Raw genomic sequence first — 133,067 nt, 5'->3', positions numbered from 1 at the left:
AATTGCCAAGATTTCATAGCAGAGAAACTTCCAAGGACTATTCTAATTAACTAATGACCTAGAGTAGGCATTAGCTGGCAATTACTGTTTGCCAGTGAATTAGAAGAACTGAAAAGATGTGGAGACCATAAAATAGATGGCTTTCAAGATAGATTTTTTCCAACCCTATGTAATTTTTCTTAGAGAAACGTTGAGAGGAATACATAAAACATCATGTAATCTTTTATTTCTCAGGCAGCATATAATGATATTTGTCCTTTTCAACACCCAAATTGTATTTCATTTTTTGGGGTCATTTTGAAGGAAATCTTCTTGAAAGGTATGATTGTCTAAGCTTTATTGGATAGCATATTCTGAACAGAAATTGACCTTTTGTTAGAGAAATATGTCATCACAATTGACCTATATGATTGTTTTGTGCTTTTAATATAATGATGTATTTAGAGGCTCTTAAGAAGTACAAGGGTATTTGACCTACACTTACAGGTCCCAGACAACTATGTTTTGAGCTTTCATTTCACTTTGAGTAGTTTTTCTATGCTCTTTCTTGGCTCTTGGTTTTTGCTGCTGACAATATCTGCATTGGTAGTCTCCATTCTAATTTAATTTAATTTACTGTATACAGGAAATTCACAGATTTTTAAAACAATATGAAAAAATTAACAATTTTTGAGTGAGGACCTTATGAGCTAAAATCCACGACTAAAGTCTGTGAATTGGTGATAGGCTTAAAAGTATCTCTCTATGTAATGTTTTTCTTACTTTCAGATTCTTGGTCTTACTCAGGAAAGGTTGGTGCCATCTATTTCTTTAACTAATTTGTGTGGTGTGACATGAAATAATCTTGTAAATTAATGGTCACTTACCAGGTATTTCCAGGGTATGACTATCCCATCTTGTAATCAGTTCCTTGTGTTTGCAAGGCTCCTCTTTTAACTCCTTAAATCTATGCAATAGGTAGTAATTCATTCCTTTTTACAATGCTGCTGACAGAAAGACATTAAGCAAATGGAAACCTGATAGACAGAGAAGAAAATAAAAACATGTACAGAAAAAGACAAATGTTATTAAATGGCTTTTTAGATGGTGAAAAACATCTCACTCCTATTCTGACTGTAAGCCTATTCCCAGCCTCTACTATACATGTATTCCCATTTCCATCCTGGAGACAGACATTAGGAATACCTAGTTAAAACAAAACCTAGTCAGCACAAATGATGGATCATTATAAAATAGACAAAAATTTCATGTGACAGGCACTATTCTCACAGTAGAGACCACAGAAATATAATTGATAAATGATATACCATGACACAAAAGCTTAAGACCTTTCAATAAAAGAAACACAAACTGGCTATTCTTGGGTATACTGATACCATTTTTAAGTAATCACTTGAATTTGCCACACAGCATTCCTTTTAAAAATATATCAGCAAGTAGATTTCCACATGAAGCACCACTGGTGCTTTTAGGCTACTGAAAATAAATGTGGGCTAAAATAATTAAATACTTCTAATCAAAGAAAAAAATGTAGATTGGCTTCTATATAAAAAATTACAAAATACAAATAATAACAAAAATTACAGGTGAGGAAATGTGAAGACATTTTAATTCCCTCACTTGAACAGAAGCAGGAAGATAAGTAAAAATTGCATATACTGGTATAAGAGACTATGTGTTTGATGTTCTGCTGTTGAACGTTATAATTTACATGAAACTTTAAAACAATATAAATGTAAATGTTTTTATTTCCTAATCTTTGATCAATGTGCCAGTTGAATCTTTTCTTAATATATTAGCTTGAGAAGAGTTCTCAGACTCAATTTATTACATGAATTTTTGTAAACTAAAGATCTGTTTTTAGTTTCTTAAACTGAAATTGCAACATAAAATATTCAGTACATGGAGCTAAACATGTTTTATATTTAAAAAAATTATTTTATTTTTTCATTGTAAAAATAATACATTTTATTGTCATATTTGGAAAAATCAACAACACATAAAGAAGAAACAAAAAAATCAAACCTATAATTCTACCACTCAGAGGTTAATATATTGCTCAATTTATTGTATTTTTTTAAACTATACTCTGTCATAACACCATTAGAAAATATAACATGCCTGTCAGTTTAAATTAATCAATAAATGGAATTTAATGAAGGGATGACTTAGAGAGGTGTGGGGAGCTAATGAACCAACAGCAGGTGGTAAATTATCCAGGGAGTAGCAAAAACAGGGAGTGCTTTCACCCCTAAGCATGAAGGGCAAATGGTGGAAATTGTGTTACCAGAACCCTGAAAGACAGTAGTCTTGGAAGAAGAGCCACTGGATTAAAACCTGTGTCCATAGAGAACGGGGCCACTGCTGCCATCATGATGCAGAAGAAAAATTGGAACAGAATACTCAATTTCTCTGTCCTTCCCACTTATGTTGCTGCCCAGTACTCCCCATTGCTGCACCCCATGAGAAGCAGAGAGCCAGAGAACCCAGATGATGCAGCCATAAAGGTCAGACCCAAGCACAGAGAAAGGGAGACAGATCGGAACTAAGCTCCCCAAAAGAAGACTATCTAGCAGGGAGCTGCATGTGAAAACTGGATAATACCTACAACCATTTCTGTAGATTCTTTGATAGCCATGCTAGATGGCAATTCTTTCCAAATTAACAGAAGCTTAAATTGTTGGTGGAATACCATGACGAAACAGAGGGAACTGATATATGTTAATAATAAAATTCCATAAAATTTGTGACATATAGTTTGACATATATGATCTGTTAATGCAAGGTATAAACCAAATATTTTTTTGACTGACAATTATAAAATATCAGTGCCCTGAAGTGTCTTGTACATAGTATGTGCTCTATGTTAGTTGAAAGAATACAGTTGTTAAAAAATAATACTTTTTTATAATTTTAATGTAAAGAACTTGATTTTTAAGTTGCAGAAAATGTAATTCATTAAAAGATATTTTAAAAAAAAACAAAATTATGTTAACGTGACTTTGGGGTACTTGTGATTCTCTTAACTGTGTCCTGCCATCACAGCAAACCTGGAAGCTGTACACCCAAACCAACTTTCATTAAAACCCATTCATTCAACATTTATTTGGAATGTCTCTGAATTTGAAACACTTAGTCATCATTTTGTTTAATAAGAGCAAAATGGATAACAAATCAGATTTGTGCCCATTATTTATATTTGGAAAAGTTTAGCCTCTTCCAAAATCATTGTGAAATCAAAGTAATAGACAGCCATAGCAGTGAAGTGACAGCCATAGTGAATGAAATAAGGTTAGTGGGTAATACCAACTAGATCTCCTCTATTTCACAATACATTCATCATGAGAAGACTTCGATTCTAAACTAGGAAGAAATCCTTTATGTGTAAATGTTTCCTTTCACAAACTCATCACACTCTCTGTGGAAATTTACTAGCATAAATTTAGAAAGACAGGTTTCCAAGTTCTGGATTGGGCATATTTTTATCCCAGAAGGCTTTAGATCTCATTCCCCTTCTTTTTAGTTTAAGATGTGGCAATAGCATTATCAATTATATTGCGGCTACCATTTTCAACTTTTGGAAATTCCAAATTAGTTACCCAGCTGTCTTCGTCTCCTTTATTTTCTCTTTTATTTATTATGGCCCTATCTAACTCAGACTTGAATTTTATTTTTAACAAGGGTCATAAGAACAATGGCCATATTTTTCCTGTAGCTCAATGTGAAAGCACTTTTCTCTTATTCGTTTTGCAGTGGCATATCAAATTACATGGAATTGGCAAAAATCAACATGATTTTGTGAAGAGCAAATCCTGCCAAACTAATTTCTTTCTTTTCTTTTTTTTTTCTCCGACTACAGACCCTGGCAGATGGTATAGCAATGATCACCTCTACAAAACATCATCTGTGTCTACTTACTGGTATATATATCATGTGTTTTTAAACAAACTATGGTGCTCAAGTCTGAGGTGGAATCATGAAAGGAATGCTTCCTCTCCCCTCGTTGCACTCCTGAATGCTGATCTCAGCATAAAAGTGTAAATGAGACTGGAACTGGTTATTGAATGTACTGAGTACACACAGATTGTACATCAGACCTGTCTCCAGAGAAACAGGAAAATGGAATTCCACCTGGTCTAGAAATCAAGTGACCTGGTGCTACCAGGATTGCTCCAAATTGTAAAAAATGATACCGCTGTACTTCTATATTAAAGGACCCCCCCCATCATTTAAAAAAAATTTTTTTTTTTAAATTTTTCCAAGACCCATCAGCTCCAAGTCAAGTAGTTGTTTCAATCTAGTTGTGGAGGGCGCAGCTCACACTGGCCCATGCGGAGATCGAACTGGCAGCCCTGGTGTTATGAGCATTGCACTCTAACCAACTGAGCTAACTAGCCACCCCCATAGGCCCTCCATCTTGACAAATACTACAAAAAAACTGGCTGCTAAGAAGTGATGAAGACATTGAAATTCACCAAAGAATTCCTGTATATTTTGAAGACAATCTTTTAGTAACATCTGATGTTTCCCGAACTTGTGAGAAGCACTAACCACATGCCTGAGCTGCAAATGTCAGTCCAAAATTTTATCTAAGGTGTTTTGTCCAATATGAGAACTTCCTGTTTAGTTCCTTTTCTTTTTGTCCATTCAGTGAATAAACATTTTGAGTATTCTGGGGGTACAAAGATAAATGTTTCCTTTTGACCTATGAACCCTCAGGGAATTTATGGTCAGGTAGGAAATACAGATCCACTGATTATTCTAAAACAGTGCAATGAATGATATGTGATATTTGCGGGAGAAACAAAGTTCAGTTTTAATGGAACTTCAAGAAAGTCTTGACAGAAAGTTACTTTTGACCCAGACCTTGAACGAAAAGTAGATGTTCAATGGGGAGACGTACAGGGAATTTCAGGTGGAAGGACAACAGAAACAACACATCAAAGTATAGAAGAGTATGATGTCTTTGGGGAGTAACGAATAGCTTTGTGTGGCTAAAGAACAGTTTCTGCCTGGTGGACAATGTTGAGAAATGAATGTTAAAGTCATGTTGGGAAGAAACTCAAATATCGTAATAAAGAACTAGCCTTTATCCTGTAAGCAATAGAATTCAATTGAACCTAAAAAAAAAAAAAAAAAAACACCCAAAAAACAGAAAATCAAGGGAATGAAATCATATTTCTCTTTAAAAAGAAAATTCAGTGGCACTGTAGTAAGGGGAATGGAAAGAGATGAGACTGCAGACAGAGAAACCACATAGGAGGTCCTCCACTGAAGTTTTATAACTTCAACTTGTGCTGCTCTTCTTTGTTGCAAGTTTACCACTGACTTTCTTGAATTTTGTTGACAGATAGGTTATAAACACTACCACCAATCCAGTATCTTGTTCATGTTGCCCTCTGTTGGCAGAAAGGAAGAGAAATGACTGTTTAGGGCACTATTTCATATTTCATTTGCAGACCATATTTCAGTTTCCCTGAAATAATGTTTGTTATGTTTGGTGATGTAAAAAGACATGCCAGCATCGTATTACAAATATATATGTATGCCACCAGTGAGGTTTTCAATCATTCTGTCCACATTATTAAACACAACTACATACAAAGTTTTCTCCTTACTTGAATTCAAGTCAGTCATCAATTCTACTGCAACCGTATGCCAATAACTGTGCAAGATCAGACGATACAGAAAAGAATTTTTAAAAGTTCATAATATAAGAATAAAAATAAAATAAAAATAGCATTAGTGTGGCAATGCATAAATAATATTAACATGTGTTACACAAAATACTCTGATAAATACAGCTAATTTACATTTGTGTCTTGAATACTTGTTACACATCTTAATATATCCAGTAATAATTACATCAACAAAACTATAGCATATTTATATAAGTTGACTTGTAAGAATATTTGTCACTGCCAGAAAATCAGATACTACAGATAAACACAAAAGAGATAAAAGAGAGAAAGGAAAAATAAACATAAAAAATTAATTTCACCCACAATCTCATCTACCTAGTTGGTTCCAAATTATCACACACACAAATCTCGTATGGGATCATATCATAGACAATGTATATTACTCTTTATTCCCACTTAACAATATATCAGGACCATATTTGCAAGTCAAAAAAAGTTTTTAGAATGTAATTAGAATTAGAGGGAAACCAATTCAAAAGGTTTTTTTTTCCCAGGTTTATTCAGATATTATTGACTTGTAACATACAAGTAAGTTTAAGGTATACTATTTGATGATATGATATATATATATATATATATATATATATATATATATATATATATATATTGCAAAATGATTACAACAACATGGTTAGGTAGCATCTCTATCCCTTCATCTAATTATCATTTCAGGGATAGTTATAACATTTAAGATTTACTCTGTTAACAATTTTACAGTTTCGTTGATTACAGTCACCATGCTGTACATTAGATCCCCAGAACTTACCATCTTATATTATAGCTGGAACTTTGTACCCTTTGACCAATACCTCTCCATTTCCCCTACCCCTCAGCTTCTAGCAACCACCATTCTACTATCTATTTCTAAGAGATTTTTAGATTCTACGTATAAGTGAGAACATATGGTATTTGTCTTCCTCCGTCTGACTTATTTTACTTAGCATAGTGCCCCCAAGGTTCATTCATGTTTCACAAAATGCAAGATTTTTGTCTTTTTAAATGGCTTAATAATATACATATACATATACAAATACATGCACAAATACAAGAAAACATTATTCATATATATATTATATATACATATATAATATATACGTGTTTCCCCGAAAATAAGACCTAATCGGACCATCAGCTCTAATCTGTCTTTTGGAGCAAAAATTAATATAAGACCTGGTCTTATTTTAATATAAGACCGGGTATATAATGTAATATAATATAATATAAATATAATACCGGGTCTTATATTAATTTTTGTTCCAAAAGATGCATTAGAGCTGATGATCCGGCTAGGTCTTATTTTTGGGGAAACAAGGTGTATATATAAACAGAGGGTGCCAAAAAAATGTATACACATTTTAGAAAAGGAAAAAACTATTAAAATTGTAATACTAAATATATAATGATAACAAAAGATGAATACAAGTCACGTTTGACTTCTGCAATTACAAGAGGTGCTCAAAGTGGTTACCATCAGCATCCAGACATTTCTGACTACAGCAAACTACTGCTTCAGCAATATTGACCAAAGGTCCACATTTTTTTGGCACTGCTGGTGTATATCTATATCTATATCATCTATATCTATATCTATATCTATATCTATATCTATATCTATATCTATCTATCTTTCTATCTGATCTGTTGTCAATGAATACTTAGGTGGTTTCCATGTCTTGGTTATTGTGAATAATGCTGCAATGAACATGGGAGTATAAATAGCTCGTTAAGACACTGATTAAATTTCTTTCAAATATATACCCAGAGGTGGGATTGATTGCTAGATCATACTGCAGTTTTGTTTTTAATTTTTTGAGGAAACTTCATAAGGTTTTCCATAGTGGCTGTACAATTTACAGTTCCATTAACAGTTAACAAGGATTCTCTTTTCTCCACAGGCCCACCAACACTTATCTTTTGTCTTTTTTTTTATTTATTGTTAAATTAAATTTATTTGGGTGACATTTATTAATAAAATTATATAGGTTTCAAGTGTACGATTTTATAATATCTTATCTATATATTGCATTGTGTGTTCAGCACCCAAAGTCAAATCTTCCATAACCATGTATTTGACCCCTTTCACCCTCTTCTACCACCCTCTCCCCCCTTATCTTCTGCTAACCACTAAATTGTCATCTGTGTCTATAACTTTTTAGTTGGTTGTCTTGCTCATTTGTCCAAGTCTTTTGTCTTTTTAACAATAGCCATCCCAACAGGTGTGAAGTGATGTTTCATTGTGATTTCTATTTGTATTCCCTGATGATTAGTGATGTTGAGCACCTTTCCAGGTACCTGTTGTCCATTTGTATGTCTTCTTTGGGAAAATATCTATTCAGATACTCTGCCAATATTTTAATCAGATTTTTTGGCTCTTTCTTTTTTTCTTCTGGTTATTGAGTTGTATGAGTTACTTATATTTTTTTAGATATTAACCCCTTATCATATACATGGTTTGCAAATATATTTTCCCATTCTGTAGGTTGCCTTTTCATTTTGCTGAGTTTCTTTTTGCTGTGATATAGTCCCAATTGTTTATTTTTGCTTTTGTTGATTATGCTTTTAGTGTCATATCCAAAAAATAATTGCCAAGACCAATGTCAAGGAGCTTTTCCCCTATGTTTTCTACTTGTAGTTTTCACACTTCCAGGTCTTACATTTAGGTCTTTAATTCACTTCAAGTTATTTTTTTTGTGAGTGGTATAAGATAGGGATTCAAGAGCATTTTTTTTTTTCATGTGAATATCCAGCTTTCTCAACACCATTTATTGAAGAGACTATCCTTTCCCCATGAGTATTCTTGGTTCATTTAGCAAATATTAGTTGACTGTGTATATTTGTGGGTTTATTTCTGGGCTCTTCATTCCGTTCCATTGGTCTATATATCTATTTTTATGCCAGAACCACACTATTTTGATCTATAGCTTTGTAAAAACGTTTGAAATTAGGTATTGTGATGCCTCTAGCTTTGTTCTTTTTTCTTAGGATTGCTCTGGCGATTAGGATCTTTGGTGGTACCATATGAATTTTAGGATTATTTTGTTCTATTTCTGTGAAAAATACCATGGAATTTTTATAAAGATTGAATCTGTAGATCACTTTGGGTAGTATGGACATTTTAACAGTACTAATTTTTTAAATCTATGAACACAGAATATCTTCCTATTTATTTGTGTTTTGTTCAATTTCTTTCATCAGTGTCTTACAATTTTCAGTGTACAGGGCTTTCATCTTCTTGGTTAAATTTATTTCTAAATATTTTATTTTTTTCATGCTATTGTAAACGGGATTGTTTTCTTAATTTCTGTTTCAGATTTTTGTTGTTAGTGTATAAAAAAGTAACTGTTTTTTGTATGTTTTGTTACCTACAACTTACTGCATTTATTTATTAATTCTAAGAGGCTTTTGGTTGAGTCTGGAGAGTTTTCTACGTATAAGATCATGTCATCTGCAAACAGAAAGTTTTGCTTCTTCATTTCTGATTTGGTTAGGACTTCCAGTACTATGTTGAATAAGAGTGATGAGAGAAGGCACCCTTGTCTTCTCTCTGATCTTAGAGGAAAAGTTTTCAACCTCTCACCACTGACTAATGTGTTAGCAGTGGACTTGTAATATATGGCCTTTATTATATTGAGGTACGTTTCTTCTATACCCAATTTATGGAGAGATTTTATCATGACAAGATACTGAGTTGTGTGAAATGCCTTTTCTGCATCTATCAAGATGGTCGTCTGATTTTTTATCTTTCATTCTATTAATGTGGTAAATCATATTTATTGATTTGCGTATGTTAAACCATCCTTGCATCTCAGGGGTAAATCCCACTTGATGATGGTCTATGATTCTTTTAATGTTGTTTTTTTTATTGTGGGAAAATATAAATAACATAAAAATTACCATTTTTAACTATTTTTAAGTATCAGTGGCATTAAGTACATTCACATTGTTATATCATCATTACTATCATCTCTAGAACTTTTTCATCACCCCAAACTGAAACTCTGTATCCATTGCACAATAATCTCTCTTCCTTCCTTCCCCTAGCCATGGGTAACCACTATTCTACTTTCTGCCTCTATGAAGTTAACTATTCTAGGTACCTCATATAAATGGAATCATACAATATTTGTCCTTTTGTGTCTGGTTTATTTCATTTTGCATAATGTCTCAATGTTCATCCATGTTGTAGCATATATCAGAATTCTGTATTAGGAGTATGAAAGCCCAGTTCCCTTGTCTCAACCTAGAACAAACTCTGACGTATAACTAACATCTCAGAGTTCCCTTGTAGGATCAGGCTGAAGCTACCCTCAGAACTACTTTGCCTGAAGTCACACCTTTGCTTGGCTTCTCCCCCTTCCTTATCCTGTTTCTCACACTCCACATTATTTTCTCCAGGGAGCACTTGCTTAATATCACTTACACTAAAATCCTCATCTCAAAATCTGTTTCCAGGGAATTCAAGCTAAGTCATCCTAAGACATCAACTTGTATCCAGAAAATTTATTTTTTTAAAAATCCTTCAAAAAATAGGAAAATGCAAACTATCTAATAGAAAGAAGGGCTAAAAACTTCAACAGATACTTTATAAAAGAGCATATCCAAGTGATCAATAAACATGTGAAAAGATACTATATACTTCATTAATCATCAGGGAAATGCAAATTGAAATCACAGTGATATACCACTACACACCCACCTGAAAGACGAAAATGAAATTACCAAGTGTTGGTGAGGATGTGGAGCAAACAGAGTTCTCATATTACTGGTGGGAGTATAAATTGATACTTTGGAAAACTGTTTGGCAGCATGTATTAAAACCAAATGTGCGTATCCCAAAATATAGTAATTCCACTTCTAAGCAAATATGCAACAGAATTGTATAGCTGTGTGTATCAAAGATATGTGCTGGAATGTTTATGGTGGCTCTATTTGTAATAGCCCCAAAATGAACTACCGAAAAAGCCCATCAACAGTATCATAGATACATAAATAGGAAGCTACACAGCATGAAGAACAATCTACACAGAGCAATATAGTTTTCTTGCAATATAATGTTCAGTGAAAGAAGCCAGATACAAATGAGTGCATATTGTATAATTCCATTGGTATTAGGAACTAAAATAGGTGAAAATATCTTTATTGTTAGAAGTCGGATAGTGGTTAGTTACCACTGTGCTAAGTGCTTTACACATGCACATACATCTCATTTAATCTTCATGAAAACCCAGTAGTAGGTAATATTTTTACCTGCATTTAATTGCAGAGTGAGCTACAAAAAGGTTGAGTAATGTTAATTATTTATTAAGTATTAGAGCCAAGATTTGGATCCAAGGAGTCTGACTCCAGAATTCAGTTTCTTGACCATTATGCACATCCTATTAATAAAACTTGAGGAAGCTAGCACAATACAAATCAATCTCATCCAGTATAGATAGAAGTAATAGTCTAACCAAAGAGATTTAAAGTACATGTAAAATCTCCAAAAATAAAACTAGAAGGAAATATAAATGACTTTTTATTCTGTCTCAGAATGAGAGAGAATGAGAACTCTGTGACAGTACAAGTGTCCAATCCCCAGCTGCATCAGTCACATCTATTCCCTCTCTCAGTATGGCAGGAACCAGGTTCAAAAGGAAATTGTAGCTGTATATATTTTTTTCTCAGGGGTCATTCTTGACTTGTCTGCCTTCCTCCCTGTTTGAACTCTCTTTGCATTGCCTGCTCTATCAGACAGATCAGCTTTATGTTACAGCTTCCTCTTCTCATTGTCTTGTCTGAATTTGGCATCCTGACCCTAGATTATTGGTCTTGGCACCACTGACTCAGGAACTCCATAGGAAACTGCCCTGGTAATTATCCTCTTGGCTTCATTTACCACAGCCTCATGCCCACTTCCAGCCCAGGAACTCGGGTCTCTACCTTGCCTCTTAGGCCTCCATATGTCCAAGGTAGGAGCTTGTGGTCAAAGAGTAATGAAAAACACACATGCAAACAAAGAAAAGATGGATATATATGACTAAACAGGTAAAACTTGTATTCTTCAAGACAACATAGAATTCTATGATTCTATATACACATATGTCCATGCAAATATACAATGATTGATTTTTAAGTTGCTAACATTCCTTAGCTCTTAATTTTTGCCCCACATTATTCGTTTTACTACAAATTTATATTTTGAAAAAAATTCAAACCTACGGGAAACTTTCAAGAACAGTACAATGAACACCCACATACCCTTTACCTATATTCAGCAATCAAGAATTGAATTTTCCTACCAGATCTAAATATTTATTGTCTCTACCCAAAAAAACTCATGTACATTTTGAATCTTGCTGTATGCGATATATTTCAGGGGTCCCATGACCACCCACCTTTGGTGATTCGCTAGAAGGATTTATGACTCAACATCAGGTTATACTCATGGCTAAGGTGGGTTATACTCACAGCAAAGGGTACAGAGCAAAAACAGCAGGAAAATGATATTTATTGGGCAGAATCCAAAGAGATCAGACACAGGCTTCAAGTCCTTCCCCATTAAGTGCCGCAGAGGATGTGCTTTCTCTCGTGCAGAGGACATGTACAGAATGTCTCTACTCAAGGGAATCAGTTCAAGTGTCAGGGTCCAAGGCTTTTATGGAGGTCTAGTCACACGGGCACATTCTGGTACATGACCATTCATGGCAACTGAAACTCAGGTCCCTAACAATGAAACCAGTGCACTCCAGCAATCCTGATGCTTGTGCAAAGCAATTCTGACAATCTGGTGAAGCATGGCCCATTGCTCCCGGTGTTTACAACAAAATCATCTAAATTAACATAAAGACCCCCGAAGGACCACATACTCAGGGGTTTCAGACTTCCTTAGAGATATGCAAGAAGAGGGCTACCGGAATTACTGTATTAACTCCTCACACCATTCCTTTCCTCGTGCTGTTCCTGCCATTTGAATTGCCTTTCCCAGAAGCCTAGCTCAAGTTGCATGTTCTCTCCAGCACCTGCACAAGGCCCTCCCTGGAGCAGTTACTTCCTAAACATGTGCTCAGTGGATCTGCAGCGAAACCTCCCTACATCTACTCAATCCAGTGGTCTCTTCCTTATCACTGAATTTTCCGTTTATTTTACAATTAATCACATAATGTCTAGGGATATCTTTTATTATCTGATATTGTCATTAAAATTTTCAAATTTATATTTTCTCCTTAACCAGATGTTAAATGATGATTGTGTCTTAGGCCACTTTATATTCTGCTGCTTCTAGAACAGAGTATTGGTTGTAACATACAATTAATATTTGTTGATGCTGATAAATCACTTGTTCAAAAAGTATTTTCCAACCATTTCATTTTTCATTAATATATGAATACTAGGGAGTAAATTATGCAGCTTTGGCTAGCCCATATACCGAAAGGAGTTTGCCCTAGAACTAAGTGACGTAAGAAAATTTAAACCTTCCAGAGTTATTAAAAAAAATAGTTAACAAGAAAAATGAACTTTTACAGAATCTATGTTACACAGAAGAAAAGCCTTAGTTGCATTAGTTATTAGAGAGAGCGCATATTATACGGCATTGCATAACAATAACAGAGTATAGAATTCTAGAAGTGAAAGTAACCGGAGAAGTTCCTGTTGATGACTTAAAAAAAAATTGATGAAGACAATGAGATGATTTCAACCACCTAATGTGTGGGTTTGAGGTTTAGGTGAATGAATACATTACAATACTGGAGGTCTATGAAATTGGCTTATTGCTGCAGATAATGACCCAGACAAGAGAGGCCTGTGTATCACATACGTCCCCATCATTAATACAAGTCCTGTTGCTTGGGCAGTTGCACAAGCCACCAGGAGAATGCTCATAACTATTAGGATGGTGCTTCTTATACTTTCGGGTGCACCAGAAGCATGTGGAGGTCTTGTAAAACACAGATTGCTGGCCCAGCTCCCAGAATTTCTGATTCAGTAGGTCTAGGGTAGGGCCAAATAATTTACATTTTAAACAAGTTCCCAGGTGATGCTAATGCTCCAGGTCCAGGTACCACACGTTGAGTATCAAGGTACTATATCATTCATGTACACACAACAGTCTATATTTTTCAGTGTACTAACTGCAATTCTCAGCAGCCAGCTGGATCACCATTAAATAGCACTCACCCTTCCACCTTTATTTTGTCTTACTCACTTACCTGACACCACTATCTTTCAAATATGAATAGTAACAGATATTTTTTGCTGCAATAGCACTCCTATCCAGAAAATATCCAGAAAATAATAGACTTTCATGCCAGAAAGTTGCTAATAATTACATCAAAGTGTTTTCTGTTAACACTTAAAATTACAACTGATACCATTTGTCCATGTTTAATTGACACGGCTATAAATTAGTCATCATAATATAATAGTCACATATCATACCACAATTTATTATTGTCTAAATACCGTTCTTGCCATTTGTTCTCTTTGTTTCTCTTTGAAGCTTCTTAGTAACTGAGAGAAGTGGAAAAATAATGGTGTCCACATTGCGAGTGGTCACTTTTTGGCCTGGTATGTTATGCCTGACAGACACTATGTGGAGTGAGCTATTACCAGCAATCTGTTCATTCTACCCTCCAGTCAGGCCAGCAAATAGGACATGTTCCAACTAGGCTGTAGGTCTCCTTGAGAGCTAAGTACTACATATGGCATTTGTTGAATCATTTTATTGTCCACAAGACAGAGAGATATTTATTAGGAGCATCATTCACCTGGAAAATCCAGGAGCTCCTTGCCTATAGATAGTATTAAATGTGCAACAGACCGTTTTTCCAAATTCAATTAATTTCAGTAAAAGGAGATTTATTTTGGTTACGGTATTCACTGTGGTAGTCTATTGCTTTCAGATTAATGAATATTGATCCATACCTGCTTATAAAAATCTTCAGACTTCCATTTTAATGGTATCACTTTGGGGGGAAAAAATCCCAGAAAGTTCTTATGCCAGCTGTTCTACATGGTCTCTTGTACTGAAAAACAGAAGGTGGGTCAAAGTTTATGTGCTACAAAATCTTAAGCCATAGAAAGCTTTAATTTTTTTTTTCCGTAACATCCAAATTAACACATACCAGCCAAAGAAAAGCAGGGGAAGGAGAACAGGAAGGGTGGGGGAGGCTGTGGCAGCTCTAGTTTTGGGTCAGTAGTTTGGCTCCACCCTTTTTTTTTGATAAGAGTCCTCTCCTCTCAATACAAAGAACAGAGAAAGTAACCCAGAGTTAGACAGGGTACTTCAACTTCCCACCAGAGGGGTTATCCAGGGATTATTATTCATAGCAGGTGACACAAATTGAGGTAATCAAGTCTTTTTCCATCAGGCTCTGGCATCATAGAGCTAGATGGAAGTAAAGCTAGAGGGACTTGCATGCTTGTGGAAAGTCTTATCAGAAATAGAAGAAAAATGAGGCTAAACACAGAGAAACAGACCTGTGAGGAGAAACACAAAGCAGAGGGAGAGAGAGAAAGAGAAAGTGAGATGAGAAGAGCTTTCAATATCCTTCTGAGTCCCTGGGTCCAGAGTGCCCAGCGTCAGACCGTTCCCTATTCTCACTAGCACCACGATCCACTAAATTCTGCTCTTTGCCTAAATTGATTTGAGCAGGATTTCTGCCCCTTGACTAATAGTAAGGCATATTCTATTTTATCAATTTCTGAGTCACGGCAACTGTTTTTAAAATTAATCTCACTTTCACCCCTATGAGGAAAAACAATACTGTGGGAAATAAAATTGGATTTAAACATTATTAGTTAAAGGTGTCTGATATTTTGTCTGGAGTTTGCTTGAAATAGTTTGACATATATATATGTGTTTGTAAATTAATGTACATCCCAGGGACAAAGATTTAATACTTTTAACAGCTTGACCAGGTGTCCACACCCCAGGCAGAGATGACTAGTTAGCAATCCAAGGATCCTAATCTGTAGTCTATCCCTCAAAAGAGGCTAGTGCAGCACTTTACACATCACTTTACACCTGAACCTGCACCAGAAGAGATTTTTTAATAGTGAAATGAGCATTATTCAAAATAGACTGTACATATTGCACAGGTACTTCCACTTTGCACAAATTGAATATAAGAATCTGGAAGCCCAGAAACTTAATAGCCTTGAAGGGAGCACCCAAAGTCTAGTTTTAACTTGCTTACTTGCATGTTACCTTTCTTAATACAGAATTCTTTTACTTGAGCTGATTGGAAGGTTAGCTCATCCTCCATCAGAATACAGTTACGTTGGCATCCAAATGAATCTTCCATGCAGGGTACCAAGAACAGAAAGTGTGCAGTTCATGGAGGTTATAGGAACCGTCTGCATGACTACTCTATTTGGCCTAGTGGCTAATATATGTTTGTATCTGTGGAAAGAGTATCAAAATTTCACACAAACATTCAGAAAGTATTCATCCTGGTTTAGTAATTTTAAAATCTAAATTAAAACCAGGTCAATGTAACTGTTAAATGAGCAAAACATTAAGATAGTTTCATAGATTAGAGAGGGTGCGGTGGAAAGCATACTCTTATTTATTGCTGTTGGCAAGCTACATTGATACATTTTCTTTGAAAAGTAATTTGGCAAGTTCCATCAAGAACCAGAAAATTGTTTGATTTTGTAATTTTGATTTAGTGACCTTTAATTCAGTAATATCGTTTCTGGGAATCAATCCAAAGAAAATAAACCATAATATATTAAAACTCATATAAATGTATATATACTCATATATATACACACATATATATGTGTATATATATATATATATATATATATATATATATATATATATATATATAATATTAAAGCACTGGAAACAATCTAAATGTCTAAAAATAGAGTATTGGTTAAGTAAATACATGCACTCAATGGAATATAATAAAGCAATTTAAATGATTGATTATTCATTCATACAAAATAGTTGCCAAGTTGTCCCCAAAGGATTACATTAAGTTGCACTCTTCCCAGCATTGTACCTGTACCTTCAATGACAATGAACATTATCATTAAAAAAAACCCAAACTGGTATCTATGTTGTTTTATATATTATTTTAATAGTGGAAAAATGCTAAAATTATGTTTTTTAAAAGGTTATGTCGATTAGGGAGGGATGTATACAAGGTGCAATGGTTGCATATCAGTGCTTTTATTTCTTTTAGTTCCTATAATTGTATGTGGCTTAAATTTTGAATTGGGTTAATTCAAGGTAGCTTTTGCCCCTAAAAAGAACTATTCATTGAAGGCCTGATGGTATCTTACTTAAGTGTTTTCCTCTTAACTCCATATATTTGATTCACTTAATCCTAATTGCCCACCAAGGACAAATTTCTCATATGTGAATATTTGTATTCATCTAACTAAGGAATCATTACCCAAAATATATCTTGAGACTTTAAAATGTTTCAATATTTAGGCCCAGTAATTATATTATTTCTGAAAATAAATGCTAGGGCTAAAATCTAAAATGGTTACAGTATTTCTAAATTATCTAATAATAGAGGAAATTTAGGAAAATTATATTTATAACATGGTTTAAGAACATGGGAAATGTTATAATGTTAAATAGAAAGTATATTATGCTTGAATACTTACTAGGATCATAACTGTGTCAAACAAGCATTTAAAATACCGCAAAAATGCTAAAATGCTAACCTATTTATATTTGAAGCATAACAAAATATTTTTCTTTTTTCTTTCTACTTATCTGTATTTCCAAATTTAATTTACAGTATGTATTACTTTTATATTTAGAAAAATAAAAATATATAAAACCTATTTCAGTTGAAATGAACAGAAACACAAGTCAAATTAATTTAAACCGAAAAGGCAGAGTAGTGGAAGGGAGGAGAAAGAGGGAGAGAGAAGTTCATGGAAGGGGTTTGGCTTTAGGCCCAGGTAGAAATTATATCATCAGGTCTCTCCCTTTCACCCTCCCCTAATATCTCAGCTCAGCGTCCTCTGTGTACTGACCTCATTTTCTTCCATCTTTCAGGCTGCCAGAGAAGTAGGTTGCCCACAGCTCTAGGCTTACATCGTCAGCTTTAGGAATCCCAGTGGAAAGAGACCTCTCTCCCTCACTGTCTACATGTCACTTGCAGAGAAGGGCTCCTTGCTTGGGCCACATGCCCACTCCTATACCAATCATGTTGTCTGAGGAATAGAGTATTAAGATTGGGTGGGCTTGTGACATATGCCCATAACTGTTCCAGGAGAGAGGATCTGGTGCTGTAAGAGAGAAAGCATGATGATCAGCCACATTAAGAAAGATAATGGGCAGTGCAGTATGCACACATACTTCACTGTTATCCATGGTTTGGCTTTTTTGAATGTGCAATTCCAAAAATGTCCCATACTGAATTTAATACCACACCTCCATGTACAGTTCGTCTCCCAGAAAGACAACCTAAAGTCTTGTCCGGTGACCACATGGTCTTAACGTCTGTGAACTCTGGGCCATACGCTTTCCTCGTAATCAGATGAAAATGGAGCTCCTCCTAGTCCTAAAGTGCCAATATCATCTAAATTGCAGTGAAGTAAATGCTTTAGTGATTCAATCTTGCTGCCCCTAGGTCTACACATGTGAGAAGCGAGTCTCCCTCACCCATCATATTTCAGGGTGGCACTTCATTAGCCACCAACTTCTTGTGGGCCAGATTGTGGAGCCTGGGTATTGCCTTAGGCTTTGAACATTTACAGGCTAGTTTTCAAGTTGGGTTTTTCCCGCAATATGACTTCAGCTGGCTTTTTATCAAATTTATACCTGGGGATTCCATAAACTAGGTACCAATACCAGAAAATCTTACCCACCTCACAGTTTCTGTTTCTTAGCAACAGATCTCAGCTTTGCTCCTTCTATAGGCTCTCAATTTACAGTCTTCCATAATGGTTAACTGTCCCTAGGCCGTCCTCCACTGGGCAGTGTTTTGCCACAGGCGTGATTTCTAATTATATTTGGCAAGGAATAGCACAGCTGTTTAAGAGAAAGGGGTAAGGGACCTAATTTTTTATCAAGTCTCCGGTGTGTTTCCTGCCTCCCTCCTTTGTATTAGTTTTACATTGGAAGATAGAGTTCAGCTTTTTCAAATCAGCAATAATTATTATTTAACCCTCAGTGCTCCTGGATTGCTAGCTAGAGGCAGAAAGGGCCTTCCAGTAAGCTGCTGCCTTTCTGATTTCTGACAGGTGAGACTGGATTCAAGCTTGTCCTTTCCTCTTAGCTCAGCAGGGTTTCTTTCTAGCATCTCCATGTTTGCGTCATCCCTCTTTGTCAGTATGTCCAGAAAAATGGGGTACCACGTTCAAATGGCCTGGGTCATGTTTCCACCTCTGAGGGGGTGAGGTTTACTGGAGAAAAGGGTGAGGGGTGGGAATCCATGCCAACGTAGACTACAAGTGACTATTTAATGTTTATTTTTGAAAGAATTTATAGTACTTCATATTAAAATCATTGAATCTAAAATTGAAAATGTGTGAGTAAAAAGATTCTTAGGATCACACCCTTATGTTTAAAAATTGCAAGGTGATCTCAAATAGAATGAGAAAGAATCAGAATCAGAAAACAAGGAAAACAGAAGACTTTGGCACTCAGCCTTCAACATCATCCTAAATGCAAGAGTCTGTCCTGTGAATATTCGGTGGCTGCCTTAGCTTTCGTCAACCTACAGCTTCCTAACACTTGACAGGCAGAGTCCAAATTTCAAAAGCACTTTTAGAAGGTGCATCAATCAGTGCTCTATGCATCATTCTCATCTACATACATGTTTTTATAACATAATCTATTTCTAAAATCTCATTTCTAGGTTTATATTAGCACTTAGTGAATCCAAATATTCACAACCTAAAGGGTTTTCCCTCCAGCCAAGATCTTTCTGCCAGTTTTGAACCTCCTCACCCAGAAACTCTCTAGGTTCCCAGCCTGTTCAATTTTGAGTCTTGGTTCTGTTGTGTTTTTTCCCCATAGTCTCAAATCCAATCCAGATCCCTGGAATTGTCGGCCTGGCCCCCTTATTCATGGAGCTAGATTGGAACATACAACTTTTACATTCGACTAAATTGTTTTAAGTTTAAAAAAATAAAATTTTTATTTTAGAGTAATTTTAAGTTTACAGAAAAACTGCGAAGACAGTAGAGAGTCCCTGCATATCCTTCATCCAGTGTCTCCAAATGTTAACATCTTACCTAGCTAGAATGCATTTGTCAAGATTAGAAAGTCAACTTTGGCACTGTTAACTAAACTCCAGGCTTTATACGAATTTCACCGTTTTTTCACTAATGTTCTTTTTCTATTCCAGGATTGAATCCAGGATAGCACATTGTATTTAATCTGCTAAAGTTTAAAACAAATCATTTTGAAGTCATTTCCAGTTAAACTATGATAATTGTTACGAATGTGGCATTTTAATATTTAAGATAAACTATTCATTAGCAAAAACAACACAAGTTGTCAAAAGATGTCACATTCTGTGATTGATTATAAGCTTCTCTGAGGAAGAGTCTCTATTATTTGTTTGCACATTTTAACTATATATACCGTGTTTCCCCGAAAACAAGACCTAGCCGGGCAATCAGTACTAATGCGTCTTTTGGAGCAAAAATTAATATAAGACCTGGTCAAAAAAAATGTTATTCAAAATTGAAAAGGCTGGGAACCTAGAGAGTTTCTGGGTGAGGAGGTTCAAAATTGGCAGAAAGATCTTGACTTATAGTAAAATAAGACCGGGTCTAATATAATATAATACAATGCAATACAATGCAATACAATGTAATATAATTTAATATAATATAATACCAGGTCTTATTTTATTATAAGAGTGGGTCTCATATAATATAAGACCGGGTCTTACATTAATTTTTGCTCTGAAAGACGCACCAGAGCTGACTGTCCGGCTAGGTCTTATTTTTTGGGAAACACGGTAGTTTCATACATTCTCTACAGGATGTAGTTTTCACAGCAATAAGAGTTGAGAGAACAAGAAAATTCAAAGCATTCGAACTTTTAGTGAAAAACAATTTCATTTGTCCTAAGGTAATTAGTAGAGTTAGGATTTTAATCCAGTGACATGCTATAGAGGCAGTGGGAATACAATTAATGAATACATTACAGGTCTAATCTAATCATCACAGTTTAAGCCACAGAAACCACAAAAGACCACAGAAACAGATTCTTATCCAACCAGCTTCACTGGGGAAAAGGACACTTGCCACCAAAGCCTCTAGCCTTTCTTTTCTCTCTAGGAAAAGAAAGCTCTCTCTAGGCGTAACATCCGGAGTCCCGTAGAGGAAAACGAAAGTTCCTTTGCAATTTTAAAGAGAAATTAATAGAGACTATCTTGATCCCATTTTTAAAAATTTACATTTGTCTTTCATTTTAAGAGAACAACATTATAACAAAAGAGTGCTAAAGAATTCTACTTGAAATCAATTCAAGAATTTAACCAATCCAAGAAAAATACAGAACTTTGTTAAGTATATATTCCATTTAGCTCCTGACACAATAGTTATCTTCAGGTGCTGTCATCAATCATAGCAGGACATGTAAATTTCCTGTAGTTGTCTCTTTCTCTATCCCAGAAAAAAATTTCAAAACTGATCTTAATTAGTTTGTAAAACCCAAAGAAAGCGAAGGCAGATGAGAAAAGCAACAAGAAACAACAAAGTATTTTGCCAAGCATTAGTCTATATATAAAGAAGGCAGATGAAGATGTTATGTATTTAGGTTTTCATTTAACAATTTGTTTTCTGGAGGGATAAGAAATATGGTAATTTAGCTAATTATTTTTAGAAAGAAATAAAAACTGAATATTTACATAGTACCTACTGCTTCCCAATCACTTGCTCATATATAATATGTTGATTGAATAGTTAATGGGGGACATACTTCAGGCATATCTGCTATGGATCCTGGCACAAAGTAGACAATGTCTAATCGTCCTCTGAAGCCACTTCAAATGTAACCTCTTATGTGAAGTTTTCTGATTGCCTCCAGCACCTCCGTGAAGGAAGAATCTGTACTCTTTTCCTCTGTGCTCTCAAGATACATAACCAATTTTACTTCCATGACAGCACGTATCACATTGTCACTTCTTTTAGCATCTTATTCAACTTTTTATCTTCATAGGTAAGTGGAAGTGTCATGAATTTTATTGTGTCCCCTCCCCAAATTCATATGTACCTCAAATTCAGTACCTGAAAATGTGAAAGTATTTGGAGATGGGGTCTTTAAAGAGGTGACTGAGTTAAAATGAGGCTGTTGGGGTGTGCCACAATCCAATCTGACTGGTGTAAGATTAGTCAGGAGAGATCACCTGAGGAGACAGCAAGAAGGCTGCCATCTGCAAGCAAGGAGACAGGCCTCAGAAGAAACCAAACCTTCTGATACCTTGATCTTGGACTTCCAGCCTCCAGAACTATGAGAAAATTAATTTCTGTTTAAGTCATCCCGTCTGTGGTATTTTGTTATGGCAGCCCTAGCAAACTAATACAGATGATCACAGGTAAATGACATACAGTCTAAGTGCTTAAAAAATGGTAGTTATTATGTAGAATCTAAGGTTATCACGTATACACTATGGTATCTAGATTATTTATGCATATGCTTAGCAAGTTTTAGGAATTTATGTGTCTCTGCGTTCATGTCTCCTTATGGTTGTTTCTAGGTTCTATGGGTGCCTGTTTCTTTGTGTGTTAGACAGTTAAGTGAATTATTTTTTTACAGTTTTGCATTTGAAAAATTTTGAAAGGATTCTTACCCATTACAAAGACTTCTGTCATGAATAAAATTGACTCCCTGAGGTAAATACTTTTGTTCTACAAATCAGGTCTACAAACATTTTATTCAGGAAATGGGAATAGAAAATTTTCAGGATTCAAATGAATTCCAGAGATAAGAATTCCAGAGATAAGAAGCTAATTTAATTTTTCAATTAATTTTTAAATAAATTTATTATTTGTTATAATTCGTTTACTTTTTTATAATAGAGTGAGGAAATAAATACATTTTGATAAAACAAGGATAAAAATCCACAGAAAAAATTGGGTTATAAAATTTCCGGTCTTACTGTATGATTTATGAACCTAATGTAAAGTGTAAATGTGATCCTATCATTCTCTGTTCACAACACCACAAGGGCTTCCACACACATTTAACTTGTCCTGAGGGCCCTGAATGATCTGGCTCCAGACTATCTGTTTGGATTCACTTCCTACTTGTTTCCCTTTCTTTTGCCTCAGAAGCTTTTCTGTGGAGCCTGCAACATGCTGGAATAATTCCATTTGCCAAGAAGACTGATTTTCCTAACAGTCGCATGACTCACCCTTTCTCCTTCATTCCAATCTCTACTTCAATGTCATCGGATCAGGGAGCCTGTCATTCAGCTAAAGAGCATCCCATCATTCTCTATCTCCTTTCTTTTTTCTTTCCCAAGGCATCTATTAATATCTGAGCATTGTCTTTATTTAGCTGCTTATTCTCTCTCTCCCCTTTCTACCAGATTTTCAGCTGCATGAGGACAGGAGCTCTGTCAATAAATGTTGGTTGGATGGAAATTTGTAGCATTAAAAATTAAAGTCTGAGATAATAGCTTTCAATATTCCTTAATGATATAATGAATAGTGGAATGAAGAAGTCAAATAATGCTGAAGAGATGTATTCCACCAGTGACCGAGTACATTAGGTTGCCACAGAAATCTCTGTATGTATTTTGTACTGTGTAAGTGACCCCTTCAAGGGTGAATGTTCTGCTCAGACCTTTTATCCAGTATCTTGGAACTGCCCCTTGTCCTCAAAAATGGATCCTTGGTAGCTATATACAGGAATGCGGTCCAGTAGAAATAAAATGTGCACCACATATGTACTTCAAAATCTTGTAGTTGCTCTATTTTTTAAAAGTAAAAAGAATAGTAAAACTAATGTTAATGTTTTATTTATCCCAAGATATCCAAAATACTATCATTTCAACACGTCATCAATATAATGTTGTCGTGCAGGGGACCCTGCTCGCTGCGCCATTTGTCATGCAGGGTCTCAGCTCCCACTCCCCACCCAAGAACGCAGGACACGGTAAGGCCAAAAAGGAACACCCATGGAGCCATAAGTAGGGGAGTCAAACCAATATATTCTCGCTGGCGGCTGGGCTGGAGACACAGGAAGCAGGATCTACATAATCTGCCTAACAGCAGTCCACGCTTGCCAGCCACCATCTTCTTGCTAGCCCCCATTCCTTTCTGCTAGCGTAGCCACAACCGTTATATTAGTGGCCAGTGGCTTACGGGTTACAGCTGATGGCCAACTAGCCACAGCTGCTGGCCATCTGATCACAGTTGATGGATATTTACTACCCGAGCCAGCACCTTTCTATGTGAGGCCGAGAGCCTGGAAACTGTTTTTTGGGGGCTTTGTCCCCACAAATGTAAATACAATTATTAATGAGATATTTTACATTCTTTTTTTGTATTATCTTTAAAATCTGATTTTTATACTTAGCAGCACATCTCAATTCAGATGATAAATTATAACAAAGTAAAATGTACTTCTACCACAATAATACAGTTATATGTAATGGAAAAATACTTCACATTGCTTTAGTTTTAAATTTTTAATTACTAACAATTAAATGAAATGGAAAAATTTAGGTCCTCAAACGTACTAACCACATTTCAAGTGCTCCATAGCCACAGTTGGCCCGTGGCTTCTGTGTGGGACAATACGGATACAAAGCATGCTGCTCTGCCTCCTGGCCATAATTGATTGGAGCAGTAGCAGGCTTCTGACCCCAGCACAGCCAATCAGATTTTCCCTCTCAGGAATTTGAATTTTGAACAGAGACACACACTGTTGGGAGTTTGGCTCTGAGTCATAGTAGTGGCCGAGTTCCAAAGCGAAGGTTGTGAGCAGCTGTTCTCAGTGTTCCCAGAGCTTTTTGGTCTTCTGTCCTTCCAGAGGCCGGTTGGTGATTCAGTTCTTTGGGTTCCATGTGAGAGCCTGATATATTTCCAGTAAGTTTTTATTTTCCCTTGGGCCAGCTCAAACTGCTTTCTGTTACTTGTAATGACATTAATAAAAAGTAAAATGAACAAAAAAATCTTAAATTTCTTTCAAAGGAAATACATAGAACATAATTATGCAAGAGGGTATACACTTATGCAAAATTGCTTTGACTACTTTAAAAAATCGTAATTGTCCAGGGTGTTATCAACTCTCAACAACATGGAGCAGGGTGCAGATAATTCAAAACAGTAACTCGATACAACAGAGCATCTATTTGGTTTGGGAATGCATTTATGTGAATTGGGGGTGGGAATGGGAGCAGAGCAGAAACAAGATACAGCTTCCTAATTGTTTTACAGAGGATTTAATCAGCATGAATTCTCCAAGAATGACGTTGATCACACAGCAGGTGCTTGATAAATGCATGTTGATTAATTGACTTAGAATACAGCAGCTGTTGGTGAAAAAATGTGATCCACAATCAAACCATTTGACAGAAGAAAGCCAGGATGGCTTTTAAAATTAGTAACAACGTGGAATTCTATATGCAAATAATCCAGAGACGGTATTGCTCTCCTTTGTTTCCTTCCTACATAAGAACGAGATAATCACACTCTGCTTTGAGAAGAAGGTATTTAGTGTTTAAGGCTGTAAACCTAGGTAAATACATTCTCCAGTCATTTGTTCCTCTCAAATGGGTATATGGAAGGACTTTTGGTTATATATATCAAGAATGTGTGTAGGTGTGTGTGTGTGTATGTGTATGTGGCGGCGGGGGAGAAGGGGACAGGCGATGGAGGGCGTGTAGTGGCGAGGTGCAATCATAAATGATCTCTCCTGTCCTGGGAAGCTTTGGTTTTTTCCTCTTCTTGGCATCAGATATCAATATCGTAAGTTTACAGGGTAGAAAAACAGAAATAAAAAAATTGGGATTTTAGAATATCATGTTTAAATGGTTGGAAGTGAATCTAATTAAGCCTCTAGTATTACTGTCAGTTTACAGAAAGTATCAGATAAAAAATGCACACAGGGATACAATCGGCCAACTCCAGTATATGGAAAATTGTACAGAACCAATGACATGGGTTTTTCAACAAATTATAAATTGTATAATTATACTGTAAATGACACAGTTACATTTGAAGGAGAGTGCCACCTGGTAGAACACTATTTTAGGCTGGGTTTCCCACATACACATCCAAGGTGGAGAGTTGCATGCAGAAGATTATTGGAGAGATACCTCTGAGGAAGTGAGGAAGGTAGGATTGGACAGTGGATAAGCTGATCCCAGTGAGGTTTCAGCTGAGGCTTCAGTAATCCAATGGGGAGTTCTGGAGTAGGGGTAACCTTTCAGAGTTGTACCAAATTGAGGCAAGAAAGCCAGGCTTTGTATTCCTGCCTCAGCCAGGCATTTGATATGGGCTGCCTCCTAGCAGGGGGTATAACTTTAGGAGAAGCAGTTCCTTGCACCAAGGGGTGTTCCCAGCACAGGACGCACCTGTGAGCCAACAGCAATTAATACTTCCGGCAGTAAGAGGATGAGAATGGTCACCTTGATGGAACATAACAGTATCCACTACAATGACGTAAAACAGAAGTAAATCCTGAGATCACAGTGACACTTATCTATTATTCAACCTATAATCTGCAAAACAGTGGCTATTATATTTAAAAATTCAAAAATAAGACTTTACTTTTAAAAGTTCTGGCATTTTATATCAATTGATTACCTTCAATTGTATATTTTGATGCAAGGAAAAAAATCATTGTGTTGTATTTACTTGGTAAACATTTTCATTATACCAGCTTTTCTGGAACCCTCAGTAAGGGGCACTTTCTTCATTTGGCTCTCAGGCTGCCATACTTGTTCGCACACCCCACTGGCCACTCACTTCTTCCTAGTCTCCTCTAATGATTTCTTCTCATCTAGAGCCTTTGAATTTTGGAGTGCTTAGGGCTTAGTCCTCAGATCTCTTTTTTTTCTCTTTTTAAAAATCTTACTTTTATTTCCTAAATGTCTCCATCTGGACTCATGGCTTTAAATATCATGTATACCTTGATGACTCACAGATGTTTATCTCTAGCCAGGTCCTCTTCCCTGAACTCCAGACTGGTACATTGAGATGCTTACTCAACATGTCTACTCGGGTATCTACACACATCTCAAACTTAACATGTCTATATTATAACATGTCTAAAAACCAAGCCTATAATTTTTTCCCACTCCATGCCCCGCAAAAGTGCCTCCTCCTATGATCTTCAAAAATCTCAGCAAATAACAGCCTCACTCTCCCCATTATTCAAGCCAAAAATCTTGGGACTCGTTCTTGAGCATCTTAAACAAAATTTTGGACATTATGTCAATATACTCATATACAATTCCTTGTGCATCTCTAATAAGGACTTTTTTTTTCACATAAGCACCATGCCTAACAAAATTAACATAATTGTTTAATATCTTTTAATAACCAGTCTATATTCAAATGTCCCTAAAGGTGTCATTTTATAGTTGCCTTCTTCAAATCAGGATTGAAATAAGGGAGAAAGTCAATTAACAAATAAATATAAAATATGTCATGTGGTCATCAATACTGTAGAGCAGAGGGGTAGATAGTACAAAGTAGAAGGGAATAGTTGCTTGGCTATTTAACCCAGAGTGCTCAGAAAAGACCTCTTTGATAAAGTGACATTTGAGCAGAGATTAGAATAATGTGTTTTAAGGAGGGCATGACCAAATGTGTCATATGTTACAAATGGGTCATGAAAGGTGAGGACTGAAAATTGATATTTGGCGATGGTAACATGAGGATCACTGGGGACCTTGACTAACGCTGCTTTTGTGTGTGGGGGTGAAAGCCTGATTGGAATGGGTTCAGGAGAGAACAGGAGAGGAAGTGGGATCGGGAAGTATAGACAACTCTGTAGAGAAGTTTTGCGTATAAGGAAGCTGACAATTGGAGCATCGGCTGGAAGAGACAGAGTCAATGGATGATTTTTCCCCCCAAGTGGGAGCTATTACAGTACATTTGATACTAATGGGGATGATTCGGGGGGAGAAAACATTGATGATGCAGGAGAGAGCGAGAACAATTACTAGAGAGAGGGACTTGAGTATGGGGACAGGGATGGAATCCAGTGCACAAGTGCAGGGGTGGTGTTAGGCAGGAGGCCCGACCGTACGTCTACAGTTATAGGACAGAAGGCAGAATATGTGAGCACTAATGCTGGTTGGCCAGGAGATGTGGCCGTAGCTGTGGAAGTTCTCTTCTCAATGAAGTAGAAAGCAACGTCATGCACAGAGGGAATCAGGAGATGTTGGAGAGCTGAAGAGGGAGGAAGAGGAATTAAACAGCGCTCTAGGAAAGTCAGAGAGTAAATGGCCTCGGGAATGTACTGGGACTGTACTAGAGGCCCATCTGAGGTTTGGGACAAGGATTTGCAGTGTCTTCTGTGTGGTTGTTTGTTTTTCTCCAGTCACATTTAGTTGCTGGGTGTAACACAGGAAGAGGGTTGGATTTAACTGGGGCTGGAGTTTCCCCATAGTGTACGGTGGAGGGAGAGAGAGAGAGGGGTAAAGGTTTTGAAAGTGTATGCAAAAGAGTAATTAGAATGATGGACCATGGAATAAAAACTGGGGAAGTAGAAAAGAGAGAACATGAGGGGGAGTAATGAGCAGTGAAAAGGTGATGAAGCAGGGCCGGCCGGGACCCCCATATCACAGGCCTCGCAACATCCTCGCCTCACCTTTCCTTGACCTACCTATAGCTTAACAATAGATCATCCCCCTGCAGCTTGAGCTCGGAATGTCCCGTCCCAGTTCCCTGTTTTAGAAAGTCACCCTGAAACTTATGATTACTACCCTTAGGCTTATTGATCACAATCTCTATGGTCTAGCATTCTTTCCAGGCGACTCCCATCATTGTTCCTGGGTTGCTGACGCCACCAGAGAACCATGTTGCCAAAGGGAAGGCTGCACCACAGACCCAGATCCCAGAACCTTCACATAGCCTCTGGAGGAATGCCCAGATGTTCCCTTACATACTCTAAGCCAGTCTGAGAATATAAAAGCAGTTTTTGAAGGTGTTAACCTGCTGCCTTCTTAGACCACTGGTGCTCTGACAATAAACACTTATCCTATAGCCCAACTCCTGTGTCGGTTCATTGGCTGAGCGAAGCAAGTAGCATGAGTCCTGGACTGGGTTGCCCTCCAGTTTCAATGATAATAGTCTGTAAACTTCAGAAGCATTGTGTAGTTAACAGAATAGAGAGTGAACTGGAAAAAAAGGAGGTGGTGGTAGATATAAAGCAAAAACATGTAGTCAAAAAATAAGGGAATGGGAAAATTGGCAGTTTTATGCACTGATAGTGGGAATATAAATTGGTATCACTCATATGGGGGATAACGTTGAAATATTTACCAAATGTTAAATGCCTTTCACCTAGCAATTTTTCTTCCTAGAATTCATCTGACAGATATAGTTGCAATTGGCATAAAATATACCAGGGTGTTCTTTGCAGCATTATTTGTAACAGCAAAAGACTGGAAAAAACCTAAATTTCCAGCAATAAGAGACTTAATAAATAAATTGTAACACAACTCTAAAAGCTAATATTAGCAGCCATTTCAAAAGGATGATTGAGAAAAATCACCATTTTAAAACTTCAACGTAATTGATTCAAGCAAGGGTCATCAGTGGATGCAAAACTGAAACAGAGGGTCCTCATAATTCTGATTTTATTTACACTGTAATTTTAAAACAATCTTTTTTTGATTCTTGTCTCTCAGCACCCTTCCCTGACCTGATCTTAGTCTCTCACCTTTGATAATCATTGACCCCCAAGGCTGCAGAACGTAATAGGCTGGTTTGTCACAAGGTTTAAGACCCCTGGCAGGCTAAAGATAACATACTAATCTAAGTTACATTTCAGCTCCTGAACCCTTAAATTAGGATGACCCCCTTGGCTACCTCTCCTTGAAACTGGTTCTGGACACTGGAGCTGACCTTGGAGTTGACTTCAAGACATGAAGAAATGATTTATTACCCTTATCTCACCTCTGACCAACAGCTCCCAACAAGACCCCAGACTCCTAACCCACAATGATTTTGTGATTTTTGTGCTATATAGTCTGTAACCTACATGCCAAGAGGGAGTCAGGTCTTTTAGACCATGAACTTGTCCATCTCCAAACTGGCCAGTTCTAATAAACTTCATTCCTTTCTTTACTGCAAACTTCTGCTCATGCAATTTTTGGCCAGAGCGCACAGGCAGACGAACTTAATTGGGCTTTGGTAACAAAACCACTAGGTGAAAGGTGGTTGGGAAACAAGATATTCACATTGTCTCAAAGAAATCACCCTGCAGATTATTTATTAATTATAAAGGGGAGAACACTTTTGCATTGGAGAAATCTAGCCAACACCACTTGAACCAAATGATCATTAGCATCACCAACAATGAGACAAAGTGGCATTATGGGTCTTCTGATGTGAATGCGATGAGAAGCGCATGCTTTTCCTATGATATTCTTACAGAAGAAGTTTAACCTGAATCTAACCATGAAGCAATTAGATAAATCCAGAATGTGGGACATTTGACAAAGCAATTGCCTGGACTCTTCAGAAATGTCAATGCCATGAAAGACAAAAAATAAAGTAAAATAAAATATAAGCAAGGGACAGTAAAGGAGACTAAAGAGATATTTCTAGTACATGTTAACAAGTGAGCCTTGATTGAATTCTGCATAGCAAAAAAAAGCTATAAAGGACATTTTGGGGAATACCTGGGGAAATTTAGATATGGGTTATGTCATAGGTATTCTGGAATTGACATTAGATTTCTTGGGTCCGGTAATAGGATTGTGGTTTTGTAAGAAAATGTCCCTGTTCTAGGAGAAACATGCAAGTGGTGAATTCTCATGCTGCTTGCAATGTGCTTCAAATGAGTCAGCAAAAACAAAGCAATAAAGCAAATGTGGCACATCTTAACCATTCATGAATCTAGATAAAAGGCCTTCAAGCATTTCTTCATACCATTCTTTCAACTTCTTCTGTAGGCTTGACAATTTCTGATTGTTATGTTATTGTCATTGGAACTAAGATTTTTCAGCATAAGTGAGAAGAGATGGAAATATAAACTCAAACAAGCAAGTAAAATCTGTAATATTAAATTTGAACAGTTTTTTAAAAACACAACATGTAGAGCCCCTGGGGAGAGGGAAATGAAATCCTAGTACCTAATTTTCCTTAAAAAAGTAATCAACAATATTTACATAGTTATAATATGTCAATGATTGTTAGTGATTTTCAACTTTTAGAAGAAGCCTAGGAAGAAAATGGGTAAAACAAATATAGTTACTAGAGAAAATATAAATGCCAACGTTTATAATGTGAAAGTAAAGATATAAGCAGAGAAAGCCGGAGGAAGATGGAGAAGAGTTGGTAGAACTTATCTTCTCACCTCATACAGTGATTTACCAAGTAAATCAAGAAAAAGCATTGTTTGGCATTAGGGAAGTAGCCATTAGAAAGCCTTGAAACAGAAACAATTAAAAGTGGTTCCTTCTGGAAAATCAAATTAGGGGTGGGGCAGTAGATGACCTACTATATTATTATGTTTTTTTTCATGTGAGTGATTATTGTGATAAAATGTTTTAAAATAAGGACATTTTAATAAGGCAAAGGGAATGACTTACAATTCATAATGCCTCTACAGGCAAAATAGAAACCTGGTGTTTAAATTACATCACAGGGATTCCAGGCTGGGATTGATTATTAGAAGGTCTATCAGCTTGAACAGGAGAGGAGACTCATGTAGAGAAGGAGGGGAGAGGAGGGAAGAAGGAGGAGAGGGGAAGAAGAGGGGGAGGAAAATAAGCTTATTGAAATATAAGGTTTGGCTGTCAGAATAATTTTTAGAATTATACGGTGTATTAATCATTTTATTCTCTAGCCAATAGTGTCCCAGGAACTAGGAAATTGAGCCAAAGCTCTGGAGAAAGATGTCTATTAATTTAGAAAAGAGTGAAATCCCTGGATCTCTGACTGTGTGACATGCAGAAAGCAGTACGGCTCTGCATGTGGAGGTAGCAGGGAATACAGCTCTCCTCTCAGCAGACTGGACACCCAGGCTGGACAGGTACCAAGAAGGACCCTGCTGGTCAGCACGGGAATCCTTGCAGAAGCACATGCATTCCCTGGTAAATTGTGAGAGAGAGATGAGGTCTTGCATGGCTGTGGGTGTAGGCTAAGCTAGAAAAATACTGTCTTTTCAATGTTATTCCGTATAACCCATGGTAGCCACAGCCTGGTGTGGCCTATAAAAACATGATAAGCACAACTGATTTTACAGCAAAATGCATTAAGGGAGACTAACAGTATCATAATTTGAGTAAAGATACATCAAAATATGGAGTATAGGTGCTATAATGTTAAGTTCCAGATATAATCCAACAATAAAAGGGAGTTTTGAATGGACAGAGACACAAGGAGAAGCCTTTTGCAGTGTCATGGGGATAACATGGGTGTAGATTATCCTATTGTTCCTTAATATTTGTTGCCCTATGAAAGGAGTATGTCTACCACCCCACTGCCATCAAGGTTAGCCACATGGCCTGCTTTAGCCTATGGCATATATGCCCCACATACGAGCAGAAGCTTGAGGACATCCTGTGGTTCAGCCATGTCTCACATAAAGGCTGTCCTTTCATTCTACATCCTGGAATGAGTAATAAACCTTTGTTGTAAGTCCCTGGGATCTGGGCGGTTGTTTGTCCCACAGCATAACCTAGTGAAAGCTAACTAATATACAGTAGAGCATAATGTGCAAACCTTTTGTACTAGCACTCAGAAAAACAAATTGAATTATAAACACACATAATTTTAAATGCATATTTAAAGTCCTTTATGACCTCTAAATTAAGGGGATATTAAAACAAAGCGTAAGTGCTTGAAATGATGCTGCAGCGATACGCATAAATAGTAATAAGGAAAAAAGAGAAATATAATAAAGTAACCTAAAAAAAAATCTAGAAAAGGAAATGGGTGATATCTTAAAGGCAAGCCAGAAAAAGGGAAATATTAAAAATAAAAGCAGAAATGAACAAAATGAGTAATAGAAAAGCAGAACACTAAACAAATGTACCCAATGACTATATCTATTTATTTAAAAATTGTTTCTAGAATGTAGCCCCTCTGTTTTGTGGTCCCTCTCTCTTAATTTACACCAGCTCTCATGGGTTTGTTGTTCACTTGGAGAAAATGAATACATTTTTGATACATTAATAAATAACATTTAGTAACAACAAATCAAGGTTATATACAGAAACCATTTAAATTCTGAACAAATGCTTATGCTTCCTTTTAAAATAGAACAATATTATTCTCCATCAGAAACTACATCTTGACCACAACCTTGTCATGATCTAGGTCAGTGTTTTTTAGTTGAGGGTTGCCACCTACTACCCTGTTTCCCCCAAAATAAGACCTAGCCGGACAATCAGCTCTAATGCATCTTTTGGAGCAAAAAAATAATTATATTATTTTACATTATATATTATATTACATTGTATTACATTACATTACATTACATTACATTACATCATATTACATTACATTACATTATATAAGACCCGGTCTTATAGTAATGTTTCCTCCAAAAGACACATTAGAGCTGATTGTCCGGCTAGGTCTTATTTTCCGGGGAACAAGGTAGTGAATCGTGAAATCAGTTTAGTGGGTTGAAAATTACATTAAAAAATAAGAGAATAGAACTGAAAATATCATAGTGTAATACATGTAGTAAAAATAAGTACTGTTTCATGAAATGTTAATTTGGTTTTACGTGTGTGTCCTAGGTTGAAATCAAAATGTGTATCTTAACTGTAGGTGGGCTGGAGTAAAAAAAGTTTGAAAGTCACTGATTTAGGACCATGGAAAGTAATGTTCAAAATACTTCACAACTGGTAAAGCTTGGGCATAGCTGTCAGAACTAAAGCTGGTTGTAATTTGGGGACAGAGCTCCAGGGAACTCTGTTATGACAGGAGTGACCCCTTTTGTTACTGGATTGAGAGTCCCAAGGGAGCCTAAGAATGGCAGAGGCAGCAGAGGGCTTGGGGCAGTGGCTTTACGGGTATATAAGTTTTCTATTGCTGCAGTAACAAATTGCCACAAATACAGTGTCTTCAAATAACACAAATCTATTATCTTACAGTTCTGTTGGACAGAAATCAGGCGGTCTCATTGACCTGAAATCAAGGCGCTGACACAGCTCTATGCCTTTCTGAAGGCTCTGAGGGAGAATCTTTTTCCCTGCCTTTTTCAGTTTCTTGAGACTGCCCACATCCTTTGACTCATGGCCCCCTTCCTCTGTCTTCAAAGCCATCGACATTACATCTCCCTTTCGCTCTCCTTTCATAGTCACATCTTCTTCTGATCATAGCTGGGAAAAAGTCTACTTTTAAAGATCCATGTCATTCGAGGCCCTTGGATATTTCAGAATAATCTACTCATTTCGAGATCCTTAATCACACCTGCAAAGTTCTTTTTGCCATGTAAGATAACACTTCTACAGGTTCTACAGGTGCAGAGAATGGACATCTTTGGGGACCATTATTCTGCCTACCACAATGGGTATGGACATGTTTTGTTATTTGAGCAAACAGCACAGCGAAACCTGTGCAGGTTGTCTAAACGAAACTGAACGCAGGGTGTTTGTAAAATGACCCCTTTGGAGGCTCTATGTAGTACTCGGTGAATGTGTCTTGAATGTTCACCCTATAACCTCCAAGAGAAGAGAGGGGAAATTTTATGGTACACAAACCAATATAACTTAATCCACTGCTTTTTACCTCTCCAGTATTTTCCTAGGAAATGGGTTGACTACTTTAAATCCAGGAGAACTGGAAGAGAGTTGTGCACAAATTTAAGAAAAGTATCTGACAGAAACACTCTCCCTTTTATCACGTGTAAAAAATTTAATGCATATATATAAATATATATAAATTTATTTTTATACTAATTTTCATTACTTATATAGTATGTATTTCACGATGCTAGCAAGTGACAGCTTAAAAAACACTAAGTCCAGAAATCCATTCTGACTTTTGTAATTCTAAAATATTTCATAATTCCAAAAGCCTCTAGAACAGCATTTCAGAGTGCTACGTTGCAAAACGTAGTCTCAAACTTAAGATTTTTACACACACACACACACACACACGGAACAATGTTCATTTTAAAAGCTAATATTGTTAAGTTCAAAAGATTTCTAAAATTCAAATCTTATGTATTTTTTTATAGAGTAGAACTTTCAAAACAGTTTCTGAAATTTCTGCATGTTTACCCATTGAGTATTCATCCTGTTCAACACTGCTCACTTAGTTTCTAATGCCAGCTAACAAAATAGGAATTAACTCAGTCGAGTCATATAAGCCACAAAACCCCAATGAAACTCTAACAAAGCATTTTGTGAATCAGAGTGAGGGTGGAGAGACTATAAAGAAGTTAAAAAAAATTACACATCAGGTATCAACTGATGGTAATATGAGCCTTTTACAAATGCTAGTGGATATGCCAGGGTGGAATATGAGAGGAAGCTAATTTTGGAACATAACTCTATCATGCTGTTTCACTCAGTTGTCTAAAGGCATTGAAGGATGGTAATTTATGTAGTGTTTGTATTTTTGGTGACTCCTTTTTTTCTTCCATTGTAAGGAATTTACATATAACTAGTTAGATTTTTTTTCCTACTTACGAAATTCACTGGCTCTTGCTACTCAGACAAAAGGAAAGGTTTTTTATTGTTGTTCCATCTCCACCCTCAATTTTAAAGAAAGATGTTTTCTAATTGGAAAGATGGAATCCTTTTCAAAATCCATGCTGGACATTCATCAAGTTAATTATTCATGTGTCTGCTCCTGGGCTTTTCTGCCCTGTCCATTCTTTCCCTTTCTCAACTACCCTGGCTCCCTATGGTCTTGTGCTGCCATCTTAATATGCTTCAACAGCAAGATTTCTTAAGACATGATTGCAATGAAAGTGATTAGTACTACACACTTACCCAGTCCATTGAGAAGTAATTTTCTATCAAATGTAATTGATTAAAACTGATTACCATCTTCCTAATTGATAATATGATTGTGCCAGTTATTTCGCTGTTGGCACAATGCCACACTCTCCCTTCTGTACTCTAATTGGAGGGGCTGGAAGCCTGTAACTCCATTCTCCAGAATCCTTTACCAACTGGCTTCTGGTCAGGTTTGGCCAATGGGAATCACTGGGGGAGAAAAGAAGCCATTCTAGTCTGGTATCAGTGGTAACGGTGTCTCAATGGCAGACTGGGCACTGACCACATGGTGCCCTGTCTGTGAAGGTTCAGTTCCTGCACTGGCCACACAGTAACTACCGACAGCAAATGTAGCTGGTGGGCTACAGCCTAAGAGTGATGGTAGCAGCTTTCTCATCTCTTCTCTCCCTTCCTCCTCCAGTCCTTTCAACACCTTTGTAACCATTTCCCAGAATAAATCCCTTTCAGTTTAAACTATGTCGAGTGGTTTCTGTTTTCCTGATGGGGCTGATTGGATTGATTGTAGACAAATTATTTCCTAAACTACCAGAGCTTTGGGAAATCAAGATGTTTATAAGTGAAAATGGTGTAACATTTCTCTGGAAACCACTCCTCCCCAGAAACTGTTACCAGGCGTTTGACGCAATTGTTAGTCCTAAGCACATAAGGCTCCACCCAAATGCAATGAAGTAAGGAGTTTGACTGAGTCCTATTTCAGGGCTACAAATGTGATACCCCAGTGTGTAGTTTGGACACACTGAAAAGTAGTTTTGGGCAGTAACAGTCCTTGGCCTATGGGCGATACAAATACTTTATCTAGGTTTATCTGCTGTTCAGGGATACTCCTGGCTCAGGCTCCAGCGCGTCCTTGAAAATTCATTGAGAATATTCAGTAGTTTGCAAGCGGGGAAGGAAGTGGGTCAGGCAATAGAAGGTTTAGGCACCTAACCGAAGATAGAAAGGTGGTTTAGCTGCTGTCCTACCTAGCTCTTTACCTGTTTGACAAATATGTCCAATAGGATTCTCAAAAGCTACTTCCAGCCTTTGTTTCACAGGTCAGGGGTTTGGGATGGAAAACTCCAAAGGGAATGGTGTTAATTAGGGGTAACTTCTCTGTAGATGGTTAATGTCATATTGGAGAGGGTTCCTGTGGCTGCCACCACGTCTGGGCTCCTCAAATTCTCCACTTCAGGACCAAATGATGCATTTATCTGGGCAAGTTTTTATTTAGTGTCTGTCTCGGCTTGAGGTCTGTTTTTACTCATCACTGTTTTTACTCATCACTATATATACACTATATGTGTATATATATATATATATATATATACATATATACATACATATATACACGTATATATACGTGTATATATATATTCCTTCATTCAGTCCTTTATTCATTCAATTAATATTAAATGTCTATTTTATTAGCAACACACCAACATAACAATGACCTCTTCAAAAGCTGCAGGAGTTAATGGCAAAAAATTTTCAACACTCTTAAAGTGACTTTTCCTCTAACAAAATCTTCCCTGTGCACCCCTGAGTTTAAGCAAAAGTTGTTATTTCTAAATTGATTTGCAGATATTCTGGAGCGTGATTAGCCTAAATTACCCTGACTTTGCTGGCAAGAGCCCCCTGTCTACATGTGATAGCCCAGTGCTCTCAACACCAGTGAGTCTCAAACTTTAATGAACGTAACATGTATGAAATGAGTAGGTATTACTTTTGATTATGAAAATAGACAACAAAAGAAACTTCCAGTTTGGGGAGAGGAATATAAAATACTTTACAGAGTTTAGCAAGATGCTTGGAAATTCAGTAAATATATAAAACTGAAACAACATTCAAATGTACCAACAATGCTCACTTTGAAATATATAATTAAAAAGGAAGCCTAACTTAAAATAGCAGCAGACATGAATATATGTTAATGACCTTAATGAAACTATCTTGCCAATATGAAGAAAACTAGAAGATTTTCCTGAAAGATAGTAAGTACAAGAAAAGCGGTACTGTATTTTATAAGACTAATATTTTAATGTCATTCTCTCATCAATTAATTTACTTAAAGCAATTAGGCAAAATCCCAATAAAAATACGTTAGAAGAACTTGAGAAAATAATTTTGAAATTTATCTGAAAGAATAAACAGGTAAAAATAGCTAATATCTATAGCCATAATAAAAAATGATCTTACATTACATTAATTTTTAAAATGATATAATCACAGAAAAATAAAAAGGATTGTCTCATGTTTTATGTTATTTCCTGAGTTCATATTATTTTGTTAGCCAAATGTTTTCCTAAGAAACAATGCAAACTTAAATTTTATATCATAAACTGTGAGTTGGTGGGGATCAAGGTAATAAGGCTATATTTTATCAAGATGCTAGACTAATCTCAGTTACTGACCTGAATGAAGTGTAGCATCTCATTTCTGCTGCTTCCTGAAGCATTCTGAGTCATCTCTTTCACCTCTATTAGAATGGCCTCCATCACCAGACTCAGCATCTTTATAGAAAATTGAGTTTTTTTAAGTATCCAGTCAGTCCAATATTTCAATGTTTTCAATAGCTGGATTCCAGTCACATACAATTTCATTTAAAATTAGCTTTTGGCTTTTATATTTAGGCAGCTACCATTATTCTTAACTACTTTAGATTATAACTTGAATGATTTTATTAAATGATGAAGTTTAGCTTCAAAATGAGTGGTTGTTCCAACTTTTCTAAAAATAGTGCTTATCAATTTGTTAATCAAACAATAATTCACTGAAATTATTCCTTGATCCTATTAGGTCATTTGAAACCATAAAACTTTTCAAGCATACATTCAAATTGCTCATAAAGAAATACAAGAAGCAACACATGCGGTATTGTTACAATAATACAAACACTAAATCTTAAAACTTGAATAATAATGGAACTGATGTGGACACTACATGTAAAACTGGTATATACTGAAATGCGTACTTTTAGCAAGTTTAAAGTGTAATTACAGTAATGGATTCAGTAAAATGGCTTTATGTTTGAAAAGCAGTTCAATGACATAGCTGCAATTTCCATACTTAGATGCCAATTCTGTTCTTATATGTTTTCATTACAATTTTTTTGGAAACTCTTCTTGACCATATTTTACCCATGACCATTTTGATATCTATCACTATATATGGCAAAATGTTCATGTCCAATAATTAAACCAAATTATTGCTGGTTTAATTGGATGGAGAGATTAAACATTTACTCTGCAAAGATCAATATATTTCTGCAAAATCATCAAAATCCAGTTTGAATATATGTAAAATAAACTCATTTCCAAGTTAAATTCTTAATGAGTGACATGTATGATTCTCTATAACAAAAACTGCAATTCTTACTGAGAGATCTAAATAGAGGCTTAAATAAGTGGGGAAAGCATCATGTTCTTTCATGGGAAAAAGAAATATAAGGATCTTTTTTTTTTGAAATATAAGGATCTTGATGTTTCTCAAATTAACTTACAGCTTTGATGCACTTCTAATTAAAACATTATTTTTGGAGGCCTTAAGAATAGTAAAATTCATAGGAAAAAACAAAAAATATGAAAGATATTTAATCTGATAATAAAATACGTCAGATAAACTACGTTACTATTAGATAATTAAATATATTACTATGGTTTAAAAGAATGCCTTTGACTGATCCTCCCTCCCCCCACTGCCCCCAATACTAATAAGAAACCAAGTTCCTTAAGATCTCTGGGCCATGTGAAGTTTGGTTTTGGTAGGTGTGGATTTCTTTTCCTTTTTCTTTTTTCCTGTGATCTGCCACCTGGTGGCCTGAATCATCAACTACATTTTCATTGTGGCAAGATGCCTAGGGTTGGCTGTTGTTTGCTCCTTTAGTTTACACTTCTGCTGACTAGCCAAGAAATTAGAGGTGAGTGACAGGGTCAAAGGGCACTAAATGACATCCTCCAATCTTACTCAAAAGCACTCCTATATAAAATGACATGATGTCTGGGTTTGGCAAAAATGTTGACAAATTGTTGAAGCACGGTGCTTCTTTTGTGTATGTTTGCAAATCTGTATAATAACAGGTTAAAAATAGAAAAAAAATCATTGCTCTCAAAATTATAAATGGTCAATTAGTATATGAAAGAATCCTTAATCTCATTAACAATTAAACATAGGCAAACTACAATGACTAAATATTTTTTACCTTTCAGTTGAAAAAAAGCACAAAAACGCTAATAGTTTTTAGTGCTGAAAAGGTGTGGAAAAATAAACACATAATCTTTCGGTGAGAATTAATACTGTCTTTTGGAGAGCAACTTGATAACACTGATGGAAAATTTTATTGTTCTAAAAATGTTTCATATTCTTAAACTCAGAATTCCACTTCTGTTTTAGGAAACTACTCAGACAAGAATGCAAAAATACATGTACACTAATATTTATTGTAGCATTGTTTAAAAGGGCAAAATATTGGAAATGAGCATGAATAATATATTCATTAAATAAAGGAACATCTGTATAGTGAAATATCATGCATCAATCTAAAAAACCAATTGTTTTGTATTCATATTGAAAGATCCTTGGAAAATGAGGTAAAAACAAGTTGTAGAAATAGAAATGGCCTCATTTTGGTTAAAGATAATATATGCTAATATGTGCATTAAAAAACTCTGAAGGTAAATAACTACACCATTCACAGTTTTTTTTAGGTGGTAAGAAAAAAGACTTTTACTTTGTTGTGTAGTTCTATGATGTTTGAGTTTTCCTCGATGTACATATATTAGTTTTCCAACAGAGAAAGCAATGAAGATAAATTTTAAAAATGAATAAATAAAAGAGTGTTTCCCTGCCTTCCTTAAAAAATGTTCCATTATTAAGCCCATTTTCCTACTGCCTCCCACATCAGGATGGTTCCCAATCAGGACGCTTCCATCTCTTCTGAAGGTGGAAGAAGGTTTTGTCATCCTTTTTTGTTACAGAGTCTTGATCTCAATGTCCTGGGCTCCAAATATGAATCTTGAAATTTTCTTTACATTTCTCCCAGAATATTCTAAAAGGGACTAGAGCAAATAGGACCCTCACTGACTTCCTTACTATGCCAGAAGCCCAAACTACCAAATTTATCGAGCCCAAACTAGTGGGTACATGAGATATTCATGGGTACTCATGGAAAAAGAATTAGATTTTCAACCTATATATTTTTATATTACCCTTTGTTAATTTCAATTTTTTTCAAGTTTAAAAAATATGTATTATACAACTGTTTACATTCATATATATGTATGTACATGTATGTAGTTCATTAGTAAATATATATTCACACATTAAGGGGAATAGTAAATAATTTTTTACTGATTAAGTATTTGGTCATAAAATTAAAATATTTGGTCAAAAAAATTAAGCCATTAATGTAGGCTACAGATGCTCTTAAGAGAACTAAAAGCAGATCTAAGTCACGTATAAACATATTCTATAAATTAGTCATCCTTCCCAAAGTCACCAATAGAGTAGTTAAAAGGAAAAAAGAACACACAGGAAAGCGGGTGAGAAAACCTAATGGAAGACAAATGTAAGAATCATCTTAGTAGGTAATAAAAGGTAGACAGGAAGAGAAGAAAGTAAAACAGGAGAATTATCTACACATACATAAACAAAACAATGAAAACAGACATAATGAATAAAGAAAGGGAGGTGAAATAAAAAGAAATAATTCACAAAAAAGGCCCTGAACATTTAGAGATCAAGTAAAGTAAGCAAATAGTCATACAGTCGGAATTGCGAATACCATGTCCAGAATTCTTTACTTCAGTGTCTATCTAGCATAGCACTTGGTATATAGGAAGCACTCAATGAATAAAGAAAGGTTTTTAAGCTATGCTATTTTACATCAATTGTGTTTAGCCACAATTTGAAAAGTCATTGTATTTTTGTTATTTATTTGCTGCTATTTTAAATCAAGCGGCTGAATATTTTATAGATTACGAGGAATAAAAAACAACAGACATTCAAAAGAAAATGGAAATGTGATGCTACATCTGCAAATGCAATAAAAAATCTAAAAATTCATTGGAGAACTTGAAGATATGGCAAGTAATTATTTATATGCCAGCCCACAGAAACCTCCTCCTTTGCTGTTATATAAACCAAAAGATCAAGTAAGAATATTTGCAAAGAAACCTCCTCCTTTGCTGTTATATAAACCAAAAGATCAAGTAAGAATATTTGCAAAGAACCTATAATTTAGAACTTCTAAAAAGTCTTGCTATAGCCTGAATAAAAGCAATTTATAGGATTAAAGGAATGACCTTTTTTCTCTCTTTTCTTGAAAGCTGAATTCATACCATTTGGAGTAGCAATTAGGTCGTTCATCAGCGATGTTTTATATGTTGTATAAATTACAAATGATAATGACACTTCTATTGAATTGGTATTTTTATGCCTGTTCCTAATAATAACTTTAAGCCATCTAATTGAGAATGCAAGCATGTTTTGTTCAAGTTAAAAAAAATATCTGCTCTACCAGTAGTCACACCTTTACTCTCTCTCCCAGGGGCAGAAAAGAGAAATGGATTCTTTTTAGGCAAATATGAGGCACTATATACTGAAATCATCATTCACATATTCATCAAATATTCATTACGGGACTCCTAACGCCAAACATTGTGTTGAAATTGGAAATACATCTGTGAAGTTAAAAAGTCTGCTTCCTGGGGAACTCACAATCATTTCTCTATTCCTTCTCTGATTAAATCAACAATCTCCAAATTATCTGAGATTTATCTGTCCTTGGGTATGGATATATAGACTCATGGATGTAAAACAATAATAAAAAGGATAAGAATTACTTAACATTTAACCGTGATTACTGCAGAATGCACAATGCTTTCTCTTCAAAAAAACACTATAGTTACAATTGTCTAAAAACTGCATACTGTGTGATTTAGTAATTCCACCTTCAGGAATGGTCAAGACCAGGTGCAAAGATTTAGTTACAAGGATGGTTACTATAGAATTCTTTTTTAAACAGTACAAGAAACAGCCTAGATCAATACAGCCTTATTTAAATAAATTGTGTTATGCTCCCACAGTGGAAAAGTAGGTACTATAGACTGAATTATTTGCATGCCCCCAAAATTCCTATGTTGAAATCCTAATCCACAATGTGATGGTCTTAGAAAGTGGAGCCTTTGGTAGGTAATTAGGTCATGTGGGTGGAGCCCTCATAAAATGGGATTAGTGCCCTTATAAAAGAGACCCTGGAGACTCCTTTACCCCTTTGACCTATAAGGACACAGAGAGAAGATGGCTGTCTTTCAACCAGAAAGAGGGCTCTCATCAGACACTGAATCTGCTGACTCTTTGATCTTGGATTTCCCAGTCTCCAGAACTGTGAAAAATAAATTTGTTTATAAGACACCTAGTACATGGTACTCTGTCATAGCAGCCTGAGCTAAGACACTAGGTATCATTAAAAAGGATCATGTAGAAATGTTTTCAGTAACATGGAAAAATGTCTGTGATGTATTTTAAAGTGTAAATGGGAAGTTACCTTGTTGATCAAGTATCAAGTAAAGGGAAATACAAGCCCTAACTTTGCTTTGATCCTGGGGAAAAAATCTTGACCTTATAGTCTCAGTTTTCCCATCTGTTATGGGCTGATGTGTTCCCCGCAAATTCGTATGTTGTAGTCCTAACCTCTAGTACCTAAGAGTTTGACTATTTGGAGATAAAGCCTTTAAAGGGGTAATTAAGTTAAAATGAAGTCTTTAGAGTGGGCCCTAATCCAATATGACTATTGTAAGGAAGGAAAAAAACTTTTCTCTACCCTCTTAAGTTTAGTACCTGAGTCCTGTGAATTAAACTGACAAAGGACAGATTAATAGGAGAGAAGGGATACAATTTTATTAATATTAAAATTTTTATGTGTGTGTGGGCTTCACAAAAATGAAGTAAAAAAGTCACTTCAGCAAACAGTTGGGGACTTACATATCATTTTAACAAAGGGTGACAAATTGTGGAGAGGTGACTAGACAAAGGAATGGGGATTTGGGCTCCTAGGGCGGATAAATTGTGTGAATGACTAGGAAATATATGGGGAGGGTTAAGATACTTCTAACAGAAGATAAGGATTATTTTAGTAGGTCTGTTCATACAGACTCTTCTCAGCATTGATTCCTCATTTCTAGTAGTAAGCGCGCCCTCCTCTCCTCTCCTCTTTCTAGTATAGGGACAGTACCTTTCCGACAGGAAATTTATGCTCTGCTTTTATCAAGATGGGGGAGAGCAGAGAGCTCTTCCTGTGGCTGTTTGTTTCTCAGTTGCCTTCAGCTCAAAACAATTAATATACCAAAATGGCATATTTGGGAGTATCATATTCTGATCTTCAACTGATATCTTTACAAGAGGAAATTTGGATACAGAAGGAAGATCACGTGGACACAGCACATAGGTGGCATCTAGAAGCCAAGGTGGCCTTGGAAGAAACCAAGCACGCTGACACCTTGATCTCAGACTTCTCACAGTCTCCAGAACTGTGAGAAAATAAAATTCTGTTGTTTAAGCCACCCCGTCTATGGTACTTTGTTACAGGTCCTAGCAAACTAATATACCATCTATAGGATGGGGAAAATGTTAATGCCATCTTTACTTAGCATTGTACTTAATCCATCTTTACTTAGCATTACTTAAGGTTGCACTGAGTCAACCAGATGCAAATCCATTTGTAAACTATAAAGCACTACACAAATGTGAGTAGTTGTTATTTACATGGTCCCTGAAAAACCTGGAGGAATGCAGCCATCTTATTAAGATTGAACATTTTAAACGTTTCGTAAGGCTCAGTGCCCATACAGAGGATGGGGAAAAGCAGTTTCAGTAGCTATACAGTAAGGAACATAAATGGCTTGCCAGTAAAAGGAGAAAGGCAAAATAGAGAGAATGGTTTCTTATACCCACGCTGCAAGTTGTTAAAAAAGAAAACAAAACACCTAGATTACATACAATAGTAATAGTTAATATGTATTGAGCATTTACTACCAAGCACGGTTCCGAGTACCTTTTACATGTGTTCTCTAAATAGAACTCTTATCAACCCTATGGTAAAAGTACTGTATATATCTGTGTGTGTGTGCGTGTGTGTGTGTGTGTGTGTGTGTGTGTAGGGAGTCTATTTCAGTTTCTTCTTTTACAATACATATGCTCAATATGAAAATTTGTTCACATGTGGTAGCTAAAAAGCAATAAAACTGCCAAAATGAGAAGTTGTGATTTTTTTAAGAGTATAAGACTATGTTTGTACTACTGGGAAACATGAAAAACACTACCTGACTGAACGAAGTGACCTATGGTAAAGTATACAACACACACCCACCTCATCTTCTTACTCTTACTCCAATATACCCATATACATTGACCCAAGAGCTTGTGCACTATTCTTTTGAGTTTGTGTTTATTTCATGATAAGCATATTGAGTATGCATATTAAACCTGCATGAACATCCTGATTATCCGAATCCCAAGTACTGAGCCTTAAGTTTTGAGGAGAAATTTGAAATTTGAAATAAAATGTTTTGAAATACATGACAGAACTTACAGCGAATCCACACTGCTCACATTCACGACCAACGCTGAGAAAATAAATGAAAAGAGAGTGTGTGCGTCCGTCCCAGTTATCACCTGTGTCTAGTGGAATCGGAAAACAGTTGGAAAACACTGAACATAAAGACTCTAATGCCAAGTAACGCTGAATACAGTTGAATAGCACTTTGTGGCCTCTGGCCTCATTATAAACCATACAAGCAACTGCTTTACGAAAAGAGGAAATTCTCAGAACAAAACTGGGATTTCCATTTTATGCTGACTTAGTAAACAGAACAATAAACCAGAGTAATCCAACTCTGATATCACATTATTTTAGCCTAAGAATGATGATGTCCTTCTTTCTTTTTACCTCTTCAAAAACCATAACACTTTACCACACCCATTTTCAGCAAATGATGTTTGAGGCACGACTACACAATAAAAAAAACACAAAACTTATTACCTCCCATTTTAAGTCTATATGGAAAATATGAAACTTCTACGTGGCAAAAGCCATAGTGAACTAAATTAAAAGACAAATAACAAATATGACATTGCAACATGCAACAAAGGGTTAAAATTCTTATAATGTGTAAAAAACTCTTACAAATCATTAAGAAAAAAAGAAGAACATGCTAATAAGAAACGGTCAAGGTATATGAAAAGTTAACACAGGAAGAAACACAAAGACTAATCAACATGAAAGTGCTCAACTTCAAATTTAAAAATGCAAATTAAAGTTATGCATCATTTTTAACCTGGCAAAGATGGCAAAGATGTTTTTCAAAAAGAATTTAAAAAATAGGTTCAGTAATTCTCCCTTAGGAAATTTATTCAAAGGAAATGAGACTGATATTCAAAACTATATGTGCAAATATGTTCATTATATAATTGGTAATGAGTTTAAAAACTGCTGTCATTAAACCTAGCAATTGAGAATTGGTCAAATAATATATATATATTACCAGAATCTACTCCTTGGAATAGTTAATAAAACCACAGTTTTTAGAGACACAAAAATGTGTTTTTCAGCAATTTGTAGAAGGGGAAAAATGAATACACCTACATCAAGGGAGGGGAAAAAAGGGGGAAAAACTGCACACTACTGATCATATTTATGCATCCACGTATGATATTGTGTGTATGCACAAACAAAAGTGGAATAAATTATATTGAATACTATGCACTATAAACAAAGGAGTTTTATATGAAACTATGACTATATTAAAAGTGAAAAAAGTTCCGTAACTGTACATACGACACTATTTATGTCAATATATAAGGTTGTTTGAAGATAGTCTGGGACGCCAAGCATCTTGACCTTGTTTGAAGATAGTCTGGGACGCCAAGCATCTTGACCATGGACCCTCAACTAAACAATTGATTTGGTGTTATCTGACCCAAGATTTGCTTAAGTAAAATATTTACTTAAATGAATAATCACTTTGATTTTGCCCTTGAAAAGCTCCTAATTCTAGTTTATTTCTATTTATGCAGAAAGGCTAAGTACCCGCCTGGAGCTACAAGATGCAAAGACTGCAGAGACAATTAGCAAGTTATACAGAGCTACTTTGCTCGACTTTGTATTTTCAAACAACTTTTAATGACAAACGCTTCTGGGCCAGCGGGGTGGAAAACGGTTGGCACTTAGCTGGGTTCGAAGCCTTTGAAACCCTTTGAGTCGGAGCCCGGGTCACAACGCGAACCTCACCAAGCCGTTTCTAGGCTTGGGCTACCAAGCACTTCGAAGAGGGAACGCGGAAAGCCCTGCTGGGACCTCCAGCCAATGGCTACGCGTCTACGCGCAGCCTTAGCAACGGCAAGCCAATGGGCGGAAGGTTATCTTTTGATCCCCTGTTCTTTTCCAGCCAATCGGAAACGTTCTTCGATTGCCCCTCTCTAAAATGCGCAGGCTTCGGGGAACTTGGCATCACTTCTGGGCGGCTGCCCGGAGCGGCTGCGCGTGTTGCCATAGCGACCATTATACGTTAACTGGTTTATAGCTTTCCTCCTGGTGACGGGGCGACTGCGGGGGAAACTCTTCCTTTCGCCCCTTCCCTCTAGGCTCCCTGCGGCGGAAAGGCCTTAGCAGGCTCCGGGGGTCTGGCCTACGGTTCTGCCGCGGTCCGCGGGGGCGGGATGGCTGCGGAAGAAGAGGACGAGGTAGAATGGGTCGTGGAGAGCATCGCGGGGTTCCTGCGAGGCCCGGACTGGTCCATCCCCATCTTGGACTTTGTGGAGCAGAAATGTGAAGGTAAAAACCAGAGCCCGAACCGACAATGTCTTCTTGCTTCTCTTACATCAGTGGTCGGCAGGGAGGTGGTCCCCACAAATCGTCTTTATCTCCTGGGTCTCCATCTCTGTCGAGCAGGTTTAGAACTGGTTTGTAGGAGATATTGCTGTCACTGCGCCTGTTTTTCCTTCATGGAACTGGAAACGGGGACCGAGACTCCCCTACCTCTGGGCCCAAGCACACATCCGAAAAACATTAGACTTTAATCCTGTGTTGGGTCTCACACCCCATCCTGCACGTTTCTCCTCTGGACAAGTGCAGTTTAGGTGGGCTTCTTCAACAATTTCCCTTGTGACTTAGGGGAAGAGGCGTCAGTTTACCTCTGAGTTCCTTCTGATCCCAAGAGTTGACCAATTTGGTTTCAGACTTAGCTGAAAACAGCCTCTGTTTTGCATGTATGTTGTGTTGTATAGAGCAGATGCCAGAGGAAATCTAAGTGACATCCCAGTAATACTGAAATTAACAGTGTTTACATACTTCACTGACTTTGGGTTGTCAGTGTGTTGTCCACTTCAGATAATTTAAAGATGAGTTTTGTATAACTTTGTGATGTCAGCATGTATTTCAGCAAACATTTATTGAGTGTCCTTGGGCCAGAAGCTGGGGATAGAAAGATGAATAAAACAAAATCTTTGTGCTTGAGAAGTTTATAGTTTAGTGGGGAAGACAGGCAGGTAAGTGTAATTTAAATGTAAAGTGGCAGGTGTTATAATAAAGGTAGTCACATGGTACTATATTATAAGAGTTCAGAGGAAGGGATCTAACCAGCCTAGGAGTTGGGAGTGGGTAACAGGTCATGAAGAATGTGCCACTTACAATGTCTTGAAGAATGGTTGGAGAAAGGGGGCCAGGTAAAGGCAAAAAGATGTAGGACTGGCCTGAGCAAAGACATGGGGATTTGAAACACCGTATGTATTATGTTTGGTGGTATTTCAAGTAATTCTGTATTGTTAAGAGTGTGAAGTTTGGGTTTTAGAGTGGTGGGATATGACACTTGGGGTCCAATCTTGGAGGGTTTTGTCTGGCCTTCTAAGGATCTTGTACTTATTCTCTAGGCAAAGAGCAGTCATTGAAGAGTTTTAAATCAAAAATTACAGAAGTTAGTTTTGCATTTTTAAAAGATAATCCAAAGGGGATTAAAAAAAGATTATTATTTATAATTTATGACTTTGTCCTGTTTCCCTAATTAGTTTGTAGCTTCTTGAGGGAATATATATCTTTCTAATCCATATTATTTCACACATATCATTCAGTAAACATTTATTTTGGTTTTATTTATTTTAACTTCATTATTGATTTATATGAAACAAAAATGCCCTACTCACTTTTGGTAAAATTTGCATCAGTGAAGGTCCAGTACAATAAAATAATCTGGAGCCTGTTGTAAAAGGAATTAATGTTTAAAAACTATTAACAGTAATATTCCATTAAAAGTTTATAAAGAAACTGTTGTCTTATATTATTGAATGAAATGTAATATTTGACTTATATATGAAGATCTTAAGTAGGAAAAATAACTTGTTTATAATTAACACTATATACAGTATGTATGTGTGTGTACACACATAAAAATATTTTGACTTGTAAGTATATATCCAATTATCTATTTGTAAGATATAAGGAGTGGACATTTATATTTGCATTAATGAATTTTTTTTACTTATGCAATTTATATTTTTTAAATTTAGTTTTTGATGATGAAGAAGAAAGCAAATTGACCTACACAGAAATTCATCAGGAATACAGAAAACTAGTGAGTATATTTTTTCACTAATATTTAAAGTTAATTAGAATACTACTAATTTTAGCTTTTCTAGATTTAAAAAAATGGATTTGTCCATTAAAATTCTTTTAAAAAGTTCAGTCTACCCTAATAGTTCAACCTACCAGTTCCATCAGACTCCAAAGGTTCTCATCCTTATGACTTCGTATGTCTTGTACCCTAGAATCTAAGGAATGGATTTAGGACAATCATGTTACGGGATCTTGCATCTAATCTATAAATTTTATTCCGCTTGTGCATTCAGGCAAGTGTTAATTATTAACTTAGTTATGGTTATCTTGTGATTTAAAAGTGATTCTGGGTAGCAGAAGAGTTGTACCTCATTCGGCTTCATAATCCTGATATAATTCTCTAGTAGTTATTTCTAATAGAGGAAATAAAATTGCATTTGACTCTGCAAAAATTTTAACCTTTGTTGTTTTTTTCCATCAAAGACATTGTCACTGCTATATAATATAATTTTATGTGGATTAATAATTGTAAACAAGCATTTCCTTATACTTTTCTAAACTCAATACTTAACATGAAAACTGTCATTTGGAACTTTTCTATATAAATTATTAAGGTTAAACTTTCTCTTTTTAGGTTGAAAAGTTGTTAGAAAGTTACTTCAAAGAAATTGGAATTAATGAAGATCAATTTCAAGAAGCATGCACTTCTCCTCTTGCGAAGACCCGTACATCACAGGTTTTTGCTTTTGTATTATTCTGCTAACATAGTTTTGACAAAAATGCCCAGCATTTCACTTAAATTTGCTGTGTTTGATAGTCAGAGTATAATGTTGTAGACATTGTAAGAGTGAAAAGCTAATTCATCACATATGGGTTCTTTTTTATAACTACCTTTAGTAATTATAACTGGTGTCGTTAATGAACTGATGCAATTGAAAAGGAACTTTCTGAACTCAGAACTATAATAGATTACTGTTTTACTTATATAGATCTCTGATAGTTTTGCAGTTGCCCCTTGTTTAATCTTAGCAGATTCACAGTACGTGGTTCCTGGGGCTTGGTTCTCTTGGAACTCCTTTTATTGTCTTACTAATTCTGCAGTGCTGGGCTGAAGTAGGTATCGTGTATTTATAACTTAGATTTACTGAGGGCTTATGCTAGCTGCTGGTTTAGGCACTCGATGTGTATTATCTCATTTAATTTTCTTGACACTCCTTAACAAGTTGGTACTATTTTACTTCCATTTAGAAATGAGAAAAGTAAAGCACAAATACATTAAGCAACTAATGAAAAGTCCACAGCTAAGTAGGTAGTGGAACCGGGTTACCAGCCCAGGCACTCCAACTGAGAGGCCTTCCTCAGAGATTGAGGATAGGGATACGTTACCACATTAACCACCTTATTTGTGAGTGAAGCTGTCCAGAATTTTAAAGTATTGTTTTCAGATCAAGACTAACCAAAGAGCCTTCTCAAAGAGTGGCTTGAACTTTCCAGCTTCTACCAAATAAGCTATAATTTCTTAATGAGATGATAGTGAGAATTGTCAGTGATGTGACCTCAAATTTTATTTTCAGCCTCCTTCTCCTGCTATAGTTCTCCAATACATTACGTATTACAGTCATTCCAGGCTATTCATTCTTGTAAGCAACTATGCACTTGGCTTTGTTCATGCTATTCCTTTACTCTGGAATGTTTAGCCCCCACCTCCCCACTCCACCAACCTTTTCCTTACCAAGAAAAATCCTTCCCATCATCGGGCCTCCCTGAAATGTTACTTCTTAAGTCAGCTTTCCTGATCTCCCCAGTCTTATTAGCGCTAGTCTGACTGGGCACTTTTACATCTTTGGTACTTTGCCTTGAATTACAGTTTCTTACAAGTCTGTTTGCCTTACTAGATTGTAAATCCTTTGAGCTATTTTCAGTCTTTGCATTCTCAGCGTCTAGCATTGAGAGGAGAACTTAGTTTCTAGTAGGTAGTTCTTAATAAATGTTTGTTAAATTATCTTTTTATTGTGGCTTAGAAGAGGTTGCTTTGACTACTGTTTAATCCAGCACTTTGTGCTACATTTCTCTTTTGTACAACTGCTCATTGAATGACCACCTGTAATTCTAAAGATAGAAACTCTTTATTGTAACATGACATTTAAAAAAATATTAAAAGTTATTGGTATGCCCCCACTAATGTAAGCAAACATGATTTTATTAGTCAGCTCTATAAACCAAAAGTTGTTTTACAGTTTACCAATAGCTTTTGTTCTAAATGCACCAAAGGTTTAGTTTAATGAGTAATGATAGGCATTATTTTCTTTTTAGTGGAATTGGAAGAATTTGATTGAAAATTATTAACTAGTATTTAAATTTCTTTTAAGACATTTGTATTTATTTTTATTTTCCTTGTTTTTCAGGAATATTTTTTGCTTTGGTTAATATTTGTCAACCCTTTAATTAAGCCATTGTGAATGAGCCTGAATTACTTTGTGAATAAAGATGGTCACAGTTATAGCAGACACATCCATCTTTTGCTTTCATTACCAGAATAACTACATTATTTGTGAGTGAAGCTGTCCAGAATTTTAAAATATTGTTTTCAGATCAAGACTAACACATTTTTCTCTTTTGTTTTATTCTGCAACACCTTTGGTTTATTTGGAGTTGATAGGTACAAGGAGGCAATTCTTTCGACACAGACAGACCTGGATTTGAGTCCTAGATCTGTCATTTACTAGCTATAAGACTCCCAACAAAAGTTGTTTGTCAGTTTTCCTTTCTAATCCATTCTTATTCTCAGTTTCCACATCCATACACTGGGATATAGTATCTACTTAGAAAGGTTTCTGTGAGATTTAAGAGATAAGGTTCATAAAGCATTTAGTACAATACCTGACATATATATAAGGTGGTCTATAAATGGAAGCACCTCTTAATTAGCTATTTTGGTGGTTGATTAGCACTGTGCTAATCAGGCCAAGGTCATAGGTTCAATCCCCATGTGGACTAGTTAGATTTATTCTCTTCTGGAGCAAACTCTTAGCACCAGATGCTGAATAGAAACACGATTGAATTAGCCCAAGGCTGTAATTATTACCAGAAAAACAGCTCAAAGCACATTATATATTGCTTTGCAGCAACCACCTTTATAGTAATCGATCAGAATGCTAATTTCCATTATGCCAATATTTTGTGCCTAAAAACGTAGTCAAAAAAAACCAGTTGTTTGCCCTGGGTAACTTAAGAGGTAATTTTTATTTTGTTTTCGTTTGCGTTGTTTGATTTTGATTTTTAAACCAGCCACCAGCTTTCATTGAATTCGCATTGCTAAAGCCAACTTGAAAAAGTCTTTACACTTGGTTTGGGCATCATTAGACCTAGACCACTGGTCCTGGATAATCTTTGTGTATTACAGTCAGCTGTAGTAGTAAGAGGTCTCATGACCATAATTAGATGAAGGACACTAGTGCAAAAAAAAAGAAAAAAAACAGACTTTTTAAGAGCATGTCTTTCTATTAGGTATGTGTGGTTTCTTTAAAAATGCTCATGACTTAGGATATCTTTCTAAACAGTTAAGAAAAATATGACAAATACTGAGATATTTTAATTGTCGTCAGATGAATTTTGTAATTCTGTGGTATCTTCCAATTGAAATAGGCAAAAGTGACTTCCTTCATTGCTTGTGATTTTTTGATAAGAAGAGAGCTCATCCCTGATTTCTATGTATTGCAAAAGCCAGGGACTTCTATTAATATATGGCAAGAGACAATATTTTTCCTTTTGTTTTTGTTTTTTACTTGATTTGCTTTGACTTTTATAAGGTAGACATTAATATTTTCTGAAACATTTGTAATAATAGTAATTTGGGAAAATTATGATGCTTTTTTCCCCAATAGTTTGGACCACTGAAAAGATTACATATGTGGTATACTTTCATTTTCTAAAAACACACACAGGATAATTAACAATATTTTGTGTGAGTGCTAGAAAGAGTCTTAAAAATTAATAGAGTTTTTTTAGAGCAGTTTAGGTTTACATAAAATTGAGCAGATAGTACAGAGTCTCTTAATATTAACATCTTTCATCAGTGTAATGTATTTGTTACAGTTAATGAGCCAGTATTGACATATTACTATTAAAGGAAGTCCATGGTTTACATTAGGATTCACTCTTTGTTTTGTACAGTTCTATGAATTTTGCTAAATACATGTCATATATCTATCATTACAGTATCATACAAAATAGTTTCACTGCCTTAAAAATCCTTTGCTCCATATGTTCATCCTTTCCATTGTTGCCCTAAACCCCTGGAAACTACTGATTATTTTGTTGTCTTTCTAGTGTTGCCTTTTCCAGAATGTCATATTATTGGGATCATATAGTATGTAGCCTTTTCACACTGGCTTCTTTCACTAAACAATATGAATTTAATATTCCTCCATGTTTATTGTTTATATAGTTCTTTCTATTGCTGAATGATATTCCATTATATGGATGTACCACAGTTTGTTTTTTCCATTTACCTTTTGAAGGTCATTTTGGTGGCTTTCTAGTCTTTGGCAATTATGACTAAAGCCACTATAAATATTCATGTTTAGGCTTTTGTGTGGACATAAAGTTTTCAACTCATTTGGTAAATACCTAGGAATGAGATTGCTGATCATATGGTAAGATTAAGTTTATTAAGTTTGTATGAAGCTGCCAAACTCTCTTCTAAAGTAGCTGTACCAGCATAGGGAATATAGTCAATAGTATTGTAATAATTATGGTATCATACGGATATTAGACTTATTGAGGTGATCACTTCATGAGTTATATAAATGTCTAATCACTATGTTGTACACCTGAGACTAATATAATATTGTATGCCAACTGTAATTGAAAAATAAATTGAAATAATAATACAGTAGGTGTACCATTATTTTCACCAGTAACGAATGGGAATTCCTGTTGCTCCACATCTTTTCAACACTTGGTATTATCAGTTTTTTGGATTTTAGCCATTCTAAAAGATGTGTAGATCTCATTGTTTTCTTTAGTAGGTTTTTTAATTTAGTTGTTTGTTTTCTAATTTTTGACCTGTGAAAAGGCCTTTGTATATTTTTGATACAAGTCTTCATTATCAGATACATATTTTCATTCTATTAACAAATTTTTTATATTACAGTATCTCAGAAATGGGAATGCATTTTATAATTGATGGCCTATTATAATTTAATTGGCAAGGTTTTTACTTACTGGTACATGAAATAATGGTTTATTTTACTAATTTATGGAGTCATAGATTCAATGAAATACTTTATTACTGTTATTATTACTACACTAATTTACAGATGAAGAAACTGAAGCTTAGAGGACTAAATGATATATCCAGAGTCACACAGCTGATTCATTAAAGCTGGAAGTAGGCTTTTATTTAATTTGATACTTTTATTAAGGGATAATTTTGTGGTTACTGATGTATCATTCAATAGTAAATTTCAAACGACAATAGAAGCCGAGTAGATTATAGGCTGAAAAACAAATCCAGGTACTGTTTTTTATGTTTAATAAAACAATGTACATTCTTAATTAAAATATTTTATTGTTGAAAAATGCTACTAACCATCATCTGAACCTTCAGCGAATCATAATCTTGGTGTTGGTGGAGGGTCTTGTCTCAATGTTGATGAAAACACAGTATCTGTGAAGCACAATAAAACTGAGGTATGCTTGTAGTTTTAAAACTTAAATCTTCATTTAACTTCCAGACTTCTTTCCACAGGCAATTTTGCAACCTGTGTTAGCTGCAGAAGATTTTACTCTCTTTAAAGCAATGATGGTCCAGAAAAACATTGAAATGCAGCTGCAAGCCATTCGAATAATTCAAGAGAGAAATGGTAAATTGTTGAATTTAGAAATCTAAGTGCTAAATACATTTTTCTGCAGTCTTGACTATTCTGATTTTGACATGGTTGTAAATATAGTTGCCTTGTATACATTTATTTCAAGTTTGAAATGGCTGACTTAAGAGATTCAAGAGTGTAAACTTCCTGATCAATGTGTGTTTGACATCTCAAAAGCAGACCAGAATTTAATTTAATGATGTTTTCGATTTCAGAGAGCTTGATTTTTCTGCCCAGCCATTGTGTTTTTGAAACTCAATATTTTTGAGTGGTCACAGTTATAGTTACTGTTGAGAGAATGTGATGACTCTTTTCCTTCTGGCTTATCATTGTTAAGACCTTTGTAGGAGACAGTGGTTCTCAAACTTTAGTGAGCGTTGGAAGCTGTTGGAGGGCTTGTTGAAACACATATGACTGTCTTCCAGTTTCTGATTCAGTAAGTCTGGGGTGGGGCCTAATACTTTGCATTTTTAACAAGTTCCAGGGCCATGCTAAAGCTGTTGGTCCTGGGACCCCACTGAGAAATACTGTTCTAGGGCAATGGGTAGATGGGATTGTGCCACCATCAGGGGGAAAAGAAAACAACTCAGAGCCCTAGTAACCCTCTTTGGCTTTATCTTTTCCCTGACTCTGTGCTTAATATCAGTTTCTCTCTATCATTTCCTACTTTTGTTCCCTTCCTGAGTACTTGAACTGTATTTGACATCTTGACTCAAAACATCTAACCATACTTCTAACCATACTTCTTGTTATTGTACTATCTCCTTTTCAACTCAGATTCTTATCTCTGTTTCAGATTTCTGATTCTCATAACATGACCTTAATAACTTATATGTTCCTTTGCTCAATAGATTGCCACCGATATTCTTTACCATGCCTACATACTTTTTAATGGTTTGGCAGCAGGCCCCTTTCTTTGATTGTTTCTTGAAGATATGAGAGTTAGAGTTTAGTTGTACTGTGCTTTTAGGGGTTTGGAACATGCAACAATAAGGCTTCTGTTGTTGCAGGGCAACCGTTAGAATATTTCAGGGCCCTTGTAGATTCTTCCCTCATTTGTCTGATGTGAGTAGAGAAGCTATCCCTTAGAGCCAACCACCACCATAACTATCCCCTCAAATCCTAAGATGCTTTCCACAGCAGGTAAGACAACTGTTGTCTGTGGCTAGGAGACAACAGGCCCTAACCCTGAATGATGCATGATACTGTGCTGTTGCTTTAGTGTAAATAAGTTTGGGAAACAATCTCTTTCTCTTTGTCTTCATACCATAGTTTACTTTAGAAAACCATTTTCTCTGAATTTTCCTCAAACTGTGCTTTATTCTGACCTATGGGATAGAGAATTTGGATAATTATTTTATGTTAGTTAAAATTGTTTTGGGGGATGGGGATCAAGTTTGGTAGAAGAAATAGCGAACTTGATATTGGTACGCTATAGTTTTCAGTTTGAAATTTAACTGGAAACTCATTTAGATTTTAATAAAAAGGGAACCAGTATACATAGCTTGTATCAGCCGGATGTCTCAGGCTGCCATTAGCAGAAAACCTCAGTGAAAGTGGCCTCACAGAACAAGAAATGTAGAGGAAGAGAGGGAAGGAAAACAGGTCCAGGGTTGGTTAATTAGGTGGTTTAGTGATGTTATCAAGGACCCTGACACTTGCCATCTTTATACTCTCTTCCCGGGTGTCCCCGAAAATCACCTAGCTGGACCATCAGCTCTAATGCGTCTTTTGGAGCAAAAATTAATATAAGACCCGGTCTTATTTTACTATAATATAAGACCAGGTATGATATGACATGATATGATATGATATGATATAATAAGACTGTCATGATTGCACTCTAGCTGCACTGAATGCAGACTCAACAATATCTCGTGAAGAAAAGGGATGTTTCTTCCTGTACATCTCTTTTTGTTAGCTAGACAACACTTTCATGGAAGACCCCCACGAGTTTTCCCCACAGGTCCTTTGATTGGGTCAGGATTGGGTCATATGCCTTTATTAGACCCTCCAGCAGGGGGAATGAAGCCATTATGATTGGCTTACACCAATTAGGAGTCACTCGTGGAGTGGGGTAGGACAGAGCCCTGCCTCCCAGTATAACTACATAGACCTGGCTTATATTAATTAGCAAGGGAGGGGAATGATGTGGAACCATGCTGCTTCAAACCACAGCGTGGGACAGTTTGCTTGCATTTAAACATAAACTAAAACTTAGTTTCTGCCACAGATTTTTTCATGCATGTATTTAAGAATGTTACTTTACTTAGATCCAGGGGCAAGGACCTGAGAGTGATGTTGACTGTATTCAAAACTGCAGACTATTTGAAAATTGTCCTTGTGGTGAGACAAATTCAAAAGCCCTATAGATTCTTGGTTGTACCTTATCAAAGAATTTGAGGAAAATGCACCTCAGACCATTATTTTGATGGTTTTGAAGTATTGCATACTGTTACATTACTCTTTCCTCAGTTTTTTTTCATTTTACTTACAAAATTTATGAGAATACTAATTGTATATCTTCTGACTTAACAAAAATGCACTTACGATTGATGGGTTGTATAGATATCAGTTTTCTGGTTATGATACTGTCCTGTAGTTACTATTGGAAGAAACTGGGTAAAGGGTACATATAGCATCACTCTGTATTATTTCTTGCAACGGCATGTAAAACTGCAATTATCTCAAAATAAAAAGTTTAATTAAAAAATGCATTTAAACATCAAGGGAATTAGAATAATAAAGCTACTTTAATTTAGAGCGGACCCAAAATCCCATAATCATATGTGGATAAAGAAATAGAAGGTAAAAATTAAGAGACGTGCTGCTAATGTCATGGGAATATAATAATTATAGATATGATTATTACCAGTCTACCTGCTTCTCCGGAAGATACAGGTAATAAAGTAAATTAAGCCAATACTTAAAATTACTTAAAATTACTTGCCATGAATTATTATTTGCCTTGGGCTGAAGTTAGTACTGCCCTGGTTTATAGTTATTAGCCCAATATCTACATAGGAGCTTTGAGGGGAGAGATTGTTTTATTTATCTTTATATTTCCCCTACGTGCTTAGCACCGGGCTTTTTCTGCATGTAGTATGCAGGACCCTTTTCAGTAGCATTTGTTGTAGAATGAATGAAGAGTATTACTGTGCTATTTCAACCAACAAAGTATTTTATATTTTATTTTGTAAACTCTTTTCCCATTTAAGGGATACTTTTTTTTTTTTTTAACTTTTATTTATTTTAAGTGTGTTTTTCCAGGACTCATCAGCTCCAAGTCAAGTAGTTGTCTTCAATCTAGTTGTGGAGGGCGCAGCTCACAGTGGCCCCTGCAGGGATCTAACTGGCAACTGTATTGTTAAGAGCACAGCTCTCTAACCAACTGAGCTAACCGGCCGCCCCTAAGGGATACTTTTGAAAGCATAGTTGCATTTGTAGGAGCTTATCGATTTCAGTGGTATATCCTCAGATAGTATATGATTGTGGAAGATAATAGCTTATAATATTTAATTTTTATTACCACATATAATTGTCGTTATTTTTAATAGGCAATACAAATAAGAGACATTTCTAGGTAAAATAGTGTTTGTTTTTTTGTTTTGTTTTGGTTTTTTGTGTGTGACTGACTCCCTAAAACAAGAAAAGGATAAAAAGACCATAGTTAAAAGGACAATATCTTAGAATTTTTTTAAGGGACAGATCTTAATAAATTAATTTGTACTTTTTGATGAACTAGGGGAATGAGAAGTAAATGTTTTCAGATGAGTTGACATTCTTTCACGTGGTCTTTGGTTTTGAACAGGTGTGTTACCTGACTGCCTGACAGATGGTTCTGATGTGGTCAGTGACCTTGAACAGGAAGAGATGAAAATCCTGAGGGAAGTTCTTAGGTATCCTCCTTTATTTATTTTTCGTATGAATCATTAGATTATTATAATATGACCTGTATATATGCTTTTTACCCCCAAAATATTATGAATTAGTAAATGATTTAATTTCTTTACTGAAGACCACGAAAATGATTATCATTTTATTTGTTTATAACTGTGTATATATTACATTTCTTAATGGACAGAAAAAATTATTTTCAGATGATTCAGACAAGACCAACCCAATGGGAGGGTCTTCTTCCCCAGCTCCAAAGTGAAGGGAGGATAGAAAGGCTGGTGGATAGGAGAATGGGGCAAGGGGGGAACTGTGGAAGTTGCTCGAGGACTCACTGCTTAATTTCAGGGGATTTAATAACTGCTGTTATTATGAGGAGGGAGGCAGGTGTGCTGGTGAACATGGCCTTTTCCTGGCAGATCCTACTTTCCATGGCAGGGCAAATGGGAGCCTGAGCCAACACAGAATGCTTTGAGTTTACAGTTTTGAAGAGGTAAGGATATTTGGTAATAGGTTTAGAAGACTGGTAAAGTTTTGCCTTGTACTGGTTGTTTTTGTTGGTTGATTGGTGGTCTGAAAACTGATCAACATTGTACTTTTAGATTTTATTTTCTAAGGGCTTGTGAGGGGTGTGTACTACTGTGTAAGTAGTAGAGCTCAGTTAGGAACATGTACAAGAGTTGTCCTGGCTGTTTTCCAAAATCAGACTGCCTCAGTGAAGAGTTTACTAAAGCCGATAGGGCTTTGGCATAAAGGCATCAGGAGAGCTTTTGATAGCCCCGGTGTCACTGGGAAAACTAGAATGTGAGGATAAATGGATCTTATCAGGAGGGGTGTAACTGATCTCTCTAAAAAGAGAGGTCAAATCTATATCAATGGGATTTGCCATTCAAATTTGTGTTTAGGATTTCAAACCTTTTGATTTTTGTTCAGCTATGGGTCATTTACATTTCCAGAAGAAATGGGTAAACCTATAGTTTATGTTACTAACTATATTATGCTCTATATGCCTATCTATGTCTTTCTCAGTTGACTGTAAGCTTCTTTAAGCAAAGCCTGATGATTTCCATTTTTGTTTTCAAAATTCCTTGCAAACATTGTAAGCTTAGGGTAGCACGTTGCTTGTTGTATATTTTTCTTTGATTAAAGAAGCAAATTTACTTTTATACCTTATTTTATATATTTCAGAAAATCCAAAGAGGAATATGATCAGGAGGAAGAAAGGAAGAGAAAAAATCAGGTGCCTACAGAGCATATTAATATAACAGACGAATTTCATTTTTGTTATCTCTTAATGTTTATGCTTAGTTTTTGCTGTTAAAATTCAAGCTTATGTGGAACTACACAGTTCCTCTGAGTATTCATATTATCTTGGCAATTCTAAGCATTTATATTTAATGTTATAACTTTATTCACGTTATAATTCATCCAGCAACCAACCTTTAAATTTCCAATAAAGACTGAGATTAACTCCAAAAAATGGTAATACCATTCATATTTAGGAGGATTCCTTTTAAAAATTTCCCTTCATTTTACGAATCAAGACGATTAAAAAAATATTGTACTTTCCCACTCTCCTTGATTCCTTTTCCTGTTGAAACAACAACTGCAGTTCCTCCTGAGGGTCCCCTGCAGGCTCTAACATTATTAGCTCGAAGCAAAATGATTCAGTATTACATTTGCTGGCATATTGTTCTTCATTAAAAACTGTTTCCATGAAGTGCCTGATCTTTCCTAAGGATAAATTAAACATGTATCTGGCTAAGGTGAGGGAAACTAATACTCATTCTTCCCGCTCCCCTCTTCTAGCTTCCTCTTTTTCCGTGTTTTCCCAAATCTCCCTAAAGGGAAAGGAAGCCCAATATAAAACTCTCTCAATCACTTGAAAGTCGTTTTCCTTTTATCCCTTCAATCACTCTAATACGTGCTTATATCACTCACTGTCTTGGAAAAACCTATTTTACTCCTAGGCACCCAATGAAGAGAAGAAAGAGAGATGGTTTAGGAGTAAGACATGATTCATGTGTCTTTGAGTAAATTTCCTTTTAGTAAGTGGAGGTGAAATTCATAGATATTAGTAAAGATTTTAAAAATGTAATGGTATACAATGGAAACCAGTTCAAAACTGCTATCAGAAAGCATTAGTATTAACTCTTTGATTTATTAGCAAACTATATTAGGCTTCTTGAATAATAATATGTTTTTGGGGGGCATGTGGATTTTTTAAGACTTTTTGTTATGGAAATTTTTAAACACACAAAAGTCGAGCTCATAATAATACTCATACATCCATCAGCCAGCATATAGGGGTTTATGATTTTGATGCCCATGAATTACCTCATAAACTATACATGATTGGATTTTCCTCTGTTTTTAAGGAAAAATAAATGATCAATGTATTTAGCTTTTTTCCAAGATTTAAATGATATCTAGGGTTTAAATGTACTATCCCATTGTAGAAATGTAAATAAACCAATTGGTGGCTTCTTCAGGCACATCATAGAGATCTATAGATTATCTGAAGTGGAATAGCCCCTTATAATTCAGTGGTTTTATTTCTCTTAGAGTATTTCTTGATGTGTTGCTCAAGGTTACATGAGTAGAAAGAATGAAGCCTTAGTGTGAACCCACTTCTTGTTAAGTCCAAAATCCTACTCATACTAGTTTGTTACGCTTAGCACTACATGATTTGAAATGACAATGTTTACCTACCTCAAAAGCGGAAGATATACTGGAAACATCTTAAAAACTTTGGAAAAATAGAATCTCTTGCTCATTATCAATTTAGCAAACAGTAGTTTCTTTTAAACTAATGTGTTTGGATCCCTTAAATAATGAATTAATCAAAATTAATCTAAAATGTCTTTTTTAATTGTCTTATGGATTTGAAGTTATCAGAGGCTAAAACAGAAGATCCCCCAATGCATGCTAATGAAACTGCAAAAATGAATAATTCCCAAGGGGATGGTGAACGTTATGCACACCCATCCTCAGGTAAGCCTGAAGTGTTGCTAAACTTTCTCTAATGATATGAATACATAAACATGGTAAAGAGTGTGTTACTTTTTAAATTTTTATTTATTTATTTATTTATTTATTTATTTATTTATTATTTGTGTGTGTGTGTGTGTGTGTTACTTTCTTAGTACATACTTAACCTTCAAAACCCCTTGGAGAGAGTGTTGAATGGCCATTATATTTAAAGTTCTTTGTGAATTTAGCTAAAGAGGTTGCAGGTAGAAAATACCCAGTTGACGGAGAGGGTGTAATCCCCAAATTTCTAAGTGAAGTCTGGAACCCAGAGCAGGGAACAGAATTCTTTGAGGGAGCCACCATCCTTTGGTGCCATGGCTACAGCATCCAAGATATGTTCACATAACATTTCATATTCTCTTCTTTGACCACAATTATATGGTATTTATAAGTTAGAAGCTGAGCTGTGAAAGATAACATTGTTATTTTTCTAATGAATTAAAACACAACTGGAAAATAAGAGGTAGCCAAGTTACCCAGATGTTTAGTCAAAAACTATCATTGAAAGCAAAATCAATGAGAATGCTTGTGGGAAATGTTAGATGAACTTATTCAATACGCGACAACTCCACTTTCAATATACTCTGATTTTCTTGATATAAAAACAAGTAATTCTGAAATAGAAATTGAATGATCATGAATTCAGTTCCTTTTATCATGGATTTCTGTGGTTGTTTAAAAAAAATATCCCTTTCTCAATAAAAAAACAAACAAACCATAACTGCCTTTTTGCAATGGGTTTTCTGGTAGAACACAGGTGTAGTGAAAACTACGGCTAAATCTAACCCAAAAGGGGAAGGGAAAAGACACACATCAACATCGTTGTCACTGGACATGTAGATTCCGGCAAGTCTCTACCACTACTGGTTATCTGACCTATAAATGTGGTGGGATCAACAAAAGACCCATTGACAAATTTGAGAAGGAGGCTGCTGAGATGGGAGAGGATTCCTTCAAGTATGCCTTGGCCTTGGATAAACTGAAAGCTGAATGTGAGCGTGGGATCACCATTGATATCTCCCTGTGGAAATTCGAGACCAGCAAGTATTATGTGACCATCATTGGTGCCTCAGGACACAGAGACTTTATCAAAAACAGGCACAGTACAGGCACATCCCAGGCTGACCGTGGTGTCCTGATTGTTGCTGCTGGTGTTGGTGAATTCGAAGCAGGTATCTCTTGGAATGGGCAGACCCGTGAGCGTGCCCGTCTGGCTTACAGTGGGTATGAATTGTGGGTCTTAACAAAATAGATTCCACTGAGCTGCCTTACAGTCAGAAGAGAGATGAGGAAATCCTTAAGGAAGTCAGCACCTACGTTAAGAAAATTGGCTGTAATCCTGACACAGTCACATTCGTGCCAGTTTCTGGATGGAATGGTGACAACACGTGGGAGCCAAGTGCTAACGTGCCTTTGTTCAAGGGATGGAAAGTTACCCATAAAGATGGCAATGCCAGTGGAACCATGCTGCTTGAAGCTCTGGATTGCATCCTGCCACCAACTCGTCCAAATAACAAACCCTTTGCATCTGCCCCTCCAGGACGTCTACACAGTTGGTGGTGTTGGTCCTGTCCCTGCGCGCCGAGTAGAGACTGGTGTTCTCAAACCCGGCATGGTGGTCACCTTTGCTCCAGTCAGTGTTACAACTGAAGTACAGTCTATTGAAATGCACCATGAAGCTTTGAGTGAAGCTCTTCCTGGGGACAGTGTGGCTTCAGTGTCAAGAATGTGTCTTATCAAAGATGTTCGTCAGAGCACTGTGACAGCAAAACTGACCCACTGATGGAGACTGCTGGCTTCAAGGGCTCAGGTGATTATCCTGAACCATCATGGCCAAATCAGTGCTGGAAACACACCTGTGCTTGGTTGTCACACAGCTCACATTGCTTGCAAATTTGCTGAGCTGAAGGAGATTGATCATTCTGGGAAGAAGCCATAAGATGGCCTGAAGTTTTTGAAATCTGGTGGTGCTGCCATCATTGACACTGTTCCTGGCGAGCCCGGGTGGGTTGCGAGCTCTGACGACCCTCCTCTGGGCCATTTTGCTGTTTGTGACAGTTGCTGTGGGCGTCATCACAGCAGTGGACAAGAAGGCAGCGGGAGCTGACAAGGTCACCAAGTCTGCCCAGAAATCTCAGAAGGCTAAGTGAATATTATCCCCGGTACCTGCCACCCCGGTCTTAATCAGGGGTGGAAGAACACTCTCATATTTGTCTCAGTTGGCCATTTAAGTTTAATAGTAAAAGACTGGTTAATAATTACAGTGGATCATAAAACCTTCAGAAGGAAACGAGAATGTTTTGTGGATCCTTTTTTTTTTTTTTGTATGGCAGTTTTTAAAATCAGTACTTTGTAATAGAAACAAGTTGACCAAAAACCTGTCACAGAATTTTGAGACCCATTAAAACAGTTTAATGAGAAAACAAAAAACGTAACTCTGTGAGGTAGATACGATCCTTTTTCTTTTTCTTTCTTTCCTTCTTTCTTTCTTTCTTTCTTTCTTTCTTTTTTTTTTATTAAATTTATTGGGGTGACAGTTGTTAGTAAATTTACATAGATTTCAGGTGTACAATTCTGTATTACATCATCTATAAATCCCATTGTGTGTTCACCACCCAGAGTCAGTTCTCCTTCCATCACCATATATTTGATCCCCCTTACCCTCATTACCCACCCCTCACCCCCTTACCCTCTGGTAACCACTAAATTATTGTCTGTGTCTATGAGTTTTTCAAGACAAACAAATGAGAAAGAAAAACTCTTTCTTTTTTTTTAACAAGAAATTCAAGGAAATTTAGAGACTTGTCCAAAATCACTAAATTCTTAAGATGATAAAACTGACTTCCCTTGGTCTTCTTACTCCATAATCCTGTGTACTTCTACACTTTAGCTTAGAAGAACTTTTATAATTAAGATGGGTTCTATATTTATCTGTTGATTTTGAGGAACTGTATTCTTAATTGATCAAAAAGTAGGGCATGTGAACAGGGGCAGATTTATGAAAGTTTCTTGCCTCTTCCTAGCAAATCTAAGCATGTTTTTTCATATTCTGCAGATTCTGAGTAGAAGAACCTTATTTGAATTATATCTGTTTTAAATTTCAGCTCTTTTTTTAATTTGCTGGCCCAAATTTAATTGTTTTATACAGACCTATATACATACACTGTTTAAATCTCATGTCTGACATAACTTGAATAAATTTGCTTTGCCTAGGTAAGTGAAGCTGTAGAAAACTCAATCTCAAACCATATATAACCCAATTATGCACATTAGTGGCACAGAACAAATGGCAGGTAATTGCAAAAGTAATGACTCTAATTTTAAAAAATTCTTTTTTTAAAACAATGAGTATATCTGATATTCCAGGAAATTACTTCATACAGAGTAATGGAAGCCCATTAGGAAGACCTAATTTGCGAGGAATCATAAAGGTGTTCGACCTCCTGATTATCCCTTTGCTCATCTCTCCCACGTTCCTGCTAGAGATGGATAGCATCTGTTCTCAGATTGACATAAAGAGTTGTGAGAAACGAGATGATCCTTCTTGAAGCTTGCTGGTTTTTTGATTCTCTATTTCTAGAAACCAGAGAGGCTAAGTATTGTGGCCTCAAATACTTTCCTCTCTAGGTCTGAGTTAGAATATGTGAGATGTTCATAACCAACTAACTCAAGGCAGCCAGAGCAAGTACGTGAAGTGAATATAAATGCTTATGTGCCTCGGATCCCTTGCCTCGAAAATGAACTGTCCCTTCCCCAGCTCTGTGGTTCCATATTTGGGGGCTAAGCCTCCCTCTGCTTAAAGTAACTGTCAGTAAGAACGGCATGTTTAACTCTGTCTGCATATTATGCCCCGCTTGTTGAAACTCATCTTTATTTTTGTTTAAGGTAGTTCTGTAGCACTCTGTCTACGTAGGTTGGTTGGAGTGTTAGCTCCAGCCTCATTTCTTCCATGGAGACTTCCTGTACGGTCCAAGTCTGAAGAGAGCTTTTCTTCCAACCTCCCTGGCACTGCAGTCAGTCCACTCTCCTCAGGCTAGAGCACTGCTCCTTCAGCAAGTTTCTTGCTCATGCCAAGTTCTTTCTGGTTTTACTATGCTGGCAAGGTTTTTAATCATTTGGAAACATATATGTCATGTTCTCCCAGCATGCTTTTAGTTCTTGCCACTTTTATGAGTCTTTGCTTGTCTCCCTCTGCTGTCTTTCACAGTCCAGGTACTTACACTGAAAATGTTTTATCTTTAAAAAAATTCCCTAACGGGCCGGCCCGGTGGCTCAGGCGGTTAGAGCTCCATGCTCCTAACTCCGAAGGCTGCCCTCATGGGCAGCCGATTCCCACATGGGCCAGTGGGCTCTCGAGCACAAGGTTGCCAGTTCAATTCCTCGAGTCCTGCAAGGGATGGTGGGCAGCGCCCCCTGCAACTAAGATTGAACATGGCACCTTGAGCTGAGCTGCCGCTGAGCTCCTGGATGGCTCAGTTGGAGCGCATCCTCTCAACCACAAGGTAGCTGGTTCGACTCCCACAAGGGATGGTGGGCTGCGCCCCCTGCAACTAGCAAAGGCAGCTGGACCCGGAGCTGAGCTGTGCCCTCCACAACTAAGACTGAAAGGACAACAACTTGACTTGGCAGGAAGTTCTGAAAGTACACACTGTTCCCCACTAAAGTCCTGTTCCCCTACCCCAATTAAAAAACAAAAATCCCCTATCTTAGAATAAAAACCGGCTCAGAAGAGCAATTAGAATGTTAATCCTGCCTTTTGTCATAGTCACCAAATACCTGGAAATTACCGAGTACTCATGTTAGATCTGCTTCCAAGTTCTACTTTAAAATCTTTACACTTTTCTTAATGTGTTGGTAGGTTTATGGTTATCTTCACTATATATTACAAACAAAAATTATTGGTGTTACTGGCATTTACTCTTCTACTACAAAAAATTATAGCTTTACATTAATTGTTCTGAAAATTTAGGATCACTTACAGTTTTTACCTGCAAGCAACAGTTTAGAAACCAATTACATTATTAGTAAGGGATTTCAGCACTGTTTGTTTGGCTTATGTGGCAACCTTGTATCACATTATAGTGAGTTCTAATCTTTGGATAAGAATTATATCTTTTTATAGTTATAGTATCAAATTGCAGGAGTTTGGTATTTGTTGAAATGTCATTATTCATAAGCAACTGTAGTTCGGCCTCCTTGAGGACAGAGACCATGTTTATTGTTCTCACCCAGTGCAGGCACTGAACCAATGTGTGTTGATTGAATAAATGTGAGGAAAAAACAAGTATCATTAATACTATCTCATTTTGGTGAACCTAGCCTAATACTTAATATTTATTATAATATTCTATTTGGTTTCTATCTAATTACTGCCAGAAATTAAAGTGAATTTTGCTAATCAGTCAGTACAACCTTTGGCAAGAAATCTGGAAATGTTGCCTGAAACTTCCTCCCTCCCACAAAAAGGCCTGAAGATTCCTGGCTTGGAACATGCAAGCATTGAAGGACCAATAGCAGTAAGTATACAAACAAACAAAACGCATTACTTTTTAAGAACTATGAGCAAATGACCAAGTACTAGGAACAAACAATAAACAGCTATACACTTTGGCTTTTGTTGTGATCTTGAACTCAAACTTCTGATTGAATCAGTCACTAGGTATCTGTGCCACTGATTATACAGACTTGAATTTAAAATAATTCCTTCTTTTTTTTTTGACCCAGAATTTATCAACACTTGGAACGGAAGAGCTCCGGCAACGAGAACACTATCTCAAACAGAAGAGAGATAAGTTGATGTCCATGAGAAAGGATATGAGGACTAAGCAGACGCAAAGTTCAGAGCAGAAAGGAAAACCTGCTGGGGAGGTAGAGGTATGGTTAGCCTTAGTATGTCAAAATTAGCAAATCTAGAGGTGGGATTCTGAGAATCAGAATGTGTGCAAGAAAGCATTGATAATAAACGTTGCTTATAGATCCGTTCATAATTAACCACCTTGCTATGGTAGCACCTGCTAAGTCTTTTCTAGGCAGTGAGATGGTTGTGATACGAGGCTTCTGTGAGGGGTAGAAATAATAGCAGTTTCATTATACATTTATTTTCTTCTTCCTTTACTTTCCCTGCTCTGAATGCTAAAGGGTCAGCCGTCTATTTTATCTGAGCCTTTTGAAATAGATCATCATAGAACAGCATCAGTGCCCCAACCACCACCTTCAAGATGCTTCCCCAAGAAGAGATTTTTAAAAAGGAGAGATTTAGGGAAGTCAGTCCATGTGTAGCTTTAATTTTAATTTTTTTATTTATTTATTTACTAAAAGTGCTCTAATCTTTATTCGGGGAAGTATGTTGGGAAGTTTAGACAAATGAACCCATCTTATATTGAAGCCAATTTTTTTTTTTTTTAAGGAAATGACAGAGAAACCAGAAATGACAGCAGAGGAGAAGCAAACATTATTAAAGAGGCGATTGCTTGCAGAGAAACTTAAAGAAGAAGTTATTAATAAGTAAATTCAAAACCAATTTAGCAAAACAAATTCAAATTTTCTTAAAAATAAATTATCAATCCTTACACTGAGCCTGTTAGTTTCAAATATTTGTGTTTGTAAAAGCAAATATAAGCTCATTATTACTGTTTTATTAAAAGTAAAGGGTGGTAGGGAGGGCAGCTACTTATGCTGACCAGTTTAATATAAATTTCTGAATGTGTTGGAGAGAAGGTATAGACAACTAATTGATAGTGCATTCAGTCATTCAATCTTGGTTACCTGTTGTTCTTAAGCATTGTGCTAGGTACTAAGTGTACAGTAAGTAGTCAACTAGATCAGCAGGGTCCCTGCCTTCACGGGGTTAGTGAAGAAGGCCCAAAGAACAAAGTGGTAGAACGGAAAAGTGCAGTGGTACAAGCAGGGCTGATCACACTTCTTGAGAAAGCTGTATTTAAGCTGATCGAAGGCTAATTGCAGGGAGAAAGGGGAAACAAAAAAAACCCCTGATGTCCTGAGGGACATAATACAGTACATATTGAGGAGCGGTCAGTGTAGCTGGAGTACATGGAGAATGCGAGAGGGTTAGCATATGCAGTTGGAGATAGGGGTACTGATTTGCAGGGCCTTATAGGGAATGTGAGGATTTTAAATGTCATGGCATTGGGAAGTCACTGAAAGGTTTTAAAGCAGAGTAGTTCCATGATCAAAATGTTCATTTTAAAAAGATGCATGGCTGCTGTATGGAGACTATTAGGTGAGTTAGATTATTTGTGGGTGTACCAGGTATTAGGTAATTCAATGATAATAGTTAACTTGGGCAGTGGTAAGATAGATTTTAGCATCTTACATTTAGGGCAGGAGCAAACAGGACTTGGAAAATAGATGAGGGAAAAGACTCAATTACTCTGTCTAGAAAAGCTACTACGACTCATATAACGGGAACAATCAGTTGAACCTATTAAGGGGAATGCTGCCATGTGTAGGTCTTTTGTATGTGAAGTGATCTTGGACGGTTTTCTGTAGTCTGTTTGCTTAAAGATAACCAGAATACAGATGCTCCTTTACTTCTGATGAGGTTACGTCCCAATAAACCCATTGTAAATTGAAAATATGGTTAAGTCGAAATGCATTTAATACACCTAATCTACTGAACGTCATAGTTTAGCCCCGCCTACCTTATATGTGGCTCAGAACACGTATAGTGGCCTGCAGCTTGGCAATTATCTTGTTTCATCTCACCAAAAGCAGGAGACACGAGGGGATGCAAAAATGTAAAACAAGACATGAGGGGATGCAAATACGTAAAACAATAGCCAAAACACACTGGCAACACAGTACACTTTAGAGTGTTGGTTGTCTACCCTTGTGATCGTGTGGCTGACTGGGAGCGGCGGCTTCCGAGCAGCATCAGGACAGTGCCATATGGCGTATCACTAGCCCGGTAGATAGAAAATCCAAAGTAAGGTTTGTACCAAATGCATATCGTTTTGCACCATTGTAAAGTCAAAAAATCACAAGTTGAACCATCATGTCGGGGACTGTGTAGAAAACACCTTTTATCAGGAACTTCCTGTGTTGTGTCAACCCTCCAAACACCCCCCTTTTCTTGTTATGGTCCACTCCTGAGGTTTAACTTATAATTCTATTTCATTTCTTTAAATCTGTAATTGTAATCCTTTAAAAAGGGATTCCAAAATTAGTTTAGCTCCAACCTTCAACCTGCAGAGAAAAACCAGTATTAATTTACATTTGTTACATTTTTATCACTTAGTGGACAAAGAGGAAAAAACTAGTGATTAAAACACAGAAATCTGTTTCATGTAACTTTTTATTAAAAATAGTTTTTATATTGGATACATGTTTACAGATATACTTTTAAGAGAACCTCAGGCATACAAATGTGGGCTCTGCTTGCTTCACTGAGTGAAGATAAAGATATAAAAACCTGATCTGCCTGAGGGCAGCCAACATGTGGAATCTTAACAGTTACTCTTTAAGGGATATTTTAAGTCTTGTTCTCATATCATTGTGAATGAGCATATGTACCAAGAAAAGTGTTATCCTATAATTCAACAAAACGTTCACATTTTTGCTATAAGAAAAGCATCCTGACGATGATGATTTTAATGTTTAAGACTCATGGCAATTATTCAGAAAGGAAAATTAAAAGAAATTCTTCGTAAGATATAAAGGTAATACTTCCTACAGGAACTTAAAATTACTTAATTAGGAAGAGTCAAGAGTAAATAGTGAAACGCTTTAGGCCTGGGCTTCTTAGATTACAAGAGCTGAGAGTGAAGGGGCTTGATAAAACTTGCTTGAAAGAAAATGTATGCTATGGAAATGTTACTGATCTTGGTTTAAATTATCTTGCTCACTTGCCTTTTGAGGTGCAAAGTCTTTTTCATTACCTGTACCTGTAATCAAAGAGGTGGGAATAGCCCCAGGTTGTGATGCTTTGGTGCTGGGACTTTATTTGCCCAAGGCACACCTTCTATAAGGAGTCAGTGATATTTAAAGTGCAGTTGACCCTAATTTGTTTAGAATTCTTTCGTTCAAATTGGTGTATGACCTAGTGGTTTATAATAAATATGGATAATTTATTGGCTTTTAAAAGATAATTGTAAAATGGACATATCTTAAAATGGAGTTAACTTATTATATACAACAAACCAAACAAAAGCAACAATTATAGAATTACAGGGTCACATTTTAATTCCTGAATTTTACAGTTCAGCATTAATATCACCACATGTATACAAATGGTGTAAAACAAGTACAGTGGTATTTTTAATACAAAATAAACATCTGTTTTATGGAAAAACTATACTTCATATCTACACAGACAGCCCATCTTTTCCAAACCATAGCCAAAATTAAAATTAACTATAAAATCTCCAAAACAGGGAAAACTGCTTCAGTTTAATCTATTCCAAGAAAAATGGACCCATAACACATTACAAGGGTGATCTGAAGATTATAGCTGGAATTACTATTTTTTTCCCCAATGCACTGAATTGTAGTCTGGGGGACATTTTTCTCAGCATGACCTCAGATCATAGATGAGCAAACTAACATTAAAATATTTACAGTTAACTTGCTTGCTCTAAAAATAAAACCTCTTAACTGTTTGCCTCAACTTATTTTAAATTCATTTACGTATATGGAATGTGCTTTTACTCTTTAAAAAAAAAAGCAGCTTTCATATTACACCCTTGTTTGTTTACCAAAAAGCTTCCTGTGCTGCATACTGACTGACACTGAAATAACTTCTGGGATCAAAATGGCCTATACTGAACACAGCACTATTCTGTGTATGTTAGTCTTTACAAATTAACACTTTAAAACTTGCCTGCAGCTTTGGAGAGAGACAATTTACTAACAAAGCAGAAAGTTAACTTCAAAGTGTATCTTCCACAAAAGATTGTACTGGTAGGCAGTTGAAAACATTCTGTTCAATCTACTCCCGGTTCTAGAGAAAATCATTTTGGAATATTACTGTACAGATTCCTGGCACCTGTTATCTCTAAAAGTGCTGATTTTAAAGTTACGTTAACAAAACTTGTCATTTTTAATCCATTTGTTTTGTTTTCATCAAAAGACATACTGAAAACTGGTGTAGAAAACTCAACATGTGCTGTAATATTGGGTGTAATTCCCTCCAAATATAAGGCTGAATTTCTGTTAAATCTTCAAAGAAATGGTCCCAACAGCTTAAATTCATTTTTTATGATAGTTGAATTTGTTTTCCATAAAATTTTTTTAAAAAGAGGCAACAACTGATTTAAAAGAACAACATGGCCAGCACCATTATACAAGTAATGTTATTAGGTTTTCAACTGAAGTTTTATATTTGTTTCGAGATTGATAACTCCCCTGGAGCAACCCTGCATTAATATTACTTTATCAACCTTGTCCCTCCCATAAAACCGTCCTAAAACCTGAGAGTTTCCTTGCTTAGAAGCTATCGCCCCAGGTTCTTGCTAGTAACCTTTTTTGACAGCCTGAAAGGCAAACCCCTTAATTAAGAGCAAGTGATCAAGTTCAGGGAAGCCTGGTTTTTTTACAGAACTAAACTCTCCTAGCTGATACATTGAGTGTCTTTTGCTACTCTTTATACATTTGTAAATTCAAGTGAGAAAGCTTTCTGATTCAGATTTTCAGCTCATTGAACAGTTGCAGCATTTTAGTAAGACCACATGTTGCGGGTCCCCAGTAAGTATTTTATGAGCCAAGACGAGGTCTTTTCCTGGGAGACGTTTCTTCTTCTTCATCTTCCTCTTCGTCATCTGGATAATCCACTAAACCAACCAAACTTCCCTATTGAAGAGTAAAAAAAAAAATTTTGAACATGTAACTTAGACAGATCGCAATCTGATAAAGGAACTGCCTAAAATTATGAACACTTAGTGAGTACAATTGACAGCACTCTTAGTTACCCTCAGCTTTTCTCTCTCTCTTGGATTTTTAATGATACCTCACAATTCAATTCAATTCAGCAAAATTTCACTGTGGAAAAAAATGTATTTCCAAACAGTAGGACTGACAAAGAATCATAACATTTGAAGCTAGAAGGACTTTGGAGGAGAACTAATTCATTTCTCTAATTTTAAACTAGAGAGAATAGTCAGTGACAAAAAGTCTCTTTTTAGTCACTTCCTCATGTATGTACACATCGCTAAGTACACATCGTTTTCATTCTGCTTCTGAAGAATAGTTAAAAATGGCTGACGATAACACACACATTGAAATAGCCCCTAAAAACTAATGACTAAATATTTTAGGGCTTCCTGTCTTTCTAACCAATCGGAAAAGTTAAGATGAGGTAATTCAAGTGTTTGGTCTTTTATGAGTAATGGACCCCTTTGAAAATCCTATTAATGCTCTGGACACTACCCAGAAAATTACGTCCTCGGGTTTGCATTCATTTTGAACTACCCCATGAAATTTATATACATGTTCTACAGTTTAAGGGGGCTACTGTAAACACTATTTAGTTTAAACCCATCAGGCCTATAGGGGATAAGCTAGTTTCATAGTTCAAGAATCCAGGTATCTGGCATTAACACTTTATCAGAGTATAACTGAAACACTGCAGTTATTAATCAACACAGGCCTTGGGGCAGCTAGAAACAGTTATCCAAAAGTCTGTGAACTGTATGAAACTCACGTACTTATGTGAAAATCCTTCTGCTTTTTGGCTATGATGAATAATGCTATTAATATTCACATATGGGTTTTCGTGTGAACATGTTTTTGATTCTCTTGGGTATATACCTATGAGTGGAATTTAACTTTGTGGGGAACTGCCAAAGTATGAAGGTTGCAATTTCTCTACATCCTCACCAACACTTGTTTTTGTTCATCTTTTTTATTATAGCCATCCTAGTGGGTATAAAATAGAATCTCACTGTGGTTTTGATTTCCATTTTCCAATGATTAATGATACTGATCATAGAGTCACGAGCTTATATGGTCCATTTGCACATCTTCTTTGGACATTCAAATGCCCATTGTAAAAGCTGGGCTGTCGTGTTGAGGTTTCAGGAGTTCTTTATAGTATACTTTGGATAACAGCACCTTATTAGATATATGATCTGCAACCCATCTGTGAGTTGTCTTTTCACTTTATGATAGTGTGTTTTGAAGCATAAAAGTTTTTAATTTTGATGAAGTCCAATTTATTTTTTTCTTTTGTAACACTTGTGCTTTGGGTGTTACATCTCAGAAATCACTGTGTAATTCAAGGGCACGGATATTTATGCCTATATTTTTTTCTTAGAGTTTTAGTTTTAAGTCTTTTATCCACTTTGAGTTAAGTTCTGTAACATGGTGTGAGGTAGGGTCCAATTTCATTCTTTTGCATGTGGATATCCAGTTGTTGTTCTAACACCATTTATTGAAAAGACTATTCTTTCCTTTCCTAAATTGACTTGGCACTCTTGTCAAAGTCTGCCTTACTTTTTAATGAAAGAAAATCTAAGCACCACTAGACACTTGAGGAAAAGTTACAGTACGAAAGAATCAAAACAAATGATAACAGCAACAAAGACATATGATTAACAATGACTTTTTTCTGAACCAACAAACCAATAAACTAACAAATCATAAGTTAAGGAACTATTAGTATAATTCACCATAGTAACAAATCTAAGGAGACAGAATTCCAATATCCTCTACTCAATGAAATAAAGTATATCTTCCTTAAAAATGATTTAAAAATTCCTTTAATCAACAAAATGGATACTTTTTATATCTTCTATTTGTTATAGCTTTAATTTCTTTCTCTCACCAAACTGCATTGACCAATACCCCTGAACAATGGCTAAAAAAACAGTAGTAACAGTGGCATCCTGTCTTGTTCCCAACTTTGGTAGGAATGCTTCAAATATTTCTTCCTTAAGTATAAAGCTAGCTTTTGGTATCAGCCATATACACCATGTTAAATTATCCATTTATTCCTATTTTACTGATTATTTATATTTGATAACAAGTATCAAAATTGTAAATGCACATTCTACACTGATATACACTTGTCTGTGAAATGATATATGTAGAAGGTCACACACATGGATTTTAACCATAAAAAGCTGTAAATAACTTTATAATCCATCAATAGGGGTTAGTTATAAATGAAGGTTTAGCCAAACTTTGGAATTCTATGAAGGAAGTTCATTTCTGTCCTATGGAAAGCTCTCCCGGGTAAGTTTATGTGAAAAAGCACGATGTAGAGTTCTCTTTTGTGACTGTGGTAAAAGAAGTGTTTGTTTTAGCATCCACTAATGGCTTCTCATTTTGTAAGTATTTTTCCTTAAGGAAAATGTGCATGTTTTATAGCCCTACAACCAAAGCAGTATTCTGTGTCTTTATAGCATACATATTAAAAATATATATTCTTTCATTAGTAGTTAATATCTCACCAGCCTTGAAAACTATAACATTTTCAAAGAATGTGATTTTTATATTAGAACTTTAAGAAGCCTTGCCAAGGAAAATAGACAAGTTCACACCTGATCTATTTAATTTTAAGAACTAATCAATTCGATTGCAGCAATCAATACTGACGGTAAAAATGGCTAAAGGGCCACTGATGTTAAAGAGCTTTTTTCATCACTTAGAAATGTAGCCAGTTTGTTGAAGAAGGTTGAATAGTGCTTTACTTCTGTGAATTCCTATCTTGCTTACTTTAATTTTTCTGATAGTCTAGAGTGAATGAACAATTAGCTTTCCAAGAAGAATCACTGTCTTTCTCCCTGTCCCCCCAAAAGATATGGAACAAATATACTGGGGTTGCCAAAAAATGTATACAAGTAGACACTTTGGTGAAGTACCAGTTCGCCGTAATCAGAAGTGTCTGGATGCTGATGGTAACCACTTTGAGCACCTCTTGTAATTGTGGAAGTCAAACGTAACTTGTATTCATCTTTTGTTATCAGTATATATTGAACACTACAATTTTAATACAGTGTTTTCCTTTCTTAAAATGTGTATACATTTTTTGGTACCCTCTGCATTTGCTGTTATTGTCAAGAAAGGGTAAAAATATATTTGTGCTTGTACTTGATTTTTTTCATTCATAAATAATAAATTATCTGGAAGGATAATAAATTTTAAAAAGTCAAGGATATAACCCAGAAAAATAGAATAAGAAGATTGAAAAATGAGTAATAGGAGAGAAAAATTATGAAAATTGTAAGATCAATCTGTAGAATGCCCAACATCCAAACAATAAGTTCTAGTGAAAGAGCATAAAATGTCCCCAAACCGAAGGACAGGATGTTCACCTGAGAATGCCCAGAGTATATCATGATAGAATTTCAGAATACAGGGATAAAATCCCAAATGCTTCCAAGAAGGAGAAAACAAAATCTCACACAAAGAATCAGAAATAAGAATATCTTTGGATTTCTTGGCAGCAATCTAACTTTAAATTTTTGAAAGACAATTACTTCCAATTTGGTTCTACATTCAGTTAAATTGTCAATCAAGGATGACAATAGAATAAAGACATCTTCATATGTGCAAAGCCTAAAATTTTACCTTTTGTGGGAGTCTTTATTCAGGCAACTATTAGAACATATGCTCCACCAAAATGAGGGAAATTCAAGAAAGAGAACAGAGAAATGAGATCCAGAGACAACCAATACAAGAAAAGAGAAAAAAGGAAGTATGAGGATGATGGCAGAGGTAGCCATAAGACGACAGCTGTGCAGTAAGTCTAGAGAGCAACCACTCTAGGTTAGAACAGGATGGGAGACTTTGAGAGATCTCCAAGGGGGAGACTACGTGGAATCAGACCTGAGAGGGTCTGAAAAAATTAGTGCGATGCACACAACTACTGCAACAAATGAAAAAAACAATGGCAATTATGTACTGTAGAAAAAAGTTATAAGGAAAAATAGTACAGAAAAAAATTCATGAAAAAATATTTATATTGTCCTCATAGCTATAAAATTATAAAATGTTTTAACCAAAATCTGTGACAGAGGGGACTAAGAGTGAGGATGTGGTAAGGAGTGTTCATGTGTGGTAAATTCTCATCGACCATAACAGGAATTTAATAAATTATGTCTAACCTTGGTAAAACAATGTGGCCATATTAACATCTAAAAATAAAAGGTACAGCTAGAAGAACTCAGTTACCTTTGTGCAGACAAAAAGAGGACTGATTTTTTTCAGTACTTTCAATACTTTTTGCCTTTTGAAAGTAAGTACTTACATTACTTTGATTTTAAAAAAAGGAAAAGCTAGTATACATTGAGAAGGTGCCAAATAGTGTTCTAAGCTCTTTACGTTTATTAAATAAGTTGATCTTCACAACAAGCCTATAAAGTAGGTGCTATCTTACCTTTGTTTAAAATGAGAAAACCAAGGCCCAGAGAGAGTAAATAACTTACTCAAGGTCAAACAGCTAAGAAAAGGCAGAGCCAAGATCTGAACCCAAACAAAGTAACTCCAAAGCAAATATTCCTAATATAAGTGTCATAATATATACACTAAGTTGTCCTATCAGAAAATGAAAACTAATTTAAAAATTTCTAGTTGAAAAACATAACACGCATTTCAAAAATAGTAGAATCCCACTGAAAATGCTCCTTCTATGAATTTTAGTCAAGAGCACACCTCAATATAATACTGAATAAGGATTCGACATTTTTGTAGAATCTCAGATTTGTATTTTGTGTTCAAAACAAGAAGCATCACTTCAGTTAAGTTTTGTAATATTATGGCATTTCTCACCTCTTGACCTGTTTATGCCTTTTTATTTTTAAGCTACTCTACTTTGGAGAAAAGGATGGTTACATATAAGAAAAATGTAAATGAAAGAAAGAAGTTTCATGTAAAACTTAAACTTGTTTATAAAAAAAATGTAACCAATGGGAAATATATTATTTGCTATGCTAATGACAAAAAGACTAATATCCTTAACTAAAGATTTATTCATATTAAGAAAACATAAGCCAATTTTTAAAAGGCAAGGCTATGAACAGGTAACTTACAGAAGAGCAAATTCAAAAGGCTAATATCCAACCTGTCTACTAAATGAAGGACACAATTGGGAATGAGATACATACTGTCTCCTCTATCTGTCTGGCAAAGGTTAAAAATAACAACACAGGCAAAGCAGCAGTGAGCCAAGCACACTCGTACAACTCTTATGGTAACATAAACTGGCATAGGCTTTTTAAAGAGCAATTTGAAAGTGTGAAAACATTCTACTCATCTATCCAAGAACATAATTTAAAATGCAACAACATTGGTAGTCATATCAATGAAATATATAGTATCAACTTATGTATGTGCTCCAAAATGTTACTGGGGGGAGGGGACACTTACAAATATTATGACACAACTAAATAAAATGAAATTCTACAGTCAACAGTATTTTAATAACATAGAAAAATTCTTATAATAAATAAAAGCAGGATACAAAATTGTATTTATAGAAAGATCTCAATTATGTGTCAGATAAACAAACCCACATACCTAAAGAAAAATCAAATGTTAGCAGTCATATTCTCTGATGACATGTGCAACTTTTTTCTTCTTTGAAATTATTTTTATTATCCAAATTTTCTTCAGGGAACATAAAATGACTTTACAGATGGAAAAAGCCAAGTTTGTTTATGTGTAGAGCAGTTTCACATACCTTGGTGGCTGTTACTGACGTAGCCAAGTTTGTAGTTTTGGAAGAGGACCCATTAGAACTTGCTGGTGGTGTCTGAGCCACTACAGATTTACTGTTTGTACTGTTTGCTCCATTAGCAGCACTAGCGGAGTGGGAGAAAGTAAATTTGAAGCCACCAGAAGATGTCCTTTTGGGAAGGTTTTCCTTGTCTTCACTTTCTTTTGCTAAAACAAAGGTAAAATTTTGAACCTATATCAGTAAATATTGCTAAGTCAAAGCATCTGAAAAGAACAATCATTTAAAAACTAATAAAACATTGTCTTTGCTTTTTAAGAGTTAAAAGAGTAGAGCATGATGTGTACAGTGGTCTTTACTTATTAGCTGGAATCTTAGAAATCTCAGGATTAGAAAGGACCTTAAGAATCATATAATAAACCAGCCACCCTATATGTAATTCTATACTGCTCTATCTGGGACACTTCCAAGGATGCATTATTCATTGTCTGACTCTTCCTTTGTCTTCCTGCAGCTTCCACTCACTGACTCTGTACTTCTTTGCTCCTTGTAAAAGCCTAATAATCTCTCCCACAAGTCAGTATTTCAAATGCTTAAAGACAATGATACAATCATGTCTATCAGTCTTTTATTTCCTGAATATTCCATATTTCTGTATCTGTTTCTTTTATGAGACAGGTGTCTACTATCCTTTAACATCTGGTTGCCACTATTTTTGTATATGATTCTTAAATGGATCCAGTGCTTCAAGTTTGTTCTCATTTGGCAGCAGTAAGTCAGGACAATGCCTATAATGAGTAAAGGTAGAAGAATCTGGCTACTAAAAGGTGCCTATTCCTTAAGACATTTTAATAGGCTATTTGCTCCCATAAGCTAAAATAAGGCTGGGAACAACACAACAGTTTTAGGGAAAATGCAATAAGAAATGTCTTCAGAAAATCTCACATTGAAAATCGCAAACTTTGTAAGTCCAGAAAACGCCTTTTCTTTTCAAGATAGAAATTTTTATTAAACATTTAGGTGATGTGTACAGGACAGTACTACAATAATGGTAATTTCTCAGGCCATAGAATTAAAGTAATTCGTTCTTTTGAAAGATGGGAAATTTTACTTTTACTTCTCTTGATATTGTATCTTTATGAAACTTTTATAATGATTTTAAAATGTCAAAGAGCAAAGTTACTCCTTTGAGCTCAGTTTCCTCAGCAGTAAAAGGCAGAGTGCTCTAGAAAGTTTCGATGGATCTATATGGTGTCTATTATTGGAGAGTTCAAAATAGAAAAAAAGCTAAGACTATTCACAGAAGGCAAAGTATAAAATGGCAAGTTTCAAGAAAAACATTTTAAACATGAAAAGAAATCCCAAATTTAGAAATTATGATTCAGAATAAAATTCATGCTTTATAAACCATGACCATACCTTTACAAGCAGGTGAGTAATTTCTGCAATTGTAAGAGAATGCACTATTTAAAAATTCAAAAATTTAATACCTTTTTTAGTCTCCATAAATTTTTCATAACTATCTGGAAAATCATCTTCTGGCTTAGATTTCTCCACTGGTGCCACAACTGCTTTTCCTTCCTCCTCTTCATCTTCATTAAACCACATTTCTTCATCCTCTTCCAAGGCTTTTGCATCTCTGCGAAATCTGTTACTACGCAATATAGATGGTACACTGTAAGAAACATACCGCAAATATTGAGTAAAAATTTAAAGTTCATGATCAGATTAAATTTGAGAATAAGTATGTATAACCAAGAGGAGCTGAAGTAATTTTAACTGAGTAAAATTTATATCATAATCATCTCAATTCTGACATAAGAGTTAAGCAGAGGATACTAAAATATTTAAGGATGTTATATCCTAAAAATTTATCTTGAGTTACAATATGAAGCAGTCATTTTTCATATAAAAGATGCCAGTTGGGAGGATACCTCACCCTCCTACATATAACCCTGTACTATTTAATGATGGAAAGAAAATTCCTGGGTAAATTTCATATATAAGATCCAACTATAAATGATTTCAAACATAAATTTATAGGTTATAAATGCAATACAGTGAAACAATACCTGTTCAGTTTCTGATTTTGTCTGTCTTTTTCTTGCTCATATTTAGTCTTCAATCCTTTGAATGTCTGAACATATTCAATCGATTCAAGTGCTTTATAAAAGTTTTCAACTATATGTGTCGTAAGAGATTTGATATCTTCCTGTATAAGCATAAAATTTAGATTTCAAATATAATACAATGCTCGTTAGAAGAAAAACTTAAAAAAATTTTTTTTTTTTAAAAGATTTTATTGGGGAAAGGAAACAGGACTTTATTTTTTTTTATAGTTCCAAAATTGATCAAAAAAGTTTCTCAAAATCACCTTCCAAAAATAAATGTCATAGTTTCTTTATACATGAACCAGGACTCTACAGAACACTTGGAAAAAAGGAAAAGCAATTCACTGGAGCTCTTTTTGGGTATTATAAAGAACATTTCAAAAGTAAATGGATTTAGTTTATGTTTTCATTTTTTTGCGCTTATGTAGCACTTTACAATTTAAAAAGCACTTACACATGTACAGATCAGATAAACTATTAACTTGAAAACTATTAACTTGTTTTCCAGTGGTATAATCTTTGTGAAATAAATTGACAGTAATAACTTCTAAATTCTAAATGAACCATTCTAAATGATCATTGCAAATGCACGGTTACAAAGCAGGCTCATTATTACAAATAATTAAAGTTGTGATTCAGGACGTTAATACTAGTAAGTAATATAGAGGCTACTTCTTTAAAAGATCTACCATAATCTGGTTGCATTATCTTTAAATGAGTTGCCCTGGACATCTCACTGAAAAAAACATGCAAAGGAAAATCAGAAACCTAGGCAAAATGGTTCAGTGCTGTATAACTCAATAAAAAGATGAGTTAAGTTTTGGGATTCAATGTACATTTATTAAACCATTCAAAATTATTTTCAGAAAAACAAATGCAATCACAGGAATAAGGATGGGCTTGTGAACCCTACAACTTATCAGTATCTCATCAAAAGTTTTAAAGGAAAAAAATATAAAAGTTAATCTCTGATTCATTAGAACAGTGCACTGTGAATCTGGGTTCAGATACTTCATGAGCTTGAGCTGATTAACTGTGTTTCCTCTTTTCTAAGGCTAAAGACATTACTGCTATCCTCTTTATCCTTTTGAAAATCATACCCTTGGCAAGTGACCACTATTAGGAAAACAATCCAGTCATTCAAATAATCTTCATGTGAGAATAGCACATCATCAGTAGAAATCTGATTTATAAGAAACTAATCCAGAGAATGAATTTCTAGCTTTGACTTTGTTCCTTCAAGTCCTTTCTAAGCATGTGGCTATTTTCCCTGGTAGAATAATTTCAGTGTGTAAGAGAGGGCACATTTTTCTACCAGTTCTACAGTTATCTGTCTTATCCCTGCCACTCACATAGAGCTCTCTCCAGATCTTTGCATGACAAATAATTTGTTGCCTGAAACTGAGCTGTAACATATTAGGTTGGTCCAAAAGTAATTGCGGTTTTTGCAATTATTTTCAAACTTTTAAACCGCATTTACTTTCGCACCAAGCTAATATCTTCAAACTCTGACTGTGCTCCTAACCAAAAGGATGCTCTTTAGCAAGTCACTTACTCACTTTGGGCATCTCAAGTCCCTCTTCTGTAAAATAAGGCAGCTGGAAGGGTCCATCTAACTCCCTCCTTTTTTCAGCTTATAATTCCTTGATAACATCCTATTTTTATGCATCTCATATCAGTGTCTACCAAAGGAATTATTTTTCAACCTTTCTATTCATTTTTATCGCAACTACTACAATTGATCAAAGAGATTACATGAATGGCACGCTGGACTGAAATGTCCACATATGCCAAACATGATCCTGAAATTTGGCCAATAAAAAAGGAACTGAGAAGAATATAGAGTAAATATGGGTTAAAAGACTAAATTTCACAATTTAAAATATTAACATTACTAAACATATAATTATTTTACTTTATTAAGAATCCTTTAATATAAACTTACCACTCTTATAAATTCAAATAACTCAATAACAGCTGAATTCAACAGATTGTACCGAGTTCCATTATCCAGAAGAGCATTTATAACTGGCTCAAAAAGATTTCCCTTGGTGATGTAACGATTATAAAATTCATCTTTAAGGCCAATTATCCGCCTCATAAAACGAAGAGCACCTAATTAGAAATAACACAAGGAATGCGTCAATGACCTTTGATTCATTATTATACAGGTATTTTTGTATAAAGCAATGTATATGTACTTTTAGAATAAAAAGCAAAACTTTTGGGGCTTTAAGAAAAATAGGGAGACCACTTAAAACCTATACAACTTTTGTAGCCAGAGCTGAAAAAAAAAGAAAAAAGCCCAGTAATTGGTAACTGGGATATAAACTACCTAGGCAGGTGTTCCATGGTAGAGATTAAAAATACACAAAAACCACAGAATGCAAATGTCAGCAGTACTCAGAGTAATGCTGGTGGATATGGAGACAACGCAGTGAAGGCAGCTCAGATCAGCAGGGGGCTGTCATTAAGGTGGCACAGGAGTGGTGCAACCTGCCAAGCGCCGAGACCTGCCTTACCTCTCTGGGGAGGGAGCTTAGGAGGTAGCTGCTGCTTTTAAAAACTGAAAATAGCCAGCGGGGCTCCTGCTGCCAGTTTAACTGGAGAGCTAAAGGTTTTTCACTTTTTTGATGAGGGTTATAGTTCCACTCCCACTATTTTAGCTCCATTTGTCTTGGAAAAATCATTTGTGAACCAATACTACCTCTACATTATAATAACATTCTCTTGTTTACAAACTGTTTATGACCTATTTTGCCTTAGGTAAACATGTACTGTGGCAGATCAGATTGTATATGTAGAAGAGCAATACAGTAACAAATGAACAGTGTAATTTGGTTTCATATTTCAGAATACCGAAAGTTTCCTTTTAACTAGTCTTTTCTCTGGCTACAAAAGCTAAACAAATTTAGCAATGTTACTACTAAAATGTTTATGGAACACCAAAGACTAATTTAAATTCCTATTTTTAAGTTTTTTGATCCTTTAACTTGTCACTTTGCCTCAATTTAATTTATTCTATCAATACCACTAGCCAAATCTCAAAATACAAGGTTTCCGACTTTATGTTGTCTCTCATTTTAACTCTGTTTTTGAATAGAAGTCATTAAAAGACGTTGTGCCTATTGAAAGAGGTTCTAAATATTATCTGAAAATAAAACAGAAACAGGCCACATAAGGTAAAAATATATGATAACTATAACACTAAACATGTGTGGAGAGAAGTGATAGACCTGTAATTGTAACATCACCTCTATTTGTGGTGGGATAAGAAATAATTTACTTAAGATTAAAAAAACTGAAGTATTGGCAAAGATGTGAGCAAATGGGCACTCTCATACACTGCTGCTGAATGAACTGACATACACACAAAGTTATAGTTAAAACAGCATTACTTATAATAATGGACATCTTGAAGCAATATAAATATTTATATACTAGAGATTCATTCAATTATGGTATGTCCATACATATAAATGGAACTACGCTGTAGTTATCAAAAAGACCTATTTATAGGAAGCCAGATAGAAAAATCTGTCATGAGAACATCAACCCTTCCAAAATTAATACAAAAATTCAATGTAAATCCAATCAGAATGAAATGGATAAAATAATTTTTTAAGTTATTGTAGAAGAAGCAATGTCCAAGAACCAAGAATATTATGAAAAGGTGACGGGGAGGAATTGGCATATATTAAACTTTACAGCAGAGATACTATAATGGCATAAGAATAAACATTCCCATTTATTTCATCTAAAGAAACAGAGTGCAGAAGTAAGACACAAGTATACATGGTAACTTACTATATAACAAAAGTGATACTTTAATTCAGTAAAGAAAATATAGTTTATTTAATAAAAGTGTTGGCACAATTGGCTATCTATCTAGAAGAGAAAAAGCTATATTGTCACTTCAATCACATGCAAAAAAAAATTTGAATGTGTTACATATATAAATGTATTACATACATTGGGTTAGTGTGAAAGTAATGGTGGTTTTTGCAATTTTTAACCTTTTAAACTGCAATTACTTTTGCACCAACCTAATATAAATTTAAAAAATGACATAAAAATATTATGATAAAATTAAGAATACTTGTGTCATATTAGGACACAGGAGACTTTCGTAAGAAAACAAAAAACCCAAAAGCGATAAAAAGAAAAGAGACATAAGAATTTTAAAATAGTCATATGGGAAACAACACCATAAATGAAGGTAAAGAGAAAAAGACAAATGAAACTGAGACATTTTTATCCCCAAACGTGATAAACTGTTAGTATCTCTAATATAAAAAGAGCTCTACAAAAAAAATAGGCAATTCGCAACAGGTAAAATGCAAAAGCACTAAAATATAAAAAATGTTGTCAAGGAAAATGTAAATTAAAACACAAATGGAATACATTTTCTATCATCAGCTTGACAATATTTAAAAAAGCCAATTAACGTTGAGTGGTAGAAGAATATCAAGTGCTTCAATCTTTTGCGAAAGTAATCTGGAGGGTCTATGTTAAATTAAAATTTAAAAGGATATATTAGTAATAAACATTTTGTCCATTACTGGGGATCTGTCCTATGGAAATAAATAACCCCGTACTTAAAATATTTATGTACGTTCTAGGCTATTTCCTACAGTGTTGTTTGGAGTGGCAAAATACCAGAACAATCAATCTTGTAATCCATGTATTAGAGAACGGTGAAATAAATTGTGTAAGAGCCACTCTACGAAACTTAACTATGTTTAAGAAAAAATAAACTGGTTCACACCACATCCAATAGAGGAATATTAAGAAACTGAGAAGTATGCTAGTATAATCCTGTTTTTACAAAAACAAAAAAAACTGTGTTGTGTGTGAATATGTTCATGTAAATTTGTACAAGTATGGAAAAGAAATGGAAAAGAAATAGTGAGGGCAGTTAACAATGGCTACTTTAAGAGCTTAAAAATAAAGGAAGTAGTAAGTAGGGAGGTTAACCTTTTCTCTATCTAACACATAAAGTGAAATGCTTAAATTTTAACTATAATTTTTATGCTCAGAAAAAACCCCACAGAGCTCTTTTTATTCGGAAGGAAAAGGAGGCTTATTTGTCTTTATTTTCAGGTGAAATTATGAAAAGGAAAGAAAAGTTCATAGTTCGTCAAAAATCAACATTAGAACAAATATTCCACAAATTCAATAAATAACCTGTGTTACACAAAAACACATCAGGGCCCATATCTCAAAAATATAGTCACTACTAAATGACAGTTTGAGGAAGCAGATGTAAAACAAAGCAGGACTGGTTCTCTTAGTGAAATGCTGTCATCGTACATGATATCATTTCAATTAAGCTAACTGAATCTAAATGTGAGCAAATGAGGGTAAGCGCTGTGACCTATTCTTCTTATCCTTTAAAGAAAAGGTTAGTACTTCTCACAATCATCTCTTTACTAGCATATATACGGCTTAAAATAAATAAATTCACATGGGTTACTTTGGCTTTTATCTCTATTATAAATGTTGTTCCTTAAAACATTTTATAAGACTCTTCATTTAAATTGTTACTTACACAAGGCCAGGAAAGTATGCTTTGAATTCATCAAGACCAAGACTCTTCTTAGCAAGTCCTTATTCATAATATAGTTTTTTATGTGATATGTGTGATGTTCCACACAAAATGTGAGTAGCTCTAAAATTAAGGCAAGCAGCTGTGCTGTTTGATAATTATCTACAAAAAAAGTCATCACATGAAAATAAAATAAATACTGTAATACATCTAAACAAAAAGAATAAAGCTCACATTCTATATTTTAGAGCAAAAGTAAAATTGTATTTCCTTCTCATTTCTATAGGATTTTTACTTTTTCATTAGGCAGACTCTCCAGAAGTATTTCTAGTTTTACCTAGTAAATAGATACTTTTCTAAGGCTCTTATATAAAATATTTAATAATGTTAAGAGGAAGAAAAACCTCAATAAAAATCTACAAACATGATAATAAAACCCTCAATGTATTGAGATTTTCTTTGTAATGTTTCCTTAATACATGCTTTCATTATTATTATTAATAAATCTATAAAAGGGTCCACCATAAAGAGGAAGTACCTCAAACATTTTGCCTAAAGTGGTACAATGCAAATTTTCCAAGAAAAATTAATATGCTTTCTTTAAAGACATCTTTAAGGAAAGGACATTTTTGGCTAGTTCAATATCAAGTGAAAAACATTACATCAAAATTTTTTTAATATCAAACCATGATATCCATGAGAGGCCTACTGAAATACACTAGCTTTTTTTCCTCAAGAGGCTTTGGTTTATACATTCTTGGAATGATTTCCAACTGTTTCCTGAACATCAAAATTGAATATATGTCAAGGATTTATATAGGTAATTACCCACACGTATTACAAATGCTTTAGACAAAGAAATATTAAACTGTGAGCAAATTTTGGAATCACAGTCTTACAGAATAGAAAAAATAATCGACATCATCTAGCCCGGTTTTATTTATCAAGATTACACAGATATTTTCAGCAACTATGTTGTTATCATGAATCAATTAACATTATTTTCAATAACAGAATGACCATTAAATATCTGAAATATAATTTTGGTATTTCAAAGATCTTCTTTTATACTTTAAATGCAAGTAAACAGTTTTACTTGCTCTAGACCAATTTGTATAACAGCCAACATCACAACAAATATTTGAACTAGTCCCTTCCATTAAAAACAAATTCTTTTAGTTCCTCAATTCCCAAATTTTATTTACAAAAGATTTTGTAACAATGATCTACAGTGTTAATTAAACATCTTGCTGTCACTTTCCCAAATTTGGACATGAAATGACTCATATCTCCAATTTACCCAGTAACTGAATTGTCTCCTTATTTGAAACTGGCTTTCCTATAGCTTTTATGAGTTTGGTAGAAAAAGACAGGACAATAGGTGCACACGAGCACATTTTCCATACTACCGGCTCATAGCCGGTATGCATGCTACAAGTAAAAGTAACAACATTTACACTCATATTCATAAACAATACTTAACAAACAAAACATAAGGCTGTCATGAATACTGGTTCCTAATTGGCCTTAGTTTACTAGATTTCAAAAATAAGAATGAACTAAATCCTCAATGTTAAGATGTCTTCTTAAAAAGTCAGAAAACAAGTTCTAAATATATAGGAAAAACCAAAAACAAAATTCCAATTGGTCTTCCATCTTATATTGGTGAAAGTGGAATTTTTTCTTTATAATAAAGAAAAAAGTAAATGTTTTTTTGGATTTTGTTTTTGTTGAAAATATACCTGTCTTAGTCGTATACAAATGCATTATATTCTGAATAGGAAAAAGTTTGTAATTTGCATTAGTTCATAAAATAAGAATTGATACTTACCAGGACAAATCGTGCTGTTTTTATTAGATCCAACTATATTATCTAATAAAAAAAAAATTAAAAATCAGCTACTTCAGTAATAGTCATCTCACATTTCCCTAGCAGTACAAAATACAAAGCACATCTTTGATCATAATCTCATTTTATCTGCGTAATAACCATTAAAAATTAGTTACTTCAGTCAAATATTATACCTCTACCTGCAAGCTTTTATAGAATCGGGTTCAGATGAGAAATTATTAAAAGGCAATATTATAAATATTCTGATAAAACAGTGAGATTACAACCAGAAATAAGACTGATATATCTTCTTTTATCCTCTCTTAGTCATCTTCCAACAATTAGGATATGTCTCTGTATACAGAAATTTCTTAATTTCCAGAATAACACACATGTTAATAAGTGAGTTAGTCTTTGAACTTTTTAAAAACTAAAATAAATGGAACATTATAAGCTCCAATTTATCAGCACATATCTTGGAGCACATTTGTGTAGGGAAACACAAAAATGTATATTGGATCATAGTAATAGCAAAAAGCTGGAAACAACTTAAATGTATATTAGAAGAATGGCTAAATTACAGCATACTCATATAAGAGAATACTATACAAGAGTTAAAAATAAATAAGAACTCTAGATATCAATATGGATAGATCTCAAAAAAAGCAGTGGGTAAAAAGAAAAAAATTGCAGAAATGAAGTCAATGAATATCAAGTTTGAAAACATGAAAAATAATACATTATATATGTCATAATAATATAAACAAACATAGGGGTTATAAACTCCAGATTCAGCATTCTTTGAGGAAAGGGGGTGGGTGGTGTGGAATGAGAATGTGAAGGGGTACACAGAAAACTCCAATAGCATCTGTAATTTTCCTTAAAAAAAAAAAAAAAAAAGTCTGAAAAAACTATGGCAAGTTAGTTTTGATAGTGCCAAGAGAAAGTATATGGGTGACTTACACTATTACCTAAGCATTTCTGTATGCTGAAAGTGTTTTATTTTAAAATTAATGTTAAAAATGCATGTATTTTAATTCATATAAATAAAACATCTGTGATGTGTTTTACCCATTCAACTTTCTATTCTTGAGAACTAGTCAGATGCTAAATCAAAATTTAATTATTTTTAACTGCTATATAGTATTCCATTAAACAAATATATGACACCTTTTTCCTACCACAAAAAATGTAACATTCTTGTACCTGTCATGCATATGCATAAATGTTCCCTAGGATGTATACTCAGAAATGGAACTGATGGCATTATGCAGATCTGCCCATTCTACAACTTAATTAGTTTAGTAGACATTCTCTTTACTGACTTAACTTAACAAATTAACCAACAGTCTCAGAGAATATATCCCACACATATCTTATTTCAGAAGTTGAGATGTATTCTGATCAGAGTTAATGCTTTGTTTATGCTAGTTATATTTGTTAGTATGATTACTAATTTAAATATTGCACTGATGAAATACAGTATATATTACAAAATAAAGACAATACAGAACTCAATAAAAAAATTGTTGCCAAATCAGATATACACAACTGACTACTTAATGGGAAGTACATAAAACCTGTATTCAGATTGCTTTTAAAGTATCTTTAGGTTTTCACTCCACTTTAATAGACTAAAACCAGAAATTGTAGCTGATTAATTATGAGTATAGTTTACACAAAAAAGATAATATGGAAATACAATAAAAAACACATTATTAAAAATAAAAAGCCTTGACCTTGTACAATATATGAGCAAATGAGTAAGCGTTTAGAGTAAATGCTTATAAAGAGCTTATTTTTTTAAACTGTTCTCTGCTTTAGCCAACTTTTTTGATTAACTCCATGCATTTCTGATCCTTATGTAGTGAAACTGGAGAACTTTTATTGTATTGCCAAATTGTTCTCCAAAATGATGGTATCCTTGGATTTTCTAATGTAGGCAATATACTGTTTGCTCTTACTGTAGATATCAACTCTAACAATTTTGGGAACAATCTTCTTCTACTAAGTGTGTATATCTCTGTTCCTCAAGGTTTATTACTTTTTGCCCATTTTCTATATCATTCTCTAACACAGACACTCAGAAAGAAAATCATGATTTTATATTGCAGTTTAAATTTCAGTAGTAATTTCCTTCTCATATAAAGCACCAAATAAACAGTCTGTTAGTTACAATACTTATTTTACTCTTTAAAAAATAGAAATCATAAGCAGGTAAGTAAGATACCCTACCCTTTTCACATTTGTCTTCTGAAGTATTGGTCAAAAGTGGTGCTGTGAGGACATGCATACAATGGATGTAGAAGAAATTTAAAAATTCACTTTTTTCAGTTTTCTGAAACACAGAATTTAAAAAATACTTTATTATCTTTATAATAAAACATTTAAGAATTAGCAGTGTGGGTCATACACAAACAACATACTTGAAGATATTGTGAAAGAATAAAAAAAATTAGTTATATTCACCTTAACCTTATATTTCTGCAGAATTTAAAAATCAAATCTATTTCACAAGACAAATTCAATTTAAAAATGAAAAAGATCAGATAGTATTATAGAAAGTTTTTCTGAAAAAAATTATTCAGAATGCTTTTTTACCAAATATGCTTGTGATCTGAAATGCAATGAAGACTCAATCTATCAAGCAATGTGAGAGCAACTTAACTGCTTAAAATTTGAAATCCCAGATTTCACAATGTATCCAAATTTGAAAAACCACCAAATTGATTTATAAAGTCACTAGAAACAGGATAGAATTTCGATCTATTTGAAATTTTTTTCAAATCTATTGCTTGAAAATTTGGGAAATAATGCTTCTTGATTTTCTGGGCTACTATTTTTTATACAACTGATACCATTAACTTGCAATGATTTAAAAATACTGTAAGTGTTCTCTAAATATAAGGGAATTTTATAAAGGAAAAATATTCCATTATTTTGAGACAATCACTGTTAATACTCTGGACTAAATCCTTTTTTTTGACCTCTTTTACTATGTAATTGAGATCATTCAGCATATATTAATTTTTCTTTTTTTATGATGATAAAAAACATAAAATTTAGCATCTTAACCATTGTTAAGTGTATACTTCAGTATAATTCACGTTATTGAACATTAATTTTTAAGAAGGCATACAGAGGCCTGAAACAGAACTGCTAACATTTCACTAAGATCTTAACAGATTACAATATTGTATTTTGCCCCAGTAAACTGCTACAGGAATACGTTGCTACTTGAATACCAAGTGTACAAATACTTAAGTATTTATTTATTGTTTTTCAAAATTGTAATTTTCAAAAACCTTATATCTACATAGAATTTATATATTTATGCATAATTATTATATATAAAATAATCTAAAACTGATTAGATAAAAATGCTTTTTATTTCAGAGTAATTTCTTACATTAGTTGTAGCCAGCATGTTCTCTGGATCAATTAGAGTACGAAGAAGTCCCATTAACTGAACAGCACCTCCTAGCTCAGGATCAGTATCACAGATCATTTGTTCAATTACTACATTAATGAGGAGGATATCCTGAAAGAAAACATTTCCATTAGACCTGGTTTCGATATAACATAAATATACCAGCTGAAAGAACAAAATCAAAATCCCAAAGAACCCCCAAAGAATAGATGAACTTATTTAAACTTTTTTTCTTTTTAATGTTTACCAAAGTTGTATAAAAATACTAGTGAAAAATAAAAAACCCTAAAGAAAAAAAGGAAGAGCATGCTACAGCTCACGACACCATCAATATAGGGAAATGGAAAACAAAATCGTTCACTAGTGATTCTTGTTCACTGGAGCTTATAACATTCTCATTCTAGGTTTCAGTGTCAGATATGAATTTAGAAGCTGACTAAACAAGCAAGATCACACATCATGCGATCCCAAAACATAGCTTATCTCAGCTTCTAATTAGAAAATCCTTTCTATCAACAAACCCAGAAAAAACAACCCAGTATACAACTCTCCCCAGGAGGTGAGAGGAGGCACATTATGTTATGTAATAATTCAATGCCAATAGATTTATTATTGTATTAGTAACATGCTCTTGGGTCTTAAAGAGCCACAAAGCAGCTTGCAGAAACAAATTTTGTCTCCTGCTTGTATTTTTAAAGTAGAAATCTTGAGCATTAAATTAGGATACAAAGTGATTGTTCATATGAAAGAAAAAAGTTTTGACATTAACTCAGTGGACTTAAAAATATGTTTATTATTGAGAGAAGAAAGGTAGTAACTGAAGGAAATGAAATAAGGGAACTGCATGGAATGAAGATAAATATCTTAAGTGGGGAGAATTCTGTAAAGTAATGAAGTTTCAGTATAAAGCACTTTTTATTATTATTTTGTTTTGCTGCCCGTCTCAAACTTAATATACTGTGTTAATCAAAAATAATATTCCCCGTGAAGTTTTTTGTGAACTTAAATGCAATAAAGAACCAACAAAACTATGTCAAAGCAACTTAACTGCTTAAAATAAGAATCCCATCCTCTATCATGTTTCAAAATTCGAACACCCATAAATCAATTGTATCATGGCAACAGAGACAGAACAAAATATTTTTCAAAGGGGAATTACGAAATAAAATTCACAGAGTTACATTAATAAATCCAGACCCAAGCCTTATTTCAATTAGAGGGAAAAGAGCAGATTGATTCTGTATTAACCTGTTGCGGTTTCTTATTCTGGTGTGTTCAGTCAAGTATACCTCATATAAAATGTTCAGATATTAGAATAAGGTGTCAGCCAGTGAGCTTTCTTCAAAACAATACTATGGCATTTAATTCAAAATAAAAAGTTAAAAAAAAAGATACAATTTTAAGAAATAAAATGTGATATGTTCAATACAAAATATCAAACAACCAACCCATAGAGATTAACTTATGTATTTTTTTAACTTATTATGACAAATTCTTTTTTTTTAAGCTGGAGAATGTTTTTTTTTATTTTTGCAGTTTTATACTGAAGTTAATGGTTAATAACTCACTGTTCACAACTGATTTATAAAAAAAAAATTAACCCTTAAATTGTACATCAATATTCTATAACTACAAATTTTATTTATCACTCTCTTTCAAGTCTGAAGAAAATGATTAATTTATTAAATTCCACAGACAGCGCAGTTCCACCCACTTGACATTTAGTCTTAAGTCCTACTCTCATATGAGAATTAAGAACAGCCAGTATCATATTGGTCTGAAACCTGATTGTGTTCCTGGCTCAAGATTCCTATGATACATTTGTAAGTCCACACTAAGACACAAATATAAATTAGGGTATATATGTCATATAAAAAACTTTACAGTAGAGTAAAAATTAACATTAAAAATGTCACCAAATTTCAACCATATTAGGTGTTTTATTCAACTTCAAAATGCCTGAGTAATAGTGAATAAATGCAAATAACTTCATGTAGGATTTTAAAAAAAAGTTTGCGCAGCATTTCAAAATGGTTATGGAATTAATATAATTTTGAAAATGTCGAAGTATGCTGCACATATTGCAGTTCTCTGCTAGGCTGTGCTAGTATCTTCCATGGCAAGATACTAAACTACTGAATAAAATACACTTTTAAATCAATAAATACTTGATTAATTTCCCTGAAATTCTCAATATCATTACCAAAATCTTCCAGGATTTTGATTCCTTCAATACAGTTTTAAACTTAAGGAGGGGGAAAAAAAAACCCCTCATATATTTGACTATGTCCTTTTTTGGTCTTTCAGTGACCAAAGAAAATTTTAAACAAAGTATGCTTCATGTTTCTAGGCTGAATAAAAAGATACAATTTGTATTTTCCAAATTAAAAAAAATTATAGTAATCAAGAGCTATTAATTTTGAAATGTCTGTCTGTAGGTCCCCTTAGAACCTTTCTAAACTTTTATAATCAAGGTATTTTAATCAATTATGTACTAGAACCAAATTATGTAAGGAAAAACTTATTTTGCAAAAATAAAATCACTTCCCAATATGCTTGACATGCTTTTATTTGTGTTGCACTGAAGATATTACTAAAATTTGTCCAGTGGTTTATTTCCAATTGACCCATTACGGAATTCTTCGGAATGTTTCAAGGTTGGCTGTAGCTAGAATTCTGACTCCCATTTGGACCCTACTCTCCTTCACTGTTTGGAGGAGGTTTTGGTATCGGCATCTTACTAAGAATGGTTGCCATCTCTTTTCTCATCAAAATTCTTCCATTGCTCATATAGTTTTAAAATAACCCTGATTATTTCCAAAATCATCTCCATATCCACAGAAAGCTCAGCAGACCACTGTCTGGATCTTTCTGCTCTACAACACAGGCTACATGTAGGCAAGCTAAAGCTATCGTGAAAGGAGGATACAGTAGGGAAAGATTCGTTATGGAGGTATCATTCACTCACTATCCTCCATGCAAGGGGAAGCAACATGTTTTCTTGGCCAATGTCCTGGACATAGTGGAGGAAACGTCTATAAGGCTGATACACTATCAAGCAACAACCTATTAGTTGTAAAAGACAGAATTCACATTCTAATATATGGTTCAACCTATAAGGAAATTCCTTTGGAGAGGCATATGAAAATCTAGTTTTTAATACAGAAGTAGTAGCAGAAATCAATTTTGTATTTGAGACTACCTCAAATTCCTCTCCTTTGGATGCCAAAAACACACATGGAGGAGCCATTAATACAGGATCTATACCTTTTAGAGAATAGCTGGCATAGAACTACTTATAGAATTTTATAAATATTTCAGCAAGAAACATTTAAAAGTATTTTTGAAAGTCCTTTAAAAATAAGAACATAGACTCCTAAAAAAAAACAACCCAACCAACTATACTTACATAAAAAATTAAAAAGAAATAACCCCAATGCTATTATAGCTGAAAAGAAAAAAGAATTTATTCCTAAGTGAGAAATACAGTGAAAATACCTGCCAAAATAAGTAGTTCAGTAAGAGATCTATTACTTATCCAGATAGGTTCTAAAATAAGTTTTTACTGGATGTTTCAAAGGCCATTAGCATAAAAATGTGAAATCTGCGGCATAACAAAAAGACAGTAATTTCTGCAAAATCTACTCTTCCAGTTTGGATAGAAATAATGAGTACAGTAAAAAAATGTTAATATTTCCTTGTGTCTCAACACATGTTATATTTTAATCTATGTTCCTAAAACCAAGTCTGTTCTATAGTATTAGAAAGAAGTTTGAATGCTGTGCATTTATTTTAAAGGGACATCAAAATTTCAACTGCACATTGACTGCACATGTAAATTATTTCTTTTTAATTTTAAAAGTTGCCACTAACCCAATATAGAATTCAGCATATAGGATCCTTAATCTTGAAAATTAAAAAAATTGCAATTTATCCTTTTTTGTTTTTTTAAACAAAAATTATTTAAAAATTATTTTGAGGCAACAAAACATTTTTAATTATAGAATTGCTAGATAGCAAAAAATTCAGGGAAATGAAAGGCCTTGATGACTGTGATTGTAAGAAAAAGATAAATTGAGAAAGGGACTTTTTATAGTTAAAAATCAGTAACTTCTTTAAGTTTCATGCATCAATTAAATGTAAACAATATTTCTAATGAAAACAAATAAAAGCTTTAAAAAGTTAAAAATTCTTAAAGTTAGTAGCTTACTCTTCTCATGATCTGAGAGATTTTATGATGAATGCTCTTCACCACACACATTACTAAGGACAGAATACTGAGTGTTAATTTCTAAGTTATCTTTTGTAAAGGATGGCACTAAGATTAGAACGTCAACAGTGAGATAAACTAGGTATTTTTTTCTTTCAAGTCAGATTTAGTATTTTGGGGGTTTTAAAAAAACCTTAAAATATACTTAACACAAAATATTTCTTCTATTTCTTTCTATTGCCTAAACTATACCATAAGCCGAAACTGATTCTTAATAAAACTTAAAAAAAAAAAGGAAATATCTATCAAAGATAGACATAAAAATCTAAGTTAAGAGATTAAACATAAAACTCGTCTTATTTACTAGTAACTCATACAAGGATAAAGGTAACACTGGGATTCAAAACCTTTAAGAAGGGATATAATTATATTTTATTTTCTAAACACTAAAATACATTTAATACAAGAAAGTACTTTAAATTACCGTTATATGTTCATTTTGTCTTAAAATTAGTTTAAGGGGCAAGTATAAATATTTCTAAAGTGGGAAACTGCAACATTGGTCTCATTATCAAACGTTCATCCCACTAAAAAAAAAAAGAAAAATACACATTTGAACAAGTGAAAGTTAACTTCTCAGTGATACTAGGTAAGTGCCTATGGACTTGAAATTATGTTTCGTTAGCATTTGGAACTTTTTAAAAGATCCAACATGTAAGAATTTCATTCTGTGATAATCTATCTGTTTTTTTTAAACAATCAATCCAACTGCCAGTCGAATACAATACAAATCAATTGGCACATATTCTGGGTTTGCCAAAGTCACAAATGATCAGAAATCTATTATTTTGCTTTATAATAGATTAAGATTATGGCTATGCCTTTTCTCTTGATAATTTGCAAACACTCCTTTACAGGTAATTCACACAGAACCAGAGCATTATTACTTACATCGTCACTCTGCTGGGCTTCTTGCATTACAAATTCTCGGACCATGGATGGACTAAACTCTACTAGATAAGAAAATATATCTGTAGCAGCCGATCTGACTTGCAAATCATCCATGCCCTGATAAAAGGAAAAATAGGTTACTTAGAGACTGTTAACAGAAATTATACTTGTGTTTTCCTTTTCTTTTCCAAAATTATGTACACCTCTAACTTTTTGGAATTGCACTGGAATCAAAATATATACCCTCTCCAGCCTTTCCTTCCTTTTCATTTAGAAATATTAAAGACTTTTAGGCGACTGGATTAGTTTCAGCCAGATTTTTACCAACACAAATATAAATATTCAGAGAATTTAAAAGTAAGAATCAGTGCAGGATTATAAAGCAATGCCTTACAAATGCTGTAACAAGTTTTTTTTTTGGGGGGGCGGGGGTTGGAGGGAAGAGTTCTTGATTCAATTATGTGCAAAAATGTGAATGATGTCTCCTAATTAAAGCTTCAAAACCTTCCAGAATCTGTCTTTGGTCCTGGATTTGCCAGTTACTTTACACATTAATAATTGATTCTCTCTTTCATGACTCTTCTAATAGGGGATGCTTTTGAAAACACTTTGGGCATTTTCCCTCTTTTCCAAAACTTAGGTTTCTAACGTAGTGATCCTCCTGAATGCTTTTTCCCCTTCAACACGTGAAGGATACATGATTTGTTACAAAATCTCCAGGTGATTCTGAAAACGTTCTCTGAACTCAGCAGATCTCTTCGTGTGGTCCAGAGAATCCTGATGAGGGGTCTAACACTGTTTTCAGGAACAGTATGAGAATAAAGCTATTTTCATAATAATAAATAATACTAAGGCATCATTAGCCTTTTTCACTTTCAGTCTATCACAAATATAGTGGATTTCTCCAGAGGCTACAGGACATGTGATGTCACAACAAATTAAAACACAGAAGCTCTAGCTATTGATTAAATAGCTAGACATTAAAAGGATTGGCAAAAAAAGTGAAACAATGCCAGTCTTTCATGAAATTTTTTTTTTTGGAAAAATTATTGTTTCATAAAAGTTATATTATTTATGTTAACATATAATGGGTTATTATCTTAAAATGAATTAAATACTTGAAAATTTTCTCAATTTTCATTTTTCATATAATAAAACTCATGAACAAAAATATGAGAACCATTGCCCTAACCCAGTATTGCAGCATGAGGCCCTTTGGTTCAATCTGCCCTTACTCCACTCACTGGTTTAAAAAGATATTTTGTTAGTTTTTATGAAACACAATATTGTTACAGAAGAGAAAATAGTCTTGTAATAATAACATGTAGGATTTTTATTTACCTGAAGCCATATTATATGGAAGTGATTACATATTAATATTATAAATTTAACTTTAAAAAAATCTGAAGACTGAAACACTGTTGTAGTAATTCACTATCAAGTGAATCATTATCTTAAATTATAAAATTCAATATGCATTACTATAATAAATACTTTCCATCCTTAATATAAATCTATTACAAATTCTCAATTTCAAAACCATGAAAAAAAGCTGTATAGTTACCATTACAATTTCAAGAGCAGGAAGTATCCCCAACTTTGCCAAAGTTTTGAAAAATGCATCCCTGTTTTGAGGTTGTAATGTCTGAGAAAATGCACAAAATTCCTTGAAAAAATTAACCTGTAAATGTTAGAAAGTACAGTGAGACATGGACACACATAAAGGTAAAGTTGCTGCATACTACAATGCGATCAACCAGTGTGGAATTCACCTTTCTCACGGACCTTGACTTTTCAGAGTATCCTGGCTCCTCAAAACCTTTATTAAAGAACCTATTTGAAACTAGCTTCCCATTAAAAGCAAACCTTGCATTATTTCTCAAACAATGAACAATTAAGTCTAAACACATTAAAGCATCCACATTACGTGTGGACTCTCAGATGCGCCACACACACACACACACACACACACACACACACACACACTATTCTAAATTTATGATTAAGGTGTAAAAATGCCATGTAAGACAGATATTTTGAATTTGAGCATACATTTTCATAGTAACCATGCTATAATAAACAGTTGCTGAGTTTCCAGAGAGACTTCAGAAGTATAATTTAATTTTTAAAAATTGGAAAGGACATTACAGATTTCCTAGTGTAAAAGACTAATTTCAAAAATGAGAAAATTGAGTAAACTATTAACAAAGAAACACAATGAAAGTGACTTGATAGATTTTAAGTCAGTAATCTTTCATTAATTCTTAAAACCCAAGTACTGATCATATGTTTAAAAAAAACGGCAAATTGCTGGTAAACACGAATCACAATTTTCTTTCTCCAAAGCATGGTTTATATTTCAAAAAAGTAATTACAAACACATTCAAAAGAGAAAAAACATTTCCAAGAAGCAATTATTTATCATTCTTTTATTTAAGAGGCATTCTCCTTAACACTTGTTTAAAAAGAAAAGCATCTTTGTAACATGAACATCTACAACCATGAAAATGTGTAAGTTTGTAGTTCTGTCTTAACATGAACGACATATCTGATTCTGGGATTTGTAAGGTACACCATTTTCCTCATTGGGAGAAAAACCCACATCAAAATATCTTTAAGAAATTTCTAAAATACACAAAACAGTAAGTTTAAGAAACTTTGAGAATAATCACTTATAATATAATTTAAGTACATATCCTTCATGTCATACTAATTATAAAAAACTCTCTTTTACATTAACAGATTCAATATTAAAGACTTGTATGCCAAAAGAGTAAGTACTCTTTAAGGGTTTGAATTTCAAGAATAACTTACCAATTCACGCCGTTTATCATCATCTGTAGCCTCATCTGTTAATTGTGCAAACACTTCAGATAAAAACTTCTCATCTTCCTACATGAGAAAAAATAATTACTAAGAAATACAAACAAAAGTATAAAGTTGCACTCATTTGTATGTTCTACACAAATTATAATTCCAGGGTATATTCATGTTATAATTTTTGAAACTTGACTGCACCATTCAATATTAGTTATATATACATTAATATTTCATTTAACCAAAAACCTTAACTATAAAGAACTTTTTGGAAAACAAAAAGATGTTCTAGAAGTCATGGATGAAAACTCATTTACTTTAACTTAGAGCCTCTCTAGCTCCTCTCAGGTTTTATTTACTCTTAACTCAAACATAATTCAAACAAGTTAAAAGATCTCATTACCAGTCCCTAGCAGATTAGAAAAATTACAAATATGGAACAGGTACCTGTTACAAATATGGAACAGGTACAGCAGATTAGAAAAATTACAAATATGGAACATGTACAGCAATAAAGGAGGCTGAATTCTGGCAGATAAAATTAAAAAGACTTTTAAAATACACAAACTCATGAAATATATTAATCTAGGTACATCTGGTAGAGAGTCTTACATATTCTGTGGTCCCCAAGGATATAACTCAAAACAAAACACTACAATAACTGCTTTTCATACTGATGACTCTGAAGTATTAAGACAGATATGTGTTAATTTCTCTAAGCACTGTTTAAAAGGACAAACAGAAAAACATAGTAGAATATGTACCGTGTGATCTTATTTTTAACATAAATTTGTGTCTCAAGTCTAGAAAGGATGAATATTAAAATGTTAATTATCATCTTTTGGTGACAGACATGAGTGTTTTTTTTTCTTATCTACATTTTTCAATTTTCTATAAGCATGTAGTATTAAATTATAAAGGAAAAAATTGACATGAATATTGAAATTTACTTTAGAGATCTCCATCAACCTGCTAAAATAAAATTGTGCTTTTAAAAAGTTTCAATTATCTTCAAAATCCACTTTTATGAAATATAGTTTGCATTCATTTTAATTAAAGTAGCATGTTCTAAAAATGCTTGTAATAGTGATACCTGCATGGCTCATAATAAAACCAAACCATGACATGTAAAGGATATATCTAAAATACCTGCCCTTCTTACCATAGATCATTAATGAAAACCCTTAAAGCCTTTCTGAATAAGGTAGGGCGTGTGTGTGTGTGTGTGTGTGTGTGTGTGTGTGTATGAAATAATAAATGAATGAAAACCATTAGGTATAATCATGGAGAATATAACATGTTCTCCCACTATACATCCACTCAAAGACACAGCACTGAGAAATAATTCCTTTCATTAATCTGACTTACAATGGTGTTTCTTTTGTTACTTATTTTGACTCCTTTTGGACATTTATACACTGTGTGTGACCTGAACCATCATCCATTTTCTGAGAGTTCAACTTCAGATGTAATCAATCATCGTTTACTCAAATCACTTTTTCCAATTTCTTTTCACCTGAATATTTTACGTTTTGGTGAATAAGTACACATTTACCTCCATTTGTACCTTTTAATACATTTTTAACTTCCTGCAACTCTCCCAGATTAAATCTTTTTTTGTCTAAAGATTTTTAACCTTTTCAAAATATTTTCATAGGAAAACAGTTCTAATTCTTGATAAATGCTATTTCCCATTTAAGTTCTTTGTATGTGATTCACTAATTGCACGCTGACAGAACTACATAAAGTATAAATAGAGGTAATTTCAAGTACTATATAGTCTGCTAGGAGAATTCTTTGACTTCTAGGTTGTTTTCCCCCCTGATTTCTATTATTCTTGATCATATTCTACAAATGCACTCTGTTCCAATGTACATAGTAAGGAAACTGATTGACAGCTTAAAGCCTATCATAAATACAGTTGGAATATTTTTCTCTAAATCTCTGGTTCTCCAAGCTATAACTAGTCTCTTTAGATCACTTACTGGCACACACAAAAACCCAAAAAATCAAAACCCAGGACCCAGTCACCATTTTTAGAATCACGTAAACACAGAAATTTAGAATTAGATCAGGCTTTAAGAGATTACCTAAAGATTGCCTAGTTCAATTTTAAACTTCATGAGACTGAGGTACAAACAGTGGACTTACCTGAGGATAGCTAGTGACAGAGATAGATTTGGAATCCAAGTCTCCTGCATAATGAGGTTTTTGTCACTCCCACCAGACAAAATAAACTACAGGACAATTTCCTAAGTAGACTTTGGTCTTGAAACAAACCAAAGCAAAAGACAGACAGACACAGACACACACACACACACGAATGGGACAAATCTCATAAGATAAAATTTTGTATGTTAAATCCTACACTGGGTTCCAAAAACCTCTAAAACAAAATGAACAATTGTATTATTACAAACAGTTGTTTTCTTAAAGGTGTTCGAAGATTTTACACATTTCAGTAGTAATTGGGATGGAAGAGAATTAAACACTGAAATCTTGATATATGCAAAATATGTCAAAAACGAACTAAGTCATTGATCCTATGGGGTATGTTTTTAGCTCAACTTTTATCTATGAAATGAATAGTGGAAAAACATGCTATATGTTAAAATGTCTACATTTTAGATACCTGTCCACTATCATTTCTAGTGAAAGGAGAAGTTAAAACTTGTTCTGAAAAGGACCTTAATCTGTAGCTGTCTGTGTGAAAATAACCTCACTGTATTATTGGCTTTTAGGTCAACATATTTAAGTATATTTCTCACTTCTGGGCACAAGGAATTTTGAACTGCAATTAGCTAGAAAATTCAAGCCAACTAAAATCTTAGGCCCCCATCATGCTTAAGAGAATCTCAATGTCTTAGAGTACATACTGGGAGCCAGTGACCACACTGAATGCGTTCATACAATTTCTCAGGTAATTAACCTAATTTAGGGTAGGAATTTTGTACTTTTGCATTACCTCATTTTGGTCCAGTTAGACAAAATTCTTATATTTTCATTTGCCTTATGTAACTCATGCCAACAGTAGGTTGACATTCATTTCAGAAGCTACAGTTCTGTACACTAGTTAGCCAGAAGGGCATCTGGAAATACCTAATACCTAGCCACAAAATTTTTACGCGGAGATCTCAGAGTAGGGCTTTAGGAAATGAGCCTTTACAGGCCAACAGCCATAATCTTAATTACTTTTTCTCACACTGTTGAAAATTGAATTCAGCATCATGGCTGACACACAGGAGATAATTAAGTGGTAAACCCTAGATAAACAACAGGTAGTTCACAATACCTGGCTATTTCATTGAATGCATTTCATGGACCAGAAATGAGTAAGACTATTTTTTTAAAGCTACACTTGATTTATGTAATTATAGCCTTCACAAATAAAATTATCACAAAATATATAAAATGACGTAGAATGTTATATTTATAAATTAATTTGCATACTTTATTTTTTAAAATATTAAAAAGCACTAATTTACTAGGTTTTGGCAACCCTTCTTAAGTCAAAAACAGTCATTTGAAAGCTCCACTTCAGCTTCTGTCACTGGGTCCTTTACATCAACTATATTGAATGGGTTTATTTCTAATCTCCTGAGTGCAACTGTTTTTCTGCCAGGAAATGAAATGGCACCCTGAATTGCACTGTATCGTTTTTAAAAGGCAGGTCCCATATATTGTAAATGAAATGTAATGTGTAAGTCTAACTTTCCTGACACTTATTTTGTGGAATAACAAAAAACTGCTAGGTAAAAGAATGATCTGGAGAAGCAAACGCTATACAAAAAGTATACCGATAATAGGTGAATAATGTTTGAAAGTGTCATAAAATGGAGTCTCATAATTAAATACCAACTCAGAGATTCTCAACTTTTTGGTCTCAGGAACTCTCTAAACTCTTAAAAATTAGTGAGGGAACCAAAGAGCTTTTATTATATTTATGTTTATCAATATTTACCATACTTAAAACCGAGACATCTAAAAACATTAATTTGTTTTAAAAATAAGCAATATGGTTGTAAATATTTTTTATGAGAAGAAACTACATGAGCCAAATTTTTAAAAATTTAGAAAGAGGGGCTATGTTTTACATTTTTACAAATCTCTTTAATGTTTGGCTTAAGAGAAGACAGCTAGATTTTCATATTTTCTTCAGCATTCAGTCCGTTGTGATATATTGTTTTGGTTGAAATATAATAAAGAAAATATAGCCTCATAGTGATATGACGTTGGAAAATGGAAAAAAACCTCACAAACTTCTCTAAAAAGGCTCTAGGGACACATAGACCATACTTGAGAACCACTATACAAAGTGTATAGTAGTGGCTCCAGAAACTCAGTGACACATAGGGAAATAACAAAGACAGTTACACAGAAAACTCTGCATATAGTATACTATCATAAGTAAAGCAAACGCTTCAAAATCATATTTACTACACTGTTAAGAATATAAAGGATTAACATAATAAACATGGTATAAAACTCCTATTTTACAACTCCAGGAGACAGAATAAAATCAACCTCACATAGCAAAGAATTTGACTAATTATCATTTCCTGAAAATTAATGACTGTTTCTCAATCCTGGCTGCATATCTGAATTATTTGGGAAGCTTTAAGCACACAGCTATACTATCCCAGTAATAAAATGGAATAAAAGATACTTTTAAAAATAGCTGCTTTGGGCCGGCCCGGTGGCGCAGGCGGTTAGAGTTCCATGCTCCTAACTCCGAAGGCTGCCGGTTCGATTCCCACATGGGCCAGTGGGCTCTCAACAACCAAAAAAAAAAAAAAAAAATTGAAAAATAGCTGCTTTTATTTGGGATGATGAAAAAATTCTGGGAATAGAGGTGATGGCTATATAATACTGTGAATGTCCTTAAATGTTACAAATTGTACATTTAATGGCTAAAATGGTGAATTTTATGTCATGTATACTCTACCACAATTTTTAAAAAGCAAAAAATAAAGTTAAAAAACAACTCAGCGATGTCACAGGACACTTAAAAATATAAAAGGTCACATTAAGAAATGATTCTCCTTCAGAAGTCTCCTTCAGAAGTCAACAAATCTTTCAAAAAGGATTGAACAGCAGCTTGAACTATTAAGGAAACTAAATAGCTGAAAACAGAATTGTGAAGAACAGCTTAAGTTTACTTACCTGCAACATGCTGACTATTTCAACTTTGTTGAAGAAAATAAAAGATGTAAGAGTAGAAAGAAAATTCTCTTCAAAAACGGATGGTGTAGGCAAAATGATGTCCTGAATGTACTGCACCCTGTAAGTCTGATGTATTTTTTGCCTTAGTTCAGAGTCTGTTATTGGTATAACTTCCTTAAACTTTGCAGTTTTGGTCAGGAATTCTCTATGCCTTTTTGGCTGAGCCAAAGCAGGGTCATATTCAAGACATCCCACGACATCCATGATACACTCATCAGAAAACATTACTTCAAACAGAGTTGCCTTATTTAGGAATAAGATTCCTCTAATAATTTCATACAAATGGTGTAAGCCTTCAGTGTTTTCTAGGTTCTCACAAGCTTGGAACAGCTGCAGTAGTTTTTTAATATAGCCTTCATTTTCCAAGGCCAGAGCCAGCTTTTCCCTACGGATAGGTGAGGAGAGAACTGAGGTAACTAAGTCAGCAATCTCTTCAAGTTTATTGAGTTCACACGTGGGCAGGTCAATCAGATGACTGGTTTCAGGCATTTCTTCAAATCGTTCTTCTTCTGACTCATCAATGAGGTCCTGTGTGACTTCCACTGATGGATCCTTACCTTGAACCTAAAAATATCCAAGTACAGATGGTTACCTTAAAATATAAAAGAATTCAAAATTTTGGAAATCACATCATTGGTCATTGAATTTAAGTAAAAATACCTTGCAAAGAATCTATACTAGTAACACAATCACTGCTAATTAAAAGTGAAGTGTAGAGGGGGAAAATACACCCAGTTTAGAGTCAATCATCTGATCTAAGTTAGAGAGAAATTCCCCTCTAATTTTCTTATAATTTAAGGTTAACTGTGATCCCTGATAACCTATTTCAGCCGATATTCTATAGATTTGTGGTGTTAAATTATGTAATAACCATGTATAAAGTTGTTTAATAATTGTACTATACCCAGTATTTTTGAATTTTGCAGAAGGTAACTTTTCTCTAGATCCCCAAACTTACTATGTATGACTCATAGCACCATTACATTGGCCTGACAAGGACACTACTGAGTTTAAACCAAATTAAAACCCAATGCCTTGTACATTCAAGAGTAAGAAAATAAGATTACCTCAAATTACTTTTGAAATTCACTTTCAGAAAAATAATTGCTTTCGCATGAGTCTGAAACTGCTCTAAAAAATAATACCTATTTCTTTTAATGGTATTCATTTAACACCTGTGATAAAGCTTCCAAGTTCTAATTATCTAGATAAATATAATAAATAAAAAACTATTTTATGATTCAGGTTGATAGCTCAAAAAAAAAGCATGGCTACAAACTTTCTGCAGTAAATTCCTCTATTTAACATTAAAAATGTTTAAAACTTTACTTTTCATAAAATTTTTCTGATTCCTAACACAAGAGTTCAATTATCCTCTTTTCTACCTCAAAACACCCCAAATATCCTGAGTACAAAAAGTTCCACAAATTTCAAAATTCACCAAAGCCACACATGAAAAAATATCTAAGAGCTTAAAGAAAGAAGTAGACAGATATACTGATGCACACAAAACAATTGTTTTTTCCTAGAGGGATGAGAGAACTTTTACTTCTCAGTTATCAACAGCTGGGCTTAGGGAGACTGACACATAAATATAAGGAAACTGTAAGTAACAATTTCGGAAGAGCAGTTCCGATAAAATGCAATGGAAATTTGGAGGAAGGGAAAGTCCTTCTAGATCCTGGAGAAAGGAGGGGGGAGAGGAGAGAATACAAGGAAGGAATCATAAAAGCAGGGGCATTTGAGACCTTAAGTGGGCTTTCAAAGATGGGTAAGATTCAGATAGGGGATAAAGGTACTCGAAGTGCCAGAGGAACAGCACAGGGGCAGAGATGAATATATGTGACATACATATGGGAAAGAGCAAAACAGGAAATGTAGACTGAAGTCCAGTCGTGGAATGTCAAGCTAAAACACTTGGATTTTTGTGCAAGGAAGTGAATGTGCAGGACTGTTCTTTAGAAAGTTCACCTGGTATCAGTTGTATGGGATAAAGTTGAGAACACAGATAAATCAGGGTGTCATTTCAAAGTGCACACAAACAACTGAGTTTGGATAGTAATGGTGGGACAGGTGAGGGCTAGCTACAGAAGAGAGAAGGAAGCACAAGTGACCCCATTGTTTTAAACCTGTCATTAGGAAGGTTATGGCTCATTTAACAAAAACTGGGAACATGGGAGTGGAATGGTTAGTAAGAGTTCAGTTTTACTGTGTTTGAGTGTTTGAATATCCAGCTGACAACTAAAAACTGGGGCCTACTACTTAGGGAAAAGAATAGGACAGAAGATAGAGATTTGGTATTAGGGCAACAGTTAAAAGTCAGAAGACTCTGATAGTAACCAGAGAAAGAGGTGCAGTGTGAGGTGGGGAAGAAACAGGAAGAGGAATCAGAGGTTATAAAGGAAGATTGAGGGAATCAGAGGAGTTAACTTACACTTCAAATGAATATAGTTTGCAGATGCTTAAGAATAAAAGTATAGTTCCAGTAGCATTTACTAGATTATGGCTTATTTATTTCTGTTTTATCTAGCATTAATCCTTACAAGCTTCCTGGATTCTCTCCTAAACTTAACTTTCGTTGATTTTATCTGTCAATCCCACATCAACCCAAGCGTCTATGTGTCTATTTAGTTGTCAGTAGTGCTGTCCACCATGTAGTTCTGGTTCTCTCCCTTTGGGGGGCACATGAGTTCTTTGCCTCCTGAAGTTAGATGTAGCTGTGTGACTTGCTTTGGTCAATGAAATGTGAGCCAACCATGTGTAACTCCTGGGCAGAAAATTTTAACAGCCAGTGAGTGCTCTGATTTGCCACCTTTCCTTCCCACTTTACAATGATCTTGGAAGTATTAAAATGAACTCTCTATCAATCTGGCTGGTTCCTGAGTGGCTCTGGTGAGCACAGTCCCTTCCCCTCTAACCCCGTCCCTCACTGGTCAAACAGCATTAGGGAAAAACAAACTTTTGTTGTGATAAACTACTGAAATTTTAGGATTTTTGCTAGTACAGTATAATTTGACTTTAACATCGTTAAAGTCAGTCAACTAACTGTGCTGAATGGGTTCACAATATACCCATACTATCAATAAGGTTCTCAATGAAAATTTCTCTTTTCCACACTCCTATTCCCTTATAGCTGTGCTTTTCCTTTTTTTCCTTTTCAAGTGTTAAACACTATTACTTTCCTCTTTAAGTCTCAGAAGACTTTCTTTCCTTTGAAAAGAAGAGGCTATCATCAGTACTCAACTTCCTCTAACATTCTTCTCCATCTCACAACTTACTGTCACCCATTTCATGTGTTTCAAAGAAAATGTCTCCACCATTTTCTGATGTTAAAATTTACTAGATATGTACTTTTGACTTTATGCTTTCTAAAAGCTCAAAAGATATCAATTATCTTCGCTCTTGTTTTTGTAACTTCTGCCTTTCCAAGGGTTCTTTTAGTTCTATCATTCGCTATTCCCCTACGATACTTACAGTTCTCTGAGCGTTAAACTTTTTCAGAGAGTTCTACTTTCTCATCATAAGAGGTTAAAAAATGACTGAGTAATATGGTTTTTACTGAAATTGAAACTGTTTTTTTCAAAGGTCAGCAGTGACCTCCCAGAACTGAAAAATAAAACATAATGTACAGTTTCTGTGGAATACCATGCTGTTAAGAACAATAAACTAAATGTATATTCAGCAACATGCATATATCTTGAAAGTACAGTACTGAGTTGTGCAGTAAAAAAATTAACCTTGCTGAACCATCAGTGGCCAAATCTAAAATCCCTTCCAAAGGTGGAAAAGTCTGGATAAAAATCAATGACAAATGGGGAAGAGAAATAGTAAATGAGGGCAAAGGAATGAATACATAGGTAAAGCAATGAAGGAAATCCAATTAACACTGATGCCTCAAGAAAGGCTTAGAGTAAGAGATGATATTCTCTTAGTTTAAGTATACCAGATGCCTGGAAGGGTGAAGTCGCATGTTTACCAAGACCAGCACTGCTCTCAGAACTTGACAAGGTCAAATGGGGGCCTGTAAATAAACCTGATGAGTGACACCACTCTGGGAAACATTTGGTCATACAATATGATGATGAACTGAATCAACTATTCAGGAGTAAGTGGGATTCTAGTAATGTGCCAGTAGCTATTGATTCTTACTTTTCAGGTTATACCTACTATCATAATGCAACATGGAAGAACACTGGCATTATTGATTTCACTACCTGTACATAAGCCTTATAATACTACATTGATGATCAATTACATTAGGAGATTGAGTTAAAGACTCCTCAGCATGTAATGCTGATAGAAAATGACTAGCCTGAGGAAGTGAATTTTGTTAACTATCAACTAATTTCTATGCTAAACAGTTCTGTGCATGTTTATCATAAAGTACAAATCGCAGTTGATCAAGGAGGAAAATGAACAATCAAATTACTGGTTTTATAGGACAAAGTAGCTGTTTTTTAAAAAATCTATCTTTATCCCAGACTGGCTCCTCCAAAAGTTGGACATATTCATACTGACACTATTGCTCTGTCTGTCATATAAACACTATATTAAATGCAGACACTTAGACAAATATGGTTATTTTGCTGTAAGAGTCTTAGCCAAGGGTGAGGAGTGGCCTTTGCAGTAAAGGATTAATAATGTTGTCCAGAGAAAGGTTTGGCCTTTGCGTAGCTCCGGGGAGGTAACTTCTAACCACTGTGAACATGCTGTCTGATAAGTGTTTTTGTTTACCTGGAACTTGAAGGCCTTAGAATATGCCACATATTCTATGTGGTTGATGGTGGAAGTCAACCTCCAAAGTGCTGGAAACTAAAGGCAGCTATGTGGGCAGTCAGCCCGCTTCTATGACTAACCGCCAACGAGATGCTAGACACAAAGGTACGGGTAAGTTTCTCTGGTCAGCAATCCTCTGTACATGCTGCCACACTCCTTGCTGAAAGAAGTAAGTGCTGTATGCGCAGCTATCCTGAGAAAACTGAAAGTTCATGCCTGAAACCCTCCTATAGACCCTGTCTTATGAGCCTTTTCCCATAGGTAATTTTAATTTGTATTATTTTGCTGTAATAATCTGAAATGATGATTATAACAGCTTTGTAGAATTCTGTAAGTCTTTCTGGTGAATTAAGTGAACCTGAGAGTGGTCTTGGGAACCTTCTGAATTACATGAGTGAAAAGTGAGAACTAAATTTCAGGAAAAATTTCTAGGACACATGTACAAAGTCTTCAAGAATATATGTATGTCCAAGAAGATATATTAAATAGTAGGTGCTGAGGTGTGGGGAGGGTAGAAATGGGACAAGGTAATATACTGATTACCACAAAATATTATCCACCATATAAATTTATGTTCTAGCACAAATATAAATCACCATCTTAGTTCTGAAAAAGATGTTTCTCTTCTGTTTCATTCATTCATTCTTTAAATACACATGTACAGTTGCAATGCTGGTATGGGAGGAGGGTAGAATACAAAATGTCACTTTTCAGGAATTTATAACATAAAACGCTCGTCTTTATATACTGCTATTAATATTCTAAACAGCCTTATAAACATTAAAGTTATCTTTTTTTATTTTTAAAGTTTTATATTCTTGATTATGCTTTCATTATTTTCATGGACCAGTTTTTCCCATACTTCATGGATGAATGCATGATTTAAGTTTACTGAATCAAGAATAGAACAGCAAGTGTTTACTGCCATGTAAAGTCTGCAATAGCGTTCATTTTTTGGTCTTACGTTTCACTTTACAAAAACTTTGCAAACATAAAATTAAATCTCAATTCCCTGGAGCACACATGAGAAAAAAAAGGATAAAAATTAGGACTTTCTTATCATCACCAAATATACAGGTTAAAAATAGGCAAAACCAAAGGTGAAATGATAAAACAATTTGGATTATATTCTATGCATATTATACAAACTAAAGCAAAATCATATTTACTTAGTGTTTTCAACTGTTCAACTGGAATTCTTCTATTTAATAATGTATACTAATAATGCTCTAGCAATATATAACACATAGTAATATATGAGATAGGAAATAAAGAAACCATCTACTCCCAGTTAAGAAAAGTTTAGTGATTTAGAGCCACACATCAAATAAGCTTCATATGGAATCAGAATGTTCACACAACACTTTCTTGGGCTACTTTATTACAGTGTGTGGCACTGTTATTGTGAGGACCAAGGAAAAAAATAATTGTAGACAGATGCATAAAACTAACTGAAGAAACTTCAGTAATAAGAATCATTAAAGAGCAAAGCTGATGTAAGTGAAAATGACAATAGTCAAAAAATATTGTAACAGAATATCACACAAAGCAACCACTGAAACAGTGATCTCTGTTTACAGAAAACGGTAGTTAAAATGAATGTTATGATTAATTTAAAATCCAGTTGCCAACTGTCAGAGAAGGAGACATAGCTATTAAATGTAACATGGAATCCTGAATGGGATCCTGAAACAGAAACAGGACACTGGGTTTTAAGCTGATGATATCTGAATAAAGAATGGAATTTAGCTAATAATAATGTGTGAATAATGATGAATAATAATAAATGTATGAAAAGTTCATTAACTGTGACAAGTATATCATACTAATAAGATGCTAATAACATGGGAAACGGGGAAGGGGGAAGATGTCAGGAAAGGGAGTATATAGAAACGCTCCCTATATTTCCTGCTCAGATTTTCTGTAAATTTGAAAATTCTAAAACAAAAACTTTATTAAAAAAATTTCCAGTTACTTGAGTTACCACCTATCCTGTATCCTGCTAAACTCTAAGTTCTTCATGAGTTGAAATCCTGAGCATTTTGATCATTAGTGTCAGGTACACAGTACTCACAAACATTAGGCAAATGGGTGACCAAATAGTTAAAATCTAGAAGCCTTAGGACATATTTATTTATTTATTTATTTATTTTTAAATATCTTGATATTTTGCAGGGTATTAATTGTGAATATATGCCATCAAAATCTAAAGCGGTAAACAAAACTACGATACATTTGTTTTTTATTTTAAGGAAAAGAATTTGCTGTGAAATATAAATTTCCAGGTTAGGTAACCAAAACCTCACATGAAGACATTATCTCTCAACATTATAATACACATCTTTTAGGTAAAAGGAAAAAAAAAATTCAAGAATGTATACAAACAAAAGTTAAATATTATTCAAAGATACTTACCTGACAAATTTTTTCCCAGATTTCATCACAGCCAGCTTTTTCCTGAAAACTTAGAGCCAGATCATAGTTTTCAGCTTCTGACCAAACAATTAATGTATCCTGTTTAAAAACAAAAATTTCTGCATCATCACACTAGAAAACAAATAACTACAAAATGTAAGTAAAAACTAAAGAAACAGAAAACAGCATAGCAATGACAAATGACTCCTGATAAGTTCAACTAATGTACATTAGACATCATATACTTTATTATACTTTGAAACTTTAGTAACATACTGTTTGCAATAAAAAAATAGCTTTGGTACTAAAAGTGACACTGAACAATTTTCTGAAACAAAAAATATTAAAACAGGTTAGCAGGCTCAGGCTCATGTTACCAAGATAATGTTTAATGGAAACTAGCCATTCTTGGCCAAACTGTAAGTCATTCTAATCATCTATTTCCTATTGTTTCCAGAAAGTCAGCTGTTCCACTCACTAACCACCTATCACCTACAAGTTTATTTTTCCCTTTAAGTTGGTTGTCAACTGGTTGCATATAGGCTAACAACTTTTTAATTCTGCCTTTTTTTCCCCCAAATCTGGAAAAGCCTTAAGGATATTAAGGAATGCAAAACAACAGTGAAATGAAGATACTTGCTTTATCTGTATTACAATAGCAGCTAGTTCAGCAGCGAATTGTTGTAAAAAATTAATAACCCCAGGTTCAGGTAAGTGCTTTCCCAGAATGTCCTTAATTATATCCCTATCAAAAGGTTAGTTATGCTTTTAGGAAAAAGTTGTTAACCCCTTTACTAAAAAACTAAGATTTGGGTTTAAAAATACACACACACACACACACACACACACACACACACACGTTTAAACACTAAAATCACCGAAACAAATGAAATGAAAACCTTTTTAGGATGCATAATAATGAAAGTTTAATAAACTTTGAAAACTCTGGTTTTCAAAAAAATGCATATTTGTACCCTAATTACCAAAAATATAATCTAAAAAAATACCTTATATTTAACAATTGTTCCTCTGACCTTATATTAAAAAATAAAACTAAAAGTGAACCCCCGATTAATAAAGACAAAGTCTTCAAAATAAAAACATTTCAGTATTTTGGTAGCTTTAACCAGTAAATGAAAAATATCCATTAATTATTCCAGGCACCAGATAAATAGTTATTTGCTGTGTAATCAGGTAAGAACAGTTGGAAATCTGTTTTCTAGCTTCTGTCTGACCACACTTCTTGGAAGGGAAATTTGCCATCAGGTATTCTAAAATTTTATCAGGTAACTCTTTTGTTTAAAAACTTTCAGTGGCTCCCACCATTTACAGAGGTTTTGAAATCTTTTTTAAAAAAACCAGAATTCTTTATACAAACAAAATTTACTAAAAATCTCCACATAGACAAAAAAGATAAAAATAGTGCTACTTAGATTAAGGCGCTAAGGCACCCACTCAGGCTCTCTGTACTTTCTTCACTCCCTGAGTCATCATTTTAGAGCCCTCCTCACAATAGTTTCATGAACAGTGATCTCAAAAACTTTTTTTAACGGTGTGCCTCAAATTACTTATACAGTATATACAAGAATATAATATTAGTATAGCGATACTTTAAAAAAATATACAACTAAAACAGAAATAAAAATATTTACATAAAGATAAAACAAGCAAATTTTTAAATGTTTGAATTATGTCTGCATACCATAATCAGTTGGCATTTTAAGACTCAATATACACTTAGGGCACAGTACAGCTATAATTGACAGTAGATAAAATCCATATTTAACATCATCCTTTAAATAATTCTGAATTTTTTGGGAAGGGCGACTTTTTATAAGATTCTATCGTTTCTGCTTTGTCACTTGGCCGACAGACCAATTACACTGAGTGTAAATGTCAGTTTGACCATTATCTTGTTCACTTGCACTTACATACAATACTGTTTTCAACCTTTTAAAAGACACTTGTTCATTTTCTTAGGGTTACAGGTTAAATTGGAAAATATCTGTAACTTATCTCTAGGACGGGCTACAATTCACAATTCAAGGTGGGGAACACTTCATGGAAATGTTGCTCTTCTCTCAGAATATCATGTATGTTTTTGACTTGACTACCTGTCTTTATTAAATATTAGCAAAACTCAATTTCTGAAAACAGGTTTCTTCTTAAATCCCAATGCTTCATACTGTGCACTCCATTCTTGAGATCACTAGTACAAGAGAATGAAATTCAAAACCCTTAATTTAGGCATCCAAGGCCCTTTCCATTTTGGTTCCAATCTGCCTTTTGAGAGAAGGTCCAAGTAAGCAATAAAGTCTGAATTAAGGTAACGGAGTCCCTGTCTTCATCATCTTTGTTCTTTCCTTCCATTCTTAATGTAAAATAAGCCAGTCAAAATCCCTGAAACTAAACAGGATTTATATTCAGAATTCTTTTTCAATGCTCAGGACTGACTTTGGGAGACGGTTAAAATACAGATTCCTATATCATTCCTTTGGGGACAGATTTGGAGTGAAGCCCAACAATCCTTATTTTTAACAAGGGTCCCATGCAATTCTTCTGGTAAGTCAAATTTGAAAACCTGACCTAAGTGTATCTGTAGGTGGTTAACATAGAATAGGGAAGTGCCATCAGAGTAGGCACCTTCCAGCTCTATGCATCTACTCCAAATGGATGACAAACCCCATCCTTCCTTCTCCCCCTCCCCCACACCCTACTGTCTCAGTAAAACATATGCCCCAAAGAAGCACTCCTTAGAACTGGTTATGCCAAGGTTCAGAGTAAAAGCTCCAAGATGAGAGAGGAGAGTTGACACAAAAATATTTAAAACATAATGAAAGGTGTCAAGTGGCAGGGTTTCCTACGTATCCAAAAAGCCTAGAGAGAGCCAAGCTCAATATTGCCCAGTAAGGTCTGTATTCACCCACTGTGCTTTGTTATATATTTTTTGCTCATCTGTGCATGGCATACATATCTTTAGGATGTTATTAATGCCTTAGTTTAAACCAAGAGAAGTTTAGGGTTTTCTTTCCTTCCTCGACTAACTAAAACATTTAATCACCATTACGTTCCCATGGAAATCAGATTTAAAATGAGCTTGCAGGGAGAACAGAAAAAGTCAGTTATATTTGATCTGATCCTTTGAAAAAAATAAAGGTGATATGTCCAAGTCCAGGATGGAGTAAGACATGAGCTGGAGAAGCTTGACAATTTAGTCTTTACTGAATCAGGTTCTTGGAATGTGGTATTATTATAAGAAATTACTTTCAATCTTATGTATTAAAAGCACATTACTGAGTTGTATACTGCTTAAATCAGAGGTTCTTAATTCAGAGTCTAAATGACACCTTAAAATTGTATCTAAAACACGGTGTACCACATCTTTTTGGGAGAAAGTGTCTCCAGTTTTTATATCATACCCACAAAGGCATCCGTGACACATTTAGAAGGATCCAACAAACCAATGGATTGTCTCAGTTTTCTTCTCCAGTACTGATCTACTTCATTAACATGAATAAATTCCAGTCATGAAATATTTGAGATACTACTGTCTGCCAGACTAACCCATCTTTGCTCCTAATGACACTGACAAAGTTCAATAGACAGAGCTGAAGTTTTTCAAAAGGAATACTTATGTTTTAAAAAAGGAAAACAAATAGAAATATCAGCAGGTTTATAGAATTTAATTTGCAGATGCAGAATCAGTTTAAAAGTCTGAAAACGAGATTAACCAGAAAAATAATGCAGCACCTGACTCTCCAGGAGTTCCTAATAATTGACCTAAAGTCTTTCTGAGATAGATTTTTAAAATACAGTATATGACACGTTGTCTAAGATAGACATGATGACTTAATTTAGAAACAGTAGTAATATCTTAAACAAATCTGTGATATAATTGGACACAAGAGGAATAATCCTCAACTAGAATTAGGACCTGAATTCAACTCAAAGGTTCACTGTCCACTGTTGATGTGACTTTCATTGAAGTATTTATTTAACCTCTTTGATCTTCCTTTTTTCACTGGAAAAGAGGAAAACGCTGCCTACATCAAGTTATTATAATATTATGAATATAGTTCTCTCACTGAACTTATGTGCTAAAGTATTTTTCGTACATTAATTCACAACTATTCTATGAGATAGGTAGTATCTCCATTTAAAAGATGAGGTTCAGAGAAAATTTGCTCAAAATCACATAGCTAGAAATGATGAAATTAAATCCATGTTCCTGCTACTATGCCACAGTACAAATGTGAACAAATTCTAAAAAAACCAGAATGTTCTTAACAATGTTGCTTCCCAAGAGTCTTCCCTGTGGTATTATATTTATCTAGGCATCTCCTTAAACCCCTAAATAAGAAAGACCTGTTTCCATCTGACACCCTTGGTCCTTCCTCCTTGGTCCTGTTCCAAACCACCCAAAACACATCGCTACCCATCACCCCACCCAATCTCTCAAACCTAATAATTCACATCTTCTACTCATGCACTTGATCAATATAGTTGAGTGTGCAGAATGAACTCTACTCATTACAAATTCATGCTGTCATTTTAATGCAGCATTCACAATTATAACCATCTCTTTCTCTCCTATATACTCGTTAGTCCATTCCCCACAATAACTGTCAGGCTAAACCCCAACATCCTCATTTTATTGGGTAAGTTTGCCAATTAAGAGGTAGAAACAATACATGATCCTTTTCATCCATACCTTCCCCTCAGTGGACATTCTTCTAACTAAAACCTAAAATATTCTTAATCTCTCTCTTGCAGAATATGAAATAGCCATTTGCTGACTGGCCATCCTTCCCTCACCAAAATTCTGTTCTCCCTTGGTTTGAAGACAACACATTTTCCTGATTCTGTACTTTTTCCAATTGCGTATTCTCCTATTTACTGAATCTTCCTTCTTCCTGGTGACTAAACACCTAATCCGGAATTATACCTTGTCAATTTTATCTTTAATATATATCTCAAATCCATCTATCTCTTCCAATCACTGCTAACCTGTTTCAAGATTATCTCTTGCTTGGACTATGCTGCAATCTCCCAACTAGTACCCTGTCCCAGTTACTGGCACTCTTTAATTTCAGAGATTGGTGTTGCTATTTTGGATCGTCATTCCTCTGCTGAAAACTCTTCAAGTTTTAAACTGCACTTTAAAAATCCAAACTAAAGATAGTGACCAACCCATAAGCAGCACCCAACCAAGCATTAATGGATGAAAGAGTTAATGTGGACAATTAAACAAGGCTGTCTTAAGCTCTGTTCTTTTCTCAATTTACCTCTACTCCCTCAAAGGTCTCCTCTTGTAGCTAAAAATAGCATTTAATGATTCTCAAATTAGAATCTTCTACAACGAACTCTTACTGTATTTCTAGTGCCACATGTTCATTTTAAGACCTTTCTATATATTTTACAATCACTTCAAAGCCTAAATGATAAAAAGCAAGGCACAGAAAAATATATTGTGTGCTATCATTTATGCCAATAACATAGAGAAATATATGTGACTGAGTGTTTGTTTACATATACATAAAACCTCTGGGAAGAGATACAAGAAACTGTTAACAGTGGTATCTTCTAGCAAGGGAAACTACGAACAGAGTCCAGGGAGGGAAAGAGACTTCACCAAACAGTCTGAATTTTGAATGTGAATGTATAACCTTTCAAAAAAAAAAAGTGTTTTAAAATAAACAACCCTCTAACCAAATTATTAATATAAATCTGTTGTCGTAACTTCCCAGTTGCTGGAGAAAACCATCATTTTCCTGGTCCCAAGAATCAAAAACACTACCAGTGATCTTTGATTCTTTCTCTTTCATATTTAATCATTCACCAATCTTCCAGCACTTTCTTGAAAATATACTGGAGCTCTGTTCCTTCTTTCCACTTACTACACTGAAACATACTTTCATTTTCTTGTATCTGAGTTATTGCAAAAGCTTGCTGCCTAAAGCTCGTTTTCTTCCCCACCCCCAATTCATTATTCATGACTTTGCCACCCTGGCTTCCTAAACCCAGTATCACTTTCGTCATGTTAAGTCCCCACTCAAGAACCTATAATGGCTCCCTTTTGTTTAGCAAATCAAGCTGTCAAATAAGAAACCCAGGCTGCAAATAGGCTTAATACCTTTTGTATCAGGTGTACCATTTCCTTCCCTATCAGTTCCTTCAGCAGATACCACCAAGGAGAGGGAAGTTTTTCTTAATGATTCTGGCTCAAATCAATCTCTCCCTTCTCTAATTTTCTACTGCCCAAGTCTGTAATACAAGTTGCTTTTTATAACATTTTGTGTTGGTACATACCAGCTATACAATCTTAGTCAAGAAACTTAAACCTTTTTGTGCCTTAGTTGCCTTATCTGTGAAACTCTTTCATGGACTTTCAGTGAGGACTTGGTGAAAACACTTTACCAGCTATTTTATTATCATTCTGTAATTGTTTCACCTGTTATGTCTTGTCTCTCAATAAAACCAAGGATGAGAACTTCCCTATACCTCTCTCCTAAACCCAATTAACAAACAATTTGTGTTAAATATAAAAGGTACACATCCCAGTGATTCTGCTTTTGATTTAGTCAAGATCAGCAGGACTGATTCTAAATAACTTAAAATTTTGACACACATCATCAGGCACTTTATTTCATGTTCCATCGTATAATCATTCTCTTCCCCTTCCAATATGTTTATTTAAACACTTAAGTTTATTGGCTTCTTTAGCATTAAGTATTACCTTCTTCCCATTAACTATTTCAATATTGTCCACAACAAGCAAGAAAGTGACGTGAATCATGGTGACCTACAGATATTGAGTATATGACATTCAACTCAACTCATTCTAACTTATTTTAAACACACAATTCATTACATAGCTCATTTTAGAATTGTAATGTTAAAGGAAGAATGTTAAATATTACTCTCTGCATTTATTCAATGTATTCTGATACAGTAAAACACCCTATAAACTATGAATGTCTTATTTTATTAAAAACCCATTAAGCATCAATATACTTAATAAATTTTGGAAATGAATAATTTTCTAGACTAATTTATTGAATAACTTAAATGATGACATTAAAAAAAAGATAATTCTAATGAACACAGGAAAACAGCAATGTGTTTGGAAATCTCAATTTGTGTACCTTGGTAAAAAGTGCAAACTGAACAAGATATTGGTGAAAATATGAAAAATCATTATATATTACAAAGAAACTCAGTTTAACATAACTTCTAAAAGGCTCTCTGAGTTCTATTAGAAAAGTTCACTCAATTTAAACAAAAATCAACAAGTGGCCCTATTTACACAGGTTTATCATTCTTACATACAAAGCTTTTCCATATTGTCATTGCCAAAGAGTTCTTATATTCTGTCATTTAGTAAAAGTACTTCAATTAGAAATATATAAAAAAAGCCCAATAGTATATTATCTGAATGTGACTAATTACAGAAAACATTTTCCCAATGGCATGAAAATTTTTTTAAGATTTTTTTTTCTCCAACACTTTAGTTTTCCAATGGAGTAACATCACACACAAAACTATATCCCAAAGTGTCTAAAGTATTCGCAGAACTGTGTATTTTGGGACTAATGTTGGTATTTTAAACACAAATCTTTGCCATAATGTGATCCGTCCAATAGTAACAACAGCCAAAGGATCTTATACACAATGTGAGAAGAATCCATATTAGAACTAATTTGTAGGGAGTTACATATAAGAACACAGTTCCTGAGAATTTCATATTCATGCGGACAGGAAAAAAAAATGATCACAAAATATTAGTATTTCTTTCCCCACAAACAAGCAAGCAAACAAACAAACAAACAAAAAAACCCATTAAGTGGCTATCTGGTAAAATTCAGTGCAAAGACAGAAAGTAACCATTTTCTTGGCTGACTTAGAAATTAAATTTACTTAAACGTCTACCTTAAAAAGTCTAAGGTATAGGAAACATCTTCAGGTGTTCAACACAGGACAAATGTTTAATTTGATTCCCCATCAAAAAAGACATATTTTCTAAGCAGAGAAACAAAAACTATTAATACTGAAAATTTTAAAAATATTTCAAAGAACTGATTAAGAATGTATTGCATACACAAAACAATTATTTAACAGCAAGACTTTTACTAATAATGAGCTGTGCAATAGACATAATTTCATTCTTGCAACAGGAAGTATTTGTTCCTGGGTATCCAAATTTTCATTGGCTTTGAAGAAAGTAGGCATTGATGATATAAATATAATCTTAAAATAATTTATCTTTTCCTTCAAAAATCTCTGCCATATATTCACTTTACATATTGTGGGAGCATGTGCGCGGCACACACACACACACACACACACACACAAAACCCTGGGAATTATTCAAGTGTCTAATAGGTGTATATCATACATCAGAATACTATACAGTGTTTTTTTAAAAAAACCTACTAGATCTACATTGTAAACATGAACATATCTTCAAAATAACGAATGAAAAATGAAAGTTGCAGAATACATGTAAGAGTACGAGATCAACTGTGTAAAGTTTAAAAACACACACAAGACTACATATTATTCATGGATACATACATATGCAGAAAGGTATAAAAACATGTACAGAAATAATACACATCAACTTCAGAATAGTAGTTACCTATAGGGAAGATAGAGAATGGATAGAATGAGATGGGTACAAAGGGGGCTTTAACTCTATCCACAATGTTCAACATTACAAAAAGATCTGAAACAAATATGGTTATGTTAACATTGTTAAATCTGGTATTACAGACACTTATTATATTATTCTCTGTATTTTTCAATTTGAATCTCTCATATTAAAAATGAAAACATTCACAGAATAAAGAAAAGGTTGAATCACTGCTGCTATTTCCAGATTAAATAATTTGGTATGCTAAAACACAACACAGGTTTTCTTTTCCCAAACAAGACAACAAATATTAACAGAAAACATTACATGATCGACAATGTACACTTTTGTAAAGTATCCATTATTATGTTAAAATATACAACAAAGAATAGGATTTAAATGTTTCTACTTCAAAACTCTACCTTTGCTTGAGTCAAAGGATCTAATTTCACACCACAAACAGCCTTTCCTCGCTTTAAAGAGTACCCCTTTGAATTTTCTTGTATGCCATTTCCTTTAAATGAGAATAAAAAGCTTAGTGTACAGGGTATAGCAGAGACCTGGCTAACTGGTAAGTTAAGTAAGACTAAAGAATACATTGTATTCTAATATAAACCAACAGTGGCTCAGTTCAAAGATAATAAATTACTGCCAATACAAAAACTTTCACTTTTCAGTTTGCAACTTTTAACCTGCAAGGGAAATACATATGGTTTGTAATTTTGTGTACCAAACATGTTCATTCTTGTCAGGAAAGTTTTCCCATCTCTGTCAGAATAACACTTCCTTGATCACAGATGAAGTCTTTCAAATTAAAGATAAACAACTACTTGCCTGTTGTTTCTGATATGCAGTGTTTGGATTTATCTTTGATTCCAAGAGTAGTGATCCTGAAAGATAAAAAATAATATTTATAAGTTTCAATTTATAAGACCCTGAATGAAAAAAAACAATCAGTCCACATTTGAAAAAAAAGTGTTCTCTTCACTCAGCTAGACATCTGAAGTAATCACATGTATTCCAATTCACATTTTTCTCTCCAGATCTGGGCTTTATCTTTAATTTAGAACATATTCTATCCCCACAAACCCTTAAAGGAAAAAAATCCATCTAAGATCAACATTCAGACCAAGAATATAAGGAGACTAGATGACCATTCAAGTTTTATTGAAATGAAAATTTTAAGGTCTAAATGACCACTTGAAGCCGAAGTCTTTTCAACAGAGTTATTTTATTGTAAGTCCAGTTCAACACGTAAAACAAATTACACAGGATCACAAAGAGAAATTACAGCACTGCATTTATCCTTTTCTCCTTAAGAACAAAAGGAAGGACACCTCGTGTAGAAATAAATGTTCATAACTATTTACGATAAAAGAGAAAGTGCAAGGGTACAAGATACGTCAAGAATAAATAAATCTAAGGTTATTTTCCTACTAGCTGCACCTAATTGTTCAAATCGAGGCGTCCAGATTACGAGAAAGGGGTTTCAATGAAGTTTGCATTCTGCTTTGGTGTCCCAACTTGCTTAGGTTCTCAGGGATCCACAGCACCCCCACAAAGGCAGCCTGGAGGGGTCTCAGACTGAAGACATGTGCGCCTGTGCGCGCCTGTATTGTGGCAGCCGTCTGCAATAACCCCGGGCTTTAAAAGGTGCCTGGTGGTTTTCCTCAGCACCTGTCGACGGTGGCAACTGGGGCTCGTAAGTAAAATCGGTTCAGGAAAAAAAAAAAAAAGACTCAGAAAGAAAAGTTTCACTAAACGTTCTGTACCAGACACACAATGGGTAAAAGAAGAACAACTAAGCAGGGGGAGGGTCGGCTACCTAGGACGAGTGGGGATCCCTCGTCTCCCCTCCCCTCTCCCCTCGCTCTCCCACTCTCCTCTCTTCAAAAGAGGAGAGACTGGAGAGGAAGGGGTCAAATCCGTACCAGGGGTGGTAGGCGGGGGAACGGGGAATCCGCGTCGGACCCAGGGTAAATCCCGGACAAAGTAGTTTGTTTTCACCGCACAGAGGTGCACGCACAAATCAATGCGCTGTCCCCAGAGATGGCAGGAGCAGTACCCGGCCTAGGGCCTAAACCCCACGGCTGTGCCCAACCCGGAGGCACTGTCCCCTATCCTACCGTTCCAATAACCTTACCGTCGGACTCTGCCCGAACCAGCAGCGACATCCCCTTGAGTTCCTCCACATACGTGGAAGAGACGTGCCCGGTGCCTCGGTCGTCCCATTGCCGGTCTTCATTCAGGGTATAGACCTTCACTCGCCGCCGCGTATCCGACATCGTGGCTGTTGTCTCCACCGCTCCAGCCGCCGCCTCCGCGTTCACCTCGTCCGCACCCTTCACTCTTGAGAGACGGCGGCAGCGGCGGCTCCGGACAGGCCCGAGTTCACCATGACTCCCAAGGTTTAGCCGCGGGAAGGGTCAACGAGAGCCACCGAGACCTGTCCGCGCGGAGTCCCGGTTACCTCTCACTTCACCCCCACACACACCCACCCTCCCCTCCCTTGGCCCCCCAGAGCTCGCTAGCCCTCCCGCCGCCGCCGCCGCCTCCGCCGCGTTAACTACAGCACATCCGCCATCTTGTAACCCGATTCTCCCTGCCTTTCTCTTCCTCCTCCCGCAGGCTCGCACGGGCTGTCCTAGCAGGGGCTACGGAGGCCGATGAGCCCAACGCGCGGCACCTCCGCGGCTGCCTGCGCTCCCCGGGCCTGCAGGGCTCGGCGTCCTCGGGAGGCGGGGTGGGAGGGCCTAACTGCAACTTCCTCTCTCGGCCCCGCCTACTGGCGCGGGATCTCGGCTGTTTTGTGTGTGGTTCTCGCGAGTTCCCGGTCCTTCCCCCCCCCCCAACCCCGCCCCTTTTGCCATGAGACCTTTCCGAGTGGGCAGCGAGAGTTTACTCGTGGAGTCTCCTCCGTGCTGTTGCTGACTGCACCCGGCGTGCGGCGAGTCGTGGGAACCAGCTCTGAGGAAAAGCAAAGCGAACCTGGAAGGTACGCCCCCTTGGACCGGGCTAACCCTGGGCAAAAAAAGGGATTCGCATTCCTATTGGAAGCTCATTCTGTTAGCGTGTGGGAGCAAAATAGTTTAAACCTCTTTCTGTGAAGACAGAGGACCTTGGAGTATTTTAAGGTAACCCGCAATCCACTAAAACTCGTTGTGGAGTCTGTTACATTTAAGTGTCCCCTCAGGAAGTGTTCGGCGGATCTCCAGGTGATTGTAACGTCGCACAAAAAAGTGTATTGACGGTATCCCGTTTCCCGCCAAAGCGTTTCACTGTTACTAGTTTTTTTGGTAATTGGCCATTGAAAAGCGTACTTCCCACTTCTTGAAAATACAGTGCCCTTCCTGTGTTTTTGTAACCTCGGAAAATAAGTCTTTAGATAAATTTAGGGAACTTGCGGGGAGTTACCTTCCTGACACAGCTAAGAGCATTGTTTTGATAATTTTGAGTTTTGTCTTTTCTTGCGTTATCTATAGGGAGGTCTTCTGCGCTGAATAAACAAAAGAGGAATTCTCTCGGCATTCACGTTGTCAAACATCACAGTGTCAAACATTGCCGCGGGGGATGCCAGTCGTGCGCTGGGCAGTCGTTTATTTTAATCCGGGTTCTTTAAGCGTCTCCGTTTGTTCAGCCGCCAGTTCTTTACAACCCCTCAGCGTGAAAGGTGAAAACCAGGCCAGAAGTACACGTTGCTTCTGCAGGGCATCTTGGGAATTGTAGTCATTACTTAATTTGTGGGCCTGTCGAAACGTGCTTTTGTTTTGATCAGCTCTTCTGTGTGGACACCATTCAGCGGTACACTAAAACGCGAGACAGTGCCTTACACAGAGCAGGCGCCTGATGAAAAATAATAAATTATAATTTCAAAATCCGGATACGTAGGACTTTTTTTGAATTTAAAGAGGACCTTAGAAAATGTACTTGAATCAAGTAGTTATACATAACAATTGGCTCATTAGTTGCTATGATTGATGTGGAAAAAATGCATTTTGAACCCAGAGAAAATAACGTTTCTGTCTTGGGTCAAAGAAAACGTGACACAGATAACTTTGAGCTTGATGTCAGAGGATCCCTGAGTGGGAGCTTGGCTTGCAAAGGTGTTCTAGGCTGAAGGGACGGGGTGAATGAACAAAATGATAATGTGCTACTGGCCTAAAAGAACAAATATGTGTTATATATGTGTTAAAGGGGTGAGAATTATAAAGATGTAACTTAACCGTTATACATGTTAAGAGGTTAATAGCTTACAAGTAGATCTAACTGGACAAAATTGTCCAATAATGAGTCATTTTCCGAATTGATTCAGTCATTCAACAAGTATTTGTTGAGCATATACTACTCCTATATGCCGGAAACTGTTCTATACAGTGCATAAAATAGAAAAAGTCCATCTTCTCATGGAGTTTACGTTATAGAGTAGGAAAATAATAAAACAAATATATGCCAGGAATTCATAAACATTATGACCAAAAATAGAGCAGCAAAAGGTTAGAGAATGAATTAGGGAAGGGTAATGGTGTTTATCAAGGAAGTCCTCTGAGGGAACCTATCAGCCAAACGTTTCCCCAGGGCAAGAGAGGCAGGAAGCTGGAAAGGCAAGTGCAAAGGCCTAGCATGCTGTGGCTCGCTGAAGGAGGGAGAAGGATAGCAAGGCAACTGGTGTGACTGAAGTGGGGTGCAAAGGGGGGAAAATGGTGAGAAATAAGGTTGGGAGTGGGATAGGGTGTTTTGAAGGGTCTTGGATTTTACTTTGGATGAGTCGCAAATCCATTGGAAAGTTTTGAATTGAGGAGTGAAATGACCTGACTAGTATTTCAAAGCATCCCTCCCATTTTCTCTTCAGAATCTCTTTTCTGGTTTAGCCCCTGAGATGTGGTGGCTCAGAGAAATAAGGGAGCAAAGTTAAATACCTAGGACTCATGCCTGCCCCTTGCTAGATCCTCAGGCACACGTTCTTCTTTTTTTTTTTCTTTCTTCCACTAGGTCACAGGGATTCACTCATCTCTTCTGCAGCAGGCCCATCTAACATTTGTAGGAATTGACATTTACAAAGCTCAGGACAAGCATACAAGTGGAAGACCATATGCCATAAGTCTAAATATTTGTAAGTTGTAAATCAAGCTAACAAACTGCTAAAAATATATATATATTTTCTTCTCCAACCTTTGGTATACTTCGACAAACATATTTTCATAATGACCCGGAAGCCAGATTCATATCTAGAATTCTTGACCTAGTCAGAACTTGTCTCCCTCTGGCCCCCAGGGCCCTTAGTCTGACTTCCTTCTCTTCTCACACCTCAGCTCTGTCCTGCACTTTAACAGCCCTTATTTGCACGCATAGGATACCCCAACCTCTGTCCAAGCCCTGTCTACACTCCCTGAATATAGCCACACCTTGGTTACTCTTCAGGAGGACAGAACTTGGAAAGAGCACTGTGTAGACCTTGGAAGCCGGCTTGGCTTTTGGGGTGAGGAATTACAGGATGCCCAGATCATGGTCTAAAAAGGGGAGAGTGGGTTCCAGGTGAACACATCCCTTGGTTTCATGAACTTATCACCTCCTGGGGAGAAGCTTGGCTAGAGGGCCAGAGCAGGTCCCTCTAAAACAGGGCCTGTGCTTACTTGGGTCAGAGAACAGTACTGCACTGCAGCAATGTGTTTTTCCCAGAAAAGTTTTGTTTTCTTTAGGCAGTCATCAAAATTCGACTCCAAGGATTCAGGACTTCAGAACCTGTGGGATGAAGTGCGTGTTTGTTACTGTGGGGACCACCAGCTTTGACGACCTCATTGCGTGTGTGTCAGCACACGACAGTCTGCAAATCTTCAAGAGCCTTGGTTACAACCGACTCGTCCTACAAATAGGTAGAGGAAAGGTGGTGCCTGAACCATTCAGTACTGAGTCATTTACTCTGGATGTTTACAGGTACAAGGATTCATTGAAAGAAGACCTTGAGAAAGCAGATCTTGTTATTAGTCACGCAGGTGCCGGAAGCTGTTTGGAGACTCTGGAAAAAAGAAAACCACTTGTAGTGGTTGTAAATGAAAAGTTGATGAACAATCATCAGCTGGAATTGGCAAAGCAGCTACACAAAGATGGGTATCTCTTCTACTGTACCTGCAGCACGCTTCTTGGGCTGTTACAGTCAGTGGACTTATCAACAGTGAAATGTTTTCCTCCTGGCCAGCCAGAAAAATTTTCTGCATTTTTGGATAAAGTTGTTGGATTACAAAAATAAACACTAAACTCTCAATAGTTGAAAAACAGCCCCTCCCCCCCACTCCCCCCAGATCTAACCTATGGAATGTGGTTAAATCAAATTAAATATGTATGTTTGCAGAATAATGTATATTAATAAACTTCCTGCATCTGTAAGAATCTTAGAAAATTTTATGGTGTGAATATTAGCATTTGGGTCCAAATCATAATTGTAATTTAGTAAATTTATTAGATTTTGTTCCCCAATCTTCATATTTTAGTAAAATATATGTAGTGAGCATTGACAGCTTGTATCCTAGAATCCCAAATGGAATTGGAATCATGAAAATTAGTTGAGATTCGCCGCCATCGTATGCGTGCGGCTGACTCTTCCTCGCCATGTCTTTTCACAAGACTTTCAGGATCAAGCGGTTCTTGGCCAAGAAACAAAAGCAGAATCGGCCCATTCCCCAAAGGATTAGGATGAAAACTGGTAATAAAATCAGGTACAACTCCAAGAGGAGACATTGGAGAAGAACCGGGCTGGGTCTATAAGGAATAATCGCACATGAGATGGCACCACATATTTTTGCTGTGTCAGGATTGCTTGGATCTTAACCATGGCACTGAAAAGATCGCTACTATCTGAACAGTTGGGTGTGTTTTATTGGGAAATAATAAGGAAAATGAGTTTTCTCTTTAATATGTTTCTGCACTAGTAGGTTGGTTCAGTAATAAATATGTGAGGCCTTATAAAAATAAAACAAAAAAGAAAATTAATTGAATTTTAAAACTTTGAGAAGAATCTCAAATGTAGTTATTTTGATGATTCTTAGAATAAGAAAAAGAAATAGTAACAAACTTGTAAAAAAATTTTGGGAGTCAATCTTTAGCTTCATAATCCAAGGAACCAAATTTTTAAAGAATTAAAAAGGACAGATTATATTCTTTGAAATAAAAAGCTCAATAATTACCTAAAAAATTAATAAGATTAACGTATATTTGGAGAAACTTTTATCCTCAAGAATAGAGGGGAGTGAATGTGTTCACTTTTTTCCTCTAAACTAGAAATAGAGAGTGACAAAATAATCTTGCCTAATGTCAAAGTTTTACTGGTTTGAGAAGAGTAAAGCAAAAGGACTTAAGCTGATAGGATTTACTGTTGTTTTTTAAGAACCCTCTCACAATAGTACTGAATCATGTACTATAACAGAGGAATTTATAATTTATGTATTTATAAAATTAGTTTTACAAATAAATGATCTGATATGTATAATGGGCAAAAAAAAAATTCCACTCTAAGGATTGAGATATATATGTATTTTATATATAGTTTACATATACAATTTGTATATATTTCTGTCTACCGCCCTTTTTTAAAATAAATAATGCAGTATACATACTGTTGTACTAATGAACCCTAGTCTATTTAAATCATCTATGTATGTGTACCATTTCTAATAGTTTGCAATTTCAAACAATAAATGATTGTACAGAAGTTATTTCATGTGTGCCAAAATATTTGTAGATTAAATTACTAGAGCAGGTTTTTTAAACCTTGGCACCACTGCCATTTTGGGCTGGATTAATTCTTTGTTGTGAGGCCATTCTGTGCATTACAGGATGTTTAGCAGCATCCCTGGCATCTACCCACAAGATGCCAGTAATATTGTACCCCTCTCTTCCAGTTGTGAATACCAAAATTATCTCCCGTCATTGCCAAATGTCCTTTGAGGACTCATTACACTTTTAAAAAATTCTTGAGTATTTAAAAAAATAGTGTTAATCTCTGTACACTGGGTTCTGTTTCATTGACTTATGTCCTTAAAATGTGAGGCTTTCTATTTTCACCCTTCTCAATTCTGATAGGTGTTTTTATGAAAAATTTTATGAAAGTTTTTGCTATATTTACTCATTTTTTCCTTAACATGATTAATCTTTAAGCCTTCCCCATTTAAATAAACCATCACAACTGATAACCTATATTCACTCTGCAGTGACAGTCCTAGTACTTTTCCCCTTTACACACAATTTAAGGGTTGAAAATTGTTTAAATTCTTTTTCTTCACGTCCTACTCCTCAGTTGAACCCATTCTGATTTCCATCAACCCCAGCCCTCACCAACAAAGCTCTTGATAATCTCACTAAAAACATCTATGTTGATAAAGCCAATGGACATTTTTCAACCCACTTTATTTGATTAAAATGAACATTGACCACTTCCTTCTTGAAACCCTTTATTGGCTCGTTTCCTTGACATATACTCTTGCCTTTCATAGCTCTTTGATTATTGCTTCTTCATGTTGCTATTGCATTGTCTATCCAATCATTGAATACCAGGAGTTCCTCAAATGCTTCGTCCTAGATTCTCTTCTTTTCACTCTAGACTCTTTGCCTAAGTGTTTTCAACTACACCCCTTGCTTCAATTATCACTTATACATAGATCATTCATGAATTTATATCTCCAGGCAAGATCTCCTTTCAGAGCTCCAGGCTACTACTCATATATCCAAATGCCTACAAGGACACCTGGAATGGCTCAAAGGTATCAAGTTCAGCATGCCCCAAACTGAACTTTTTCTCTTCCTTTGTGTTTGGTTCTCTTCCATGTTCTCTATTTCACTGAATAGAAAGTTATTCAAGTCAGCAACCTGGGAATCATCCTCGACCCTTTGTTGTTTTGTTTTAAACTTTTATTTATTGAGAACTTGACATTAAGCTAGGCATTATTTTAAGTGCCTTATATGTGTTTTTTTTTTTTTTAAACTCACAACCACCCATATCTAATCACCAAATTCTGTTGATGCATATGATTCCCTTCATTTCCAATAGCACCATCTTCCTAGCTACCATGATCTCTGTTCCTCCCATGGCCTGCCTGTAGGGGAGCACATAAAGTGTCTTGACATATCACCAGTTGCACTGTGATTAGACCAACTTAGGTCACATGCCCACTCCTGAACCTAGAGTTTTCTCATCTAGGGAATGTCAAGCATTGATTGGCTGAGGCAACAGGGCCCCATTGGAGGTGGGGGTGGGGTTCATCCCACTCCAATTCCATAGATGTTATACCATGTGATAAAGGTAAAATAGATGTTTGGAAGACAACCAGAGAATATCTATCCATTTTATCTTCCTATTACACACACTCAGAGCACCATGCACCCCTCCATTGTAGCATTTGTCATACTCATAGCTTTATATTTATTTGAATGATTTCTGATTGTCTCCATATCTAGACGAAAAATTTCCATGAATCCAGGGAACTGTTTTTTCTAACCATTGTATCTCCAATGCCTAGCATAGGGTGTGGAACATAGCAAGTGCTCAGTAATTATTGAAAGAGTGAAGTTTCCTTTAGAAGTTTAGTACTTAATGTGACATTCTCCTAGCAGGTAATTTAATAACTACTCTGTCAGTTTAACTGAGATCAAATTACATCATTTAGGTTGTAACTTCCTCTGCTCTGCTAAATTCACTACTGCCCTTCCACCTGCTTGTCACGTAACTGACGTTTGTTAAAATCTTGTCTGCTATTGTCTTTTGTTTGCCCTGTGAATGCTATACTTTTTAAAAAATAATTTTCAGAGAGACGGGATACTTATGTATGGTTAGTTTTCCATGTTTAACCAAGGTATTCTAACATGTTTTTATAGTTTTCAAATTTTCAGTTCTCTAATCCACTTGGGATTTTCTGTATACATGAAGTAAGGTTGCTAATTTAAATTTTTTCCTCCAAATGGAGAGTCAATTGTCAACACCGTTTACAGATGAAATAATTTGAAGTACTATTTTAAAATACTTTTTTTTAAAAAAACTATTCTTTACTACATTCACACACACACACACGTCTGGATTGAGTATGAATTCGCTACTCTGTTTTCTTGTTTTATTTGGTCAACTCTAGTGTGACAGTTTCAATTGCTATAGTCTTATAATTTGTTTTGATATTTGGTTGGTGTAGAGGCCATATGAGTGCACCACTCAGATCTCCTTCAACAACCTACTCTGAGGAATGTAGTTGGCTGACACCTGCCATCTCCTTTGGATCCACCATTGCATTTGTACTGAAGCCATAAATACCTGGAGCTGCTCCCAGCCAGTGACTGAGCACAGCGGGAATACTAAACTTGTCCCATTGTGTCCTCCAATGGACGACTTTGGCTTAGGGAACTTACCAGCCTAGATGAGACTTTCTTAGAACTACACTGTAGACTGAAGTTCTTTCCACCCCATATTTCCTTACCTCCCTCCTGTTAGAGGCCAAACTTGCACTGTGGTCTGCAGGCTTTCCCTGCCAATTCCTGAATCTGCCTATTTTATCCTTCACAGACAGTTTGCCCAATCAGTACCTTATGCATCTAATCTCTTCTTGGCATCTGCTTCTCTGAGGAAAACTGACATAGGTGGTAGAGGGAGTGGTGCAAGAAATCAGGCAGTAAAATGGGGTTTGGGTCACAGTATACTAAGTGCCTAGCACAGGGTGGCCACTTGACCAATTTCACCAGTGGTGACCTAGGAAAACATCCCACAATAGGGGAATGCTATTGCCTGTACAACTAAAGATACAGGGGGAAACAATGCCTATAAGGATAGAAGAGCTGGCTAAATAAGTTGTACTACTGCCTTACAGAGGGATAATGAGAAGTTGAGGCCTTGTAACAGTTAAAAGCTAAGTGGAGGAGAAAAACAAAAACATCTGCAGATAACCATCTAAAAATCACTTTAAATTGTTACAAAACAATTAGTTGCCAACAGGTGTGCCAAAATAAATAGCTGTCTTCTCCAGTAGTCAAAAGCTGCTGTTAGCTCATTTCTACTTTTCTCTCTTTTTCCAGGCTTCAAAGAGCAACCCAGCAGGGATTTTTTCAGTCCCTTTAGGTCCTGGCCAGGGTTAAAGCATCTACCCCAAAGGTGTCCAAGTCAGTGAGATCTTGATTATCCAGTCTTAATCTCCAGACCCCTTGATCAAGCACCCAAAAAATCCAATCCCAGGTGTTCTCCTCTGGCTCTTAGAACTACATGCTGGTTTATTATTTAAATTCATTTAGTAATCTGTTGTGTGAGAAGAAGTACAAATGAGAGGCCATGAGACTTCACAGGCAGGTAGAGGGGGACCTACCTTTGTTCCTGATGATTTGCCAGTCCTGGTTCTAGTCTACTGGGAGTGTGACTTGTCTTCTGTTGAAATAAATTCATGGCCCAGTGAAAAATTTCCCCCTTTGCTTTAGCTTAACTTAGTTTGGTTTCTATTCCTTGATACCGTTACATTCTCTTTTCCATTTTTTACTGCCTACGTCCCTAGTCTCAACTCTTACGAGCCTGGAATTTTGTATAAGCCTGTTAAATTTTCACATAATCTAGGTGTCTACCTTCTTGCAAGTCACCAAACATAATTCTGCCTGATTAAATGCTTCAAAAATATCACCTTGCACTGGCCATCTCCTCGTCTCATATTCTTTAATAAAATTTGCTTTCTAATTCTAGTGAAGAATTGGCACAAGATTAAGGAGTAAAAGACTATGAAATTGGTTTATAAAATGAAAAGGCTGCTTTATATTCTAAACTTTTAATACCAAGTGAAAATGAAGTTGTTAGTCCCTTTGTCTTGAATTCTTTCCCAAATAGCTGCACATCTTCCACTTCATTCAGGTCTCTGCTCAAGTGTTACCTACGCAGAGGGGCCTTCTGTGTTATTTTATCTAAAATAGTACCTTTTCTTTATCATTCTATCTCCTTACCCAGTTCTTTTTCTTTAAAGAACCCTATCAGAAATGGGAACACCTATGGGAGAGGTCTTTCTGCAAGGGGTGGGGGTCGGGGGGGAAAATATTACCTCTTACAAGGAGGTATGAGCCACTTGTGCAAGTCCTGAGGATCCAGAGTGTCTACAGAGCCCGAATCCTCAGGGGTACCCATCCCATGTTTCAAAACTTCAGGCTTTCCCAACCAAGACCCTAATAACTGCATAGCTGACTTCCTAGGCTAAGCATTCAAGTATCTTTAGATCTCTGTAACTGTCAACTCCCAAGTCTGTTTTTCCACTGTAGGAAATAAGGGCCTCTCTGTGAAACTTCTATCACTACCTGACATTTTGTATACTTATTGACTGTCAGTTTCC

At 35.2% G+C, this 133,067-nt stretch overlaps 4 protein-coding genes and 1 pseudogene across 10 annotated transcripts; 3 read left to right on the top strand and 2 right to left on the bottom strand.

Moving 5' to 3' along the window:
- Positions 1–47,235: 47,235 nt before the first annotated feature.
- On the top strand, positions 47,236–69,918 carry CFAP36 (cilia and flagella associated protein 36). The gene is made up of 10 exons (XM_081069173.1): positions 47,236–47,594; positions 49,322–49,386; positions 50,002–50,103; positions 55,120–55,234; positions 59,052–59,139; positions 60,323–60,374; positions 62,026–62,128; positions 67,544–67,683; positions 67,892–68,041; positions 68,574–69,918. Exons 1-10 carry the CDS (start codon positions 47,480–47,482, stop codon positions 68,673–68,675), a joined length of 1,032 nt encoding a protein of 343 aa, XP_080925299.1. The 5' UTR covers positions 47,236–47,479; the 3' UTR covers positions 68,676–69,918.
- Positions 69,919–70,451: 533 nt separating this feature from the next.
- On the bottom strand, positions 70,452–123,481 carry PPP4R3B (protein phosphatase 4 regulatory subunit 3B). 4 transcript variants are annotated; one of them, XM_081069167.1, is made up of 17 exons: positions 123,348–123,481; positions 122,885–123,187; positions 121,576–121,631; positions 112,110–112,208; positions 104,859–105,482; positions 99,693–99,770; positions 98,443–98,559; positions 96,879–96,995; positions 91,697–91,828; positions 90,523–90,625; positions 88,288–88,329; positions 86,460–86,618; positions 82,854–83,023; positions 80,870–81,009; positions 80,288–80,472; positions 78,804–79,006; positions 70,452–72,973 (listed from the first exon to the last, which is right to left on the bottom strand). In XM_081069167.1, the coding sequence occupies exons 2-17, from the start codon at positions 123,024–123,026 to the stop codon at positions 72,878–72,880; spliced, it is 2,463 nt and encodes an 820-aa protein (XP_080925293.1). In that variant the 5' UTR covers positions 123,027–123,187; positions 123,348–123,481; the 3' UTR covers positions 70,452–72,877. The 4 variants fall into 4 exon arrangements, with proteins under 4 accessions (XP_080925293.1, XP_080925292.1, XP_080925291.1 ...); XM_081069166.1 differs by having other exon boundaries at positions 122,885–123,114; positions 123,303–123,361; XM_081069168.1 differs by having other exon boundaries at positions 70,453–72,973; positions 80,288–80,451; positions 122,885–123,114; positions 123,303–123,361.
- On the bottom strand, positions 94,294–94,967 carry LOC308506156 (cyclin-C-like; annotated as a pseudogene). The gene has a single exon. The product of its transcript is annotated as a cyclin-C-like (transcript).
- A 122-nt stretch (positions 123,482–123,603) lies between the features above and the next one.
- Positions 123,604–128,446, top strand: LOC308506157 (UDP-N-acetylglucosamine transferase subunit ALG13-like). 3 transcript variants are annotated; one of them, XM_081069176.1, is made up of 3 exons: positions 123,715–123,736; positions 125,731–125,851; positions 126,438–127,221. In XM_081069176.1, exon 3 carries the CDS (start codon positions 126,488–126,490, stop codon positions 126,983–126,985), a length of 498 nt encoding a protein of 165 aa, XP_080925302.1. In that variant the 5' UTR covers positions 123,715–123,736; positions 125,731–125,851; positions 126,438–126,487; the 3' UTR covers positions 126,986–127,221. The 3 variants fall into 3 exon arrangements, with proteins under 3 accessions (XP_080925301.1, XP_080925300.1, XP_080925302.1); XM_081069175.1 differs by lacking the exon at positions 125,731–125,851 and having other exon boundaries at positions 123,604–123,736; positions 126,673–128,446; XM_081069174.1 differs by lacking the exon at positions 125,731–125,851 and having other exon boundaries at positions 123,618–123,736.
- Positions 127,345–127,500, top strand: LOC308506159 (large ribosomal subunit protein eL39-like; the record flags this gene model as incomplete). Its single annotated transcript, XM_081069180.1, has 1 exon — positions 127,345–127,500. The coding sequence occupies one exon, from the start codon at positions 127,345–127,347 to the stop codon at positions 127,498–127,500; it is 156 nt and encodes a 51-aa protein (XP_080925306.1).
- Positions 128,447–133,067: the final 4,621 nt, after the last annotated feature.

This window comes from Rhinolophus hipposideros, assembly GCF_964194185.1.
Source record: "Rhinolophus hipposideros genome assembly, chromosome: 12".
NCBI classification, from domain to species: domain Eukaryota; kingdom Metazoa; phylum Chordata; class Mammalia; order Chiroptera; family Rhinolophidae; genus Rhinolophus; species Rhinolophus hipposideros.
The sequence above is the reverse complement of the archived record's forward strand: the minus strand, read 5'-3'. Positions and strand labels throughout refer to the sequence as shown.

What these genes read in the sequence shown, in the direction of transcription:
- PPP4R3B (XM_081069167.1), bottom strand. Translation starts at nt 123,026, where the DNA reads ATGTCGGATACGCGGCGGCGAGTGAAGGTCTATACCCTGAATGAAGAC. An exon ending in CTGCTCTTGAAATTGTAATG is followed by an intron (nt 96,996 to 98,442) that starts GTAACTATACAG and finishes TCCTTTTATCAG; the next exon opens with GGCATGGATGATTTGCAAGT. An exon ending in AAACAGCACGATTTGTCCTG is followed by an intron (nt 86,619 to 88,287) that starts GTAAGTATCAAT and finishes CTTTTTTTGTAG; the next exon opens with ATAATTATCAAACAGCACAG.
- LOC308506157 (XM_081069174.1), top strand. Translation starts at nt 126,488, where the DNA reads ATGAAGTGCGTGTTTGTTACTGTGGGGACCACCAGCTTTGACGACCTC.
- CFAP36 (XM_081069173.1), top strand. Translation starts at nt 47,480, where the DNA reads ATGGCTGCGGAAGAAGAGGACGAGGTAGAATGGGTCGTGGAGAGCATC. An exon ending in TGTGGAGCAGAAATGTGAAG is followed by an intron (nt 47,595 to 49,321) that starts GTAAAAACCAGA and finishes TTTTAAATTTAG; the next exon opens with TTTTTGATGATGAAGAAGAA. An exon ending in ATCAGGAATACAGAAAACTA is followed by an intron (nt 49,387 to 50,001) that starts GTGAGTATATTT and finishes TTCTCTTTTTAG; the next exon opens with GTTGAAAAGTTGTTAGAAAG.